This window comes from Schistocerca nitens, chromosome 6, assembly GCF_023898315.1.
Source record: "Schistocerca nitens isolate TAMUIC-IGC-003100 chromosome 6, iqSchNite1.1, whole genome shotgun sequence".
Classification (NCBI taxonomy): domain Eukaryota; kingdom Metazoa; phylum Arthropoda; class Insecta; order Orthoptera; family Acrididae; genus Schistocerca; species Schistocerca nitens.
The window spans coordinates 677339296-677483474 of NC_064619.1; positions in this window are offsets into that span (position 1 = coordinate 677339296).

Consider the following 144179-nt stretch of genomic DNA (forward strand, 5'->3'; position numbering starts at 1 on the left):
AAGAATATTATTAACTTTGATTGGGATTGGCCTGTGGGTAGAGCAGATGAGTAAGAGGTGGAACATGGAGGTCGTCGAGTCTTGTGATTGGCACGAAACGCTCGTGGGAGCAGTTGTGTGACTGCTTTAGACGAGTTTACTGAGGTTTGGATGAAAGAGGGGAGTGGAGAAATGTGGGTTTTCAGATTCGGACTCCAGTCTGACGAACACATTCTGATCGGGAGTCTTGTTATGAATGGGTTGCTCTTGGGACACTCGTCCTGAGCGTGACTTCGCACTGGTATTGGTCTTGACCGGGAGATCCTGTGGTGAAGTCTTAGCTGTATCAACAGTCTGGACCTTAGTTATCTCAGACAACTCGCTGTGCCGAGGGCTATCTTATAATCTTAGTCGTATCACGTCTGCCGCCTTGACGTTTGATTTCCCTGTGTGTACTGCCGTATGAGTGAATCAAATTGGTCAGTGGTATGACTGGGGAACGCGCGTGTCACATACTGGAACCTACCGATGTTTCAGGGCTCCATGAGAGATTAATTGCAATCTATCAAACAGATCTCCAGCCACGACTTTGGTTATTTCGGGCCAGTGATAACGAATTACAGGCGTCGCACGTCAGAGCTATGCTGACGCTTGCTCCACGGCTGTCACCTCAAACAGTGCTAGGCACCGAGAAAGGGGTATAGTATTGCTGAACCCGCTCGTTTTGACAAACAGAATCCCACTCTTCTCAGTTGCACTCAGCTGCACCAACGTAGTCTAATTTCTGTGCATAATAAATCCATCAGAACCTATTCAGCGTTATATAATTTCAGATTGAGATGGAGTAGACAGAATGAATAGACAAACCTTAGTCTTAACCAATCAGTCTTTACCCAGTGGACTGATAATTATTTGTTACATCTATTTGTGCAGTCAGGAAGGCATGATTTATTTGGTACTTCCCTTTACCGCTCATGCTGAGAAACAAAGCCTGTTTCATTTCCAAACTTACAGAGACCAAAGTACATCTGGGTATTCGAAAACAGTTACTACAAAAATGGCTTCCCTGAAAATACACTCACATTCATATGAACAAGGCCGAACACTTAATGTGTTTTGGTTGAGTGGTACCTGGCTAGAAGGCCCCGAAGAAGGTAAACCTGATTGGAGTGGCTGCATGGAAATACATTAACAAGTCAAAACTTCCTAGCCGAATGAAGATTGACTTCAATAAGCTATCACGAGGTGCCTTTGCTACTATTACACGAAATTTAGCGTACAAAGGCTGATCAAAAGTCACTGGTGTTATGCTTCATCCATTGCTGGTCCATTTTGTGGCAGGTTGAAGACGAGCCGCATAAATTGGTGACGGATTTAAAGAAGCCAAGTTGATGAATGGAAGAGGAACTATAGAGGACCTTTGGAACTCTCTTGTCACCGCTAAATCTTCACATGTTTACCTGCAAGACACGCTGGAACTTCACAACAAAATGAGACCAGAAAACGACTTGTTCGTCAACTGTGGTTATTTCACAATCCGACGTACTAGAAAATTTTGATCTGGAGTCTGGAGTGACATAACCATTGAACCGGTTTCGATGAGAACCTCGAATAGCATTTGTGGAATGACTGGAGGCAGAGGAATAACAGCGAAAACTATTGCAACTTGAATTACCTTGTTCTCGGCTGTGAGAAGCAATGAAAGACTATGTACGTGTGTGCAGCATCTCTTCAGACCTGAACGTGTAGCTACGGGAGGCAAGGCAGAAAAGAAACTGCAAGGACTTGCAAACTTTTATTTTTTGGATTGAGAAACACAATCCGTTTTCTAAAACACCCGAACTCTCTCCGTTACCGACAGAGGTTGTAGCAGTCGAGAACGTGAACTCTGATAAAGCGCTTGAAGTTGAAACACTAGCCTTGAAAGAGATCGAGAGCCAAACATTCAATGAAATTCACTTGAAAAGAAAGTTAGCTGTTAAATATCTATCCTCTATAGCCAAGTTTATTACAACTAACTACAACACTATGTGTGAACCCTAACACTTTCTTATATCAGATGGTGTGCACAGTAAGGAATGATGAGAGACTTGAAGAAATATTTCGATCCGAATTATGTGCTTATCCTCCATCCTTCTACGACTAATCTGGCTTAATCAAGAAGGGATGCAAGTCTTCAATGGTGGCTGGCTTGATTCCAGATTCAAATGAATCATCAATCACACCACGTTCAGAGTATGTGTCCTACATCAATAATGGAGGTCACCTCCTTCATTGTGATGTCTGGCTACACCCAGCTACCGACAGACAGGTTTCAAGCAATACGCAGATTACGTAATTACTCATTATGGGCCAGCACCTGTTTTATTTTATCGATACAAGCAAGGAAACACAAAAGATGAAGAACACTTCGCCGATCAAGGTCAACCACTAAGACTGATGTGAAAGTAGAAGATCCATCCATGTAAATGTCAATCAAAGAGAATTTCTAGCTAACGCTAAAAACTAAATGGGCCTTATTTCTCTCCTTACAGGGCACTTTCAAAGAGATGGTTCACAGTTCATCAAGGATCGGATGATGATGACTTATTAATAGTTTTAAAACGATTGATGAAGCTATGAAAGAAGTGAAAATGGTGGTACCAAAGAAAGGCAATCAGCAGCAGAAAGTGTACACTATTTCTGACGTTCAGCGACGCATTGGGCATATGAAAGGTATACCCTTAGAAACATACGCCTTCACAGGAAGTGACACTGTATCAACTATCTACAAGATGGGGAAAATTATACTGTACAGAAAAGTGCAAGCCAACAACGTTCTTCGCAAGAAACTTCTGATTTAGATTGTTTTCACTACCAGTGTTAATTGTAGGCTGTTGTTGAAGTTGGCTACCCTTTCACCCTCCCCCTCCCCTTCAGCAGCTTTCAGGCAGCATTCGTTTACAACCTACCACCCTACCAGGTGCAGCAGTGGCTGAATGAGAAGAACAACACGCTCGAGTGCGGGTGGAAGAAGATTGGCGAAAATCTGAGACCAATTACAACAGTAAGTCCTGCAGCTGCCTGAGAATTACCGTCCCTCGTAGTGTGTGCTTGCAAAGATGTATGCGTCCGTAACTGCGAGTGCAGCAAGAGGGGTCTAAACTGAATAGGTGGTAATTGTGCAGCCCTAGTATGTGTTAACAGGGACACGAATATCATACATGAAGATCTAGATGTGGACTAAATACTAATGAATACATTGATTTTAGGTCACATCTAACATTCTACAATTTTATTTAATATTACTCCTGAACTCAGTTCCTGAACTTCAAAATTTGAGTAAAATATGGTTGCAGCATACAACCAAATATGCCTGTTTTTTAAAGAAAAGCCTCCAAAAACCTCAGTTTAAAAAATATTATGATTAAATGTGATATAATTATATAACATAATTATTATACTCATCATATTTTCATAATTTAAAATCATTTATCCTGGAGAGATACTCATACTTAATGTGGCTTTGTCCTGAGGAAGTTCAGAATGGGTTTCTCCGTACCACAGATTTATATGGCCTAGGCCTGTGGAAGCCTCTTTTCCCTTAAAAAGTAGCGCCCTTTGAGAAGGTGGTGAGGTTGTCGTTCCTTCAAGGGCTTATCACTAACATACCACCGGCCACCAAAATCACAATCTGCATCGAGAAAGTACAAGACTATTTGAAAAATTAGTTTCGTTAGTGACAATGTCATATGTATACAAACCAACTAGAAAGTACGAAACATTTTACTTTCGAAACCCTATGTAACTCTTCAACCGTTCAGTTTAGCAAGATTGTGCACAGGGCTATTATTGTTCACGATTAAATGTAGATTAAATTGCGAAATATTTAAGAAAAACTGATGAAAACTACTAATTTACCAAAGTCTCTGCCCCTTCCCCCAAACACGACGCTTAAAATGATGTAACATTTTACCAAACAATATGTGGACTCTATGAAACACTCTGGAGCTGGAAGGAGACTTTCACTTTGGATGTTGAGGTGTTGGGTCTAATTGCACCGTACTATTTCCTCGCTCAGCCCTGGGCCACTATAGGCCCACTACGAACATCTACATGCAGTAAATACTCCGCAAGCCACGATATCGTGAGTGGCGGAAGGTACCTTGTATACCTCTACTTGCCATATCCTTTCCCGTTCAACTTACAAATAGGGCGACACGTAAAAGGCATTCTCTCGTATGTGTGTATACAAGCCCTCCTTGATCTTGTTTTTATAAACCTTACGGGAAATGTACGTTGGTGTCAGTAGAATCCGTCCGCAGGCAGTTTGAAAACCCGGTTCCCTAAATTTTCTCAGTCGCGTTCCCATTTGAGTTCGAGAACCACTTCAGTTAATTAAACCCACCAGCAATAAACCAAGCGCCTCGCCTCTAAAATGCTTCGATGTCTTCCTCTAGTCCGACCTGTTGCGAATTCCAAACACTTGAACAATACTGAAGAATGGCTGGCACTAATGTTCAGTACGCGGTCCCATTTACAAATGAACCACTTTTTCCTAAAATCCTCCCAACAAACCTATTTCGATCGTTAGCCTTCCCTGTTATTGTCCTTCCGTTCTCGTTCGATTTCAGATTTGCAATGTTACTCCTAGATATTTAATCGACGCGACTATGTGAGGCAGTACACTGCTATTGCAGTATTTGAACATTACGGTATTGTTCCATTGGATGTCTATGGATTCATTACAGGTGGTACAGACAAGCCGTATTCTGAATCACTTTTGAACACATTATACGAAAACTGTCTTGGGCAGCTGAATCGACAGCCAACGCATAATGGAAATATTTTAGATCTGGTAGCCACGAACAGACCAGACCACATCGACGGTGTCACTGTTGAGACAGGGATTAGTGATCATGATGTTGTCATTACGACTGTGGTTACGAAAGTTAAAGAGTCGGTCAAGAAGGCTAGGAGAGTATTCTAACTAGAAAGAGCAGGTAAGCAGTTGTTAGCATCCAACTTAGTAAATGAATCGACTTCATTTACTTCCGATATGATGGACGTGGAAGAACTATGGGCAATTTTTAAACACAATGTAAATCACGCATTGGAGAAGTATGTGCCGAAAAAGTGGGTTACAGAAAAGACCGACCGTGGTTTAACAGCGCAATTCGGTGAATGCTCAGGAAGCAAAGACTGTTGCACTCGCGGTACAAGAAAGATCGGGAGAATGAGACCCGGCAAAAGTTGGTAGAGATTAGTGCTGCTGTAAAACGAGCGATGCGCGAAGCATACAACCACTACCACCGTCATACCTTAGCAAAAGATCTTGCTGAAACCCAAGGAAATTCTAGTCTTACGTAAAATCGGTAAGCGGGTCGAAGGCTTCCATCCAGTCACTCACTGATCAGTCTGGCCTGGCAACGGAAGACAACAAAAGGAAAACTGAAATTTTAAATTTAGCATTTGAGAAATCTTTCACACAGGAGGATCGTACAAACATACCACCGTTTGAGTCTCGTACAGATTCTCGTATGGACGACATAGTAATAGACATCCCTGGGGTTTTGAAGGAGCTGAATAGGGTTGAAAATAAATAAATCGCCAGGTCCTGATGGGATTCCAATTCGGGTTCACAGAGCGTACTCTACTGAATTGACTCTTTATTTAGCTTGCATTTATCGCGAATCTCTTGCCCAACGTAAAGTCCCGAGCGACTGGAAAAAAGCGCAGGTGACGTCTGTATATAAGAAGGGTAGAAGGACGGATCCTCAGAATTACAGACCAATACCCTTAACATCGGTTTGTTGCAGGATTCGCGAACATATTCTCAGTTTGAATATAATGAGTTTCCTTCAGACAGAGAAGTTTCTGTCCACGCATCAACACGGCTTTAGAAAGCATCGCTCCTGCGAAACGCAACTCGCCCTTTTTTCACATGATATCTTTCGAACCATGGATGAAGGGTATCAGACGGATGCCATGTTCCTTGACTTCCGGAAAGCATTTGACTCGGTGCCCCACTGCAGACTCCTAACTAAGGTACGAGCATATGGGATTGGTTCCCAAATATTTGAGTGGCTCGAATATTTCTTAAGTAATAGAACCCAGTACGTTGTCCTCGATGGTGAGTGTTCACCGAAGGTGAGGGTATCATCTGGAGTGCCCCAGGGAAGTGTGGTAGGTCCGCTGTTGTTTTCTATCTACATAAATGATCTTTTGGATAGGGTGGATAGCAATGAGCGGCTGTTTTTGCTGATGATGGTATGGTGTACGGGAAGGTGTCGTCGCTGAGTGACGGTAGAGGATACAAGATGACTTGGACAGGATTTGTGATTGGTGTAGAGAATGGCAGCTAACTCTAGATAAATGTAAATTAATGCGGATGAATAGGAAAAAGAATCCCGTAATGTTTGAATACTCCATTAGTAATGTAGCGCTTGACACAGTCATGTCGATTAAATATTTGGGCGTAACATTGCAGAGCGATATGAAGTGGGACAAGCATGTACTGGTAGTTGTGGGGAAGGCGGATAGTCGTCTTCGGTTCATTGGTAGAATTCTGGGAAGATGTGATTCATCTGTGAAGGAGACCGTTCAGAAAACACTAATACGGCCTATTCTATATTAATTCTAGAGCATTTGGGATCCCTATCAGGTCGGATTCAGGGAGGACATAGAAGCAATTCAGAGGCGGACTGCTAGATTTGTTACTGGTAGGTTTTATCATCACGCGAGTGTTACGGAAATGCTTCAGAAACTCGGGTGGGAGTCTCTGGAAGAAAGGAGGCATTCTTTTACGTGAATCGCTACTGAGGAAATTTAGAGAACCAGCATTTGAGGCTGACCGCAGTACAATTTTACTGCCGCCAGCTTATATTTCGCGGAAAGACCACAAAGATAAGATAAGAGAGATTAGGGCTCGTACAGAGGCATATAGGCAGTCATTTTTCCCTCGTTCTGTTTGGGAGTGGAACAGGGAGAGAAGATGCTAGTTGTGGTACGAGGTACCCTCCGCCACGCACCGTATGGTGGATAGCGGAGTACGTATGTAGATATAGATGTAGATGTAGTCATTTGGATTTCCTTACTTTTTCTTTATTTAGAGGAAGCTGCCATCATGGCACCAACTGGAAATTTTGTCTAAGTCGTCTTGTACCTTCATACAGTCACTAAACGACGACAGTTTACCGTACACCACAGCATCATCAGCAAACAACCGGAGATTGCTGCCCACCCTGTCCGCCAAATCATTTATGTATATAGATAACAACAGCGGTCCTGTCACGCTTCCCTCGACAACTCCAAACGGTGCCCTTGTCTGTGATGAGCACTCGCCATCGAGGACAACGGACTCAGTTCTGTTATTTAGGAAGCCTTCGAGCCATTCTCGCATTTTCTGTATCTTCGAACCTCCTTTAACAGTTTGCAGTGGGGCACTGTGTCAAATTGTTTCCGGAAATCTACGAATATGGGATCTGTCTGTCGCCCCTCATCCATTGTTTGCGGTATATCACGTGAGGAAAGGGCAATTTGAGCTTTGCACTTGCGATGCTTTCTAAATTCGAGCAGATTTGTGAACAGATGACGCTACTTTTCAAGTAATTTTATTATATTCGACTGAGAATACGTTCAAGAATCCTGTAGCAAACGGATGTTGTGGATATTGATTTGTAAATTTGTGAGTTCTTTCACCCTTCTTATATAAAGGAGTCACCTCCGCTTGTTTCCAGTCGCTTGGGACTTTGCGCTGTGTGAGAAATTCGAGATAAATGCATGTTAAGTAAGGGGCAAAGGCCGTAGGAATTCTCTGTAAAATCGTACTGGGGCTCCTTTCAGACCTTGTGACTTCTTTGTTTTCAACCCTTTCAGTTGCTTCTGTACATCAGTGAAGCCTATTACTCTGTCCTCTCTACGGGAACTTGTGCGACGGCCAGACGACGATATGTTTGTACGAACCTCCTGGGCGAATGATTTCTTAAAAGCTAAGTTTAAAACTTCGTCTCTACAGTCATTGACTTAAGTGGCAACATTGCCACACTAGACTGGTCACAAAGTGAATGGGTAGATGTCTTAGCCCGTCGAGAGATTTTACGTGGGACTAGAATTTTCTCGGGTTCTCGGCAAGATCTTTCGCTAGATGATGGTGGTAGTTGTATGTTTTGCTTATCGGTCTTCTTACAGTGCACGATTTTACTGTCTGTCATCATTTGACGGATGCAGTGACACTAGCGCTCCAAGGGGTGAGAAAGCAGACAGCCAGGTGCGTCTTGACGATAACGTTGGTGTTTAATTATTTTCTGTTCGATTAACGAAACGGTTGTTATAATTGTGCGTTCCTTACGTTAGTAAATTACGTAAAGACATGAATTATCGTGAAAATCATGTGAAATCTACCGATTTACGTTAATTCAATAACATAAGCTACAACTTATTTGTGAAGATGTACGTTCAAGTACGTACATATTTGCAGCTTACTCCACTAAACACAATGGAATATAAACGTGTATTTCGAGCATTTGAAGTCCATATTTCTCATGTTGTCTGTTGTTATCATCATAAATACTTTCACTGACACTTAAACAATTTTATGGACTCAAATGATTCGCTTATTCTTAAACTTCACTCGTCTCTCTAACGCACGAATAATTTTGTTAATCTAGTTACTTTTGCTTCAAAAACGAAAGTATTGATGTTCCTTGCTGTTTGTGGTTCAAATTTGGCAACATGTTTGGAACTGGTTCATTCCTTAATGGGAAACAGTTCTATTGCTTTTGATGATTTATTATCACGTGTGAGGCGTTTTATCTCAAGCTACAGCTGTGGTGTCGTATTTCGTACATTATGTAATGTAGTTGAAATCATGTTCCAAATTCATTGATTTGGCCTGAAGTGTAGCGGACAAAATTCGACTTTGTAGGGTAGATATATAATGTCTTTATGTTAAGGGTCAGGTCTTCTGGTATTTGCTAACAGTTTTTTGTTATTAAAGGAACACATTATTCGTTAAATATCTGTACCGTACAACAGAATCGTAAATCAACAGTTCTGTGATGTACCGTTTCGTACCTTCCAGGGTCCTCAGGAAACTACAGAGTGACAAATGTGGTGTGATTTTGTAGTTATTTCCTATTTTTATGTTAGTTTAGGTTCCCAACCTGGGGGTAATTACTCCTGAGGGACAAAATGAAATTTTCTGAGAAATGAAAACAAAAAGGGTTCGAATGTGTTCGTCACGAATTTAAATTATTTTTAAAATATTATGTCAATTATTAGTAGTGAATTGTTTATGACTCTTTGCCGTACCTGTTGTATTGTGTGCGAGTCGACTGAGTTTCTGCAGTTGTTTCGATTTGCAAGCTGCCTGCCACACACGTGAACTCAACACGCAAACGAAGAAACAAGTGATTCTGAGCTCAAGCAGAATCCAACAAAATAATACAAATGTTAAATTGATAATTATTAATGCTGCTAAATGCCAATGCAGGTGAAGTTTCGTTATTCCCAAAAAAAAAAAAAATTAATTCAGTTCGTATAATTAGAAAGTATCCAGCTAACTTTCCAAATTAACAGAAACGAAGGTGTAATGGCACCTGTGTTATATCGGAAACAGCGCCATATTGAGACTGCAGTTCAGTGAGCTAGAGTCCTCCTACGATATTTATTTTTCATTAAAAGGGTCGCTTCATAAAAACTAGACTGAGGAAAAGTCATTTCAAAAATAATTTATTTATTTTCTCTCAATCAATATTTTTCAAGTTGAAGTTGGATTGATCTACAATTATTTTCATCAAAAAATTTAAACCGCAATATACATAGTAGGGTAAGATTTTTCTGAAGCACTAGCGTAACAACATGCAAATCGCCTCCCAAACGCTGCTCAACTCAGAAAAGCGACATATAGTGGATAGCTTCGAGTTTTGATCCCAGTATGAGAGAGAACTAACGATAGAAATCAGTCACAAAGTCACGAAAAAGACTCGCCAAGTGTCAGCTACGCATTGCAGAGACGACGCAAACGCGAGTCTCACTCAGAAACAATGAAAGGAGCGTGACGCTGCAGCAGTGCGCCGCAGAGAGACTTTCGAACGAGACACGAACCGCCGCTAACGTGTGCTCGCCCCAAAATGCACTGCTGACTACCTGCTGTGACATACATCTCCAAATTACCGCAAGAGGAGAGAAAAATCACAGGGTTGCCACTGTGACAACTGAAATTCTCCCTCTTTGTTGCTGCATGTAGCGAAAGCTTGCAGAATTTTCTTCCCCAGTACTTGTTGTATTTTCTGTCAACAAACTGAAAGTAGCCAGTGTCCTGACCCTCACCTTACGATTTGCGGCAAGATGTCCGGGCGAGTAAATGCAGTTCGCTTCCCATACCGTTCACCGAAACATAGCGGTGTTCAGTTGTCCCCTTCCGCCTTTAGGGCAACCTGTAAGCTTTTATTGAAACTATCTGACGATCTCCAATGATTTGCACTGCTTTAAAAGAATATTTTGAAGTACTCTGGCCTAAGAGGCACTCACAGTGGCCTACTCACACGACCGCTGTCCATGGGAACTCATGGTGGTAAACCTCTCGGTTTTCTGCCATTGTCTTCAAAACACGTAAAACTCGCCGGTGGCACATCTCGCCACATTCCAGCAGCTGGGAGAAACAGGAGCTAAAATGCTAGAATTCACAGACCCTGCTCTTCCATTTATATGTTGTTGTTGTTGTCTTCAGTCCTGAGACTGGTTTGATGCAGCTCTCCATTCTACTCTATCCTGTGCAAGCTTCTTCATCTCCCAGTACTTACTGCAACCTACATCCTTCTGAATCTGCTTAGTGTATTCATCTCTTGGTCTCCCCCTACGATTTTTACCCTCCATGCTGCCCTCCAACGCTAAATTTGTGATCCCTTGATGCCTCAGAACATGCCCTTCCAACCTGTCCCTTCTTCTTGTCAAGTTGTGCCACAAACTCCTCTTCTCCCCAAATCTATTCAATACCTCCTCATTAGTTATGTGATCTACCCATCTAATCTTCAGCATTCTTCTGTATCACCACATTTCAAAAGTTTCTATTCTCTTCTTGGCCAAACTATTTATCGTCCATGTTTCACTTCCATACATGGCTACACTCCATACAAATACTTTCAGAAATGGGTTCCTGACACTTAAATCTATACTCGATGTTAACAAATTTCTCTCCTTCAGAAACGCTTTCCTTGCCATTGCCAGTCTACATTTTATATCCTTTCTATTTCGACCATCATCAGTTATTTTGCTCCCCAAGTAGCAAAACCCCTTTACTTCCTTAAGTGCCTCATTTCCTAATCTAATTCCCTCAGCATCACCAGACTTAATTCGACTACATTCCATTATCCTCGTTTTGCTTTTGTTGATGTTCATCTGATATCCTCCTAAGACACTGTCCATTTCGTTCAACTGCTCTTCCAAGTCCTTTGCTGTCTCTGACAGAATTACAATGTCATCGGCAAACCTCAAAGTCTTTTATTTCTTCTCCATGGACTTTAATACTACTTCGAATTTTTCTTTTGTTCCCTTTACTGCTTGCTCAATATACAGATTGAATAACATCGGGGACAGGCTACAATCCTGTCTCACTCCCTTCCCAACCGCTGCTTCCCTTTCATGCCCCTCGACCCTAATAACTGCCATCTGGTTTCTGTACAAATTGTAAATAGCCTTTCGTTCCCTGTATTTTACCCCTGCCACCTTTAGAATTTGAAAGAGAGTATTCCAATCAACATTGTCAAAAGCTTTCTCTAAGTCCACAAATGCAAGAAATGTAGATTTGCCTTTCCTTAATCTATTTTCTAAGATAAGTCGTAGAGTCGGTATTACCTCACGTGTTCCAACATTTCTGCGGAATCCAAACTGATCTTCGCCGAGGTCGGCTTCTACCAGTTTTTCCATTCGTCTGTAAAGAATTCGCGTTAGTATTTTGCAGCTGTGACTTATTAAACTGAAAGTTCGGTAATTTTCACATCTGTCAACACCTGCTTTCATTGGGATTAGAATTATTATATACTTCTTGAAGTCTGAGGGTATCTCGCCTGTCTCATACATCTTGCTCACCAGATGGTAGAGTTTTGTCAGGACCGGCTCTCCCAAGGCCGTCAGTAGTTCCAATGGAATGTTGTCTACTCCCGGGGCCTTGTTTCGACTCAGGTCTTTCAGTGCGCTGTCAAACTCTTCACGCAGTATCGTATCTCCCATTTCATCTTCATCTACATCCCCTTCCGTTTCCATAATATTGTCCTCAAGTACATCGCCCTTGTATAGACCCTCTATATACTCCTTCCACCTTTCTGCTTTCCCTTCTTTGCTTAGAACTGAGTTTCCATCTGAGCTCTCTCTCTTTTGTCCAAAGGTCTCTTTGATTTTCCTGTAGGCAGTGTCTATGCTACCCCTAGTGAGATAAGCCTCTACATCCTTACATTTGTCCTCTAGCCATCCCTGCTTAGCCATTTTGCACTTCCTGTCGATCTCATTTTTGAGACGTTTGTATTCCCTTTTGCCTGCTTCATTTACTGCGTTTTTATATTTTCTCCTTTCATCAGTTAAATTCAATATTTCTTCTGTTACCCAAGGATTTCTACTAGCCCTCGCCTTTTTACCTACTTGATCCTCTGCTGCCTTCACTTCTTCATCCCTCAGAGCTACCCATTCTTCTTCTACTGTATTTCTTTCCCCCATTCCTGTCTATTGTTCCCTTATGCTCTCCCTGAAACTCTGTACAACCTCTGGTTTAGTCAATTTATCCAGGTCCCATATCCTTAAATTCCCACCTTTTTGCAGTTTCTTCAGTTTTAATCTGTAGTTCATAACCAATAGATTGTGGTCAGAGTCCACATCTGCCCCTGGAAATGTCTTACAATTTAAAACCTGGTTCCTAAATCTCTGTCTTACCATTATACAATCTATCTGATACCTTTTAGTATCTCCAGGATTCTTCCATGTATACAACCTTCTTTTATGATTCTTCAACCAAGTGTTAGCTATGATTAGGTTATGCTCTGTGCAAAATTCTACCAGGCGGCTTCCTCTTTCATTTCTCTCCCCCAATCTATATTCACACACTATGTTTCCTTCTCTCCCTTCTCCTACTCTCGAATTCCAGTCACCCATGACTATTAAAGTTTCGTCTCCCTACACAATCTGAATAATTTCTTTTATTTCATCATACATTTCATCAATTTCTTCATCATCTGCAGAGCTAGTCGGCATATAAACTTGTATTACTATAGTAGACATGGGCTTCGTGTCTATCTTGGCCACACTAATGCGTTCACTATGCTTTTGGTTGTAGCTTACCCGCAATCCTATTTTTTATTCATTATTAAACCTACTCCTGCATTACCCCTATTTGATTTTGTATTTATAACCCTATATTCACCTGACCAAAAGTCTTGTTCCTCCTGCCACCGAACATCACGAATTCCCATTATATCTAACTTCAACCTATCCATTTCCCTTTTTAAATTTTTTAACCTACCTGCCCGATTAAGGGATCTGACATTCCACGCTCCGATCCGTAGAACGCCAGTTTTCTTTCTCCTGATAACGACGTCCTCTTGAGTAGTCCCCGCCCGGAGATCCGAATGGGGGACGATTTTACCTCCGGAATATTTTACCCAAGAGGACGCCATTATCATTTAACCATACAGTAAAGCTGCATGCCCTCGGAAAAAATTACGGCTGTAGTTTCCCCTTGCTTTCATTCGCAGTACCAGCAGAGCAAGGCCGTTTTGGTTAGTGTTGCAAGCCCAGATCAGTCAGTCATCCAGACTATTGCCCCTGTACTACTGAAAAGGCTGCTGTCCCTCATCAGGAAGCACACGTTTGGCTGGCCTCTCAACAGATACCCCTCCGTTGTGGCTGCACCTACGGTACGGCCATCTGTATCGTTGAGGCACGCAAACCTCCCCACCAACGGCAAGGTCCATGGTTCATGGAGTTATATATATATATATATATATATATATATATATATATATATATATATATATATATATATATATATATTATTATGTGCGATTGGACCCATACGGATCACGCAAAGCTTTTCCGAATCAATTTTTTAATTCTCCAAACTTCTCTCATTCTTTCCCCATGAATTCTCTTTCTTTCCTCTGTCCATTTTGTCCCCTGTCTCTTGCAAACTTCATTCTCGGGTTGTACTTTCCAACTATTGATTTTTTGCCTGTATACATGTCTGTTTATAACTTCTGAAGAATTTATTTGTGCATTTGCTAGATCTGTTTTGGTTTCTTTTATCCAGGGTATGGTTTTTAATTTTTCAATATATATTAAAATTTTGTGGGAGAGTCTGGGTGTTGGGAGTCTGTGGATATGACCGTAAAATTTTAGTCTTCTTTTCCGTATGTCTGCGGCGAGGTTAGATAATTTTTCTGTAGTTTTCCGAGACTGTAGCCTGCATCCATATTCAGTTCTTTTTGGACCAAGAATTTTTCTGATAATTTTGCGTTCCTCTTTCAGGATGCCTTCCAGATCGCCTTTTCTATGGAGTGTGAGTGTTTCGCTGGCATATAGTGCTTCGGGCTTGATTACTGTATTGTAGTGTCGTATTTTTCGAGTGAATGGAGAGACACTTTTTATTATAGATGTTGTGGGTTTTCCAGTATGCTCTTTTCAGTTTTTGCAGTCGAACTTTTTGTGCAGTTTTCTCTCCCCCTGTGGGTTCTAGGACCTCGCCTAAGTATTTAAAGAATGGAACTCTCTCAGTTTGTCCATATTTTGTAGTCAGTTTTTGAGTTTCAAATTTTGAGCAGATGAATTTGGTTTTTTGGAAGGAAATTTGTAGCCCAACTTTTTCGGCGCATTCTTTGAGAATGTCTATCTGTTTAATTGCTGTGGTCTCGTTTTCTGCTAGAATGGCCACGTCATCTGCAAATGCCAAGCATGAAATTTTAATACCATCTTTAGATCTTCCTAGTTGTATAGGCTTCCAGTAATTTTGATTCTTCAGTTCTTTTTCCCATTCTCGGATGACTTTGTCTAAGACAAGGTTGAAGAGGAGTGGAGACAAGCCGTCACCTTGTCTGACGCCGGTTTTGATCAGGAAGGGCTCTGATATTTCACCTGGGAATTTTATCTTAGAAGTTGTGTTTGTGAGCGTTTCTTTGATAAGGTTTAGGGTTTTCGGATCGAGTCCTAGCTCCTCAAGGATAATAAAGAGAGATTGCCTATCGATTGAATCATAAGCCTTTGCGAAATCAACAAAGGAACAAATGATCGGACTGTTTCTGACTGCTTTGTATTTTAGTGTTGTCTTCAAATTGAAAATTTGTTCTGCACAGGATCGGTGAGGGCGAAAGCCAGCTTGGTATTCACCAATACTGTGTTCGAGTTGTTCTTGTGTTCGTTGAAGAAGACAAGCTGAGAGGATTTTATAAGTGACTTGGAGAAGGGAGATTCCTCGATAGTTGTTTATATCTGCCATGTCTCCCTTTTTATGCAGTGGATGAATTAGGGCGCATTTCCAATCTTCTGGTAGTTTTTCTGTCTGCCAAATGTCTGTGATGATTTGAGTGAGTTCTTTGAGTGAATTTGGTCCAAGATTTTTAAGTAGTTCTGCAGTGATATTATCTTCTCCGGATGCCTTGTTGTTTTTCAGTCTATGAATATGTCTTTGGATCTCCTCTAGTGTAGGTGGTGGGGATTCTGGATTTGTGTAGACAGCAGTTTCTTGAGGGAATCTTGAAGAAGGTTCAGGGCAATTGAGGAGTCCGGAAAAGTATCTCGCCAGCTCCTCACAATTTTCCCGATTTGTGAGCGCTAGTTTTCCATCTGGTTTTCTGAAACATAGATTTCGTGAACCATATCCATTGATTCTCCCAGCAAAGGTCTTATAGAAGTCTCGTACATTATAGTTACGGAAATTTTCTTCAATAGACTCACACTGTTCCTTGAGGTACTTCCTCTTGACTTGTCTGATTGTTTTTGCCACTTGTCTTCTGGTGTTGTGGAAGTGATCTAGATTTTCTGGGGATTTTTTACTGTTATACTTCAGAAAGGCTTTCTTTCTTTCTTCCAGCGCTTTTTCACATCCAGAGTCCCACCAGGGGTGTTTTGTGTTCTTTTTCAATGGGATCAGTTCTTTTGCCTTCTTTGTAATTTTTGTTCGAAATTTTTCCCAAGAGTCAGCTGGTTCCTTTTCCCACTCCTCCTTCAGATTGGTTTCTTTGATTGTTCGTGTGTCAAATTTCATCATGTGTGTTTTCTTCGGATAGAATTTTTTTGGGGTGAATTTCACTTTAATGCGTGTTAAGTAGTGGTCTGAGCCAATGTTCGCCCCTCTGCGGACTTGGACATAATGGATCTCTTTCTGTACGAAATAGGAGATGGCAATGTGGTCAATCTGATATTCGCCGATCTCTTGTATGGGGGACCTCCAGGTCTTTTGTTTTCTAGGTTTTTTTCTCAAAGATGTAGACATTATTTTTAGATTATTTTGTTGGCATAGTTCAATAAATCTCAGTCCGTTTCTGTTGGTGAATCTGTGTGCTTGATATTTTCCTACAGTTTTTTGGTGTTCTTTCTCTCTGCCAATTTGTGCATTGAAATCTCCCATTAAGATTTTGATATCATCCCGGGGAATTTTGGCCATGACATCTTCAAGTTTAGTCCAGAATTTTTCAGTTTGTAGTTGGCGTTTTTTGTTGTCTATGTTTGTGGGTGCATGAACATTTATCAATGTGTATTTCTTGTTGGCGCACTGGATACGCATGGTCATGAGGCGATTATTTATGGAAGAGACCTCTCTAATTGAGCCTAATATATTTCTGTGCACCGCAAATGCCATGCCCAGGAGTGGCGTACCATTGGCAATTCGTTTGTCAGTCTTGCTCTTGAAGATGCGATAGCTTCCATAGTCTATTGTATTTTCATTCGTGAATCTAGTTTCTTGTAACGCTAAGATCTTAATTTTTTGTTGGTCTAGCTCTGTTATTAAGTTGTGTAATTTTCCAGGTTGAATTAGGGTCTGAATGTTAAAGGTACCAATGTACATGGGAACCTTGGGACGAAGTTTGCTTGAGAACTCTGATCGTGATGGCCCGGGTTCCCCAGAATCCGAAAACCCAGTTGTCGTCTGTCGACGAGTGGATTGGTTACCACCTGGGGTAATTCTGTCATTACTCTCACGAATCATGATAGCTTGTAAGTTTTGGTCCAGTGTTTCCACTGGGTGTTTAGAACCAGGGATTGTCAGTTCCTGGAGCATATAATACAGCCGCACCTACTAGATGGACAGACGCTGACCTCGCTGCCGCTCGACTCGAGTACAGACGCATTGAGGATTTGGAATGTGAGATTTTTTTCAAGGTTTACTCCTATAGATCCGCCGTGTTCTGCGTTAACAGGGTCACCTCGTGTAGGATGTGGCTATTCACCACGCACGGACGGTCTTGGACGTAGCTTCCTCAGAGGCAAAGGTCTTGCATACCTCCTCAGCTCATCCCTGGGGTGGTGAGGACCAGTACTGAGTCAACCCTAAGCAAAGGTGCTACCTCTACCAACCACCTTGACCCCTATATATATATATATATATATATATATATATATATATATATATATATATATATTGTCACTTCGTGGCATGTGGCAAAGTAGTACTGCCACACTATTTAAAAAGATTGTAATACTAATTACATAGTTTTTCACGTACTAACATTGGCCCTTGGCTCAATATGGTGAAGGCTACACCTTCTGAAAGGAATTTATCAATGTCATTGTCGTCAGCTAGTCCATCCACTACACACATACTTTGCGTTTTATACCTCTCATCTATGAGAGTACAATTGAGATATATACTTAAAATATGCTTAAATATCGCATGAAAAACCTCCGAGTTGTAGATAGTTTCGCAATAAACTATAACAGGCTTCATTATTCAGCAGCAGCTAAATGAACTAATTGAACACGCAACAATAACTACGGATATGGCCATTATATTGCTGTAAGGCCTACACTCTACTCCTATTATTATTATTATTATTATTATTACTAAACACTGTCAGCCTGAATTCAACTAATCGCTTTCATTTCCGAAGTAAAAGAGTCCAGCAGTGAAGTGATTTACAAACTATGTATAGATGATTTGAAATGGGGGTGCAGTATGTGGGTGAAGCCATGTGCTGCTAGGGAGAGGAGTGGTGCAGAGAAACCATGTCTTGTAATAAGTGACTACCCTCAATGCGAGTAGTTAGCTTTCTTCTCTGAGATCTTTAGGCAGCACTCGTGACGCTCTGGCGGCTGCTCCACCATTCTATTAATAAATTTTCTAGCTGTTATCTCATTGACTCAATAATTTGTGGTTTAATGGGACACCTACAAAATTTAAATATTTTTTTTATCATTTTAAAAATAAAACTGTTCAAAGAAAAATTTGTTTCATTCTAAAATTTGGTTAGTTGCTAATGCTGATGGGTACTAGCAGATATGTAATTGCTCTCAGGGGGTAATGGTCCCACAAACCACTGCACTAAATAGACGCTCTGTTGCAAAAACTGGGCTGCAGAGCAGTATAAACGTTAGTACCCTCACTCATCCGGTGTCGTATTCAGAGTGTTGCTTAATGGCCGCTTAGTGCGGTGCTATCGGAGTGGGTCACAAAAACGAGACGGAATCTGTTCCGGCAATGCAATTGTGGGCCGTTAGTATGAATATTTGGGTGCCTTGTTGGCAGTTCCTGCTGAGTCTAAATTAATTACACGTTTTCCACGATTACGTGGTGCTCAAAGAGCGAGGTTTAAATGTCAGTGAGTTCCTTTAAAAGGCCCGCTGACAGAAGTAAATAACTAGCTCACCTGCATTGGTTTGCAGAATTTACCAGTGATTCATTCAATCATACCATGCAAGGGTAAATTACAGTGAATTACGTAATATCTTCCAATCAAGTGTCATTTAATTTAAGATCATCCGAATGTGATAGTCATTCTTGGCGCCAAGTTTATTTCGACCCCGACTGATTCACTACAACCGTTAGGTGGCCGATCGTTGTATCGTTAACACGGACTGTCATTGTCTCTATACAGACACAGTCCATTATGTATGGACGCTCGAACTAGATGCTCGACATATTTTCGGAAAACTTGTTCAAAAGTACTTGACAAGACTTCCTGTCTGTGAAACGACAACGAATCCGCAGGTTCTGCCTGGGTTGATGGTTGTTTCCCTAGCATCTCGTGGAATCCCTATGGAACGGTCTCATCAAGCTACTGCTACTGGCAGGACGGATGTACCATCAGATAGTACCTACACCCACTCACCACACAGAGCGCGGCTGGTCAGTCCTCCCGAAAAGTCTCAGAATCATAGTAACAGGGCATTAGTGTGTCATAACACTGTCATTGTAATCAAGCAAACTGAGGGAACCGTTTCTATGTTCACAAGGCACTGGAAGATATTGCGGGGTCTCTAAAAAGTGTCAAGCAACATTGTAATGGAACAATTCTAGTTGAAACTGCTAATTCAACCAAAATATCTAGGCTCCTGGGATGTAGGGCCTTAGGTGACTACCCAATCGAGTCTGAGTTGCATAATACTCTAAATTAAGTAAGGGCGTGGTTACCTGCTCCGATCTAATGGAGGTGAACCCCGCAGAGTTACGTGAAGAAGGGAAAAATATGGGCGCCACGGAAGTGCAGAACTATAGCAAATTGGAAAAATCGGCAACATTCAATCTAACGTTTAGTACTCCGGAATTACCTGAACAAATCCTTGCAGGCTATATCCGTCTTAGCGTTCGCCTGTTTGTTTCTAATCTAATATGATGCTACAAATGTCAAGGTTTCGAAATACCACTCTCGGGTGTAATTGGAGGGTTACGTGTGGCAATTGTGGAGGCTGAGCTCAGGAATCAGGCAATTCTTCTACACTTCGAAATGTGTAAACTGCTCTCGGGATCACCCAGTGTGGTGCAGAAAGTGTGAGGTTACAACGAGGAAAGGAAAATTCAAAGCAGTGCACCACTCGGTTTTTGCTACTTCTTTTGCATCAGCCCTTAAGTGTGATGTCTCCACACAAACTCAGACCACAGATTCAAGTACGAGCACATGCTCTTGCCATTGTACCTGTGGGTGGAAAGCTCCACTTGACACTGAAGTCGTTCGGAAGCCACCAGCAATGGGCCACATACCACTACCCAACATCAGAAGCCAACTAAACTGTCCCCACAATCCAGGTAACCACCTCCTCCCATCAGTAAAGATATACATCCTTCAAAAAGTAGTTCGAAGACCAAGAAAGCAGTAGTTAAACCTTCAGATTATCGACCTCTCTCCCTCTCTGATGGGGACTATGATCTTGAGGATATGAACTTCCAGTCAGAAGAAGCAGAGAGCAGGAAGCCGGCTATCGTTCTCCTTGACCTCTACGGTAAATAACCGCCTCTGACGGAGAAAGGAAAGAACAACCATCGCTAAACACTGGCTTCCCAGGGGCTTGCGTGTTGCAATGAAATCTGAATGGATATCGCTTACATTTGGAAGAAGTATAGCTCCAGGTCCAAGAGAAACTGTTGCCCATCTCCTTACAAGAAATGCATCTTAAAGTCACCTACACACCTGCATTACGGGGTTACCACACATATAGGAAGGACGATACTACTGGAGACAGGGCTAAAGGTGGAGAGGCTGTTTCCATTGGTACCATATGACACTTCTCTTCTGTTCCTCTTACCACGACCATACAGGCAATTGCTGAGAATGTTCTCACACCCTTCTATATCACAGTGTGTTCTTTGTACCTTACCACTAATGAATCTTTGAATGCAGAAGCACTGGCAGAACTCTTTGGGCACACCCATGCCCATTCCGCCTTGTGGGGGACTTCAATGCACAAAATGTACCGTGGGGCTCGACTATCTGTTGCTACAGGGGGCCGGCCGGTGTGGCCGTGCGGTTAAAGGCGCTTCAGTCTGGAACAGCGTGACCGCTCCGGTCGCAGGTTCGAATCCTGCCTCGGGCATGGATGTGTGTGATGTCCTTAGGTTAGTTAGGTTTAAGTAGTTCTAAGTTCTAGAGGACTGATGACCACAGATGTTAAGTCCCATAGTGCTCAGAGCCAATAACTGCTACAGGGGTCGGATGATCGAGCGACTCGTCCATTCTGAGATTATCTGCCTTCTGAACGCAGGTCAGATGACATACATTTCTGTAGCTACGGGGTCTTTTTCAGCCATTGAACTCCGTTTTTGTTCCCCAGCGATTGCAGACTCATTTCAGTGGGAAGTGGGTACCAGATTCACATTCTAGTAACCACTTCCCAGTGTGGCTCCATATGCCGACTAGGATAGTGTCTGACAGGAGACCATGCAGACAGGTGATACCAAGGGCAAATTGCTTGCAGTACAACCGACAGGCTATTTCTGAACAAAAGGATTGGGCACAGAAGACAGTAGCCGATATCATTTGTGAGATCCAACAGGCTGCAGCAGAGTCCGTCTCTACTAACCACCTCAGATGATGGCCTGTACCTTGGTGGAATGACCACTGTCGATTAGCAATCAGCGCCAGATGAACAGCTCTGCGGAATTTCAGACATTGCCCAACTACAGAAAATCTTTGTGCAGTAGATCTGCGAGAGCACATGCGAGGCAAGTGATAAAAGAATGGAAGAGGGCTTCCTGGAGGAAATTAACGACTTCCATTAATCGGTCCACTTCCACTGTGCAAGGTTGGGAATCAATAAGATGGATTTCGGGCAAGAGTGGTAGTACACATCCCCTTACGGCCTTGTCAAGTAATGGGCTCTCGGTGACCACGCCAGATGACATGGCTCAGGCTTTAGCAGAACACTTCCTTACTGCCACTACGTCATCCACAGAAGCTACTGCTTTTCAGGTGTTCCATCAGACTGCAGAGAGGTAGTTCAGCTTCTTCTTGCATAATGAGGAAGACTACAATCTTCCATTCTCCATGTGGGAACTGGAATAAGGTTTGTCTGCAGCTAGAGACACTGTTCCAGGACCTGATGAGATTGCTGCAGGGACAATCATTGATGGAACCAATGACTTTCGTTAGCGCCTAGGTAAAGATAAGCCCAAAAATATGCTAATTCCGCTATTCGTCAGTCAAGATGGCATGATAGGCTGACAGCAGTTATCACCATGGAAGGCAGAGACTCCCGATGGTTCAGTGATTTCTGATCGAATGTTGATCAAAGGGAAACCTCGCACTAGCAGGTTCTGCATTTGTTATTAAATTATGGTTGGCATTATACTGGATCTTCTGATCAGTGACTGATAGATGTGCTCCCTACAAGATAGTAGTCTCCTTCCTATAGGTGGTTACACAGTAACTTACATCCTCGTTCTACCATTCTCTATAGAACACGTCTCTCTCTCTCTCTCTCTCTCTCTCTCTCTCTCTCTCTGGGACCAGTGAGGTAGTCTTGCAGTCATCGTCCTGTGTCTCTAACTTACAGTTTATTTACATTAGCCATTGCTGATGAATTTTGTGATGCATAAATATTTACTGAGAGATGAGACAAAATGTTCAGTGCTTCACAATTTCTCAGACGGCCAGGACCGCGGATGGCCAACACATCTTGAGAAACTTATTTGTAGCTTTGAGTATTTTCTGGAAAAACTGCTAGTTTTCTGTATTTTCATCACAATGATGTTATCTTCCACTAACAGGAAGCCCTCTCACCCCACTGTCAGGTCGTAAAATGTTTTCACCGGGAGTTCACTCTACGGGAAATGTTATCGGTGTTCGTATATGAGGTGGCTGGACGTCCTAGGGCGACACCAAGGAAATGGCAGAGGTCAGTTTGGCTACTGTCACACGGCTCTACATCGTTAACCCTCCACGAATTGGGCCTATGGGGCGGTTGAATCTACTGACCCTATCAGTCCTTGTTATTCCTCACCATTCAGAATGCTTTCAACGTTTTCTCACTTCTACCAGATAAGCAAAATAAAAATTAGATCTAGGAGTAAAAGAATAGTAAGTTATGTCACACAGTTTCTGACAATCACTAGTAATGTTGCTTTTCGTTTAACTTAAATATTCTAATCAAATAGGACTTGCATTATGAGTGAGCATACATTATGTGAGTGGTTCTGGAAAAAAGGTCCCATAACATAACCCTTCCTTCCGGTTTTAAATTTATGCCAATGCAGTTGTGCCCAAAACTTGTTAAAGCGCCAGTGCGTCAAAGACATTTTGGTGCTGTGTGACACTGGAATTATGTGCACAGTTGAAACTGTTGACTATATGCACCCATATGTTTTGCTGGTGTACTGAATCCATACTTTGCATTATTGTCCCAGATTATACTCATTTATGTATCTTGTAAATTTCTTTTACAACTAATTCTTACTTACCATACATTTAATCATATTCTCTGTTCACACATACTGATCGTTTGTAGCATACACTCATTCCATCATTTTAAATAATAATCAATTTTCATTTACTCTTCAGACAATTTCATATTTACTCCATTCCCACTCTCATAAAATTAGATACTAAATTCTACTAAAACGTCATCAACATATACAAATACTTTACTTAATAATTAATCTCCTAAGGAAAGATCTAATAATTGAATGAACTCTGATACACACAATTCAATCGAAATGGTAGAATTTTAAACTGATAATTTCGCCTGTTAAATAGAAAAGTCGCGTAATTTCGCAATTCTACAGCGAGTATAACCTGGCAGTGGCCGGCCATGAAACCAACCATACTTAAATATGTACTTTACAGACACCCAATGAAGTCCCCCTGTACAGTTTCCTCTTTACATCAGTTCAAATAATGTAATTGATGTTCAGTCATTCTCTAACACCATCTGGTAGTCGAGTAACAAGTTCCTCAACGATATGCAATTCGTTCACTTCATTTGAACGGTAGTTCATAAAAATTGCGGTAGCCTCCCCAGCTCTCGTTGTATTTCTGTGGGCCAAAACTACTCTAGTCTTAGTTTGTGTTGGATACTCTATGAAGAATACTTTGCTTTAAAAGCTTTAATAAACTGATGAACAGTTGAAAATAGATTTAAATTTAACATCACACTTATATTATTACCCCATGTCTCTGGAAGAACACCTGTAAACGCTTTAAGAAATGTTAAGAGACGCACACAACCAATAGGGTCGAATGTAGGAAAATGGTTACTACTGTCTCTCATTACCAGTATTAGTTCCACTACGCGAACATACTCACTGCACTGAGACTTACTTTTACTAAAGATGCGTGATAATCCCAATTATCCTTCTCAGATTTCCTTCGATCCACTATCAGCACACTATCTGTACTACTACATGGAGTGGAAGACACACAACTCCGATTACCACCATCAGGTTTTCGCTTAGTGCTGATTTTATTCCGGTTAAAACTACCTTCAGATACTAAAAGGTTAGCATTTTTCACATTCTCTACTACATATCTGTGTGCCTTAGTTATGCAATCTTATACACTAATACTTAACTTATTAATCTCGGAATTTACTTTAACGTAGTTGCTACTAATCTGGTCAGTCACATCCTGAAGCGAGGGACTAATATACGTTTCCTGTTCTTCTTTTGCTTCATTTAATTTTTCCTCAAGATTTCCTATTTTTGTACTAACATCTGTAAACTCAGGATTATGGTACAACTTCTTAAGTCGTGTTTTGCTCTAACTAACTCATTCCTTGAAACATTGTTGACCTTGTGACAAATTTTCAATACTCTGTTTTGTCTCCCCACGGAACTGTTTAGTCTCTTCCTTGTCTTCTTACGAAACTGTTTAATCTCCTCTAGAATTTCTCCTAAGAGTAGTGGATACTGCTCTGTCATTTAAAAAAATACTCTAGTATTTCCTTTAAATATCCGAACTTTACTTCACGAGCGTTCAATTTACGTAACCACACTTAAACAAGTCACAGTCTGCTTGGGTTATCACTTGGTACAAAATAACTCCCTACAGTGCTTAACTCGATTCGCAATTGAAAAGGAATAGCTGTCTTGACAACAATCCCAAAAACATTCATCTAATCAGATAAACTAGTAACTCTTGTTTTATTACTTAACGTTATTTGTTCTCCATTCTCCGGAACCTTTCGAGGTGGCTACAACAATCAGGCTGCATCCTCGTTACGCCTTATCTGTACTCGACTATGTCTCATTTGAAGTACTATAACTAATCAAACCAATATGCTTTTCTTTTATTTAATTATATCGAACGTTCCACTGTGAATAGATCCACTGTCTCCTTCATGTATGTTCTGTATCATTTTCATAAAAAATGTTTTTTCTGTCACCTAACACCCTCAGAATGTACCAACTTTACTATGTACACTCAACATTAGATCCTGGACCACATTGTCTACGGACACCTGTACTATTCCTTACTGCTGTGATATGTCCTCATAACAGACAACTATACTATTCTCACACTACAAGTACTGAACGATTAGTTTGTACCCAGTTTCTGGAAAGAAACAGCTTTTTGGGTAGCTGCTAAATTTCGCTGCATATTCTATACCGTAGACGAAACGGAAAAACCCTCTGCTGTCCAGATGGACTGCAACTAAGGTAAATGCGTTCCCGAACCTCAAAGCCCATGTGACTAACGACTATTTACTTCCAACAGTCACTCAAAACCTTTATATTTAGTAGAGGACAAATGGATTACCTCCAACTATTCTTTTAGCCCCAGGTGAATTGTTTCTCGGTAGCCTGTCACACTCAGCAAGATACAAAGCTCAGAATATTAAGAAACAGGGATTAGCCCTAGCTCAAGACAAATCAGCAGACTATTCGCGCAATGGACTGACTGTATATATCACGATTGAGGATGTAGGTTATTTATGCTTTTATTAAACGCTATCCTAGGTGAACATTTTGAGCAGAATACAGTAACATAGTTACATGAGACAGTAGCTGCTCTCTATTTACAGGAAAAAAAATTAAAGACTAGTTCACTTATTACCTCTCTGAACTTTAAGATTACTATCCATTTAATGCAAATCTTAGCGATTCGTTAGCAGTCTTTCTTTCAAGGGTCAGAAATCAATACACACGTCACTTCACGTGTACTGTTGGTACGACTCGGAAGTAAAGAAAATAAAGCATTACTATTTCTGTGTCAGTAACCAAAGTCTAATCACTCGGGAATAAAACAACAACCACCCTAATAGTAAAAAAGTATTTGAGATACTTGAATGTTATGCTTACACCGGTGCGGTGTTCTCAGCTGCCGAAACGAAAAGTAAGTATGAATCAGTAATTGCGAAAACAACATTTGTCCAAAAATGCAAATTTTTCAAAAGAAGAAGAAACTGTATACTAGCTATATGATGAAATGTAAGATGCGTGCATTCATTTAAAAATCAGCTGTATCTGTAAGGTAAACTTTAACAATAAAATAATGAACTGTAAATGTACCACGTTGCATGTAGCATTTCTAAAAAAAAATTATGAATTTACGTGGTATCGGAGGTTGAAAATTTTATACTAACATTTTAATAACAAAGTTTTTTTATGTTACAAAATATTAGTTTATTATGTAAATTTAATATACAATATTACTTCTAGGATAGCTTCACACCAAATGTTTATTTTTTAAAAAGAACATTGGCAAAAATCTATGCAAAGCTTGTTGTAAAAGACAGATTTTTCTATGAATCATGTTCAGGAATGTCCACAGAGGCCACTGAGCCAGTTCCAGATAAAAGGCTTCGTGCCCTTCGGGAATATACCGCATTAGTTGTCCTATGTCTTTCAGCTTTTTGACATTGATTGGAACTATGTTGTTATGTGCCTATTATGAAGGCAACTTTGGTTGTGCCTATAACGAGAGTCGCAAAGAAGTTTTTTGAGACCATCACTATGATAGTAACACCCAATTTCCCCCATAAACTGTGATGGAAGCTCATAAATGAGGGCCCTGTGAATTAAACTGCACTGTTCTGGTCCATACAGTTTACGTAACTCTCATCAGACAAACAGTATTGCTCATAAAATTTGGGCCACGATTTGTTGTAAACCAAAATCATTTCTGTGTTAACAAGCTATACTTGAATATTTTGATTTTTGGACCAAGTGACCATCTTACCGACATAACCCTACAAGGATTATATTCTGTCTTGTTTTCCCATCACCCGTTTTACGCAAGCAGGTTTACGATGACATGTCACAACTACATGACCACGCACAGCAGAACGCTGGAACACACCTTTGAATGTGCCGGAATTTCAAAGCATTATCTTCATCACTGAGTTGTTCTTGTATTATGCTGGGGACACGTCAGAGAACAAGTGCTATTCAGAAACACATTTATTATGCACTGTCCTAATGTAATCAACCAAAAAGGAACATATTTCGTTAGGTCCTTTGTCAGCTGTATCTTCATCGTACAGATATAGCTTGGATCTGTTGCTTTTTAGGTATGTAACACAGAATGCATTAACGTTAAGTCGACGCAAATTAAATACTTCCTGCACTGTGAGCTCAGGAATCCGCAGATACTGCATGTAACAGAAACACAATGACACCACATGCTCATTTTCTGCACACATATTCTTTATTGCATCCATCTTTTAATTGAATTTTCCTACTACTTTTTTTATGCACCATTAATTCCTCGTAGCTGTAGGATATGCTATATCGTTGAACGATTGCCTCTCAATTTTCGCTGCAAGTGACTCAAAAGAACATTAAATTCGGTTAGTGGCTGCTCAGAGCATAATTAAAACACTCAGTGAAACCCCTGAAATATATTTCATATGACGTGCAAATGTAGCTTTATGAGCATTTCACAAATAGTTTTTACAAACAACTGAGCACCTAAGTAACACACTTCTTCGGTAGAGTTATGCGTGATATTCATAGGGGATGTTTTAATATGCTTCTCAGTTATCTGCAGGTCTGGGGTGCCGCATTGCTTGCAGTAGCACATCCCCTCTGTCATAGGGTTCAACATTGTTTTTCACACAATAACAAAAATCGTCGCACACTTTCATTTTCAGTGCCTACAAGGCTGCAAAATTCCGGTTTGCACACTTTGACAGTCTCGGCCTCTGTAGTTACCACGCGATATCGATAATTTTTTCCGGGGTCCTTTGTGCACCACGCCTTCTTTTTCGATCAGCCACGGAAGGTATCCATTATGCGTGCTCTTACTTTCGAACTCATGAAACTTACGGAGTATTTCAATCTATTCGTGATCAGAAATCACATTTCAATACAGTTTCATACACTTGAAACTTATCAGTACACGAATATCACTGCTATATAACAGAAACTGACATCACCATACAATCCAGGACTCATGTTGTTTCTGCCAATTTTTTAATGATAATATGAGTCCAGTTGCAAACGTAACTTATTTGTCTGTTGTTGAGGAAAATAAATGTTTTTGTAGAAAGAAGCTTCCAGTTATTTTATAACAATTCTTCCTCCTACTGTTAAATCGTAAGTTTTTTCAGTGCTTTGTCTTACTGAGACTTTTCATTCTTTACCTGGTATATTTCATGGGTAACATATGTGTAGGTAGGGATCTATACTCTAATATTAGGATAAGAACTTTATTTCGTTCCAACAAGTAACCACGGGTTTATTCAATAGAAACAAACACTACTGCGGGGTGCTTACCAAAGATTTGTCACGAGTGTCCTCCAAACATTTCTCTGCACAGAACTCCATTTATAAAAAAATAAAAAAAAAAGATCGCCATCACCTCTTCGGACCCTGACATTAACTACTTGAAATTATAAATGAGCACACAACAACTCAGCCTCCTCAGGCAATGGCTAGCAAAATCTACCGACACCCCAATAATCTACTCTGACTCCGTTGGACCACTCGGCAGTCCTAAAATGCATAACAGAATGTACAGTGTGAAAAAAATTATTGATAAATAGTTCCAGAAAGACTTTCGCTGTTACGGGGATCTCTGGATATTATTCAGCATTATTGGTCTCTTTGTCAAAGTCGACTTCCTGTCACCTGTAACAGTGCTTTGGTCTTCTAAAATCGAACAGGGCCGCAACCTCACCACCATCCCCCAAAAAACACCGTCCATTAATTACGTGGAGCATATGAATAGCTTCCACTTTACAAACTTCCAACAAATTCTTCCATGAAATAGTCTCGCATCACCTATGGTGTCCTCTTGACCTGGTGAGTCACCTAATCCGCCTTCAACCCTGACTTTAGCAACGAATCAGCAGTCAGTCGATTTATGTCATCAATATACCAATGAACACGCAACCTGCCCACATACAATTAAGTAAGGCTCAGAGTGAACTCCAAACTATGTAATTGCTCCAGCACACACTGCACTTGGGGAAATCCTATTATCGGTCACGAACCGCGGTTCTCACCAGTATTATCATGGCAATAATTTCATCAGCAAACGTATAAACAGGGCCTTTACGATCCTGCTCACACGCGCGGGAAATGCTAAACTCTATTCGGCTAGTATGTGAAGCAGCCAATCAGATCATCCCCAGCACTTCTATACCCGAGGTATTTCTAATGTCAGCCAGTCAGATTAGCACAAGTAATTAGACTAGAAATGTCGTAATTGCAAAACTAAATTAAATTTAGTGAAAACAAAATGCGATTCCTTTCCACAAAACACATTACTAATAAATTTAATACTCTATGCCATTTCTGGCTACCTTAAAGAAAATCAAGCTCACTCGGACACACGTCACAAATTGCCCTATTCCGCAGCAACATTCTCACTCATGCATTTACATACTTTTAGTAAAATGTTACATTCTCACTTTACGTATGTCCTTCATTTACTCCCTGTCTCTCCATAGCACTCACACCACCAAAATACAATGAAATAATAATTTTCCAACGTACTCCTAATTACGTCAGGAACCTGTGGTAATGAAACTAGAGAAATTCCATAAAATTAGGTTATGCAAGCCCATACTCTTGTTTGAAGTTTCAATGAATACTACAGATGAATACGTTACAGTCCCTAACACGGGGCCGGCCGTTGTGGTCGACTGGTTCTAGGCACTTCAGTGTGGAACCACGCGGCCGCTACGGTCGCAGGTTCGAATCCTGCCTCGGGCATGGATGTGTGTGATGTCCTTAGAACTACTTAAACCTAACTAACCTAAGTCTAGCGGACTGATGACCGCAGATGTCAAGTCCCATAGTGCTTAGTGCCATTTGAACCGTAATACGGATTCACAATGCCAGCACGGTTATTGTGTGAATTAGGTAAAATTTTACATCTCCGAAAGTATGAAAGTTTTTGATATAAACTTGTAACAGTATGGTTGCGTAATCGATAGAAGTTGGTATACCAAGTATGAAAAAGATCGATTGATATTTAATACTACTTCTTCAGATTCATAGAGTATGTGTAACGTATTGCACTCAGCGTTAAGCAAGTACAATGCTCGTTCTGCCCAGGAGAGGGGGCAAGACAAGACAGACAGACAGAGGTGCAAAAACAGAGAGGGCAGAAAAGAATACGTGAAATGCACGAGGCGTGTGAGAAAAGTATCTAGACGCGCAACAATGCGAGCGATCTGGTAACGCAGTGTTTTTCTTCTTGTGCAGACCAGTGCTTTCATCCCTTCCTGATACTCAGTCTGAGTTTTCACCTCCGTACATCCATTATGTGACTTCTGAGACGCCATCAGTCATGTGGCATTTTTATTGTCTGTTACGAAAATGGAACAGCGGAATTTAGAGTAACGTTATGCCATCAACTTTCATGTTGAATTGGGGAATCAGCGTGTGTGACCTTAGGTCACTAGAAACTGGTCCTTAGGAAACATTTCTATCAAGAGCGCAAGTTTTTCACTGTCGCAAATAGATTTAGGAAGGCCGACAAAACGTTGAAGCAGAACTGTGCTCAGAGAGAGACTTCAACTTCAAAATCCGGCTAAAACATCGAACGTGTGTGGGCTCTTGTGAGATTCTTTCTCCACGACAAAACCGTCAAGCAAGAGTTTTACAAAGATGTCCTTTAAAAGCCAGGAAAAGGGTGATTCCAGTGAGGCCGGACATTACAGGCAGGTGGATACTGCATTGTGACAACACTCCACTTCAAGTGGTCACATCCATCACGAATTTATTGACCTCAAACGGAATTCTGTTGTTCCATAGCCCCAATGTTCACCTTATTTGAGTCTCTGCCACTTTTTTTTTTCTCGAAACTGAAAAATATCTGAAAACAACATCATTTTAGATCACTGAAGAACATTCAAAAGAGTGTGACAGACATGTTAAAGGACCTGCCAACTGAGGTCCTTCAAGTCTGATACCAACACTGCCATTGACTCCACCGGAGTGCACCTCCTGCAGGGAACTACTTTGGAGTGGACAATATTGTTGTTTGAAAAAAATTAAAACTATGATAGAAAAAATCACTCTCATTACTTTTATTACACATCTTGTACATGACATAGCTACTAGGCCAGAGTGCTGGTAGAAGGTTGTATTCTCATAAACTATACTTGTTCTATATGTGTTCTTTGTATGCTATTTTTTTCATTTTGGGAGTGTAGTGGACTGACAAGGCAGCCAGTCCACAGTGACGGGTAGCCGAAAGGCACACGTACACACACGCCGACTGGCGCGAAGTCTGGAACAGGATTCGTAATGAATGCGATAAAGAAAAGAACGTAGCTACTAGAACACTTAACTTTTACTTCATCCTTTGGTATACAGCATTCTTGATGATACAAGTGATACTCTATCTTGAGATACATGCAATGTTACAAATGGCGCCTTGCTAGGTCGTAGCCATTAACTTAGCTGAAGGCTAGTCTAACTGTCTCTCGGCAAATGAGAGAAAGGCTTCGTCAGTGTAGTCGCTAGCAACGTCGTCGTACAACTGGGGCGAGTGCTAGTACGTCTCTCGAGACCTGCCATGTGGTGGCGCTCGGTCTGCGATCACACAGTGGCGACACGCGGGTCCGACATGTACTAATGGACCGCGGCCGATTTAAGCTACCACCTAGCAAGTGTGGTGTCTGACGGTGACACCACAGGGAGAATGCATTGAATGTAGTGTACAAGGAATTAATGCTTTATATTCTTCGTGTTCTTGGTTTGATACCATATCGATGCATCGGTGTCAATGCTAAAATTTATTCTAAACTTCTTTAGTCCCAGTTCTTTCTGTAAACAAAAGTGATATTTGTTTCCTGGTGCAATAGGTTACCTTGTCTCATGAGGAAGCAAGACAACTCAGCCGCAAAAACAGCGCTCTACATCAACCCAGGAGGAACAAGACTACGAGGAAGACCGGCAAAGAGTTGGACTGACAACGTCAGGGCAGACATGCACGATGTAGATTTAAGACCAGAAGATGTCAACGACAGGGAGAAATGGAGGAGATGTAGCAAAACAGCAGACCCCGCAAGTCGGGATTAATGCTTGTAAAGAAAGAGAGAGTAGGTCAGCTTGTATTAATTTTTCTGTGTCATGTTCTCCCTTATATCCATGAAATTTTAATTGTCGAATAGACTGCAATACCGAATCGTCACTAGCGTTTAATTAATACAACTCTGAACTAATTTACATTGATCTCAACTGTGATGGTATACTTCGAAGCTGTCATTGTGATAACCATTTTACCATGTACATTACTCCGTCTGTTTCTTTCCCTCATTTCCGTTTCAAACTATGTAAACTCCTTACATCCGAGCGCTCACACACTTCCAACAACGTAATGCATCCCCCAGCCCTCCTTTCTGTTGGTCTTATAGTATCCACCTCTCTAACAGAGGGTTAAATAACAGAATTTTCAAAATGTATTTCTTGTTTTCCCAATTCCATAACATGGTTTGTTGTACATTACAAAATATCTTTGAGGCAATAATTTACTTTTTCTGTACAATCACAGCTCTCACGCTTATGTGTACTTCGTCAATAAGCATAATAATAAAATATCTTACTTCCCATTCACACCATTATTCTGCATCTACATCTACATCTACATGGATACTCTTCAAATCACGTTTAAGTGTCTGGCAGAGGTTTTATCGAACCACCTTCACAATTCTCTATTATTCCAGTCTCGTATAGCGCGCAGAAAGAAAGAACACCTATATCTTTCCGTACGAGCTCTGATATCCCTTATTTTATCGTGGTGATCGTTTCTCCCTACGTAGGTCGGTGTCAACAAAATATTTTCGCATTCGAAGGAGAAAGTTGGTGATTGGAATTTCGTGAGAAGTTTCCGCCGCAACGGAAAACACCTTTCTTTAAATGATGTCAAGGCCAAATCCTGTAACATTTCTGTGACACTCTCTCCCATATTTCGCCATAATACAACCTAAGACGGATCCTCATATTGTCTCCCAAATCGTTTATATAGATAAGGAACAGCAAAGAGCCTATAACAGTACCTTGGGGATCGCCAGAAATCACTTCTGTTTTATTCGTTGACTTTCTGTCAGTTACTACGAACTGTGACCATTCTGGCAGGAAATCACAAATCCAGTCACATAACTGAGATGATATTCCATAAGCACCAAATTTCACTACAAGCCGCTTGTGTGGTACAGTGTCAAAAGCCTTCCGGAAATCCAGAAATACGGAATCGATGTGAAATCCCTTGTTAATAGCACTTTATGTGAAAAAGAGCTAGTTGTGTTTCACAGGAACGATGTTTTCTAAACCCACGTTGACTGTGTATCTACAGACAGTTTTTTTTCGATGTAATTCATTATGTTTGAACACACTATATGATCCTAAATCCTGCTGCATATCGACGTTAACGATATGGGCCTGTAATTTAGTGGATTACTCATACTAACTTTCTTGATTATTGATGTGACCTGTGCAACTTTGCAGTATTTGGGTACGGATCTTTCGTCGAGCGAACGTTTGTATATGATTGTTAAGTATGGAGCTATTGCATCAGAATACTCCGATAGGAACCTCACTGGTATACAGACTGGACGAGAAGACTTGCTTTTATTAATTGATTTAAATTGCTTCACTACTCCGAGGATATTTATTTCTACGTAATTCATGTTGACAGCTGATCTCGATTCGAATTCTGGAATATTTACTTCATCTTCTATTGGGAAGGCATTTCGGAAGGCTGGCTTTAGTAACTCTGCTTTGGCAGCACTGTCTTCAATAGAATCTCCATTGCTATCGTGCAGAGAAGGCATTGATTGTTCCTTGCCACTAACATACTTCACATACGACCAGAATCTCTTTGTATTTTCTGCCTGGTTTCGAGACAAAGATTCTTTGAGGAAACTGTTATAAGAATCTCGCATTGAAGTCCACACTAAATTTCGAGCTTCTGTAAAAGATCGTCAATCTAGGGTGATTTGCAACTGTTTAATTTAGCATGTTTGTTGCGTGGTTTCTGCAACAGTGTTCTAACTCGTTTTGTGTACCAAGGAGGATTAGCTCCGTCGTTTGTTAATTTATATGGTATAAATCTCCCAATTGCAACCAATACTATTCCTTTAAATTCAAGCCACATCTGGTCTACACTTATATTATTAATTTGGAATGAGTGGAAATTGTCTCTCAGGAAGGCGTCAAGTGAATTATTATCTGCTTTTTTGAATAGGTAAAGTTTTCTCTCTTTTTTTTTTTAGGATTAACCGATTACAATATTCAATCTTGCTATGGCAACCCTGTGTTCGCTAATCCTTGAATCGGGTTTGATGCTCGTTGTTAACTCAGAATTATTTGTTGCTAAGAGGACAAGTGTGTTTTCACAACCGTTTACTATTCGCGTGGGCTCATGAGCTAACTGTTCGAAATAATTTTCAGAGAATGCGTTTAGCACAATTTCGGATGATATTTTATGTGCACCTCCGGAATCTCGCCAATATATTGAGGGTAAATTAAGGTCATCACCAACTGTTACCGTATCACTTGGGTGCGTGTTTGAAATCAAACTCAAGTTTTCTTTGAACCTTTCAGCCACTGTATCATCTAAATTGGGAGGTCGATAAGAGGATCCTATTATTATTTTATTCCGATTGCCAACAATGACCTCTGCCCATGGTAACGCACAGGAAGTATCTACTTCAATTTCGCGACAAGTTAAACTACTTCTAACAGGAACACTCACGCCACCGCCAACCGTGTTTAGCCTATCCTTTCGGAACACCGTTAGTTTCTTCACAGAAATTTCCGCTGAGCTTATCTCCGACTTTAGCCAGCTTTCAGTGCCTATAGCGATTTGAGCATCAGTGGTTTCAATTAGCACTTGGAGCTCTGGTATTTTCCCAACACAGGTACGACAATCTACAACTGTTATACCAATGGTTCCTGTATCTACGTTCTTCCTGTGTTCGGCCTGCACCCTTTGTGATTGAAGCCCTTTTTGTGTTTTTCCGAGAGCCTCTAACGTAAAAAACCGCCCCGTCCACGCCACACAGCCCCTGTTACCCGTGTAGCTGCCTCCTGCGTATAGTGGACACCTGACCTATTCAGCTGAACCCGAAACTCATTCAACCTTTGGCGCAAGTCGAGGATCTGCTGCCTACACGGTAGCGGAACCGTCTGAGCCTCTGATTTAGACCCTCAACTCGGCTCTGTACCACATTCCGCGATCGGTCCTGTCGACTATTCTGCTAATGGTCAGTTTATTTTCCTTACCCAGATTTGCATAATCACTGTAGATCTAACGTTAAATATGTGATAGACGTGATTTGGTAGTAGGTAAGACATATCTTGGTAGTGTATGAAAACCGCTAATCATGTGGACAAATGCACAGGTTACGCATTCAGTAACAGAAACTGACTGACTGACTGGCCAACAATGTTATCACAGCTACAGCCCACCTGTAATTTAAATGAGTTGCATCAACAAGGAGCGGCGCTGTACAATTGCCAACGCTTTTCTGGATACTAATCTGGTACGATACTTGTGGGAAGGTTATTACTTAAATAAGACAATTTTCCATAACTCGGCACACGCAGTACTCAAAAAACTTGTACGCGTGTGGTGCGACATTAAACACCAATCACAAAGGATTACCGTTTCATTCGTATTTCCACTTCTCCTGCAGGGCGACAGCACAATTTGTTATGAAAACTTTGCACTTGGTGTTTTGCCTGGCAGCAGCAGTGATTTGCCTTTGTATAGTCAAAAATCTGTGTTTACATTAGCAATACAACCACCTTTAACCAACTCTGTTGTGCATTACAACCATTCAGCTTAATATCCGAACTGGATATTCTAACGGGAATGGTTGTACTTATTATGTTCACCTCTAGGTCGTAGTTTGTAGAATGATTAGTAGAAGTTTTAGAGTACGGTACGTTTCCCATGTGAAAGGAAAAGTGGAATTATTGTTACGTTTTACTCAGAATTTGAATTACATATAAAATTTATTTGATACCTCTTTCTGGTCACTTACTCTTTTGAGTGAAAATCATTTCAAAAACTAAGTTTCATGGCTTTACCTCAAACTATTCATAAGCCATGACGTCTCTTTCTAGGTGATGATGTAGACATATAGCATTCTCAAAGGGAAAACATCAAATAAGTGAGATAAAATACATGGTTACAACCAAAAAAATAAGTTTTCGAATAAACAGTTTCAGTTATCCAGAAACTACCTTCATTAAATGTAAAGATCGGATAGAAAGCCATTTATATATATGGTTCAATTAAATATTACTTGCTGTTTAACGCGTCGGCAAGAAGACAACTAATAATTTCTCGGATAGTGGTAACGATTTTAGATCGACCCTACTTACTTCAAAGTTACGTTCAATTTTCGACACACATATTATATTTGGATGTCAATTAACGACAAAGCTCACATTTTGCTAACGGATGTGGTTAGTTATTCCCATAAACTACTCAGACAAACAGCGTAAAAGAAGCCTTAAATACTTCCTGAGTGGAAGTATGAGGGTTTAGCATGTCACGTGCGAGAATCTCCACTCCGGTTTAACACTCTGAAATGATTACAGGCGCTATTCGTGGGCATGCAGTCCGTCTGACGGCTCGCCTTTAATCCTCCAGAAACAATAACATCGATCGATATTGCAGAAGAGACGGCACACGCAACAATGAATGACAGTTGACGATCACTAAGATCATATCCGCGGAAACGCACCCTTTCATTTGCTTCAAGATGGCGGAGCGCGTCGGAAGTGTTCCTGTCGCTGTGCCCGAGGCGAAGCGGAAGCCGTACTACGTGCCGTGGCACGAGTACGGAAAGGTAAGTGATATGTTGCACACGGTGTCAGGTAAGATCCGTAGCAGTGGAAAGTGCACAGATTGGAAGCTACAGAATTCGGATGCAGTGTGCACCGCTCCTCTTTCATAAAACGACTTTAAAACGGACTCAGCGACGTTGGAAGTTACATCCAACGATATTACTGATTATGAAAGACAAAGATACTGAAGCACGGTGTAGTCGAAATTTCTTTGCTTGAAATGCGGGTAGATTTGCGTGGTTTTTTGTGCTATGCAGTTCGTAAACAGACGACATGTAAAAGACGTTAAGTATGACTATCAAAATTCCCTTATTGTTGATACACGTTTCGGAATGCAAGGATTTAATCACTGTAGCTTCCATTTTGTATCTATTTTGAGTTTCATTAATAATTTGTTGAACTGACGTGAACTTATAGCGCGTGCAACTCATCCGTTGTACGTTCCTGTTAGTAATTGATGTACGTCGTAGCCAGTCTGGTGATAGTACACGGTAGCAGTTCAAAATCAATCTCTTCGCGTTTTTTCCGGCTATATATCCATTTCCGAGACTGTGGCTAAAAATTGCACCGAGTGAAAGAAAATATCCATCAACTTCGTTTATGAAACACAGGAAGTTACGAAGAAGCAGTGTCGGTCTTTATCCACATCCGATTAATTATTCGCCGTGTTCACTTCCCACCTTTTTTCACGGGAACTCTTCCAGTACAAAGGCCTTAGACGGGGTAAGTGCACCTTTACCTTTTCTTGCGTATCTCACACGTCAAACTACCGTTGCGTATGTGGTTTGTAATCTTTGTTCATGATTATGTCAGCAGACACCGGTTGTAATACCATTTGCCTAACATCAGTAATATTACAATGTTCGCAGCAAATATGAGTTAGGAATAAATGAAACACTAAAAGTATTTCTTAACTTCAGTTTTATAGATACTCAAGAAGATGGTACATCCAAAAATGGGCCATACGATCAAGTCTGAAAGTAATTGGTTGGGTACCCATAGGCACAAACTTAACATTAACTTTGTAACCATAGTCAGGAATGCGATCTCACCATCCCATTTACCCAATAACGATAAAACAAAAACGCGTTACACCAATGGATACAGATCACATTATCATCTTTCTTGTAAGAATTAGGCTATTGGCCGTTCCAAACTTAACAAACAAAATCATTTCAATATTTTCCGAAGTCCTCGAACAACTCTTTTCCCATTCGAATTGTAGTTCATGACTTTCTGTGGAATCTCTCATTCTCATGAGGTTTTGTGTCGATTTTGCACGATTCATTTGATTTCCATGTTGAAAATATTTAATTATGTTCCTTCATTTCCAAACACGTCTCTGTTCTTTCTTTTTGCGGTCTCCAAAGTTTCATTTGCATTGTGTAACAAAGTAATCACCATCATCCATCATCATTAATTTCCTTTGGGCCTTTGTCCCACTTTAGCGCGGTGTCGGCCTTGTTACCATATATTTGGCGATGGCCAGATGGCCAGATGTCCTTCCTGTCACACCCCATACCCACTGGGATGGACTTAGTATACCCCACGTACATGTGTCTAGTGTAAGTAACAGACTTGAAACATTTGTTCTAAAAATGAATTATCTAAAACAGATTTTTGTCTTACTGGATACTTTGTTCGGAATGTCATTATTTTCGTTATATACCTAGAAACGTTATAACTGCAAATTCACAGACAGCTATGATACAGGAAAAGCATGCAAAGCAGTCTTAAACTCAGCTATAAATCTAAAGTCAGGTGACGGAACGTATTCACCTTCTGAAAATAACAGAAAATAGTGTTCAGCCTCTTTTGTTTTCGGATTTTCGTTTTCCTTTCAGTATTCGTTCTACATGAACTGGTGTTATCTGCTTTGCGTGAATTACCTTTCTCAACAATTATACCGTCTATGATGTAGGCTGTGTAAATAAGTCAAAATCCTTTGTAAAACAGTTGTTATATTTACAAGGGACAAATCTTCACAAAAGATCCATTTCATTCTATGTTTACATCAGATGTATATTACTTGAGATGTTTATGGGATTTTTTTTTGGTTTGATATACGTGAAAATTAATGAGTAATTATATTCAGTATCGTGTATTTAGATATAATCGGCGGGATAGTATATGATCAGTTGAAACTCATTTCCATCTTAACCCTATCCTCTCTTATCTCAGACAGAGCTAATATTTTCTCCTGAACTTCGCAAGGCAGTATCTGACATGTGTACGTCTTCTCCTGCTTTCTGTTGTTGCCTAGAAGTTTTCCCACCATTCTTATCTCGCTTACATCTATGCAGTTATGTTGCAGGTTGGGCCAGGAAATTGTCTTCCCCACTGTAACTTCATGTCATTCGCGAATTTTACGTAATTAATAAAAATTTGAAATTTTTGCTGTGCATTCGAGTGTCTAATGTTACTTTTAGTTGTCCGTTTTCGTGACAAATATTTTGTATAATACAGAGCATAATGTCGTGGGATAAGCGTAACCGCTGTATCATGATAGAAAACACCGTCTGAGTCGCTAAATTTATATATTTAATTACCGGTTTCAATCGTAAATATATCTAGAGCTGAAACACTAATCACTGCAGCAGAAACCTTTGTCCCATACCCCTAAACTTGTATGTCGACCTTCAAGACATGTTGATGTTGCTAAGGAAAGCACAACAATTTAACAAAGTAGTAACATGGAAGGACTAGAAAATGTGCAGGAACAGAAATACCGCAGTGCTTCATGAGTTACCTCTGAAACTAGCTTTGAGGGTAGTAAGCGAATACGTTTTCATTAAGACAGATACACAAATTACCAATTGAGCTTAAAGTGATGTCACGTGTTTATCGAATTACCGGTCAACGTGTTTATCGCAGTACCGGCTATTTATTTCGTATCACATAGTACTAATTTTAGTATCTTTCATCGCGTGTGTAATAATGGCCGTTAAGGTGAGAGTCAGCCTATGGAGCGAGCGCTTGTAATCAACAACATGAACTAAGGTAACTTACAAAATTACAAGGCAACCTTCGTACAGGTGATGCGGTCTAAGATGACAGTGTGAATATATTTTACTTTCTTGTCAGCAGCAATTTGAATTACCTATATTCAAGGTAAAGCAGTGAAGACATGAGACCCAAAATACGGAGCGAATCCGAACTCCGGAAATTCTTGTGGGCAGTCAGCCCGGACACGAGAGGAAAGTCGGCCTGTTCTTCGTCAGTAAACTTATTCGCACTGCTGTGTATCAGTGTGACACTGTCGCAAATCTAAACCGAGGCAGAAAATTACTGAATCGTACTGAATACAACATTGAGGACGAAGAGTCTAGCGGGCTTATAATTATCGACAGAAAGTACAATAAATAAATGGTACAAAGTTGTTTCCAAACAAGACACGCAACATGTACAGTGGGCACTTACAATGTTGCGCATATAATTTCCGTGCAGTACAGATACAAACAGGAATGGGAGTAGGAAACCAAACGAAATGCAACTACTCGGTGAAAAGCTACCAGAGCTCGTAGATCACTGATACCAAAATGATGAAAAAATGTCCCTGTCAGACCTCCGAAATTTTATCGGTACGGTTCTACTTCACCTAGCCTGAAGAATCCTGACTTTAGGTAACAGTCGAGTATGAAGTATATCAGAGAATTACAACTCGTGTAACTGCTATCCAATAGTTGTGAAAAGAGCCATCATGAAACCAGGATGCTTGCGTTGTAATAAAGACGCCCTAGTTTTCATCATCTCGATGTATTAGAAAACGAATTTCTGTTGAAAACAGAAATGTTAATACACGAGATTGTTTCGCAGTAGCGCACTCGAACATAAAACAGTTGATTACGTTTGACGATCGCTAGGTTTGTAGCTGCAGGAACACCTCTCACCGGTTGGTTCACAATGGCCGAGCGAACCAGGAGTGTTCCAGCTGCTGTTCCAGACGTGAAGAAGCAGGAGTAATACGTGCACTTGCGTCGGTATGGAAACGTAAAGAACACGCCCCATGCAGTATTACATGAAGTGCGTAGCTGCAGTAATTACATGTATTAGGAGTTACAGATATACTAAAGTTAGCATCGTTTCTCACACAATAAAACTCAGTTCGAGTTGCTATAGATGTAACGCTGTCTGTGACGTTCAGCGTTGGTAGCAGTGATATTACTTATTACAAGAGCAAAGCAAAGATGCAGAATTGCGCTTGCTACAGTAGGCCTCTCTGCTTGTGGTGAAAATCAGTGTATTACTTGCGTCTGTGTGTCTGGATTGAAAGTGCGTGTGGTAGATAGTGCGAGTTCATGTTCTTCCCGACCGGCATCCAAAAATTTCGTGTTTACTATTGAGTTAACCGAACCAAAGATACAGTAACTCTAAGCACCTCCACAGTTAACACTAATAATTTATTGTGACTCGACTATATCGTATTAAAGTCCCGCCACGTTACAAGAATCAATGTCGTTTTTTCTTGTCAGTAGATGATGGGTTTGAGTCTATTATAGTGACGCGAATAATGATTCTTGTTTATAAGCGCAGTGGCATTCAACTTAAGTGTCTTGTTTTCTCAGAATAAATCTCAACACAACACTTTTTTTCACATTGACTTGATACTGGCAACAGCGACAGTTTTGCGACAAATTTTCCACAGATTTTTGTAGAAGGCGCAATCAATCTGATTTTATATCTGTCAGTATGAATTATTAGCCTGCAGCTTCTATATTCTGTGAGATAGCGAACAACAACTTATTAGTAGCACATTGTAATTGTTTGTATATTAAATTGTTTTACGGAATGGTAAGCCAAGTAGCGAAAATTTTTGTTATTGTTGTTGTTCTGGTGTTCCGTATAAAGACTGCTTTGATGCAGCTCTCCATACTACTCTATCCTGTGCAACTGTAATCATCTCTGAGTAACTACTGCAACCTGCATTTCTCTGACTCTGCTTAGTGTATTCATCTCTACGATTATTACCCCTCTTGCTTCCCTCCGGTGTTAAATTGGTCTTCTCCCCCTTTCTCTCCAGTACCTTCTCATTATTTACGTGATCCACCCATCTAATCTTCAGTATTCTTCTGTAGCACCACATTTCAAAACCTCATATTCTCTTCCTGTCTAAACGGTTTATCGTCCATGTTTCACTTCCATACATGGCTACACTCCATGCACATACTTTCAGAACAGACGTCCTGACACTTAAATTTACACCCGTTGTTAACAAATTTCTCTTCTTCAAAAACAATTTCCTTGCCATTTCCAGTCTACATTTTATATCCTCTCTATCTCGACCATCATCAGAAATTTTACTGCCCGAATAGAAAAACTTATCTACTACTTTCAGTGCCTCATTTTATAATCTAATACCGTCAGCATTACCTGATTTAATTCGACTACATTCCATTATCTTCGTTTTGCTTTTGTTGATGTTTATATTATATCCTCCTTTCAACACACTGTCCATTCCATTTTTGTTCATTCAAAAGAACATTCCTTTTCAGGTTGCATACGCTAGAAACACAAACTTTGTGATGCACCACACAAATTGGTGTCGGTAGACAATCTCGATTAGAAACGTTGAATTCGTTTGAATTTTGAAATACTTTTAAACACAAGAAAATTCAACGAAGATGAGAAGAAATGTCGATTATTGTTAATAGCAACGTATGTCACGTAATTTGATATTATTTGCAGTCCTCGCGATTTAATTTGCAACATAGTAAAAGACAGCAAGGCGACTGAGGTTCCCCCTTGTTGATCGGCCCCCTCACCTGCAGCTCACTTTCAATAAAACACTTCTCTGTCTTTAATTGCGTTGTATTGAAATGTTACAAAATGACACGGTTAGGAAAGCAGTAGGTTGTAATTCATACGACCGAGTGTGGGTGATTGCGTGCTTCGATTTTTTGTAATTCTGGTTCGTAAAATAATTCGAATAAAAAGTAGCCTCGTACTAGACTTTTGCAAACCGTATTTAAATATTCGACCGCAATTAACACGTGGATCTTCAAATAGTTTTGTGGTCCTGTTGCGTTTCTTTATACACATTGGACACTAATACATAATTTGCAGCTCTGCAGGCACAGAAATAAAATATATAACGTCACTTCAGAAATTCCTTTTCCGTGATATTATTTAGTAAACTAATAGGAGGTAGGTACATAACTAGATATATGAGTACTAATCATTCGTTTGAAGTGCTTTATACGTAATTTACGGAATAATCTTAAAAGTTTCACTTAACACATCGGTGCAAGAACGCTTTGTCTTGTTCTTATTAATGATGGTATGTGTTAAAAAGCTTTTTTATAATAATTACTGAACTGAACGTTGACAAAAATTTTGATGTGAGCTTTACAAAACGTTGACTACTGTTGAGAAAATACCGTCGCTTTTGATATAGCATAATACTCCACACTCATTGCATTCTGTCTCTCTGTTCCAGGTCGTAAGTACTTCTGGCGAATGTAGGTCCATTCCACTGACATGCCCTGTACGGAAGCTATCGTCATGATTTACAAAATATAGCTAAAGCAATTCCTTAGTACATCTACGCAAGCTAGGGTTCTTACTTTTTTTCACATTAACAACATCACATATCGTTTTGTCCTAATATCACTTAATTGGAGTGATTGCAGCATTGCATATCGATCAAACGTTTTTGCTGAGCGTCTTACAAACATTTACTGCTATTCATAAAATTCGGTGTCTTGCAGTTTAGCGTAATGCCCATTACTCATTGCATTCCATATATCTGTTACAGGTGATGAGTGCTGATGCGGAGTGTAGGGCCGTTCCACCTCTACGACCTGTACGGGAGCAAGACGTGGAGGTCTTGTTCAAATACCGTGAGTACCTTTTTGTGTGCTGAGGATACAAGTAGTAAGGACTGAAGTAGTGTAACGGTTTTGATGAAGTGGCTTTGTTACAGAGGTTGCGTTTGATATCAGCAACTTGTTTCCATATCCCATCTGCGTCTGCTATTGTAAACACGAAATGAATGTAGCGTTGCAACATCTCTGTTACTGTGTTGTAGTTTGCTTCATACGTAACATGATCTGGGGATTCTGTGATATTTGCTAAGGATGATCGGTTCTGCTAGTCTTGCAGCAAAAAGCACTGTACCGATCATTTGTGTTAGGAGTGATGCTAGGAAAGGTCACGTTTAAGGGTATGAATTTTTTACTGGTTATGGTCTCTTCATTAGCCTGATAGCTAAGTAGCAAGGACAGATTCCATTAATTGCGTCTGTCAGTGAGTGAACTCTCTCCCGATGGAACTTTCAACTAAATCCATGTGGTAGTAACAGAGTTACAGCAAACGCTGAGGAAAGCTTCATAGCTCTCCAGTTTAGAACCACCGTAGTGTGAATCATATTTCCACTAAATACTGTACTGGTAATGGGCATAACACAGCCCTCTGTGATGGTCATCACTGGTGTTTCGTACTTCTTAAACACTAGATTAGTTCATAACTATTTATCATATCAAATAAATTTCTGTTTACAGAGGGTGCTAACTTCATTATTATTTGTCCACTAACAGTGTTGACAACGTTGGGTAACAGTAAGTACTATAAGATGTATTCACCTTTTCTGACATGCAAGAGCAGTAATGATAAGTATAATAGCTGTCTATGTACATACTGCAATTATGACACATTATTTGTTTGTAGCAGTAGATGACAGTGAGCTTTTGCAGATAGATGTTGTTTAGACTGATGGTGAACTTTTGTTTCACAGGCCATTGCTACCGACATGACGTGCAGTCTGAGCCGTCCCCGAGATTCACGCTCACATATGTAGTATCAAACGTGGCAGCAGGTAAAGTGCAAGAGAGGCAAGGCGGAGGCGAAACAGCCCGACAGCAGCCGCCGCAGCAGCACCGCGATGTGGTTGAGGCAGAGGGAGGCAAAGAGGAGGAGGAGGTGAGGGAGGCCAAGACCAGCCGCGGCCTGCTGCGGCGGCTGCTGGCCTGCTGCCTCTGCATTAGGCTGCCACGAGGCCGCAGGTCCTGGAGGACCAGCAGGTGAGTCCGGCCTGTTGTGCCGTGTGTTCAGAATTCTTCAGCGTGGAACTTACCATGTGGCGCAGCTGAATTCGTGAATATGCTGTAATTACAGCCCCACACAGTGACCTCTAGGGTTGGAGGGAGTGGGGGAGGGGCTTTTCGGCTTATCCAAATTTGTGTTCTGAAGCTGTGTGCTGGGACTTGAGTATTCATTGTCATTCTTCAGAATTCTGATTGTAGGGAAATAGCTCAATCATGTTCAAAGAGTGGATATGAAGGATGTGCAAAATCCATATTGAACCAATAACTCAAGTATCAAAGAATTTCGGTTATTTGTGTGAGATAATAATATATGTGTTTCAATCAAATTAATCATAAGTATATAACAGTTTTCCATGGCTGCTACGTGTGTAATTCCTTGTATGAATAATTTGTGTAAAAACGATTTTAAATTGATGAATAAATAAAACTAAGAATATTTAATTTATTTCAGAGTTCATCCTGAAGAAGCGCCGACACCTGGCAGTCAGGCTAGGGAAGTGAGCCATGCCTACAAAATCCCGGTATGTATTGAAAGAAACATGTACAGAACTTACAAAATCTTTGTAAAGCCATGTAAGATGCTACTACTTGTCCACTAGCCATTTCATTATTTTGATTAGTAGTTAACTGAGTAATGATAGAGAGAACTTGGCATCATTTCTGACCTGACGGAAAATTGTAATATACGATTAATTGTACTCATCACAACAGAAGCCCAAGGAAGCTTAATTTAAATAAGACTAGCTGTAAATAATAACTCAGTCTGCCTAAGTAGTGTAATCTATGAGTCACGATGTAACCTTGGCTCTACCTCTAAAAGAAATGATATTCTGCGATTAAGGAAGTGGTACAAAGTGAAAATTTGAAATTATCATCTCTTTATATTTTTCATTCTCTAGCACAGAGAGTAATGTGGATACTTTGAGTTAGGATCCACAGCGCAGATTTCTTCAGTCAAATGGCAGCTGACTTGGTAGTGAATCAGATGGTTCCCCATCTGGAAATGTTTAGGAAGGGTTTTCAGACTGCAATATGCTTTGAAATTAAGGTCAGTTTTTCGAAATACTTGCTTGGAAATGGGGAATAGGAATAATTTGTAATTTATTTCTAGCAAATATGACATTTTCTTAGAAAAAATTTTGATAGCTTGGATACTTAGTTTTGTAACTAATTAACCTCTGAGCTTACTATGTGCTGTCTATTTGTAACACTCGTCAGGAAAGTCACCGACTGTTTCCTGTTACACGGGATTAGGAATACGCCTTTGATATTTTTAGCTGGGACATGTCCCTCGCCAATGAAATTTAAAATGGCTACAATTTCCTGCTCATGTCCACTGTCTTCAGAGATTTGTCTTGGTTGTAAGCTGTTGCAATTACCTCTACGTTATTCCAAGTCATGAAGCCCGCTGGCCACAATAAACCCTCTGGGTATCGTATCACATAGGTCAAATTGTACCTGCATTAGCTGTTGGCTGATAACATTCAAATTGGTGTGTTCTCATATGTCAACCAGAAATGCTGCATTTTTAGAACAGATTGATTTGAGTTAGAAGCTGCTATTGCCTACACATAACGACGGACTGGAATGTTACACACCAGGATACAATCTGAAAAATTCCTGTCTGTATTCCTCTATATAGTACGTTGATACACACACAACAGTAGTCAAAGGATAATGAGAGATGCGTAATCAACGTAAAATCTCGCAAGTGTCATGCCTTTCTCGTTTTACGTGACGCGTTGATACACACATTGTAGATGAACGTACGTTGATAAAATACTGTGTAAGTACTGTCCATTTCGATTAGTTACAGATGCAAGAAGATGGGTTAAAATAAACATACTTTGTCTGTCATTCAACATTTCATATATTAACAATCAAAACCATAGATGCTGAAGTGTTGAATATCAAATAAAGTACATAACATTTTCACCAAGCAGTGTACAAATTGTACTTATCGGTAAAGTCTTAATTGGAGAATAATATACAGTCTACAGGATGATTTCATAATGATGCTACAAACTCTCGGGATTGACAGAAAAGGGTAAATGTATCAGCGTGAGGTAGGGGGCCATGTCCAGTAAACGAGCGAGTCGAAAGTTATAAGCGAAAATTATTCTGGTGTCTCTGACAGTCGCCTTTCTGCAGCAGGCTCTTCGTTGTCCGTACTTGCGAAGAAAGTAGAATCGATAAATAAATAAAATGGTTCATTAAAAATGGACTCTAAAGTGCACATCAGAAGAGCTATGAGCAGTTGTTAACTTTTGCTACTGTGGAATACATGTCTTCTACTGAACAACAACTAATAGCTCATTACGTATGTATTTTAGAGCCTTTGTTTACTGGATATTTTTGTTGTTTTGGTTCAAACTACCTACTCTGTCGTTTCTGGACGATGGTCCCATGCGTCGGATTGATATATATATCCGTTTCTATCACTCCTGAAACTTTGTAACATAATCAGGGACAAACCACTTGTAGCTCGCGTTCTCTGTACTTTCGTCATTCACACCACCATTTACAACAATGATCTAATACTCAGCATAGAGAGAAATTTCTATTTAAACGGATCTAGCGTTTCGTTAACCCTATACTGACTGCAGCGTCTTCATCTGTTGCAGGACGGAAGTGTAGACGAGATAAATAACAGAAGAACGGGAAAGGTCTTTGTTGGGATAGGTATATGTTTTATTAACGGGGAAAGTAATTCTGAATTAATATGACTGTCTTTTTCTGTTGCAGGAATCGTACACGAAGGAGAAGCAAGAGCTGGTGTCGGCCTGGGTGCTGAGGCATTTTGGGAGCGCCCGGGACCGCTGCAGGTGGGTGGAAGGGCTGCACGAAGATGCCGTCAGCGAAGAAGCTGCAGAGGTAACGTATTGTGAACGTTTCAGCTACGCAAGCAGTGGTGAGTAGGAGAATAATATAAACAGAAATTCGTATACACTAGGCACAGTACACTAGAAATATAATGTGGTGTTACATCAAAGGCTTAATCGTTGCGTCACATTCAGATTTTCAACTGAAACTGTTTTATTTCAAGGAGAAAACTTTAGTCTCCGTAATGGTAGTAAGAACCTTTTAGTTAAACGGTTAAATTATCTGTTGCCAGCCTCATCCTGATTTCCGCAGAGTAATTGTTGTGATGGGCGTAATTTATAATGCATAGCATGAAATAACGTAAGCAAATACATATTAGTATACTTCCTCTTATAAACTGTAGTGGTTCATAGATAATGAGTTTAGTAGTGTGAGATCCATCTTTTAAAAGAGGAAACAGGAAAAAATCTTGAAATGTAATTATTGTAGTCGAGTTACCAGTCCTATAACACAAAATAGAGAAAGGACGTGAAATAGTGAATACATTTTGATATAAAATTTAAAAAAAAATCCATGTAACCACTACTTCCACGTAAATATCAAACACTTTGCACCAACAGAGGACGAACATCTTAAGTATCTAGATTCCTTGAATCTGTGTCAGATCTGTTACAAAAATACCGAGGCCGATCTTTTCAACGCAGAGCTGTTGACGTTTTAAATGTCACATTAACTGAAATACTAAAGTAAATTAAAGTAGTTTATAGGAAGTGTTTGTATCATAAGAAGAACAGCGATAGACACTGAATTAATATTTTTGTATCATTGACCTAAAAGAAATCATAGCGAACTTTAGCAGCAGACATTGAGTAAGAACACCGGATTGAAACAGTGTACTTGCACTAAATCAACGTGAGTGTAATGTGGATTCCACATCAGCAGAACTACAGATGTGCTCGTACAGTTTCCACGTGTGGCGAGCTAGTTCGCAAGGCAGGGAGCTGGACCAGACACGAATGCATGCCATACGCTGGACTTACAGATGTTGGTTTGATTCACTGCCCAGCCTCAGTGAGGTTCTTAGGCGGTTATTCACGCTCGTTTAGGCGAATGCTGTGCTGGTCCCCAGTCTCTGCCTCAACGTATACACAAGCAACTGGAATACTAAAACATAAAGTACAGTGAAACTTCCTGGCTGATTAACACTGTGTGCCACACTGAAACTCGAAATCGGGACTTTTGTCTTTTGTGAGCAGGTGCTCTATCATCTGAGCCACCCAAGCATGACTCATGACCTGTCCTCATAGCTTCAATTTCATATCAGCGCACACGCCGCTGCTGAGTGAAGATCTCATTCTATAAAGAACGGTGTTTACAGGATTCGCAGACAGGTGGCGAACACAGGTTTCCTCCATTACACTTAACTTATGGCTGAGGTGGCCAGCCAGAAAGTAAAAATTAAAAACAAAAAACTACCAGGTCGTGAGAACTGTGGACGTCGACCACGCTATAAATGTTCGGAGACAGAGATTATACGTAGCAACTGACGTGAGGATCGGTATAATTTATTTAGTATACCTTGAAAATTAGGCATTACGCACGCTGATTTAGGACTTAAACCTCTTAATATTTGTTTCTTACTCTAATCGTTTTTTACGGTAACTGAATTGTTCAGTAGGAGGAAATGTTTCAGTAAGAAAACGAAGTTGTCAAGCACACAAATTTTAAAATCGTGATGGCGCAAATTATATGAAAATACAGGTCTTATATTCCAGAATGTGCAATGAGAGTATTAATTATAAATAATAGATAGCTACATATTTATCTAAAATTTACGTAAAATGTGTAACTTGCAGTATTCCATAGTACTTCCAAGGGTGCTCAGAGGTATAGAAATGCTCTGATTTTTTTTTTTTTGCCATATTTTCCCCAAACGTTACTTAAAGCAGCACTTGCGTATTTGCAAAGACTGAACTAACGCACAAATTAATTACTTCCCAAATCTAAATTCCTGTCACATTTCGAAAGTTGGGTAGGAAAGCAGTGGCAAGAGTAAACAGATGACTATGCATTTTAAACGCCTCAGCTAGTCTGAGAGTAGAACACATGCAGTTTTATCCAGTTTACGATGTAAAATATGCTTCGATATTTCGAGATTATTGAACCACTGAGGAAGTATTCTTCCTCGTATCCACAACTCGCACATCCTGTCAGCACAACATGAAATGCATGCATCTTTACAAGACACACATAGGCGCTAGAACTTATATTGCACTTGTCGACAAGAGTAAGCAGTGTCACCTCCATGCCAAATCTCTTCTGATATCAAAGACAGTCAAACATTATAGTGAACTCCTAAAACTAATTATTTTCCACATCTGGGATGCTTCCATGTATCATTATATTTTTTCACATATAGAATGACTGCAAAAAACATGCCAGCAGTGCAAGAAGTGCAGTGTTGACAACGTGTATCACAATGTCTAAATTAATTATCACACTGTTATTACCCACATGTATTTGTCATACGGATTGCCAAATCATTATTGTGAATCGTAAGTATACTATTTCCATGCCAAAATACATGTCGTTTGTGAAAAGTAACAGACAGTTCACGTTCTAAGTTAGGCCTACAACATCGAAATTATCCTAACCAAGATAAGTATTATTTGAGCACAAAAAATACGCGTTTTTGAATGTATAATTGAGCCAACTCATTGAGTAATAGCGCCAATTTAGGAAGAATGAAGATAATAGATCATACTGCAGATTGCGATTATTACAAAAGATTATACCGAGTCGAGGCGATGTCTCAAAGAAACGCATTTACAGACAGCATTTCCTATAATCAACACAAACATGTAATGAAAACACCACACATTCACACAGCACACACAAACACTGATGTAAGAAGAAAGGAATAAGGTGCTTTACTGTGATATATTACCTAAAATGGAGAACAACTGCTTTGTTTATGCACACATGTCATAGGTGGGTGACAGAGATATAACATGACAAAGAAAATCAGAGATCTGATATTTCAGAACCAAAATCATCAATAAAATTATTTATAGTTTATCGAGTAGTAAAGCACGCACACACACACACACACACACACACACACACACACACACACATGGAAGCTGTTCATCGTAAAAGCATAACTCCAGATCACTACGACAATTAGCTCAAGATGGAACTGCATTATTTCTCAAAATATGAAAGATTTCTACAGTTACATCTACATCCATACCACGCAAGCCACCTGACGGTGTGTGGCGGAGATTACCTTGAGTATCTCTATCGGTTCTCCCTTCTATTCCAGTCTCGTATTGTTCCTGGAAAGAAAGATTGTCGGTATGTCTCTGTGTGGGCTCTAATCTCTCTGATTTTATTCTCATGGTCTCTTCGCGAGTACACGTAGGAGAGAGCAATATACTGCTTGACTCCTCGGTGAAGATATGTTCTCGAAACTTCAACAAAAGCTCGTACCGAGCTACTGAGCGTCTCTCTTGCAGAGTCTTCCACTGGAGATTATCTATCATCTCCGTAACGCTTTCGCGATTACTAAATGATCCTGAAACGAAGCGCGCTGCTCTCTGTTGGATCTTCTCAATTTCTTCTATCAACTCTATCTGGTACGGATCCCACACCGGTGGGAAGTATTCAAGCAGTGTTCAAACAAGTGTACTGTAACGTACTTCCTTTGTTTTCGGACTGCATTTCCTTAGGATTCTTCCAATGAATCTCAGTCTGGCATCTGCTTTACCGACGATTAATTTTATATGGTCATTCCATTTTAAATCACTCCTAATGCCTACTCCCAGATAATTTATGGAAGTAACTGCTTCCAGTTGCTGACCTGTTATATTGTAGCTAAATGATAAAGGATCTTTATTTCTTTGTATTCGCATCACCTCACACTTCTCTACATTATGTTTGCTGTGAAGTTCCCTTTGCTTTCGCAACAGTTTTCTAACTCTGTTGTTGTAACATGGTGGCTCTTTTCCATCTCTTACCATCTTTCTTGGCACATACTCATCTACTGCATATTGTACGATGGTTTTGAACTTTGTCCACCGATCCTCAACACTATCTGTACTTGAGATAAAACTTTTGTGTTGAGCTGTCAAGTACTCTGAAATCTGCTTTTTGTCACTTTTGCTAAACAGAAAAATCTTCCTACCTTTTCTAATATTTCTATTTACGGCTGAAATCATCGATGCATTAACCGCTTTATGATCGCTGATTCTCTGTTCTGCGTTAACTGTTTCAAATAGTTCGGGTCTCTTTGTCACCAGAAGGTCTAATATTTTATCGCCACGAGTCGGTTCTCTGTTTAACTGCTCAAGGTAGTTTTCAGATAATGCTCTTAAAAGAATTTCACTGGATTCTTTGTCCCTGCCACGAGATATAGACGTTTGAGTCTCCCAGTCTAGAGCTGGCAAATTAAGATGTCCACCCAGACCTATAACATGGTCGGGGAATCTACTCGAAATATTTTTCAAATTTTCCTTCAGGCGCTCTGCCACAACAGCTGCTGAGCCAGGGGGCCTATAGAGACATCCAGTTACCATGGTTGAGCCTGCTTTAACCGTGACCTTCATCCAAATTATTTCACATTTCGGATCTCCATCAATTTCCTTCGATACTATTGCACTTTTTATCGCTATAAACACGCCACCCTTCGATACTATTGCACTTTTTATCGCTATAAACACGCCTCCCCCTTCACTGTCCAGCCTGTCTCTGCGGTATACATTCCAATCTGAGTTTAGAATTTCATTACTGTTTACATCTGGTTTCAGCCAACTTTCCGTCCCTAGTACTATGTGGGCATTGTGACCGTTTATTAATGAGAGCAGTTCTGGGACGTTTCTATAGACGCTCCTGCAGTTTACTATTTCCACATTAATATTTTCATTCCCTGTTGCTTTTTACCTACTGCTACCTTGTCGCGCCTCAGGAGGCGTCTTGTCGGGCCTAGGGAGGGAATTCTCTAACTTAAAAACCCACATGTACACTCCACAAGTACTCCGCTACCCTTGTAGCCGCTTCGTGCTTGTAGTGCACGCCTGACCTATTCAGGGGGACCCTACATTTCTCCACCCGATTGCGAGAAATTTGCACCCCAGATCTCCGCAGAATCGTCTGAGCCTCTAGTTTAAGCCTTCCACTCAGCTCCAAACCAGAGGACCGCGATCGGTTCTGGGAACGACACTACAAATTGTTAGCTCAGGTTGCGAGCGAGGCTTTCCGCCTTCACCAACTCCGCCAACCGCCTGTATGAACTGAGGATGACCTCTGAACCTAGACGGCAGGAGTCATTGGTGCCAACATGAGCAACCGGACCCGGTACACGCGAAGATGTCTCGACAGCAGAGACAGTGGGTGAAGCATGTAACACCTGGGGTGTACCATGCGACGCACCAGACTCCCCACTGCCGCTACACTCCGAGGCAGCAGCCTAAAGACGGCTGACCGTGGCCATCAGCACGTTTAGCTGTTCGCGAACAGTGGCCAGCTCCTCCTGCGTCCGTACCCAGCAGTCACACATCCTATCCATCCGAAGAAATCAACAACTTACTACAGAGAGTTAATCAACTTTTAACTAGACTGCTAATTCACTAAAGGCGGCTGATACCTAACTAAACTGTGGTTACTAGACACTTCTTGTTGGAAACAATGAAAATACGCACTAACTGTCTCTTGATCTATGGAACACTATTACTAGTACTGGAAAATTAAAGCTTCCTAAAAGCATAAAAACACGGAAAAAGAAGTGACACGTAAGAAAAACACAGTTAATACTTAACTTTACGTAGCTTGCTGCACAGCAGAGGTGGAGCAGACGGCAGTTACGACGACACTAAGACTACTTGCACTACAGCTGACTAAAGTGACTTCGTACACTTTGCAAGAACACTGGATTAAAATTAAATACGTCCACATCTGGAGAGCTTTAGTCCCTCTTACAAACATTTTATGGAGCCATAATTCCGATTTCAAAAGTTTGTTTCCTAACTAGCCCCGACTATATCCAGTCATGTGCAATAACTGCCATCGATTTATGTTTCCTAAGACACGTCATCTTTGCCTCTCCTACAATGGTGCTGAAAAATAGTCTGTTACACCAAGTGTACGCCGAGAATGCCTAATTTCTTTCACTGCATGCCTAGAACTGTATCGTGATATTATAGTTTACATCTTTTACACCTAATTTATAAGGTTTACTGTGCTATTTTTCTTAAAGCACTTGTGATTAGGCATGGAAAGAGTAGACTCTAGAGTTTACTGTCATTTTAGGTACCAGTATGATGAATATGTGTGGTTAATAACAGAGTAATATTTGACTTAAGCATTATTATACTCAACATAAAGACTGTAATTTTTGCATAACTAGAATGTCTTTTCCAGATGTGTTAAATGTGAAAACAGTGTTGTGATACTTGACATGTTTGTGGAAATTAATTGGTCTGAGGGGGTTTTCTGTACTGTTAGAATGACTTTCATATCAGACGAGGTTTGACATAGTAAGAACATTGTTTACTCTCTTCAACAGCAGAAATACTCACAAGGGAACATTCTAAGATTTTTGATGAAACTTGGTGGATACATAGGGTGCAAATAATGGTATAGTTATTGTCTCGTTTTGGGTCATTTTCACTTTTAAGGGGTATAAACAAACCCAAAAGTTAAAGAGTCATTTTAGGATTAGAGGGAATATCTTCAAAACCACAAAATATAAAAGAAATGTGTTCATATAATTGTTGAAATGTAATTAACATTCTTCAAGCCGGTATAATCAATTTTTGTTAAAATTTGAAGTTTTGTAAATTACCTTACCACGACAATACCTTGTTAATACTGCAAAATGAAGGCTTTCGTTACAACATAAAGTACAGAAGCTCTCACACGACATCCATCGACATGTAATGAAGCTCGTCCCAGAAATGCCATTTTTGAAAATAAGTTGTAAATAATGCACTGTCGAAATATTTTCGACACCTACTTGAAAAACGAAAACGTCCAATACCATTCTGTTTATTTCTTTTTATTAGCTATGTTTTGTGTTTCAAATTCTAATTTTATATTTTAAGTTCATTTATTTCTTTGTTTTTAGTCGACAATTTCACAAACATTTATTTTGTTACTTGAAAATAAAATGTTATGTTAAAAAACCATTACAATAATGACAATCTGTAAAGAAATGTATCAAACATAACGTATCGCTACGCGAGAAACGTAACATGAATGAAATTTCTTCACCTGATTCACTCAACAAGCAGCGAATATTATACAAAATTAAGCAGGAGTGTCAAATTGTGGAGGTCATCTTGTAGGTATAATGATGTGTTCCACATTGGCGATCCTTGGTGAATGAAACTGATTATGTGGTAGTGATTGAGCTTGATAATATTGCTTCTCAAGTGGAGATGTACATCATAGTCATTCAGCAGTATTAGATACAGTATGAAAATGTTCTCACAAAGCTGTTCAAACTTCGAAAGCCATCCGAGTCCAACAGCTTTACCCGACGCATCAGGGTACTGGGATCTCCACATGAACAAGTTCCATATGCTCACGTGCAGAACTCAAAATTGTTCTTTCATACTTATCACCCCAGGAATCTAACTATAATACAATATTTTCCCACCCTGCGGAAGAAACCTCTGTCAAATGTATCGATTTGGTCGGACGGTAGTTTCATCAGATTTCGATGCAGCCACAAGAATATTTAGTGCTTTAAAAGGAGATCCTCAAATTCCCAGTCCAAAGTCTCCATTAGTTTCCTTTAAAACAATGAAAAGGAGGTAAGCAATTTGCCAACCGCAAATCCTATAAAGCCTATACTCTGAATCGTGTGAGTGAAGTTCTCTTTGTGCCGCGCCTCTGTAGCGTCTCGCGAAGAGCATTGCACAAAGAGTCAAACAGCGTGTGTACTGTTAGCGAACTCCAGTCTACTGGGGCGTTGTATATGACTACTTACTGGTCAAAGCATTATCCACTGAGAACAGTGGCTGGAACAAGCTCTTCACGACACAAGGATTGTGACTTCAGGGCATTTTTATGAAATTAGTAGCTGTTTCTAAAGACAACTATTTGTAGAATATAGAAGTGCTGCATCATGTAGTAACATGTCTTTTTACAACCGCCGGTGAACTGGCCCTTAGCGGCGCCGCTTGTCACTTGCCGCTGCCAACAGACACAGTAGGCTGCGAGCGGCCAGGACTCCACCGAGGTTCGCCAGCCAGCAGCTGCAGACCACGTCGCGAATCTGCCGGGAGCTGCACTCATTGGCGTCTCCCAATCGCCACCTTCCACTGTATAAGCCGCTGCCGTCAACTCTTAAACGGTCTCCTCCGCCACTTGCTACTCCTACGGAATTCTACATCGTCGCACAACAGCTGCACCTCACAATATGGTTCAGGCTCTCTCTCTTTCTCTCTCTCTCTGTCTTCTCTCTCTCTCTCTCGGAATGCGCATTGTACACTCATGTTCCGGCAGCGACGGATCGTGGTCGAAAGCAAATCTCCTACAGTTGACTGTGATTTGAATACAGTCCCCAATTTATCGACGTCGGCGCGGACTACAAGGACGATACGGACATCCACCGACTGGTTTGCTCTGCGCCTATCGCCTTCCTAAAACACAACGCGCCTTGCGATTTCAGTGACGTTTTTACTTTACCCTAACGACATTTCCTATCCGAAAATGAGGAGAAATGCAGTACACTCGCTAATGGGCACTGCAGTGTAGTACATACTAAGTATTTCCTTTCTATGAAATTATTATAATTAAATACAATGAATATTTCAAATAAGTTTATAAATATGACATATATGTGTAGCTACTACCATCCGTTCTAATTCTGACTGACAATGTGTGGGGAAATCAGAAATACGAATGCAGAGAACATGCTTGGAAAAAAAAAATTCATACCAGAGGCGGGAAATTTAACTTTCGGTATCAGTTCTGTAATTATGGAACCGGTCTTTCTACACCTTCGAAGTAAAGCAATTTCATGTATTTTGATACCCCAAACTAAGAACAAAAATTTCACTGAAGTCATTCTGTCACATATAATCAATAACAAACTAACTTTAGTAGTTCATCGTTTGTGTGGTTAGAATAAGAGCTGAAACAAAAGCATCTAAAATCTGAGTAATGAGCACTGGCTTTTGTGAGAAAAAAAGCATTAGCAGACACTGCATTATCGATAAGTAATCTTTATGTTCATGTCCGCTATGAAATCAGATAATTAGGTACAGTTACTCTAATACACCTACATATAAACATTGAGAACGGATACGTGCAGTTTGTTTTCGATAATGGAGACTACAATGTCCGCACTATGGGGAGCCGTGACACGTTTCACGTCATGGATGGAACTGCTTGCATAACACCTAAAACCGCTGTTTAGGTAGAGGACAATGTACCTCGAAAGTATGTTACTGCTCATACTGCTTAAAAACGAGGCCTGTTTGATTGCAAACTTACAGAGCCCCAAGTACATCTGGCGATTGTAAAATAATTTCTACAAAAGTGGCTTGCCTGAAAATAAAATCGCTGTCATATGAACATGGTAGAACACTTAATTTGTTTTGGTTGAATGGTACCTGGTTGGAAGGCCCAGAAGAATGTAAACCTGATTGTAGTGGCTGCATGGAAATGCTATATGCGACGAGAGAGTTCCAAACTTCCGCTGCACTCCCTCTTCCGTTCATCAACTTGGCTCCTTCACATCCGTCAACCATTTATACGGCTGTTCTTCAACCTGCTACAAAAGGGACCAGCAATGGACAAAGAATAACAATAATGACTTTTGATCAGCCTTTGTACGCTAAAGCTCGTGAAATAGTAGGTACAGCACGTGATGACAGCCTTTTGAAGTCACTTTTCATTCGACTAGGAGTTTCTCACTTGTTAATGTCTTTTCTGTCTTTGGATTCATCATGGTAGGAAATGATTTGGAGGAGTTGTACAGTCCTCTCTATACCAAAAACAGTGTTCAACAAATGATGAACGTGAAAGCGGACACGAAGTTTATTCGTGCTCTCTTCCTAGTCGAAGAGGCACTAATTGCTATATTTTTGAAAACTGTTGAAGCTCTCTTTCGTGTGGTTAAAGATTAGCTTAATTTTGTCTATTAAACTTTCAAGCATAGTAATACATCTTCTGAAGAATTTACGAAGGCAGCTGCAGTGAGCAGTTTTGTAGAAATTTTGGAAAACCAACTTCAAAGTTCAGAAGAATCAGAACGAACACAAAGACTGTGGATTCGATTCACGGAAATGGTTGAACTCGTTCGAACGTATATTAGAGCCGAGAGGAGTGCGGGCTTTCTCCTCCACCTTCACTGTGTCCATCAAATGCTCCCAATTTTCCATGCCTTTGGTCAGTTAAACTACGCTAAATCTGCACAAGTTTACCTACAACATTCGCTGGAACTTCTCAACTCAATGAGCCCAGAAACGATTTGTTCGTTAATTGTGGTTATTTGACCATCCGACGTTCTGAAAAGCTTTGGTCTGGAGTCTGGGGTGACATTACCGTTGAACAGGTTTCGATGACATCCTTGAGTAGCATTGGTGTATTGACTGGAGGCAGAGGAATAACAGTGGCAACTATTGCAACTTGAATCAACTCCATGCCAGTTTGTTCTCAGGTGTGTGAAGCAATGGAAGAATACGCAGGTGTGTGCAGCGTCTCTTCAGAACAGCACGTGGAGATACGAGAGGCAAGGCAGAAAAGAAGCTGCAAGGACTTGCAAACTTTTATTTCTTGGTTTGAGGAACACAATCTGTTTTCTCAAACACCCGAACTCTCTTCCTTGTCAGCAAGGGTTGAAGCAGATGAAAACATAAACTGTGATGAAGCGTTTGAAACTGGAACACTAACCTTGAAACAGATTGAGAACAAAACATTCAATGAGATACACTTGAAAAGCTGTTAAGTTTCTAGCCTCTGTAACCACGTCCATGACAATTAACAACACTGCATGTGTGAACCCTAACACTCTCTTACATCGGAGGGCGTGCACAGTACAGACTGATGAGAGGCTTGAAGAAATATTTGAAGTTGAATTATGTGCTCAACCTTCATCCTTGTTCGACGAATGATACAAGCAAGGAAATACAAAAGATGAAGAACACGTACCCAGATCACGTTCTACCACTAACACTGAAGTGAAAGCAGAAGACTCAGTCCATGTAAATATCAATTAAAGCGAATTTCTAGCTAACGCTAAGAACAAAATCGGCCTTATTTCTCTCCTTGCAGTGCACATGCAAAGAGGTGGCTCACAATTCATCAAGCATCGGGTGATGCTAACTTATTAAGTTTCAATAGCGATTGATGAAGCGAAGAAAGGAGTTGAAGCTTGATAAGTTGGTGATGACATGAGCTTACTAGTCTTGTCTGCCAGGAAGTTTCAGTCTATACATTCATTGTTTATTGTTCAAGTTAACTGCATCCCCCCCCCCCCCAATCAGCGTACTGGCAGCAGGGGTGAATGAGAAGAAGAATGCGATCGAGTGCGGGTGAAAGAAGATTGGCAAACACCTCAGATCAATTACAACAGTACGTCCTGCAGCTCCCCAGGAATTACTTTCCCTCATAGTGTCATGACCTACAGTAATCCCAGGAAAACAGACTGGGAGACATATAGGAGGGACCTTGACTTAGGCTTATCGGAAATTAAAATCTCGATAAGGAATCCAGTAGAGTTTGAAGAAGTAGCAGAGGCTGTTACCTCTGCCATAGTGACCTCATATCAGGACAACTGCACAGTCACTAAGAAGTGCACAAATAGGAGCGTGCCTTGGTGGAATAATAACTTGGAAATTCAAAGAAAACAGATACAGACACTGTTTAACATTGCGAGACGTAAAGGACAATGGGCTATATATCGTGAGGCCCTTGTCAACTACAACCTTGAAATCAGACAAGCAAAGAAGACATCCTGGAAGGCATTCTGTGAAGATGTGGAAAGCACAGCTGCCCAAGCTAGACTTCACAGAATCCTCGCTAGAGTACTAATCAACCCAGGAGGTACAATGAGGAAGGAGGATGAGGAATATACAAAGACAGAACATGATACTTACTGAAACTGCTCCTCAAAACTCACTTTCCTCAATATGCTCTGCCGGACAACACAGACCAGAATGTGATCCCAGAGAGACAATGGTTCTCAGGCACACGATGAGAGGACTGGGAATCGGCCAAGGAGTGTATGGACTTTAATAAAATCCAATTTTCAACCGTTCAAGTCACCTGGCACAGATGGAAATTTTCTAGCTCTCCTGAAACATGTTATTCAGGGTTAGCTTAGCAGTAGGAATCATTCCCGATGTTTGGAGGGCAGTGAAGGTTGTCCCTACATTTTTATTCAATATTACTACTGAACTCAGTTTATGTAGTTCGAAAATTTTAATAAAATATAGTTACAACATCCAGCCAAATATGCCTATTTTCTAAAGAAAAACCTCCAAAATTTGTAATTTTAACGATAATATGATTAAAAATGATATAATTGTATATCATAATTATTATACAGATAATATTTTTATAATTTAAAATTAAACATTAAAAATTTTGGATAGATATTCATTCTTGATGCGGCATTGTCCAGAGAAGGTTCAGAGTGGGTTTCTCCGTACCACAGGTTTATATGGCCTAGGCCTGTGGAAGCCTCTTTTCCCTTAAAAAGTAGCGCCCCTTGAGAAGGTGGTGAGGTTGTCGTTCCTTCAAGGGCTTATCACTAACGTACCACCGGCCACTAAAATCGCAATTTGCTTTTATAAAACACTATCCTGTATAGAAAAATTAGTTTCCTTAGTGATAATGACATATTTATCCCACAAAATCTACCCCCCCCCCCCATAACTCTAAAACTGTTCACTTTAGCAAGATTATGCATGGGACCATTTTTGTTCGCATTTTGATGTAGATTATTTATCTATATGGTACTTCTTTACCAACTTCACTCCTCCCACCAAACCTGACGCTTAAAATGGTGTAACTTTTTTCCAAACAATGTGTGGACTGATTGGAACAATTTGGAGCTGGAGGGAGACTTTGACCTTGGGTGTTGAGGTTCGGCTCGAGTTGCACCGTACTGCTCTCGCATACAGCCCTGGGTCTCTGTTAGGCCTACTAAGAACACCTGCATGCAGTATCTTCTTTACAAGTAGCGATATCGTGAGTGGCGGAGGGTACCTTGTATACCTCTACTTGCCATTTCCTTTCCCATTCAACTCGCAAATAGTTGCGAAGGATAAAAGGCACTCTCTCATATGCGTGTGTACAAGCCCTCCTTCATCTTGTCTTTATAGACTTTACGGGAAATGTACGTTGGCGGCAGTAGAATCGGTCTGCAGTCAGTTAGAAAATCCATTTCCCTAAATTTTCTCAGTCGCGTTCCCATTTGAGTTCAAGATGCACTTCAGTTAATCGAACTTACCAGTAGTAAATCTGGCGGCTCGCCTCGAAAATGCTTCGATGTATTCCTCTAATCCGACCTGTTGCAAATTCCAAACACTTGAGCAGTATTGAAGAATGGGTAGTACTAGTGTTCTGTACGTGGTCCCCTTTACAAATGAACTACTCTTTCCTAAAATCCGCCCAATAAACCTATTTCGATCCCTAGCCTTCCCTGTTATTGTCCTTCCGTTCTCGTTCCATTTCAGGTTTCCAATGTTACTTCTAGATATTTAATCGACGCGACTATGTCAGGCACTACACTACTAATGCTGTATTCGAACATTACGGGATTGTTTTCCTAGTCGTCTGGATTTCCTTACATTTTTCTATATTTAGAGCAAGCTGCCATTCATGGTACCAACTAGAAATTTTGTCTTAGTCGTCTTGTATCTTCATACAGTCACTAAACGACGACAGCTTACCGTACACCACAGCATCATCAGCAAACAACCGGAGATTGCTGCCCACCCTGTCCGCCAAATCATTTATGTATATAGATAACAACAGCGGTCCTGTCACGCTTCCCTCGACAACTCCAAACGGTAACTTCGTCTGTGATGAGCACTCTCCGTCGAGGACAACATACTGAGTTTTGTTATTTAAGAAGCCTTGGAGTCATTCTCGCATTCTCTGTATCTTCGAACCTCCTTTAACAGTTTGCAGTGGGGCACTGTGTCAAATTGTTTCCGGAAATCTACGAATATGGGATTTGTCTGTCGCCCCTCATCTATTGTTTGCAGTATATCACGTGAGAAAAGGGCAACGTGAGCTTTGCACTTGCGATGCTTTCTAAATTCGAGCAGATTTGTGAACAGACGACGCTACCTTTCAAGTAATTTTATTATATTAGACTGAGAATACGTTCAAGAATCCTGTAGCAAACGGATGTTGTGGATATCGATTTGTAATTTTGTGAGTTCTTTCGCCATTCTTATATAAAGGAGTCACCTCCGCTTGTTTCCAGTCGCTTGGGGCTTTGCGCTGGGTGAGAAATTCGAGATAAATGCATGTTAGGTAAGGGGCAAAGGCTGTAGGAACTCTCTGTAAAATCGTACTGGGACTCCTTTCAGACCTTGTGACTTCTTTGTTTTCAACTCTTTCAGTTGCTTCTGTACATCAGTGAAGCCTATTACTCTGTCCTCTCTACGGGAACTTGTGCGACGGTCAGACGACGATATGTTTGTACGAACCTCCTGGGCGAATGATTTCTTAAGAGCTAAGTTTAAAACTTGGCTTTACTGTCATTGACTTACGTTGCAAAGTTGCCATACTAGACTGGTTACAAAGTGAATGGGTAGATGTCTTTGCCCCGTCGAGAGATTTTACGTGGGGCTAGAATTTTCTCGGGTTCTCGGGAAGATCTTTCGCTAGATGATGGTGGTAGTTGTATGTTTTGCTCATCGGTCTTCTTACAGATGCACGATTTTACTGTCTGTCATCATTTGCGCGTTCTGTTTTGAAGCGAGAGTGCAACAGCCTCTCTTTTATCAACAATATTAGAAATAAACCGAGCCGCGTTTCTTCTGCCCTTAATCCACTCTGCAGGTACTTGTATTGGAGCGATTTACAAACAGTTTAAGCTTTGCCTATAATTCCTCTACGTCTTGACACACGTCACAGTCTATTACATACAGCCACGAGACACTCTGGTGCGAAAGTTGTTAACGTTTGACGGCTGCAGCGACATTAGCGCTCCAAGCGGTGAGAAAGCAGTCAGTCAGTTGCGTCTTGACGATAACGTTGGTGTTTAATTATTTTCTACTCGATTCACGAAACGGTTGTTATATTTGTGCGTTCCTTGCGCTAGTAAATTACCTAAAGACATGAATTATCGTGAAAATCATTTGAAACCTACCGATTTACGTTAATTCAATAACATAAGCTACAACTTATTAGTGAAGATGTACGTTCAAGTACGAACATATTTGCAGCTTACTCCACTAAACACAATGGAATATAAACGTGTATTTCGAGCATGTGAAGCCCATATTTCTCATGTTGTCTGTTGTTATCATCATAAATACTTTCACTGACACACAAACAATTTTATGGAGTCAAATGATTCGCCTATTCTTAAACTTCACTCGTCTCTCTAACGCACGAATAACTTTGTTAATCTAGTTACTTTTGCTTCAAAAACGAAGGTATTGATGCTCCTTGCTGTTTGTGGTTCAAATTTAGCAACGTGTTTGGAACTGGTTCCTTCCTTATTGGGAAACAGTTCTATTGCTTTTGATGATTTATTATCACATGTGAGGCGTTTTATCTCAAGCTACAGCTGTGGTGTCGTATTTCGTACATTATGTAATGTAGTTGAAATCATGTTCCAAATTGACTTGGCCTGAAGTGTAGCGCACAAAATTCGACTTTGTTGGGTAGACATACAATGTCTTTATGTTAAGGGCCAGGTCTTCTGGTATTTGCTAACAGTTTTTTGTTATTAAAGGAACACATTATTCCTTAAATATCTGTACGGTACAACAGAATCGTAAATCAACAGTTCTGTGATGTACCGTTTCATACATTCCAGGGTCCTCAGGAAACTACAGAGTGACAAATATGGTGTGATTTTGTAGTTATCGTTAATTTTTATGGTAGTTAAGTTTCCCAAACTGAGGGTAATTACCCCTGAGGGACAAAATGAAATTTTCTGAGAAATGAAAACAAAAAGGGTCCGAATGTGTTCGTCACGAATTTAAATTATTTTTAAAATATTATGTCCATTATCACTAGTGAATTGTTTATGACTCTTTGCCGTACCTGTTGTATTGTGTGCGAGTCGACTGAGTTTCTGCAGTGGTTTCGATTTGCAAGCTGCCTGCCACGCATGTGAACTCAACACGCAAACGACGAAACAAGCTATTCTGAGCTCAGGCAGAATTGAACACAATAATACAAATGTTAAATTGATAATTACACTCCTGGAAATTGAAATAAGAACACCGTGAATTCATTGTCCCAGGAAGGGGAAACTTTATTGACACATTCCTGGGGTCAGATACATCACATGATCACACTGACAGAACCACAGGCACATAGACACAGGCAACAGAGCATGCACAATGTCGGCACTAGTACAGTGTATATCCACCTTTCGCAGCAATGCAGGCTGCTATTCTCCCATGGAGACGATCGTAGAGATGCTGGATGTAGTCCTGTGGAACGGCTTGCCATGCCATTTCCACCTGGCGTCTCAGTTGGACCAGCGTTCGTGCTGGACGTGCAGACCACGTGAGACGACGCTTCATCCAGTCCCAAACATGCTCAATGAGGGACAGATCCGGAGATCTTGCTGGCCAGGGTAGTTGACTTACACCTTCTAGAGCACGTTGGGTGGCACGGGATACATGCGGACGTGCATTGTCCTGTTAGAACAGCAAGTTCCCTTGCCGGTCTAGGAATGGTAGAACGATGGGTTCGATGACGGTTTGGATGTACCGTGCACTATTCAGTGTCCCCTCGACGATCACCAGTGGTGTACGGCCAGTGTAGGAGATCGCTCACCACACCATGATGCCGGGTGTTGGCCCTGTGTGCCTCGGTCGTATGCAGTCCTGATTGTGGTGCTCACCTGCACGGCGCCAAACACGCATACGACCATCATTGGCACCAAGGCAGAAGCGACTCTCATCGCTGAAGACGACACGTCTCCATTCGTCCCTCCATTCACGCCTGTCGCGACACCACTGGAGGCGGGCTGCACGATGTTAGGGCGTGAGCGGAAGACGGCCTAACGGTGTGCGGGACCGTAGCCCAGCTTCATGGAGACGGTTGCGAATGGTCCTCGCCGATACCCCAGGAGCAACAGTGTCCCTAATTTGCTGGGAAGTGGCGGTGCGGTCCCCTACGGCACTGCGTAGGATCCTACGGTCTTGGCGTGCATCCGTGCGTCGCTGCGGTCCGGTCCCAGGTCGACGGGCACGTGCACCTTCCGCCGACCACTGGCGACAACATCGATGTACTGTGGAGACCTCACGCCCCACGTGTTGAGCAATTCGGCGGTACGTCCACCCGGCCTCCCGCATGCCCACTATACGCCCTCGCTCAAAGTCCGTCAACTGCACATACGGTTCACGTCCACGCTGTCGCGGCATGCTACCAGTGTTAAAGACTGCGATGGAGCTCCGTATGTCACGGCAAACTGGCTGACACTGACGGCGGCGGTGCACAAATGCTGCGCAGCTAGCGCCATTCGACGGCCAACACCGCGGTTCCTGGTGTGTCCGCTGTGCCGTGCGTGTGATCATTGCTTGTACAGCCCTCTCGCAGTGTCCGGAGCAAGTATGGTGGGTCTGACACACCGGTGTCAATGTGTTCTTTTTCCCATTTCCAGGAGTGTATTAATGCTGCTAAATGCGAACGCAGGTGAAGTTTCGTTATTGCCAAAATAAAATTTAATTCAGTTCGTATAATTATAAAGTATCCTTCTAACTTTAAAATTAAGAGAGGGTGTAATGACACCTCTAATATATCGGAAACACCGTCATATTGAGACTGCAGTTCAGTGAGCTACAGCCGTCTCGCGATATTTATTTTTCGGTAAAAGGGTCGCTTCATAATAACTAGACTGAGGAAAAGTTATTTCAAATATAATTAATTTATTTTCTCTCAATCAATATTTTTCAAGTTGAAGTTGGATTGATCTACAATTATTTTCATCAAAAAATTTAAACCGCAATATGCGTAGAAGGTTAAGATTTTTCTGAAGCACTAGCGTAATAACATGCAAATCGCCTCCCAAACGCTGCTCAACTCACAAAAGCGACATATACTGGATGGCTTCGAGTTTTGATCCCAGTATGAGAGAGAACTAACGATAGAAATCAGTCACAAAGTCACGAAAAAGACTCGCCAAGTGTCAGCTACGCAGTGCAGAAACGACGCAAACGCGAGTCTCACTCAGAAACAGTGAAAGGAGCGTGACGCTGCAGCAGTGCGCCGCAGAGAGACTTTAAAACGAGACTCGAACCGCTGCTAATGTGTGCTCGCCCCAAAATGCACTACTGACTACCTGTTCTGACATACTTCTCCAAATTACCGCAAGAGGAGAGGAAAATCAAGGGGTTGCTACATGTAGCGAAAGCTTGCAGAATTTTTTTACCCAGTACTTCTTGTGTTTTCTGTCAGCAAAATAAACGTAGCCAGTGTTCTGGCCTTCACCTTACCATTGGCGGCATGATTTCTGGGCGTGTAAATGCAGTTCGCTTCCCATACCGTTCACCGAAACATAGCGGTGTTCAGTTGTCCCCTTCCGCCTTTAGGACAACCTGTAAGCTTTTATTGAAACTCTCTGACGATCTCCTGTGATTTGCACTGCTTTAAAAGAATCTTGAAGTACTCTGGCCTAAGAGGCACTCACAGTGGCTCACTCACACGACCGCTGTCCATGGGAACTCATGGTGGTAAACCTCTCGGATTTCTGCCATTGTCTTCGCAACACGTAAAACTCGCAGGTGGCAACATCTCGTCACATTCCAGCAGCTGGGAGAAACAGGAGCTAAAATGCTAGAATTCACAGACCCTGCTCTGCCATTTATATGTTGTTGTTGTTGTTGTCTTCAGTCCTGAGACTGGTTTGATGCAGCTCTCCATTCTACTCTATCCTGTGCAAGCTTCTTCATCTCCCAGTACTTACTGCAACCTACATCCTTCTGAATCTGCTTAGTGTATTCATCTCTTGGTCTCCCCCTACGATTTTTACCCTCCACGCTGGCCTCCAACGCTAAGTTTGTGATCCCTTGATGCCTCAGAACATGTCCTTCCAACCTATCCCTTCTTCTTGTCAAGTTGTGCCACAAACTCCTCTTCTCCCCAATTCTATTCAATACCTCCTCATTAGTTATGTGATCTACCCATCTAATCTTCAGCATTCTTCTGTAGCACCACATTTCAAAAGCTTCTATTCTCTTCTTGGCCAAACTATTTACCGTTCTTGTTTCACTTCCATACATGGCTACACTCCATACAAATACTTTCATAAATGGCTTCCTGACACTTAAATCTATACTCGATGTTAACAAATTTCTCTTCTTCAGAAACGCTTTCCTTGCCATTGCCAGTCTACATTTTATATCCTCTCTACTTCGACCATCATCAGTTATTTTGCTCCCCAAATAGCAAAACCCCTTTACTACTTTAAGTGTCTCATTTCCTAATCTAATTCCCTCAGCATCACCCGACTTAATTCGACTACATTCCATTATCCTCGTTTTGCTTTTGTTGATGTTCATCTTATATCCTCCTTTCAAGACACTGTCCATTTCGTTCAACTGCTCTTCCAAGTCCTTTGTTGTCTCTGACCGAATTACAATGTCAACCTCAAAGTTTTTATCTCTTCTCCATGGACTTTAATACTACTCCGAATTTTTCTTTTGTTTCCTTTACTGCTTGCACAATATACAGATTGAATAAAATCGGGGACAGGCTACAACCCTGTCTCACTCCCTTCCCAACCGCTGCTTCCCTTTCATGTCCCTCGACTCTTATAACTGCCATCTGGTTTCTGTACAAATTGTAAATAGCCTTTCGCTCCCTGTATTTTACCCCTGCCACCTTTAGAATTTGAAAGAGTGTATTCCAGTCAACATTGTCAAAAGCTTTCTCAAAGTCCACAAATGCTATATATTTAGGTTTGCCTTTCCTTAATCTGTTTTCTAAGATAAGTCGTTGGGTCGGTATTGCCTCACGTGTTCCAACATTTCTGCGGAATCCAAACTGATCTTCGCCGAGGTCGGCTTCTACCAGTTTTTCCATTCCCCTGTAAAGAATTCGTGTTAGTATTTTGCAGCCGTGGCTTATTAAACTGAAATTTCGGTAATTTTCACATCTGTCAACACCTGCTTTCTTTGGGATTGGAATTATTATATTCTTCTTGAAGTCTGAGGGTATTTCACCTGTCTCATATATCTTGCTCACCAGATGGTAGAGTTTTGTCAGGACTGGCTCTCCCAAGGCTATCAGTATTTCTTGTGGAATGTTGTCTACTCCCCGGGCCTTGTTTCGACTTAGGTCTTTCAGTGCTCTGTCAAACTCTTCACGCAGTATTTCATATGTCCCATTTCATCTTCATCTACGTTCACTTCCGTTTCCATAATAGTGCCCTCATGTACTCTATATACTCCTTCCACCTTTCTGCTTTCCCTTCTTTGCTTAGTACTGGGTTTCCATCTGAGCTCTTGATATTCATAGAAGTGGCTCTCTTTTCTCCAAAGGTCTCTTTAATTTTCCTGTAGGCAGTATCTATCTTACCCCTAGTGAGATAAGCCTCTACATCCTTACATTAGTCATCTAGCCATCCCTGCTTAGCCATTTTGCACTTCCTCATCTTTGAGACGTTTGTATTCCTTTTTGCCTGCTTCATTTACTGCGTTTTTATATTTTCTCCTTTCATCAGTTAAATTCAATATTTCTTCTGTTACCCAAGGATTTCTACTAGCCCTCGTCTTTTTACCTACTTGATCCTCTGCTGCCTTCACTACTTCATCCCTCAGAGCTACCCATTCTTCTTCTACTGTATTTCTTTCCCCCATTCCTGTCAATTGTTCCCTTATGCTCTCCCTGAAACTCTGTACAACCTCTGGTTTAGTCAATTTATCCAGGTCCCATCTACTTAAATTCCCACCTTTTTGCAGTTTCTTCAGTTTTAATCTATAGTTCATAACCAATAGATTGTGTTCAGAGTCCACATCTGCCCCTGGAAATGTCTTACAATTTAAAAACTGGTTCCTAAATCTCTGTCTTACAATTATATAATATATCTGATACCTTTTAGTATCTCCATGCTTCTTCCATGTATACAACTTCCTTTTATGACTCTTGAACCAAGTGTTAGCTATGATTAAGTTATGCTCTGTGCAACATTCTACCAGGCGGCTTCTTCTTTCATTTCTCTCCCCCAATCCATATTCACCCACTGTTTCCTTCTCTCCCTTTTCCTACTCTCGAATTCCAGTCACCCATGACTATTAAATTTTTGTCTCCCTACACAATCTGAATAATTTCTTTTATTTCATCATACATTTCATCAATTTCTTCATCATCTGCAGAGCTAGTTGGCATATAAACTTGTACTACTGTAGTAGGCATGGGCTTCGTGTCTATCTTGGCCACAATAATGCGTTCACTATGCTGTTGGTTGTAGCTTACCCGCACTCCAATTTTTTTTATTCATTATTAAACCTACTCCTGCATTACCCCTATTTGATTTTGTATTTATCATCCTGTATTCACCTGACCAAAAGTCTTGTTCATCCTGCCACCGAACTTTACTAATTCCCACTATATCTAACTTTAACCTATCCATTTCCCTTTTTAAATTTTCTAACCTACCTGCCCGATTAAGGGATCTGGCATTCCACGCTCCGATCCGTAGAACGCCAGTTTTCTTTCTCCTGATAACGTCGTCCTCTTGAGTAGTCCCCGCCCGGAGATCCGAATGGGGGACTATTTTACCTCCGGAATATTTTACCCAAGAGGACGCCATTATCATTTAACCATGCATGCCCTCGGGAAAAATAACGGCTGTAGTTTCCCCTTGCTTTCATTCATAGTACCAGCAAAGCAACGCCGTTTTGGTTAGTGTTGCAAGGCCAGATCAGTCAATCATCCAGACTATTGCCCCTGCAACTACTGAAAAGGCTGCTGCCCCTCTTCAGGAACCACATGTTTGTCTGGCCTCCCAACAGATACCCCCCCGTTGTGGTTGTACCTACGGTATGGCCATCTGTATCGCCGAGGCACGCAAGCCTCCCACCAACGGCAAGGTCCATGGTTCATGGAGTTTTATATATATATATTATATTGTCACATCGTGGCATGTGGCAAACTAGTACTGCCACACTATTTAAAAAGATTGTAATACTAATTACATAGTTTTTCACGTACTAACATTGGCCCTTAGCTCAATATGGTGAAGGCTACACCTTCTGAAAGGAATTTATCAATGTCATTGTCCTCAGCTAGTCCATCCACTACACACATACTTTGTGTTTTATACCTCTCATCTATGAGAGTAGAATTGAGATATATACTTAAAATATGCTTAAATATCGCGTGAAAAACCTCTGAGTTGTAGATCGTTTCGCAATAAAGTATAACAGGCTTCATTATTCACTTGGCAGAAGCTAAACGAACTAATTGAAAACGCAGTAATAACTATGGATACGGCCATTATATTGCTGTAAGGCCTACACTCTACTCTTATTATTATTATTATTATTATTATTTTCGATTATTCCCATTTAAGAGAGCGTTTGAACTTGAATTCCTTTATGATGATTGTTTATGTTTTTTCTGAGCCCAAATTTTCTTCATGTGTTCACTGTGTTGTTTCTTTCGCTCCGCTGTCCATTTGCATCCTGTTCTCTTCTGTGTTGTGGTGTCAAATCTATGTTTTTTGATGATGTTCCTGAATTCAGTTCTATTTTCTGCATAATTTACTGTTATGTGTGCTTGTCTGAGGTCCTCTTCAACTTCTTTTATCCATTTTGTTTTTCTCCTGCCTGAGTTGACGACTTTAAGAATTCGCTTTGAAATCCTGTTTTCATTCATCCTGTGGATATGTCCGTAGAACTGCATTCTTCTTTTCCTTATTGTATCTGTAATCTTGTCTGTGTATTTATATAATTCTGATGTTGGTCTCTTCTTCCAGATTCCTTGCTCTTGTATCGGGCCAAAAATTTTCCTGAGAATTTTCCTTTCTTGTTTCTCTATTTCTTTGATTTTAGTTTGCCCACCTATTTGTGTTGTTTCAGATGCATACAGTGCCTCCGGAAGTACGACGGTGTTGTAGTGCCTCAATTTTGCGTTAATGGATATGGACTATTTGTTATAATAGTTCCACGTGAGTTTATATGCTTTCTGTAGTTTTTTTATTCTTTCCTCATTGGCCTTTAGGTTGATCCCTGATGGTTGGATGATTTCTCCCAGGTACTTAAAATGTGGTACTTGTACAATTTTCCCATCGGTTGTCACAATAGGCAATTTGTCTTGTGGCACTCTTTCTATGTACTGGATTTCTCATATGAGATTTGCAGGCCGGTTCTTTGTGCAATTTCGTGTAATTTCTCTATGGCGTTAGTAGCTTCTTTTCTATTATTTGTGAGGATTGCAAGGTCATCCGCAAAAGCTAAACACTTCACATTGAATCTATTATCTTTTTTAATGCCAATTTGGATTCCTTTGACTTCTTTTTCCCATGTCCTGATAATTTTTTCAAGAATGATATTAAAGAGTAATGGTGAAAGTCCGTCACCCTGTCGCACTCCAGTTTGGATTTCAAATGGTTCCGAGATATCCCCAATAAATTTAACCTTGGAGATTGTGTCAGTTAATGTTTCCCGAATGATTGCTCTTGTCTTTCTGTCAATGCTGAATTCTTCCAGCGTCTTGCAGAGCGCTACTCTGTCTATTGAGTCGTAGGCCTTTTTAAAATCTACAAAAGTAACCACTGTGTTTCGGGTGTTTCTCATCTGGAGAATCATTTTCAGATTCCAGATCTGCTCTATGCATGATCGTCCCTTGCGAAAACCAGCCTGGTATTCTCCCATTTGTGGGTCAGCTTGTTCTTCTAATCTATTCATGAGAACTTTTGATAGGATTTTATATGTGACCGGTACGAGTGAGATACCCCTGTAATTATTTGGTTCAGTTTTGTCCCCTTTTTTGTGGAGTGGATGGATGAGTGCGCATTTCCATTCAGAAGGGATCTGTTCTGTTTCCCAAATGTTTAATATGATTTTGTGAATTTTTCCTGTTAATCTTTCGTCATTTAGTTTCCATAGTTCTGCAATAATTCCATCTTCTCCTGGGGCTCTATTGTTTTTCAGAGTCTTGATAATTTCTACTATTTCGTTGATGGTTGGCGGTTTAGCGTCAGGATTTGGTGTAGACGTCTCGTAGTGAATATCCTCTGTAGGTCTTTCGCAGTTGAGAAGTTTGTTGAAATAGTCTGCGAGGATTTGGCAGTTATTCTTTGTGTTAGTTTCTAGTGAACCATCCGGTTTCTTGAAACAAAGATTGGGTGGCTGGTATCCTGCAATATGTTCTTTAAACGTCTTATAAAAATTCCTGGTATTGTTGTTCTTAAAATCTTGTTCTATCTCATCTAGTCGCCGTTTGTCATAATTTCTTTTTTCTCTCCGAATAGTTTTCGATGTTTGTTTTCGGATTACTAGAAATTGTTGCCATTTTTCTGATGTTTTGTGACTATTGAAGTTTTTCCAGGCATTGGTCCTTTCTTCTATTGCTTGGTCACATATTATATTCCACCACCTGTGTTTTCTCCTTCTCGGGGGTTGACCCAATTTCATCGTGGATTTGAGGACGTCCACAAGTTCTGTCCAGTTTGTGGTGTTTGTCTGACTAATTTCCTGTAAGATGTTTTCCTTGTTGAGTTTTATGTATTCGGGGTCTGGTCTCAGCACTTTGTTTAGTTTTGGCTTTTTTCTATTGGGTTGTAATCTGGTCTTTATCTGTAGAAGATGGTGGTCTGAGTCAAAAAATCCTCTTCTTGTTTTCACATTCAGAATTTCTGCTGTGTTACTCTTGGAGATGGCCACATGATCTATCTGGAATTCACCCAACATTGTGTTGGGCGACTTCCAAGTATACAGTTTCTTGTTGGGTTTTTTGAATTGTGTTGACATAATTATGAGGCCGAAATTTTCGCAAAAGTTTATCAATCTTTCCCCATTCTTGTTAGTTCTCTTGTGAGCTGTATGGATTCCGGTGATTTTCCTGTATTTTTTCTCTTTACCTAATTGTGCGTTAAAGTCGCCTAACAAGATTATTACATGGTGTTTGGCAATTTTGTTTGTCGTCTCTTCAAGGTCATTCCAGAAGTCATCCACTTTCTGGCGATTCTTCTTGTTATAGTTATTTGTGGGTGCGTGTGCGTTGATCAAGGTATATGCTTTGTTGGCCGATTTGACGGAGAGCGTTGATATACGTTCTGAGGCAGACTGGAAGTCAATGACAGAGTCTCTGATAGATTTGTGGACTGCAAATGCTGTGCCAAACTGTTTGAGTCCTTTCTCATTAGTTTTAACTGCTGGTTTTCCTTTGTAGATCCTGTAGTTGTCTGTATCAAAATGGTTTTCGTCCGTAAATCGTGTTTCCTGGATTGCAAGGATTTTGATCTGGAATTTTTGCAGCACGTCTGTAAGTTGTTTGATCTTGCCCAGTTTGAAAAGAGTATTAGTATTAAGTGTACCGACGAAGTGTCTTTGTTTTGCGTGTAATAATTTGGACGTCGTCTGGTTCTCAACCTTAGGCGTAACATGATGCTCCTGGTCCCCCGGAATCCGATGACCAGGTAAAGCCAGCCTTGCGACTGGTGCCCGGGGTAGTGGATTCATTCCTTGTGTTATCATCATGTTTGGTTTTCAAGTTGAAAACTAACTTGGTGGTGGTCCTTCCGAGGAAAGATCACGAGGAATACGACTTGATTGTTGAGATCAAGAAGGTTGCTGCAGCCGCACCATCTAGGCGAACAGACGCTGACCCCTAACCGCTGGATACCAGGCAGACGTTAGTGGATTTCGGTTGATAGTTTTGGTCCACCCCGGGTATTTTACTTCCCCGGTACCCTCCATATCTGGAGAGCATTCCCCTATCCGCCACCTGGGGAGGCGCCCGATGGGAGACTATCAACTCCACACGAGTCTACTCTTATTATTATTATTATTATTATTATTATTATTATTACTAAACACTGTCAGCCTGAATTCTACTAATCGCTTTCATTTCCGAAGTAAAAGAGTCCAGCAGTGAAGTGATTTTCAAACTATGTACAGATGATTATAAATAGGTGTGCAGTATGTGGGTGAAGCCATGTGCTGCTAGGGAGAGGACTGGTGCAGAGAAACCATGTCTTGTAACAAGTGACTACCCTCAATGCGAGTAGTTAGCTTTCTTTTCTGAGAAGGACTTTAAGTAGCACTCGTGACGATCTGGCAGCTGCTCCACCATTCTATTAAAAAATGTTATAGCAGTTATCTCATTGACTCAATATTTTCTGGTTTAATGGAACACCTACAAAATTTAAATGTTGTTCTTTATCATTTTAAAAATAAATCTGTTCAAAGAAAATTTTGTTTCATTCTAAAATTTTGGTTAGTTGCTAATGCTGAAGGGTACTAGCAGATATGTGATTGCTCTCAGGGTGTAATTGTCCCAGAAACCACTGCACTAAGTAGACGCTCTGTTGCAAAAACTGTGCTGCAGAGCAGTATAAACGTTAGTATCCTCACTCATCCGGTGTCGTATTCAGAGAGTTGCTTACTGCCGCTTAGTGCGGTGCTATCGGTGTGGGTCACGAAAACGAGACGGAGTCTGTTCCGGCAAACTTTTATTTCTTCGTATGAGGAACACAATCTGTTTTCTAAAACACCCGAACTACCTTCCTTGTCAGCAGTGGTTGAAGCAGATGAAAACGTAAACTGTGATAAAGCGTTTGAAACTGGAACTCTAACCTTCAAACAGAATGAGAACAAAACATTCAAAGAGATACACTTGAAAAGAACGTTAGATGTGAAGTTTCTAGCCTCTATAACCACGTACATGACAATTAACAACAACACTGCATGTGTGAACCCTAACACTCTCTTACATCGGAGGATGTGCACAGTAAAGAATGATGAGACACTTGAAGAAATATTTGAAGTTGAATTATGTGCTTATGCTTCATCATTGTTCGACGAAACTGGCTTGATAAGGATGGAAATCTTCAATTGTGGCTGTATTGGTTCCAGATTGAAATGAATCATCAATCACCCCAGATTCAGAGAAAGTGTCCTACATCATTGATGGAGTCACTTCCTTTACCCTGTTGTCTGGCAACGCCCAGCTATCTTCTGACTGATTTGAGAGCTATACACACAAAACATAATTACTCGTTAGGGGCAATAAAAAAATGTGGTTTTTGATGGATACAAGAAACAAAAAAGATGAAGAACACGTACCCAGATCACGTTCTACCACTAACACCGAGCGAGGTGGCGCAGTGGTAGCACACTGGACTCGCATTCGGGAGGACGACGGTTCAATCCCGCGTCCGGCCATCCTGATTTAGGTTTTCCGTGATTTCCCTAAATCGCTCCAGGCAAATGCTGGGATGGTTCCTTTGAAAGGGCACGGCCGACTTCCTTCCCCATCCTTTCCTAACCCGATGAGACCGATGACCTCGCAGTTTGGTCTCTTCCCCCAAACAATCCAATCCAATCCAACCACTAACACTAAAGTGAAAGTAGAAGACTCAGTGCATGTAAATATCAATTAAAGCGAATTTCTAGCTAACGCTAAGAACAAAATCGGCCTTATTTCTCTCCTTGCAGTGCACATGCAAAGAGGTGGCTCACAGTTCATCAAGCATCGTGTGATGCTAACTTATTAATAGTTTCAATAGCGATTGATGAAGCAAAGAAAGGAGTTGAAGCTTGATAAGTTTGTTATAACATGGGCTTACTAGTCTTGTTGACTGTCCACACACTATCAGAGAACAAACTGAAAATCGTGGTACCAAAGAAAGGCAATCAGCAGGAAAAAGTATAGACTATTTCTGACGTTCAGCGAGGCATTGGGAATATGAAAGGTGTACTCTTAGCAATATACGTCTTCACAGAATGTAACACTGTATCAACTATCTACAACAAGTGGAAAGTCCAATACAACGACGCTCTATGGACGAAACGTCTAGTCTTCAACGATACCAAAGCTGACCCCAGTCCAGTGACTGATGCTGGAAAGAATTTCCTTCTTTGCGATATTCATAGCCAAGAACACTGAAGATCTAGATGGTTGTCACTACCAGTGTTACTTGCAGGGTGTTGCAAACCAGTCTATACATTCATTGTTTATTGTTCAAGTTAGCTTCATTCCCCCCCCCCCCCCCCCCCCCATCAGCTTTCTGGCAGCAGAGGCTGAATGAGAGAATGAGAGAAGAATGCGATCGAGTGCGGGTGAAAGAAGATTGTCAGACACCTCAGATGAATTACAACAGTACGTCCTGCAGCTCCCCAGGAATTACTTTCCCTCATAGTGTCATGACCTATAGGAATCCCAGGGAAACAGACTGGGAGACAAATAGGAGAGACCTTGATTTGGCTTATCGAAAATTAAAACCTCGATATGTAATCCAGTAGAGTTTGAGGAAGTAGCAGACGCTGTTACCTCTGCCATAGTGACCTCATATCAGGACAACTGCACAGTCACTAAGAAGTGCACAAATAGGAGTGTGCCTTGGTAGAATAATACACTCCTGGAAATAAGAACACCGTGAATTCATTGTCCCAGGAAGGGGAAACTTTATTGACACATTCCTGGGGTCAGATACATCACATGATCACACTGACAGAACCACAGGCACATAGACACAGGCAACAGAGCATGCACAATGTCGGCACTAGTACAGTGTATATCCACCTTTCGCAGCAATGCAGGCTGCTATTCTCCCATGGAGACGATCGTAGAGATGCTGGATGTAGTCCTGTGGAACGGCTTGCAATGCCATTTCCACCTGGCGCCTCAGTTGGACCAGCGTTCGTGCTGGACGTGCAGACCGCGTGAGACGACGCTTCATCCAGTCCCAAACATGCTCAATGGGGGACAGATCCGGAGATCTTGCTGGCCAGGGTAGTTGACTTACACCTTCTAGAGCACGTTGGGTGGCACGGGATACATGCGGACGTGCATTGTCCTGTTGGAACAGCAAGTTCCCTTGCCGGTCTAGGAATGGTAGAACGATGGGTTCGATGACGGTTTGGATGTACCGTGCACTATTCAGTGTCCCCTCGACGATCACCAGTGGTGTACGGCCAGTGTAGGAGATCACTCCCCACACCATGATGCCGGGTGTTGGCCCTGTGTGCCTCGGTCGTATGCAGTCCTGATTGTGGCGCTCAACTGCACGGCGCCAAACACGCATACGACCATCATTGGCACCAAGGCAGAAGCGACTCTCATCGCTGAAGACGACACGTCTCCATTCGTCCCTCCATTCACGCCTGTCGCGACACCACTGGAGGCGGGCTGCACGATGTTGGGGCGTGAGCGGAAGACGGCCTAACGGTGTGCGGGACCGTAGCCCAGCTTCATGGAGACGGTTGCGAATGGTCCTCGCCGATACCCCAGGAGCAACAGTGTCCCTAATTTGCTGGGAAGTGGCGGTGCGGTCCCCTACGGCACTGCGTAGGATCCTACGGTCTTGGCGTGCATCCGTGCGTCGCTGCGGTCCGGTCCCAGGTCGACGGGCACGTGCACCTTCCGCCGACCACTGGCGACAACATCGATGTACTGTGGAGACCTCACGCCCCACGTGTTGAGCAATTCGGCGGTACGTCCACCCGGCCTCCCGCATGCCCATTATACGCCCTCGCTCAAAGTCCGTCAACTGCACATACGGTTCACATCCACGCTGTCGCGGCATGCTACCAGTGTTAAAGACTGCGATGGAGCTCCGTATGCCACGGCAAACTGACTGACACTGACGGCGGCGGTGCACAAATGCTGCACAGCTAGCGCCATTCGACGGCCAACACCGCGGTTCCTGGTGTGTCCGCTGTGCCGTGCGTGTGATCATTGCTTGTACAGCCCTCTCGCAGTGTCCGGAGCAAGTATGGTGGGTCTGACACAGCGGTGTCAATGTGTTATTTTTTCCATTTCCAGGAGTGTAGCTTGGTAATTCAAAGAAAACAGGTACAAAAACTGTTTAACATTGCGAGACAGAAAGGACAATGGGCTATATATCGTGAGGCGCTTGTCAACTATAACCTTGAAATTAGACAAGCAAAGAAGACATCCTGGAAGGCATACTGTGAAGAAGTGGAGAGCACAGCTGCCCAAGCTAGACTTCACAGAATCCTCGCTAGAGTACCAATCAACGCAGGATGTACGATGAGGAAGGAGGATGGGGAATATACAAAGACAGAACATGATACTTACTGAAACTGCTCCTCAAAACTCACTTTCCTCAATATGCTCTGCCGGACAACACAGACCAGAATGTGATCCCAGAGAGACAATGGTTCTCAGGCACTCGAAGAGAGGACTGGGAATCGGCCAAGGAGTGTATGGACTTTAATAAAATCCAATTTCCAACCGTTCAAGTCATCTGGCCCAGATGGAATTTTTCTGGCTCTCCTGAAACTGGTTATTCAGGGTTAGCTAAGCAGTAGGAATCATTCCCAATGTTTGGAGGGCAGTGAAGGTTGTCCCTACATTTTTATTCAATATTAGTACTGAACTCAGTTTATGCAGTTCGAAAATTTTAATAAAATATAGTTACAATATCCAGCCAAATATGCCTATTTTCTAAAGAAAAACCTCCAAAATTTGTAGTTCTAAGGATAATATGATTAAAAATGATATAATTGTATATCATAATTATTATACCGATAATACTTTTATAATTTAAAATTAAACATTAAAAATGTTGGAAAGATATTCATTCTTGATGCGGCATTGTCCAGAGAAGGTTCAGAGTGGGTTTCTCCGTACCACAGGTTTATATGGCCTAGGCCTGTGGAAGCCTCTTTTCCCTTAAAAAGTAGCGCCCCTTGAGAAGGTGGCGAGGTTGTTGTTCCTTCAAGGGCTTATCACTAAGATGCCACTGGCCACTGAAATCACAATTTGCTTTTATAAAACACTATCCTGTATAGAAAAATTAGTTTCCTTAGTGATAACGATACATTTATCCCACAAAATCTAAAAAATACGCAAAAATTTCTGCTTTTACACCCCCCCCCTCCCTAACTCTGAAACTGTTCAGTTTAGCAAGATTATGCATGGGACCATTTCTGCTCGCATTTTGATGTAGACTATTTATGTATATGGCACTTCTTTACCAACTTCTCCACTCCTCCCACCAAACGTGACGCTTAAAATGGTGTAACTTTTTTCCAAAGAATATGTGGACTGATTGGAACAATTTGGAGCTGGAGGGAGATTTTTACTTTGGATGTTGAGGTATGGTTCTAATTGCACCGTGCTGTTTCCGCGTACAGCCCTGGGTCTCTGTTAGGCCTACTACGAACACCTACATGCAGTATATATTTTGGAAGTAGGGATATCGTGAGTGGCGGAGGGTACCTTGTATACCTCTACTTGCCATTTCCTTTCCCACTGAAGGCACTCTCTCATATGCCTGTGTACAAGCCCTCCTTCATCTTCTCTTTATAAGCCTTTACGGGAAATGTACGTTGGTGGCAGTAGAATCGGCCTGCGGTCAGTTAGAAAATCCGTTTCCCTAATTTCCCTAAAAATTAAGGAAATTTAATACAGTTCTATGTGGACACACACTTTATTCTTCACCATGCACCAAATTACATTTGGGTTGTGTTTTTACCCATAAGAGAAAATAGGCAAAAACATGCAAAAATGTGTATTGCATTATTTGGGCCAGTTTACATACCCACCAAATATCATCAACACCATTTATTTACGTCTGGGATAGTTCCCTTGTTAGGCCGTGAGTCAATATTTTCGCAATCTCCAAGCATGTTATATTTTGTCGACTGCATGTGTGCTCACCTGACACCACCTGAGGCTTGTAAAATGCAGTCATCAGTCTTAGTTTTCCGCTGGTTTGCTGTCCACCTTGTGACGCCTGACAGCAATTAGATGTGGGAAGAAATTAATTTGAGCATTATTTCTATCTCTGCATGTACAAAAATGCTGATTTACGTAATATTTTTTATAAATATGGTGCTGGGTGTTTCATATTTTTGAACCCCCTTTAAAATACTACAAAACGCAGCAAGTTACACTCTTTATGTAATTTTTGGATAAATTTGAGTGTGCATGTGCATGTGTGTGTGTGTGTGTGTGTGTGTGTGTGTGTGTGTGCGTGTACGCGCGCGAGCGAGCGTGACTGGGTTAGTTTAGAAAACGAAATAAATCTTTCTCCACAAAATTAAGTGCCTACGTCGTAAAAAGATACCACGTACAAAGAGTACGTTTTAAGTACACTTTCCTTATTTTCTGAAGCCACTTGTATTTTCAGACTGGTTGCCTCATTTTCATACAAATGGCTATAGAGAATGGAGGAGAGGAAGTTGGACAATGAAGATGGGAGACATGCGCAGCACACGAAGTTAATATTTGTATTTTTTCATAGATTTAATCGGAAGTATTTATACACTGAACCTAATGAATTTTCTGCACTGCTACATAAAAGTAACCACCATCGATTAGTGTGTTCCTACTCTGTAATCAACATCTAATTACACGTCGGTAACTACAGCTGCATTCGACAAGACTGTGATACCCAACAACAATATAGGAAATCATATGCCATTCTCTCAAGTTTGCACCAAAACAAACAGTTTGTCGGCAGCCACTAGATCTCGCCACAAGTCCACTGCCTTTGTTGAACACCACCACCACCACCTACCATATTACTCCGTGCTCTTCTGTCTGAGCTCTTCCAACCAAGCAACTACACGCTCATAGAATCCCAACATATGACGAATACTGAAAAATGATGAAACAGAATTTCTCAGCTCCATACAGGAAACATAGTTATTAATCCTTATAGTTTACGTTCCATAGGGCCTGCAGTGTAGTAATAAGTCAACAAGTGACATATTTGTAAGGAGTATCAAGACTCACTACTGTGTGATATTAATTTCTATTTCATTCCCCTTCTCTACAATTCTGTTTCGACTAAACTGTCCTACTACAACAAAAAATGTGCAATGAGAGTAACGTCACCCACATTGTAGAACAGGTCACTCGTTAATGGCAGTTTACTCGAAACAAATGTATAGCCAAAGGGAATAAATAAAAATTATCGTCAAACAGCAGCAAGTTTGGACATTGTTTATAAAAAAATAATTCTTACGGGTATTGTGTCCATTAAAGTAACTCCACTGATCACGACGGATCAGTAACCAACCAATGTGATGTACACGAAACTCGCAGACTTACCTTTCCCCATCAGAACTTCCAATACCATGGAAGGCTGTTGGACAATTCCTCGACTTAGCGAGCTCCTACAAGTTTTACGAAAATGTCTAAGTTAACCAGAGGAAAAGAATGTAAGCATATTCTTGATTATTTCCTGCCCTCAACTAACAGCAAGTAAAATAATGCTCCCTTCCAGAAGTTCTCAGAATGTCTTGTAAAAGATCTTCTGTCACAGAAAAGCCATTAGCCATTAGTTTAGTAGGGTAGCCCCGACTACAACACCTTTAGAAGGATTATGGGAAGAACAGCTCATCATCCCCAGTCTGCACATATTCACCCTCCCCAGACACCACAAACTGGATACTGTCTTGGTAGTATGCATGCAGACACACATTGTAGAGTCCTCCTCTCTTGGCGACAGTTAAAATTATTCATATGGGTAAACAAAACACTGGGCTGAAAAACCCACATAACATGTTAGTGGGAAGACTACCATAACAGCAAGTAATTAGTTAACAAAGTGATAAAATATTATGATGGCACACTTTAATGAAAAGCTCAATTAAAGTCTCAGGAATGTTCAATGTACAACATGATGCTAATGTAAAATTAAGATAAAGAAAGATGCCTCTGGTAGCATTAAAGACCAACATATCATTGATTGAAACATCCAGATAATCAGGGAAATAAAATACTTATTACTCTCAACGCCTGAAATATCACAAAAGAACAACTGTAAATATGTGGAGATAAGTTAGCTAAATCAGAATGAATTATAGATCTTACTTATAACAAACAAATTACTATCCCAAATTTTTATTAAAATAAACAATCAATCCCACAATCTGTGCCCAACACTACGAAACTATACCCTGCCTATAAGCCCCGCCTCCCCCCCCCCCCCAAAAAAAAGAAAAATAAGAAAGAAGTTGGTCCAGATGCCCCATCTGGTACCAATTTGAAACCATCCTTTTTCGAGATTATAGATGAAAAAAGTCAATGACTTTTAAAGCAGAAGAGGACCATGCATACCAAAGGTGTATATAGCAAACTAACTCCATGCTTCATTGCTTAATACTTTGAATCTACTACTGGGAAGGAACAAATCCGACCCACATATCTCTAAGAATCAGACATAATCGAAAATCATCAAAAAGAAGCCACTAACCCCGTGGCAACTGTGGACAGAGACCCATCACTGTTAGGAGTGCAAGCATATCTTGGGGTCCTGTTGGCGTGCAACTACATGGTTAGGGAAGTCGGAGGGACCTGCATGCTCTGCGGCAGAAGTACTAAGTTGAAAAAGAAAAACGAATATTACATCGCTACCACAAATGTGAAATCATTGCGAAAATTTGGTGTACAATAAGGACTGACAATTTGTTGGAGTACCAAAACATCACAGTCCTAGTTTTCAAAATACACATTATCAGGACGAAAGCGTTATGGAAATTGTAGTGTATAGGATCTATGAAAAAAAGGAAGCCGTGAATATAAGCATGAATATATAAGCGTTTGGAACAGATTTCTCTGTAAATAAGACGTTTATCAACGCAGTGGTGAATTTTTCAAGCGTATCAAATAACTTTCAAGACTCACTCTTTGCTGCGGGAGGCGGCTACACCCTGTTCAGTGTACATGCGGCCACCTCATGCATGAGAACAACAGCCATAGTCCAGAGAAACAAGAACAATTTTGGGATCTCCTAGAGAAGGAGAAGACGAAAATAACTACAAAGAATATTAAGATTTTTGTCAACGACTGTAAGCTGACGTGGAATAATAGTAAATTATGAACCGGTACAGAAGGAGCAAGACATTTTGAATTTGTTTTTTTCTGTGTCGAACTTTTAGTCTTCAGTTAATATCAAACACAAACTAAGTAAAGAGGAGAAACGGAAACCACTTGGAATAATAGTAAATTATGAACCGGTACAGAAGGAGCAAGACATTTTGAATTTGTTTTTTTCTGTGTCGAACTTTTAGTCTTCAGTTAATATCAAACACAAACTAAGTAAAGAGGAGACACGGAAACCACTTGGAAACTCGAACGATGAAGAATCGTCCACATGCCCCATTCTGGGATTGCGATCAAGGAAATTAAGAATATTAAAGTTCAGATAGGTACTAAGTATCATTTAGATAATTAACTCTCCAGGATTAAAATGAATTTCATTTTTCTCAGAAAAGCTCCAACAGCTGGAAAGAACAAATGCAGAAATGATGTGGCAAAATTTAAAATCAGTTAACAAGTATTGAGAGAGTGCCGTCAGCAACTAACATTTTAGTCTCAGAACTGGACAGACAGTACAATACAATAGACAATACAAGAAGCTTGAAATTTCGCAAACGCAAACGTAGATGATGCAACGAGACCTCGGTCCAAAATTACGCACACAGAACACATTCGTTGAAAAAATGAAACTCTCCGAAAGAACATGAAGATTTTAACTCCTTCTGTAAAAGTCGGAAACACGCAGCCCCTGTGATCCGACTTGCAAAGCCATTATTTTAGAAACAACAGATGAAACGTATTGATCAGGATATTCTAAAAAACGATCTCAGGGATTTCAATCAAATTTTCAAATCTAATCTGAAATTGTAACAACCCCCAACCACGTGCTTCAGGGAAAAAATAGCGACAAACGCACATCCACACATCTAAATTAAACAGATCATGTTCGCCCTAAGTAATAATACAGCAGTTTGAAAGGAATCAATTGTCGCAGAGTCCCGGAAGCTGGTCAATGAAGACATTCTGAACATACCAGCTGAGTTGTTTGAGGAGATACAGAGAGGTGGTCGGGTATCCTCTGTGTGCCTATCTATGCTAGTCCACCAACTCCATAAAAATGGTGGCTCAAAAGGTTATCAGCAGTTGAAGAGATATTATATTAGTATCTGTTCCATGGGAGACGCTCTCCAAAACAGTCCAGAACTGAATTGACGTTTATTTTTATAAATAGACTAATAAGTACCAAGCCAATTTCAGGAAAGTAAGTTTCTGCCTAGAGGAGATTTTCAAGTTGAAAAACATTATCAAGTACTAAACGTCTGGAAGGTACTGCCGTGCGATAGTATGCATTGATAAAAAAGGCGCACGACTCAGTTGACAGTGAGTAACTGTTGAATGTTATGGAAGGATTTGGGGTGGATGATTCAACAGATTCTGATCGATACGGGATCAAAAGTGAATTTTGTTTCAACATCTCGGGCCCCTTTCAAAACCAAAACTGGTATCAGACAACTCGATGAAGTTTCCCCGCTCCTTTTTAACTGTATCTTGGAAAAAATCAGTCCTTTTTAACTGTATCTTGGAAAAAATCATTCGAGAATGGAGGAAGAGAATTAGCTAAGACGATGGAAATGAATAATGATTCAGACTAGGACCCAAACACAGCTGATGATCTAGCCATTTTTTCCAACAACATTAATTCACCAATCACGAAGATTCATAAACTAACAGAGATAGCTGAGAAAGTAGGATTACTGGCCTCCTTTGAGAAGATAAAATAAATTACAAATATCAGTGGTGGACCACAACAGAAGATTTTAAATAAAGGGAAGATTAATCGCGCGAATAAATTTAGATGCCTAGGTTGGATAATTCGGCAGAAAAGCTTGGAGCAGGACGCGATTAATCTTAAGATCTGCAAAATCTTGTCTATCTTATTAAATGACGTAAAGTGTCTATAAGAAATGTCAGATAGTATAGGAGCCAAGTTAAGGCCGTATGGTACGACTGTGTAACTGGGAGGATTACATCCCTTCGAAACAATGAATATTTTTAATTTCTAATTTATTTATTTATTTATTCACTCATTAATTTAATCTGGCAGTCTGTGGTCCGTTAGGCCCCCTCTCACATCTAGCCACGCGATTCGTTTGCTTTACACAACATATATCTCAATAACCATGTAATACTACATTTTGAAATTGAGAACTGCAATAGTGCACATAAAAAAGGATACAGGTAGAAAGTTTATTTCTCTCCTTATAGTGCACTTGCAAAGATGTGGTTCACAGTTCAATCATCGAATGATGATGACTTATTAATAGTTTTAACAGCGATTGATGAAGCGGAGAAAGGAGTTGAAGGTTGTTTAACTGGTGATGACACAGACGTGTTGACTGTCCACGCACCATCACAGAAGAAATTGAAATGGTGGTAGCAAAGAAAGGCAATCAGCAGCAAAAAGTGTACACTACTTCTGACATTCAGCGAGGCATTGTGAATATGAAAGGTGTACTCTCAGCCATGTATGCCTTCACAGGATGTGACACTGTATCAGCTATCTACAAGAAGGGGAAAATTACACCATGTAGGAAAGTGCAAGGCAACAATGCTCTTCAGACGAAACTTTTAGTCTTCAACGACCCCAAAGTTGACCCCAGTGCAGTTTCTAACACTGAAAAGCATTTCCTTCTTGCGATATTTGGAGCCAAGAACACTACCAATGCTTTGGCTACCAACGTTACTTGCAGGCTACTGCATGCAGCCTATACATTAATTGTTCAAGTTGGCTGCAATTCCCCCCACTTCAGCAGCTTCCAGGCAACATTCACCCAGAGCCTACCACCAGGAGCATCAGTGGCTGAGCGAGAAGAAGAATCCACACGAGTAGGGGGGGAAGAAGACTGGCGAACACCTGAGACTAATTACAACAGTACGTCCTGCAGCTGCGTGGGAATTGCTGTCCCTCGTAGCGTGCGCTCTCAAAGACGTATGCTTCAGTAACTGCAAGTGCAGAAAAAGGGGTCTAAAGTGCATATGTGGTAGTTGTTCAGCCCTAGGATGTGTTAAGAGGGACACGAATATCATACATGAAGATCTAGATGAGGACTGAATACTGATGAAATACTTTACATTAATTTAAGGACGCATTTAACATTCTACATTTTTATTTGATATTACTGCTGAACTCAGTTTATGAACTTCAAAAATTTAAATAAAGTGGGATGCAATATACACCCAAATATGTCTTATTTTCTGACGAAAAGCCTCCAAAAGCTGCAGTTTTAAAAATATTATGAATCAAAATGATATAATTATGTACCATAATTATTATACAGATAATATTTTTATAATTCAAAATCTTTTATGTTGCAAAGGTATTCATTCTTGATGCGGCATTGTCCAGAGAAGGTTCAGAGTGGGTTTCTCCGTACCACAGGTTTATATGGCCTAGGCCTGTGGAAGCCTCTTTTCCCTTAAAAAGTAGCGCGCCTTGAGAAGGTGGAGAGGTTGTTGTTCCTTCAAGGGCTTATCACTAACATACCACCGGCCACTAAAATGACAATTTGCTTTTACAAACACAATCCTGTATTAAAGAATAGTTTACTTAGTGATAATGTCATATTTCTTCCAAAATTCTAAAAAATACGAAACATTTCTACTTTTACACCCTCTGGAACGGTTCACTTCAGCAAGATTATGCACTGAACCAGTTTTGTTCGCAATTTAATGTAGATTATATTAGTATATGGTACTTTCCGCGCTTAACTATATAGTTTTCGAAATATTTAATAAAAACTGATACAACTACTAGTTTAACAACATCTCCACCCCCCCCCCCTCACACCCCAAAACCCAACGCTTAAATGGTGTAACGTTTTACCAAACAATATGTGGACTGTACAGAACAATTTGGATCGGGAGTGAAGCTTTTACTTTGGATTTTGAGGTTTGGGTCTAATTGCACCGTACTATTGCCACGTACAGCCCTGGGTCTCTGTTAGGCCTACTACGAACATCTACAAGCAGTAAATACTCTACAAGTCGCGATATCGTGAGTGGCGGAGGGTACCTTCTATACTTCTACTTGCCATTTCCTTTCCCATTCAACTTGCAAATAATGCGAGAGATAAAAGACACTCTCTCGTATGCCTGTGTACAAGCCCTCCTTCATCTTGTCTTTATAAGCCTTACGGGAAATGTACGTTGGTGGCAGTAGAATCGGTCTGCAGTCAGTTAGAAAATCCGTTTCCCTAAATTTTCTCAGTCGCCTTCCCATTTGAATTCAAGAAGTACTTCAGTGAATCGAACCTACCAGTAATAAATCTAGCAACTCGCCTCGAAAATGCTTGGATGTCTCCCTCTAATCCGACCTGTTGCGAATTCCAAATACTAGAGCAGTATTGAAGAATGGGTGGTACTAGTGTTCTGTACGTGGTCCCATTTACAAGTGAACCACTCTTTACTAAAATCCTCCCCACAAACCTATTTCGATCGTTAGCCTTCCCTGTTATTGTCCTTCCGTTCTCGTTCCATTTCAGGTTTGCAAAGTTACTTCTAGATATTTAATCGACGCGACTATGTCAGGCACTACACTACCAATGCTGTATTCGAACATTACGGGATTGTTTTCCTAGTCATCTGGATTCCCCTACATTTTTCTATATTTAGAGCAAGCTGCCATTCATGGCACCAACTGGAAATTTTGTCTACGTCGTCTTGTACCTTCATACAGTCACTAAACGACGACAGCTTACCGTACACCGCAGCATCATCAGCAAACAACCGGAGATTGCTGCCCACCCTGTCCGACAAATCATTTATGTATATAGATAACAACAGCGGTCCTGTCACGCTTCCCTCGAGCACTCCAAACGGTGCCCTTGTCTGTGATGAGCACTCGCCATCGAGGACAACGTACTGAGTTCTGTTATCTAAGAAGTCTTCGAGCTATTCTCGCATTCTCTGTATCTTCGAACCTTCTTTAACAGTTTGCAACGGGGCACTGTGTCAAATGGTTACCGGAAATCTACGAATATGGAATCTGTCTGTCGCCCCTCATCCATGGTTTGCAGTATATCACATGAGAAAAGGGCAACGTGAGCTTTGCACTTGCGATGCTTTCTAAATTCGAGCAGATTTGTGAACAGACGACGCTACCTTTCAAGTAATTTTATTATATTCGACTGAGAATACGTTCAAGATTCCTGTAGCGAACGGATGTTATGGATATTGATTTGTAATTTTATGGGTCCTTTCACCCTTCTTATATAAAGGAGTCACATCCGTTTGTTTCCAGTCGCTTGAGACCATGCGCTGGGTGAGAAATTGGCGATAAACGCATGTTAAGTAAGGGGCAAATGCCGGAGGAACTCTGTGTAAAATCGAACTGGGACTCCTTTCAGACCTTGTGACTCCTTTGTTTTCAACCCTTGCAGTTGCTTCTGCACGTCAGTGAATCCAATTAATCTGTTCTCTATACGGGAACTTGTGTGACGGCCGGACGACGATTTGTTTGTACGATCCTCCTGGGCCAATGATTTCTTAAAAGCTAGGTTTAAAACTTCGGTATTCCTTTCATTGACTTACGTGGCAACGTTGCCACACTAGACTGGTCACAAAGTGAATGGGCAGATGTCTTAGGCCCGTCGAGAGATTTTACTTGGGACTAGAATTTTCTCGGGTTCTCGGGAAGATCTTTCGCTAGGTGATGGTGGTAGTTGTATGTATCGGTCTTCTTACAGATGCACGATTTTACTGTTTGTCATCATTTGCGCGTTCTATTTTGAAGTACAACAGCCTCTGTTTTATCAACAATTTTAGAACTAAACCGTGCCGCGTTTCTTCTTCCCCTAATCCACTCGGCAGGTACTTACCATGGCGCATTTTACAATTAGTTTAAGCTTTGCCCACAATTCCTCTACGTCTTGATACACGTCACGGTCTATTAAATACAGCCACGAAACACTCTGGTGCGAAAGTTGTTAACATTTGACGGCTGCAGCAACATTAGCGCTCCAAGCGGCGAGAAAGCAGTCAGGTGCGTCTCTTGAGGATAATGTTGGTTTTTAATTATTTTCTACTCGATTAACGAAACTGTTGTTATAATTGTGCGTTCCTTGCGTTAGTAAATTATCGTAAGACATGAATTATGGTGAAACTCATACGGAACTAGCCGAATTAGTTAATTCAGTATCATAAGCTACAACTTATTTTTGAAGATATAGGCCTACTTTCAAGTATGTACATATTTGCAGCTTACTCCGCTAAAAGCAAGGGAATATAAATGTGTATTTCGAGCATGTGAAGCCAATATTTTTATGTTGCCTGTTGTTATTATCATAAATACTTTCCTTGACACTTAAACAATTTTATGGAGTCAAACAATTCGCCTATTCTTAAACTTTACTCGTTTCTCTAACGCACGAATAATTTTTTAAATCTAGTAACTTTTACTTCAAACACGAATGTATTGATGTTCCTTGCCGTTTGTGGCAATTTAGCAGCATGTGTAGAACTGGTTCCTTCTGTATTGGGAAACAGGTCTATTGCTTTTGATGATTTTTTATCACGTCTGTGGCGTTTTATCTCAAGCTACAGCTGTGGTGTCGTATTTCGTACATTAAGTAATGTAGGTGAAATCAGTTCCAAATTCATTGATTTGGCCTGAAGTGTAGCGTACAAAATTCGACTTTGTAGGGTAGACATATAATGTCTTTATGCAAAAGTCCATATCTTCTGGTATTTGCTAACAATTTTTTGCTATTAAAGGAAAACATTATTCGGTAAATATCTGTACGGTACAACAGAATCGTAAATAAACAGTTCTGTGATGTACCTTTTCGTACCATCCAGGGTCCTTAGGAAACTAAAGAATGACAAATATGGTGTGATTTTGTAGTTATCGTTAATTTTTATGGTAGTTAAGTTTCCCAACTGGGGGGTAATTACCCTGAGGGACAAAATGAAAATTTCTGAGGGATGAAAAAAAAAAGGGTTCGATTGTGTTCGTCACGAATTTAAATTATTTTTAAGATGTGATTTCTATTATTACTACTGTATTGTTTATGACTCTTTGCCGTACCTGTTGTATTGTGTGCGAGTCGACTGAGGTTCTGCAGTGGTTTCGTTTTGCAAGCTGCCTGCCACGCACGTGAACTCAACACGCAAACGACGGAACAAGCGATTCTTAGCTCGGGCAGTATCCAACACAATAATACAAATGTTAAATTGATAACTATTAATGCTGCTAAATGCGAATGCAGGCGAAGTTTCGTTATTGCCAAAATAAAATTTAATCCAGTTCGTATAATTATAAAGTATCCTTCTAACTTTAAAATTAAAAGAAGGTGTAATGACACCTCTAACATATCGGAAACACCGTCATATTGAGACTGCAGTTCAGTGAGCTAGAGCCGTCTCGCGATATTTATTTTTCAGTGAAGGGGTCGTTTCATAAAAACTTCGTGCGAGGAGCTGATAGAGTGAGGAAAAGTCATATAAAAAAAAATTAACTTATTTTCTCTCAATATTTTTCAAGTTGAGGCTGGATTGATTTACGACTACATTCATCCAAAAATTTAAACTGCAATATGCGTAGAAGGTTAAGATTTTTCTGAATCAGCGTAATTACATGCAAATGGCCTCCAAAAGGCTGCTCAACTCACAAAAGCGACATATACTGGATGGCTTCGAGTTTTGATCCCAGTATGAGAGAGATCTAACGATAAAAGTCAGTCACAAAGTCACGAAAAAGACTCGCAAAGTGTCAGCTACGCAGTGCATAGAAGACTCAAACGCGATTCTCACTCAGAAACAGTGAAAGGAGCGTGACGCTGCAGCAGTGCGCCGCAGAGAGACTTTCGAACGAGACACGAACCGCCGCTAATGTGTGCTCGCCCCAAAATGCACTACTGACTACCTGCTCTGACATACTTCTCCAAATTATCGCAAGGCGAGAGGAAAATTACAGGGTTGCCACTGTAACAACTGAAAATCTCACTCTTTGGTGCTGCATGTAGCAAAAGCATGCAGAATTTTCTTCCCCAGTAATTGTTGTGTTTTCAGTCAACAAACTAAAAGTAGCCAGTGTCCTGGCCCTCACCTTACGATTTGCGGCATGATGTCTGGGCGTGTAAATGCAGTTCGCTTCTGATGTGTCGGCCGCTGGGCCAACACCTTGTAGATCGAAGTGGCTTAATGCACGCTAAACTAACGCAGACGGGCGAGAAGTACTGGAACAGGATACGTAATTAATGATGAAGAAAAGTACGTAGCTGTATAATATACTTAACTTTAATCTGGTGTTGTGGTACATCACACAAAGGAGACTTTAATTACAATCACTGTAAGTCTAATGGCGCCTTGCTAGGTCGTAGCTATGGACTAAGCTGAAGGCTATTCTGTCTCTCGGCAAATGAGAGGAAGGCTTCGTATGTCTAGTCGCAAGCAATGTCGTCCGTACAACTGGGGCGAGGTCTCCTCAGTCTCTCGAGACCTGCCTTGTGGTGGCGCTAGGTTTGCGATCACACAGTGGCGACACGCGGGTCCGACATGTACTACAGGACCGCGGCCGATTTAATCTACCACCTAGCAAGTGTGGTGTCTGGCTGTGACACCACAGCTTCCTATTCCGTTCACAGAAATTTAGCGGTGTTCAGTCGTCCCCTTCCGCTTTTGGGACAATCCGTAAGCTTTTATTGAAACTCTCTGACGATCTCCTGTGATTTGCACTGCTTTAAAAGAATCTTTTGAAGTACTCTGGTTTAAGAGGTACTCACAGTGGCTCACTCACACGATCACTGTCCATGGGAAGTCCTGGTGGTAAACCTCTCGGATTTCTGCCATTGTCTTCCCAACGCGTAAAACTCGCAGGTGGCACATCTCGTCACTTTCCAGCAGCTGGGAGAAACAGGAGCCAAAATGCTATAATTCATAGAACCTGCTCTTCAATTTATATATATATATATATATATATATATATATATATATATATATATATATATATATATATATATTGTCACTTCCTGACATGTGACAAACTAGTACCGCCACACTATTTAAAATGATTGCAATACTAATTTCACAGTTTTCTCGTACTAGCATTGGCTCTTGGCTCAATATGGTGAAGGCTACACCTTCTGAAAGGAATTTATCAATGTCATTGTCCTCATTTAGTCCATCCACTTCACACATCCTTTGAGTTTTATACCATTCATCTATGAGAGTAAAATTAATTCAGATATATACTTAAAATATGCTTAAATATCGCATGAAAAACCTCCGACTTGTAGATAGTTTCGCAATAAACTATAAAAGGCTTCATTATTCATTTGGCAGCAGCTAAACGAACTAGTTGAAAACCCAACAATAAAGACGGATATGACCATTATATTGCTGTAAGTCGTACACTCTACTCCTATTATTATTAGTATTATTATTACTAAACACTGTCAGCCTGAATTCTGCTAATCGCTTTCATTTCCGAAGTAAAAGAGTCCAGCAGTGAAGTGATTTACAAACTATGTACAGATGATTATAAATGGGGGTGCAGTATGTGGGTGAAGCCATGTGCTGCTAGGGAGAGGACTGGTGCAGAGAAACCATGTCTTGTAACAAGTGACTACCCTCAATGCGAGTAGTTAGCTTTCTTTTCTGAGAAGGACTTTAAGTAGCACTCGTGACGATCTGGCAGCTGCTCCACCATTCTATTAAAAAATGTTATAGCAGTTATCTCATTGACTCAATATTTTCTGGTTTAATGGAACACCTACAAAATTTAAATGTTGTTCTTTATCATTTTAAAAATAAAACTGTTCAAAGAAAATTTTGTATCATTCTAAAATTTTGGTTAGTTGCTAATGCTGAAGGGTACTAGCAGATATGTGATTGCTCTCAGGGGGTAATTGTCCCAGAAACCACTGCACTAAATAGACGCTCTGTTGCAATAACTGGACTGCAGAGCAGTATAAACGTTAGTATCCTCACTCATCCGGTGTCGTATTCAGAGTGTTGCTTAACGGCCGCTTAGTGCGGTGCTATCGAGACGGAGTCTGTTCTGGCAATGCAATTGTGGGCCGTTAGTATGAATATTTGGGTGCCTTGTTGGCCTTTCCTGCTGCATCTAAATTAATTACACGTTTCCCTTTTAGTGCCCTGTACGTAGCCTACACTGAAGTTACAATTACGTGGTGCTCAAAGAGCAAGGTTTAAATGTCCTTTAAAAGGCCCGTTGACAGAAGTAAATTACTAGCTCACCTGTATTGGTTTGGAGCATTTACCAGTGATTAATTCAATCATACCATGCAAGGGTAAATTACAGTGAATTACGTAATATCTTTAAATCAAGTGTCATTTAATTGAATGAATATCATCCGAATTAGGGTTACCAGATTTCGGAAAACTAAAAAGAGGTCATTTTCCATATTTTAGGATGAAAAAGAAGACACTTTCTATTTCTTTTTTTTATTACATAACAAAAAAATATAAACATTACACACATCTCACACACCTGTGTATTTTTCAGTTGACTGAATCTTTTTTAAAAGTTCCTTTTCTTTTCTCAAATATTTAAAAAAAAATTCTAAAATTAAATTTCACCCTTGCAATCCCCATTACAGTGTCAATAGTGGATCTATTTCTCTCCTTTGTCCACTGTGCCTCTATTAAGGCGAACAACCTCTTCACACAAGCCTTATGGGCTGGCAACGCGAGGAAGACTTATGCGGTTTTAATTAACTCGCTAAACTGTTCCTTACTGCTACACGACTCAACATACTTGCACCACATCTTATGGGCCGGTTCTGATTTTCTATCATATGTGGCTATGAATTTTTTCAAACTGGAAAACTGATCAAAGCACTTTTCTTCGTCTATTTTAATATATTTATTCAACAATCTGAAAAATCGAGCCACTTAAAACAAGAAAATTCACAAAATGGTGTCATTCACATATTCAGGTATTCCAAACATCCTTCATAGAGGGTACCAACATGGCACTTAAAATCCTTCACCTTCAAAGCATAACCATCATTTTCCATTTGAAACAATCTTTCTTTCACACTCAAAGATATAAAATTTTCATCTTTTCTGTGCTGAAGAACACCACGAAGGGAATACAGGAGATTCATGACATCGATAAGGGAGTTTTCTTTCTTTTCTGAGATACTAATATAATTATGGAAAATGCCAACTAATGATTGGATATGCCATAGATATAGCTCATAGATAGGGTTCATAAAAAATTCTTTAGGACTGTTGGAGGTTTGTTTTGTGGCAGAAAGAAGGATTTCAGAGCGGGAAACATCTCTGTAAGTCTCTGAATGGCTGCAAATAGTGATAGCCATCGAGTCTTGCTATGGCTGAGAAGTTGTTGGTACTCTATTTGGGCAAAATCACGAAATTTCTTTAGTGACTCTACACGGATAGTGTATATCGAAAAATGATTATATATTTTCATTATTTATCCTTGTAAGCCAATTTCAAGGAGGTCAGTTCCGTGCTGAATGCAGTTATTAAGAACATGAGCAGGACATCCCACTGCAACCAATACCTTGTTAAGTACCCTCTTTAGATTAGCAAATACATTATTTCCATCACCTCTTTTAATGCCACCAAACATTGTGTTGCAACTATCAGCACCAAACGCCACACATTTTTCCTTAATTTTAAACTTGTTAGGCATATCGGTGATATATGTTGAAATAGTTTCTGCAGTTTCATTTGGTCTACTTTCTATATTTAGAAGTTTAATTTGCAGTCCTCCATTCCTGTGATCAAAGTAATGAACTATAATGGGGATCATTTTAATATTCCCATGGTTGCTAGCATCTGTCGAGACACCAACAAAAGGAATGCACTCCATATCTTTCATGGTGTATTGTAGTGAATGAGGTGCTAGAAATGAATTCACTATTTCTTCAGTTTTGGTACGTCCACAGGAGATTTTTGATGATATGGTCGAGTCATGGAAAATTTCTCTCAACAGTCCGCTGGATTTGTAACAACTGTGGTGAAACACAGTATGGTAAGCAAAAGTTCCTTCAGCAGCACTTGCTTTGGTGTCCAGTTCAGCACAGGGTTTTGTAACAAAATTACTCACTTTACCTGACAAACTTGCACCTCTAACACACTTCATATGTTTTTGTGTTTTGATGTGCACTTCCAGATCGCCGGTGCCGTGATTTGCTATAGATACATAGGTTCCTGAGCAACAAACGATACATTCTGCTTCCCATTGAACTCTTCCAGGACGAAAGCTCGGACATTTATCTCGGAGTTTATCCGTAAATGCACACTTCGTCTCTGACGTGATGAGAAATTATCTCAAACAAAAGTTAAACAAAGAATGATCAAAACGTATTGTCCAGCTAAACCATGAAAAAGTCTTCACTTACAAAACATAACTATAATTCTGTGCCATAAGCTATATTTTGAAATTCACGAAACTTACCCAATATGATGAATATGGAAAGTAAAGATGCAGCTGGATGATCAACAAGTTCGCTAAAAACACGTGTGTCACACAAAAACAAACAGCACGTAGACAATCACAGCTACGCTTTGACCGTAGATACTACCTATGGTGGAAGCATCAACCTTGAAGGTGAAAGATACGTAATTTATATGCAATACAAATCGATACCTTCGAGTGTTTCAGTGCAACTGATCGAATTTAAGCTAATAACAACTGATTCAATTCAATGACCCTAGTAAAAAGTACACAAATTGTTGACGATACGACATGAAAACAAAAATCAAAAGATCTTCATTCCCAAAACCAAAAAATGCGGACGTTAAGAGTAATCCCAAAAATGTATGCGGACGCTACATTTCACGTCCAAAATGAGGACATGTCCGCGTAAATGCGGACGTCTAGTGACCCTAATCCGAATGAGTTAACGATGCTTGGCGACCGTTGTATCGTTTAGACGGACTGCACTGTTTGCAGTTCACGAGGATCTGCCTGTCTTGTGCGTTCTGGCAGCTCTCCCCACTTCTCGCGTGCTCTCATGTCCGCCACTGACGCTTGTGTGCGATCCGCTCTGGGGCTTGTTTATGCCCGCTCTGTATCTTAAAACATCTCATGTGGTAACCTGTTCTTACGTGGGTTGTCTCTGTGTAATTTATATTATCTTGGCCGTCATTGGTCGTTGACGCGGGGCCTTAGTGTTTTGTAGATCTACCTTTGCACCTTTCTGGCCTTTCCCACCGCGGGTGCAGTAAAGGTGTCGTGCTGTCAAAGTGTTTGGCTACACCTTGCGGGTAGTCGCTTCGTTATTCTGTTGCCGTATTGTATGATTGGCTAACTGCCAAGTGTCAGTTTTTTGGAGGTATGATTTTGATACGTTAAATTGTCTGTTAGCATGAACGGTTAAAATTTTCTGTCATTAATTACTGCAGTTTCAAATGAGTTTTTGGTGTTACTATTATCGACATTTTGGCGTAACATTTTATAGCTCTCAGGGTTAACTATTTTGGAACTGAAACACGATTTTTAATCCCCGAGTTATTTAATATTTGTTTTATATTTTAATATCCACTACTTTAAGAGAGATTTTCTTGTCTTATTATTAACCCTATTTGTGCACATAATTTTTATTGCTGTCAGCGTTAGTTTTCGTAACGGAAGTAGATTTAAAATTTTGTAATCAAATTTACAGTGTGAGTGAAAGTTCATTATCATTACTATTAACGACACTTTGGGAGCAAGATGTTAATTATTTTGCAATTGAAATCTGATTCTTTATACTGGAGTTACCTAATACTTGAGCTTCCATGTTTTATTATTTGCTGAACTTCTTGTCTTACTATTGTTCCCACTTGGTTGTGTTGTTGTAGTGGTCTTCAGCCAGAAGGCTGGTTTCATGCAGCGCTCCATGCTGCTCTATACTGTGCAAGCCTCTTCATCTACGCAACCTACATCCTTCTGAATCTGCTTACTGTATTCATCTCTTCGTCTCCCTCTACGATTTTTACCTCCCCCACGCTTCCCTCAAAGACTAAATTGGTGATCCCTTGATGCCTCAGAATGTGTTCTACCAACCGTTCCCTTATTCTTGTCAGATTGTGCCACAAATTTCTCTTTTCCCTAATTCAATTCAGTACCTCGTTAATTACAATGTCTACCAATCTAACCGTCAGCACTCTTCTCTATCACCACATTTCAAAAGCTTCTCTTCTTCTCTAAACTGTTTATCGTCCGTGTTTCACTTCAATATATGGTCACACTCTACACATATACTTTCATAAAAGACTTCCTGATACTTGAATCTTTACTCGATGTTAACAAATTTCTCTTCTTCAGAAACGGTGTTCTTTACATTGTCAAAGTAAATTTTGTGTGGGGTCCTACCCACTCGTCGCGTATAGGTTGCTAAGGGATGACGCGTTCTCGGAATTCTATACAGAAATTCAAGTAAATAACGTTAGTAGTTTTATTTCAATAAAGCAAATTGACAGCTCTCGACTTTGAAGTAACAGTTGTGTAGCAAGCGATGAACGACATGCAAATAAGTCAGAGTCCTTTGCTGTATAGAAGGTTCATGCAAGTTTGACACACAGTTTGTGGATCACTAATAACTGCTATCGTAGATTTCTCCACTGGGCCTGTCCGAATACTGAGCCGATACTGAGCGGCCAAGGCTGGCAGCAGCAGCTCTTATGTTCTCCTCCTGTAGAGGCCGCCCCTGTCATGGTGCGGTCCTAATCAGTGCACCATTGGCCGACTTCGTTCCACCGCCTTCTCTTCTCTTGCGTTCTTCGTTCCGCCGCTTGTGCTTACGCCAGAACATTTTGTATCCTCCGTACTTGGATCTGCATCAGTTATTTTGCTTCCCAAATAGCAAAACTCAATTACCACTTCAAGTGTCTGATTTTGTAATCTAATTCCCTCAGTATCCCCTGATTTAATCGGACTACATCCCATTATCCTGGTTTTTTCTTGTTGATGTCCACCTTATATCCTCCTTTCAAGATACTGTCCATTCCGTTAACTGCTCTTCCAAGTCCTTTGCTTTGTCTGGCAGAATCACAATGTAATCAGCAAACCTCAAAGTTTTTATTTCTTCTCCCTGGATTTTAATTCCTACTCCAATTTTTTTTTCTTTCATTTATTGGTTGCTCAATTTGCAGATTGATAACACTGAGGATAGACTACAACCCTCTCTCAACCCCCTTCTCCACCACTGTTTCCCTTTGATGCCTTTCAATTGTAACTGGAATCTAAATAGACATTCTCTCCCTGTATTTTACCTCCACCACCTGCACAATTTGTAAGAGTGTTACTGTCAACATTGTCAAAATCTTTCTCTAAGTCTACAACTGCAATAAAGGTAGGCTTGCCTTTCCTTAACCTTCTTTTAAGATAAGTCATAGGGTCTGTTTTGCCTCGTGTATTCCTACCTTACTCCTGAATCCAAACTGATCTTCCTCAAGGTCGGTTTCTAACAGTTTTTCCATTCTTCTGTAAAAGATTCCTGTTAGTATCTTGCAACCGTGACTTTCACAATGTCTCTATACAGACACAGTCGGCAAGGTCAAATTTGTTCATAGCTACAAGATTTAAAACACTCCCTTTATGTATGGACTCTCGAACTAGATGCTCGACATATTTTCTGAAAACTTGTTCAAAAGTACTTCACAAGACTTCCTGTCTGTGAAACGACAACGAATCCGCAGGTTCTGCCTGGGTTGATGGTTGTTTCCCTAGCATCTCGTGGGATCCCTATGGAACGGTCTCATCAAGCTACTGCTACTGGCAGAACGGATGTACCATCAGATAGTACCTACACCCACTCACCACACAGAGCGCGGCTGGTCAGTCCTCCCGAAAAGTCTCAGAATCATAGTAACAGGGCATTAGTGCGTCATATCACTGTCATTGTAATCTAGCAAACTGAGGGAAACATTTCTATGTTCAAAAGGCACTGGAAGATGTTGCGCGGTCACTAAGGAGTGTCAAACAACATTGTAATGGAACACTTCTAGTTGAAACTGCTAATTCAACCAAAATACCTAAGCTCCGGGATGTAGGGCCTTAGGTGACTACCCAATCGAGTCTGAGTTGCATAATACTCTAAATTAAGTAAGGGCGTGGTTACCTGCTCCGATCTAATGGAGGTGAACCCCGCAGAGTTACGTGAAGAAGGGAAAAATATGGGCGCCACGGAAGTGCAGAACTATAGCAAATTGGAAAAATCGGCAGCATCCAATCTAACGGTTAGTACTCTTGAATGACCTGAACAAATCCTTGCAGGCTATATCCGTCTTAGCGTTCACCTGTTTGTTTCTAACCTAATACGATGCTACAAATGTCAAGGTTTGGAAATACCACTCTCGGGTGTAATTGGAGGGTTACGTGTGGTAATTGTGGAGGCTCAGCTCAGGAATCAGGCAATTCTTCTGCACTTCGAAATGTGTAAACTGCTCTCGGGATCACCCAATGTGATGCAGAAAGTGTGAGGTTACAACGAGGAAAGGAAAATTCAAAGCAGTGCAACACTCGGCTTTTGCTACTTCTTTTGCATCAGCCCTTAAGTGTGATGTCTCCACACAAACTCAGACCACAGATTCAAGTACGAGCACATGCTCTTGCCATTGTACCTGTGGGTGGAAAGCTCCACTTGAAACTGAAGTCGTTCGGAAGCCATCAGCAATGGGCCACATACCACTACCCAACATCAGAAGCCAACTAAACTGTCCCCACAACCCAGGTAACCACCTCCTCCCATCACTAAAGATATACGTCCTTCAAAAAGTAGTTCCAAGACCAAGAAAGCGGTAGTTAAACCTTCAGATCGTCGAGCTCTCTCCCTCTCTGATGGGGACTATGATCTTGAGGATATGAACTTCCAGTCAGAAGAAGCAGAGAGCAGGAAGCCGGCTATCGTTCTCCCTGACCTCTACGGTAAATAACCGCCTCTGACGGAGAAAGGAAAGAACAACCATCGATAAACACTGTCTTCCCAGGGACTTGCGTGTTGCAATGGAATCTGAATGGATATCGCTTACATTTGGAAGAAGTATAGCTCCAGGTCCAAGAGAAACTGTTGCCCATCTCCTTACAAGAAATTCATCTTAAAGTCACCTACACACCTGCATTACGGGGTTACCACACATATAGGAAGGACGATACTACTGGAGACAGGGCTAAAGGTGGAGAGGCTGTTTCCATTGGTGCCATATGACACTTCTCTTCTGTCCCTCTTACCACGACCATACAGGCAATTGCTGAGAAAGTTCTCACACCCTTCTATATCACAGTGTGTTCTTTGTACCTTACCACTCATGAATCTTCGAATGCAGAAGCACTGGCAGAACTCTTTGGGCACACCCATGCCCATTCCGCCTTATGGGGGACTTCAATGCACACAATGTACCGTGGGGCTCGACTATCAGTTGCTACAGGGGGCTGGCCGGTGTGGCCGTGCGGTTAAAGGCGCTTCAGTCTGGAACCGCGTGACCGCCCCGGTCGCAGGTTCGAATCCTGCCTCGGGCATGGATGTGTGTGATGTCCTTAGGTTAGTTAGGTTTAAGTAGTTCTAAGTTCTAGAGGACTGATGACCACAGATGTTAAGTCCCATAGTGCTCAGAGCCAATAACTGCTACAGGGGTCGGATGATCGAGCGACTCGTCCATTCTGAGACAGTAGCCGATATCATTTGTGAGATCCAACAGGCTGCAGCAGAGTCCGTCTCTACTAACCACCTCAGACGATGGCCTGTACCTTGGTGGAATGACCACTGTCATCAGCGCCAGATGAACAGCTCTGCGGAATTTCAGACATTGCCCAACTACAGAAAATCTTTGTGCAGTAGATCTGCGAGAGCACATGCGAGGCAAGTGATAAAAGAATGGAAGAGGGTTTCCTGAAGGAAATTAACGACTTCCATTAATCGGTCCACTTCCACTGTGCAAGGTTGGGAATCAATAAGACGGATTTCGGGCAAGAGTGGTAGTACACATCTCCTTACGGCCTTGTCAAGTAATGGGCTCTCGGTGACCACGCCAGATGACATGGCTCAGGTTTTAGCAGACCACTTCCATACTGCCACTACATCATCCACAGAAGCTCCTGCTTTTCAGGTGTTCCATCAGACTGCAGAGAGGAAGTTCAAAAAATGGTTCAAATGGCTCTGAGCACTATGGGACTCAACAGCTGAGGTCATTAGTCCCCTAGAACTTAGAACTAGTTAAACCTGACTAACCTAAGGACATCACAACCATCCATGCCCGAGGCAGGATTCGAACCTGCGACCGTAGCGGTCTCGCGGTTCCAGACTGCAGCGCCTTTAACCGCACGGCCACTCCGGCCGGCCAGAGGAAGTTCAGCTTCTTCTTGCATAATGAGGAAGACTACAATCTTCCATTCTCCATGAGGGAACTGGAATAAGATTTGTCTGCAGCTAGAGACACTCTTCCAGGACGTGATGAGATTGCTGCAGGGACAATCATTGATGGAACCAACGACTTCCGTTAGCGCCTAGGTACAGATTAGCCCAAAAATATGCTAATTCCCCTATTCGTCAGTCAAGATGGCATGGTAGGCTGACAGCAGTTATCACCATGGAAGGCAGAGACTCCCGATGATTCAGTGGTTTCTGATCGAATGTTGATCAAAGGGAAACCTCGCACTAGCAGGTTCTGCATTTGTTATTAAATTATGGTTGGCATTACACTGGATCTTCTGATCAGTGACCGGTAGAAGTGCTCCCTACAAGATAGTAGTCTACTTCCTATAGGTGGTTACACAGTAACTTACATCCTCGTTCTACCATTCTCTATAGAAATGTCACGTCTCTCTCTCTCTCTCTCTCTCTCTCTCTCTCTCTCTATCTCTCTCTCTCTCTCTCTCTCTGGGACCAGTGAGGTAGTCTTGCAGTCACCGTCCTGTGTCTCTAACTTACAGTTTATTTACATTAGCCATTGCTGATGAATTTTGTGATGCATAAATATTTACTGAGAGATGAGACAAAATGTTCAGTGCTTCACAATTTCTCAGAGGCCCAGGACTGCGGATGGCCAACACATCTTGAGAAACTTATCTGTAGCTTTGAGTATTTTCTGGAAAAACTGCTAGTTTTCTATATTTTCATCACAATGATGTTATCTTCCACTAACAGGAAGCCCTCTCACCCCACTGTCAGGTCGTAAAATGTTTTCACCGGGAGTTCACTCTACGGGAAATGTTATCGGTGTTCGTATATGAGGTGGCTGGACGTCTTAGTGCGACACCAAGGAGATGGCAGAGTTCAGTTTGGCTACTGTCACACGGCTCTACATCGTTAACCCTCCACGAATTTGGCCTATGGGGTGGTTGAATCTACTGACCCTATCAGTCCTTGTTATTCCTCACCATTCAGAATGCTTTCAACGTTTTCTCACTTCTACCAGATAAGCAAAATGAAAATTAGATCTAGAAGTAAAAGAATAGTATGTTATGTCACACAGTTTCTGACAATCACTAGTAATGCTGCTTTTCGTTTAACTTAAATATTCTAATCAAATGGGACTTGCATTATGAATGAGCATACATTATGTGAGTGGTTCTGGAAAAAAGGTCACATAACATAACCCTTCCTTCCGGTTTTAAATTTATGCCAACGCAGTTGTGCCCAAAACTTGTTAAAGCACCAGTGCGTCAAAGACATTTTGATGCTGTGTGACATTGGAATTATGTGCACGGTTGAAACTGTTGACGATATGCACCCATCAGTTTTGCTGGTGTACTGAATCCGTACTTTGCATTATTGTCCCAGATTACACTCATTTATGTATCTTGAAAATTTCCTTTACAACTAATTCTTACTTATCCTACATTAAATCATTTTCTCTGTTCACACATACTGATCGTTTGTAGCATACACTCATTCCATCATTTTAAATAATAACACTGGTCAACACTCATTTTCTTGCCAAGGATATTTGAGTGGCTTTAGGATGGGTTAGTGGTGCTGAGGACGAATATAGCAACCATTTATGCAGGTTGGCTCTAGTTTTTGAGATAATGCATGATTTATTCAAAAAATTTGAAAAAATTGCTAATACTGAACTCGAGCGCTACAAACTACAATGAAAAAAGAAAATAATCTTTATAAATAGCTTCTATGAAAACCTGATAGGCATTTGTCCACATATAAAACGTAATTGAAAAGTTTCTCTATAAGTATATCATTTTCCGTCCATGACGAACCGCTTCCTGCACGCTTTCCTTTTATAGGTCTCTTCAGAACAGTCACGTTGCAGATTCCAGCAATAATCTGCCATCATATGCCTGTCCCATCTTCCTTTATATCTTTCCTCTATACCTTTCATATCTTGATGGAACCGCTCTCATTGTTCCTCACTGAAATCACCTAGATTACGAGGAAATCGATCCAAGTGGCTGTGAAGGAAGTGCAATTTTATGCTCATGTTAGCTCCTAAGTTTTGAAAGTTAGTGAGCATGTTTTTGACCAGTTCCTCGTAATTGGGAGCTTTATGATTGCCCAAAAAACATTTTACAACAGCGACAAAACTGTTCCAGGCCGATGCTTCAGTGACAGTCATGACACTTGTAAAATTGGTATCGTTGATGAGCCTGCGAATTTGAGGACCATTAAATATTCCTGCCTTAAGTTTTTCACTACTGAGTCCAGGGAACGTATTTCGGATGTATGTGAAGCAATTACCATGTCTGTCTAAAGCTTTGGTGAATTGCTTCATTAGTCCTAACTTAATATGTAATGGTGGAAGAACAATCTTGTCCCTACTAACCAGAGGTTCATTAATGATGTTTGCTTCACCAACAGCCATATGTTCCCTTGGAGGCCATGTTTTCTGCTTCCAATGTTCGTGCTTTGCCCTACTATCCCACATGCAGATAAAACATGGGTGCTTTGTGTATCCACTTTGTTGTCCAAGCAAGAAGTTCACCATTTTCAAATCAACACAAATCAACCACTGGTGCTGCATATACTGAATTTTCTGCAGAACCATCTTGATGTTAGCATATGCTTCACAAAGTTTTTTTTGAGTGGGCAATTGGAATAGATGCGTAACGATTGCCATTGTGTAGGAGAACACATTTTAAACTTCTAGTGGAAATGTCTACGAAGAGACGCCAGTCCTCTGGTCTATATTCCGGCAGCCCCAATTCAAGTAAAAGTCCAGGTATATTGCTGCAATACACTATAACCTCTTCTTGGTTGAAGTATGGAAGAAGGTTTTCTTCTCTCGTCCGGTAAGCTGTTATTTTAACACTTGGATGAAGACAGTTCTTTTCCTTAAGCCTGGATGCTAAGAGTTCTGATGCTTGCTTTGAAAGATTGAGTTCTCGTATCAAGTCACTGAGCTCCTTCTGGTCGAACTGCTGGGGTTGTGTCTCACGTCCTTCGTATTCCGAACCACTACTTGTACATTCCTCGCCGTGCACATCGTCATCTGATGATGTTAGCGTGGGTAATGTTGTGAAGGTTGGTACAGGAACATCGTTGCTGTGCACCACCGGTCTTCTTGCTGACTCCAAATCGGGATATTCCCACTTTCGTTTTTTGAACCTATTAAAACCTTTCACATTAACAATGCAAAAATAGCAATCATCTGTATGGTTCTTCTGCTCTCGCCATACCATAGGCACTCCGAAGTTTAAGCTTTTCCTTTTTCGTTTTGTCCACTGCCGTAAGCACTCCACACAGCATTTACAAACTTTATGGGGTGCCCACGCCTTGTCTTGATCTCCAAGATTAATTCCGAAATATGCCAGATACGCTTCCTTCACAAAAGGAGTGATATTCTTCCTGTTCTTTTGAAGAACGTATTCACCACAAATGTAGCAGAACTCATCTGGATGGTTCACGCAAAGACGGCGTGAAGAACTCATGTTTTCCTAAAACAAAATTGCACAAATACTACATATTATGCAGAACTTTCTTGTATCTGGATGTCAATCACATCCAACAAACATCATTAATTGTTTTGTGTGAAATGAATACTCACCTCTTATTTGCTACGTCACGATGAAAAGGTTCTATCTCCTTGAAGCTGCACTGCACATGTGTGTGACTTTCGACCATCGCCATTTTTCTTGTTTACACTGAACGCTACCTATCGGCTGTTGCGGGGATTACCTCGGCCAACAAATGAATGTGGAGTACCGCCGAATTCAAATCTGCACAACCCTCAATATCTTCAACACACGCACCGCACAACAGGACTGAACACATGCTGACAGTGTGATGTTTGCATGATGTAATCCTCAACCACACAGATGCACTCCCTGAGCACAATTGTTTAATAAAGATAGTACAATATCACTAATTAAAAAACAGGTAGCAAATACATTACACCATATATGGACCCTGCAGTCGATATTATCCACATGAAACTCTCATTTCCACAAATAACCTATATCTCAAAAACCAGAGCCAATTTGGAAAAAGTACAAATATACTCGGAATGAGTATCATAACAATATCCCATTTTCGTTCAAACTTCCCTGGCAACGAAAAAAAAATTTTATTTTGTAGAGCTGTGTAAAGAAATTTTCATTTACTCTTCAGACAATTTCATATTTACTCCATTCCCACTCTCATAAAATTAGATACTAATTCTACTAATACGTCATCAACATATACAAATACTTTACTTAATAATTAATCTCCTAAGGAAAGATCTAATAATTGAATGAACTCTGATACACACAATTCAATCGAAATGGTAGAATTTTAAACTGATAATTTCGCCTGTTAAATAGAAAAGTCGCGTAATTTCGCAATTCTACAGCGAATATAACCTGGCAGTGGCCGGCCATGAAACCAACCATACTTAAATATGTACTTTACAGACACCCAATGAAGTCCCCCTGTACAGTTTCCTCTTTACATCAGTTCAAATAATGTAATTGATGTTCAGTCACACCATCTGGTAGTCGAGTAACAAGTTCCTCGACGATATGCAGTTCGTTCACTTCATTTGAACGGTAGTTCATAAAAATTGCGGTAGCCTCCCCAGCTCTCGTTGTATTTCTGTGGGCCAAAACTACTCTAGTCTTAGTTTGTGTTGGATACTCTATGACGAATACTTTGCTTTAAAAGCTTTAATAAACTGATGAAGAGTTGAAAATAGATTTAAATTTAACATCACACTTATATTATTACCCCATGTTTCTGGAAGAACACCTGTAAATGTTAAGAGACGCACACAACCAATAGGGTCAAATGTAGGAAAATGGTTACTACTGTCTCTCATTACCAGTATTAGTTCCACTACGCGAACATACTCACTGCACTGAGACTTACTGCGTGAAAATCCCAATGATCCTTCTCAGATTTCCTTCGATCCACTATCAGCACACTATCAGTACTACTACATGGAGTGGAAGACACACAACTCCGATTACCACCATCAGGTTTTCGCTTAGTGCTGATTTTATTCCGGTTAAAACTGCCTTCAGATACTAAAAGGTTAGCATTTTTCACATTCTCTACTACATATCTGTGTGCCTTAGTTATGCAATCTTATACAGTAATACTTAACTTATTAATCTCGGAATTTACTTTAACGTAGTTGCTACTAATCTGGTCAGTCACATCCTGAAGCGAGGGACTAATATACGTTTCGTGTTCTTCTTTTGCTTCATTTAATTTTTCCTCAAGATTTCCTATTTTTGTACTAACATATGTGAACTCAGGATTATGGTAAAACTTCTTAAGTCCTGTCTTGCTCTAACTCATTCCTTGAAACATTGTTGACCTTGTGACAAATTTTCAATGCTCTGTTTTGTCTCCCCACGGAACTGTTTAGTCTCTTCCTTGTCTTCTTACGAAACTGTTTAATCTCCTCTAGAATTTCTGCTAAGAATAGTGGATACTGCTCTGTCATTTTAAAAGATACCCTAGTATTTCCTTTAAATATCCGAACTTTACTCCACGAGCGTTAAATTCACGTAACCACACTTAAACAAGTCACAGTCCGCTTAGGTTATCACTTGGTACAAAATAACTCCCTACAGTGCTTAACTCGATTCGCAATTGAAAAGGAATAGCTGTCTTGACAACAATCCCAAAAACATTCATCTAATCAGATAAACTAGTAACTCTTGTTTTATTACTTAACGTTATTTGTTCTCCATTCTCCGGAACCTTTCGAGGTGGCTACAAATAGGTCGCCGTTGGTAGGCGCAATGAAGACAGCAGAGGCACAGCATGAAGTACAATCAGGCTGCATCCTCGTTACGCCTTATCTGTACTCGACTATGTCTCATTTGAAGTACAATAACTAATCAAACCAATATGCTTTTCTTTTATTTAATTATGTCGAACGCTCCACTGTGAATAGATCCACTGTCTCCTTCATGTATGTTCTGTATCATTTTCATAAAAAATGTTTTTTCTGTCACCTAACACCCTCAGAATGTACCAACTTTACTATGTACACTCAACAGTAGATCCTGGACCACATTGTCTACGGACACCTGTACTATTCCTTACTGCTGTGATATGTCCTCATAACAGACAACTATACTATTCTCACACTACATGTACTGAACGATTAGTTTGTACCCAGTTTCTGGAAAGAAACAGCTTTTTGGGTAGCTGCTAAATTTCGCTGCATATTCTACACCGTACACGAAACGGAAAAACCCTCTGCTGTCCAGATGGACTGCAACTAAGGTAAATGCGTTCCCGAACCGCAAAGGCCATATGACTAGCGACTATTTACTTCCAACAGTCACTCAAAACCTTTATAATTAGTAGAGGACAAATGGATTACCTCCAACTATTCTTTTAGCCCCAGGTGAATTGTTTCTCGGTAGCCTGTCACACTCAGCAAGATACAAAGCTCAGAATATTAAGAAACAGGGATTAGCCCTAGCTCAAGACAAATCAGCAGACTATTCGCGCAATGGACTGACTGTATATATCACGATTCAGGATGTAGGTTATTTATGCTTTTATTAAACCCTGTCCTAGGTGTACATTTTAAGCAGAATACAGTAACATAGTTACATGAGACAGTAGCTGCTCTCTATTCACAGTAAAAAAAAATTAAAGACTAGTTCACTCATTACCTCTCTGAACTTTAAGATTACTACCCATTTAATGCAAATCTTAGCGATTCGTTAGCAGTCTTTCTTTCAAGGGTCAGAAATCAATACACACGTCACTTCACGTATACTGTTGGTACCACTCGGAAGTAAAAAAAATAAAGCATTACTATTTCTGTGTCAGTAACCAAAGTCTAATCACGCGGGAATAAAACAACAACCACCATAATGGAAAAAAATTATTTGCGATACTTGAATGTTATGCTTACAGCGGTGCGGTGTTCTCAGCTGCCGAAACGAAAATCATATGCAGGAATGTCTACAGAGGCCACTGAGCCAGTTCCAGATAAAAGGCTTTGCGCCCTTCAGGAGTGTACAACAGTAGTTGTCCTATGTCTTTCAGCTTTTTGACATTGATTGGGGCTATATTTTTATGTGCCATTTATGAAGGCAACTTTGGTTGTGCCTATAACGAGAGTCGCAAAGACGTTTTTTGAGACCATCACTATGATAGTAACACCCAATTTCCCCCATAAACTGTGATGGAAGCTCATAAATGAGGGCCCTGTGAATTAAACTGTACAGTTCTGGTCCATACAGTTTACGTAACTGTCATCAGACAAACAGTATTGCTCATAAAATTTGGGCAACGATTTGTTGTAAACCAAAATCCCTTCTGTGTTAACAAGCTATACTTGAATATTTTGATTTTTGGACCAAGTGACCATCTTTCCGACATAACCCTACAAGGAGTATATTCTGTCTTGTTTTCCCATCATCCGTTTTACGCAAGCAGGTTTACGATGACATGCCAAAACTACATGACCACGCACAGCAGAACGCTGGAACACACCTTTGAATGTGCCGGAATTTCAAAGCATTAGCTTCAGCACTGAGTTGTCCTTGTATTATGCTGGGGACACGTAAGAGAACACGTGCTGTTCACAAACACGTTTATTATGCACTGTTCTAATGTAATCAACCAAAAAGGAACATATTTCGTTAGGTCCTTTGTCAGCTGTATCTTCATCGTACAGATATAGCTAGGATCTGTTGCTTTTTAGGTATGTAACACAGAATGCATTAACGTTAAGTCGACGCAAATTAAATACTTCCTGCACTGTGAGCTCAGGAATCTGCAGATACTGCATGTAACAGAAACACAATGACACCACATGCTCATTTTCTGCACACATCTTCTTTATTGCATCCATCTTTTAATTGAATTTTCCTACTACTTTTTTATGTACCATTAATTCCTCATAGCTGTAGAATATGCTATATCGTTGAACGATTGCCTCTCAATTTTCGCTGCAAGTGACTCAAAAGAACATCAAATTCGGTTAGTGGCTGCTCAGAGCATAATTAAAACACTCAATGAAGCCCCTGAAATATATTTCATATGACGTGCAAATGTAGCTTTATGAGCATTTCACAAATAGTTTTTACAAACAACTCAGCACCTAAGTAACACACTTCTTCGGTAGAGTTATACGTGATATTCATAGGGGATGGTTTAATATGCTTCTCAGTTATCTGCAGGTCTGGGGTGCCGCATTGCTTGTCCCCTCTGTCATAGGGTTCAACATTGTTTTTCACACAATAACAAAAATCGTCGCACACGTTCATTTTCAGTGCCTACAAGGCTGCAAAATTGCGGTTTACACACTTTGACAGTCTCGGCCTCTGTAGTTACCACGCGATATCGATAATTTTTTCCGGGGTCCTTTGTGCACCACGCCTTCTTTCTCGATCAGCCGCGGAAGGTATCCATTATGCGTGCTCTTACTATCGAACTCGTAAAATTTACGGAATATTTCAATCTATTCGTGATCAGAAATCACATTTCAATACAGTTTCATACACTTGAAACTTATCAGTACACGAATATCACTGCTATATAACAGAAACTGACATCACCATACAATCCAGGACTCATGTTGTTTCTGCCAATTTTTTTAATGATAATATGAGTCCAGTTGCAAACGTAACTTATTTGTCTGTTGTTGAGGAAAATAAATGTTTTTGTAGAAAGAAGCTTCCAGTTATTTTATAACAATTCTTCCTCCTACTGTTAAATCGTAAGTTTCTTCAGTGCTTTGTCTTACTGAGACTTTTCATTCTTTACCTGGTTTATTTCATGGGTAACATATGTGTAGGTAGGGATCTATACTCTAATATTAGGATAAGAACTTTATTTCGTTCCAACAAGTAACGACGGGTTTATTCAATAGAAACAAACACTACTGCGGGGTGCTTACCAAAGATTTGTCACGAGTGTCCTCCAAACATTTCTCTACACAGAACTCCATTTATAAAAAAATAAAAAAAAGATCGCCATCACCTCTTCGGACCCTGACATTAACTACTTGAAATTATAAACGAGCACACAACAACTCAGCCTCCTCAGGCAATGGCTAGCAAAATCTACCGACACCCCAATAATCTACTCTGACTCCGTTGGACCACTCGGCAGTCCTAAAATGCATAACAGAATGTACGGTGTGAAAAAAATTATTGATAAATAGTTCCAGAAAGACTTTCGCTGTTACGGGGATCTCTGCATATTATTCAGCATTATTGGTCTCTTTGTCAAAGTCGACTTCCTGTCACCTGTAACAGTGCTTTGGTCTTCTAAAATCGAACAGGGCCGCAACCTCACCACCATCCCCCAAAAAACACCGTCCATTAATTAAGTGGAGCATATGAATAGCTTCCAATTTACAAACTTCCAACAAATTCTTCCATGAAATAGTCTCGCATCACCTATGGTGTCATCTTGACCTGGTGAGTCACCTAATCCGCCTTCTACCTGACTTTAGCAACGAATCAGCAGTCAGTCGATTTATGTCATCAATATACCAATGAACACGCAACCTGCCCACATACAATTAAGTAAGGCTCAGAATGAACTCCAAACTATGTAATTGCTCCAGCACACAGTGCACTTGGGGAAATCCTATTATCGGTCACGAACCGCGGTTCTCACCAGTATTATCATGGCAATAATTTCATGAGCCAACGTATACACAGGGCCTTTACGATCCTGCTCAAACGCGCGGGAAATGCTAAACTCTATTCGGCTAGTATGTGAAGCAGCCAATCACATCATCCCCAGCACTTCTATACCGGACGTATTTCTAATGTCAGCCAGTCAGATTAGCACAAGTAATTTAGACTAGAAATGTCGTAATTGCAAAATTAAATTAAATTTAGTGAAAACAAAATGCGATTCCTTCCCACAAAACACATTACTAATAAATTTAATACTCTTTGCTATTTCTGGCTGCCTTATAGAAAATCAAGCTCACTCGGACACACGTCACAAATTGCCCTATTCCGCAGCAACATTCTCACTCATGCATTTACATACTTTTAGTAAAATGTTACATTCTCACTTTACGTATGTCCTTCATTTACTCCCTGTCTCTCCATAGCACTCACACCACCAAAATACAATGAAATAATAATTTTCCAACGTACTCCTAATTACGTCAGGAACCTGTGGTAATGAAACTAGAGAAATTCCATAAAATTAGGTTATGCAAGCCCATACTCTTGTTTGAAGTTTCAATGAATACTACAGATGAATACGTTACAGTCCCTAACACGGGGCCGGCCGTTGTGGTCGACTGGTTCTAGGCACTTCAGTGTGGAACCACGCGGCCGCTACGGTCGCAGGTTCGAATCCTGCCTCGGGCATGGATGTGTGTGATGTCCTTAGAACTACTTAAACCTAACTAACCTAAGTCTAGCGGACTGATGACCGCAGATGTCAAGTCCCATAGTGCTTAGTGCCATTTGAACCGTAATACGGATTCACAATGCCAGCACGGTTATTGTGTGAATTAGGTAAAATTTTACATCTCCGAAAGTATGAAAGTTTTTGATATAAACTTGTAACAGTATGGTTGCGTAATCGATAGAAGTTGGTATACCAAGTATGAAAAAGATCGATTGATATTTAATACTACTTCTTCAGATTCATAGAGTATGTGTAACGTATTGCACTCAGCGTTAAGCAAGTACAATGCTCGTTCTGCCCAGGAGAGGGGGCAAGACAAGACAGACAGACAGAGGTGCAAAAACAGAGAGGGCAGAAAAGAATACGTGAAATGCACGAGGCGTGTGAGAAAAGTATCTAGACGCGCAACAATGCGAGCGATCTGGTAACGCAGTGTTTTTCTTCTTGTGCAGACCAGTGCTTTCATCCCTTCCTGATACTCAGTCTGAGTTTTCACCTCCGTACATCCATTATGTGACTTCTGAGACGCCATCAGTCATGTGGCGTTTTTATTGTCTGTTACGAAAACGGAACAGCGGAATTTAGAGCAACGTTATGCCATCAAGTTTGATGTTGAATTGGGGAATCAGCGTGTGTGACCTTAGGTCACTAGAAACTGGTCCTTAGGAAACATTACTATCAAGAGCGCAAGTTTTTCACTGTCGCAAATAGATATAGGAAGGCCGACAAAACGTTGAAGAAGAATTGTGCTCAGAGAGAGACTTCAACTTCAAAATCTGACCAAAACATCGAACGTGTGTGGGCCCTTGTGAGATTTTTTCTCCACGACAAAACCGTCAAGCAAGAGTTTTACAAAGATGTCCTTTAAAAGCCAGGAAAAGGGTGATTCCAGTGAGGCCGGACATTACAGGCAGGTGGATACTGCATTGTGACAACACTCCACTTCAAGTGGTCGCATCCATCACGAATTTATTGACCTCAAACGGAATTCTGTTGTTCCATAGCCCCAATGTTCACCTGATTTGAGTCTCTGCCACTTTTTTTCCTCGAAACTGAAAAATATCTGAAAACAACATCATTTTAGATCACTGAAGAACATTCAAAAGAGTGTGACAGACATGTTAAAGGACCTGCCAACTGAGGTCCTTCAAGTCTGATACCAACACTGCCATCGACTCCACCGGAGTGCACCTCCTGAAAGGAACTACATTGGAGTGGACAATATTGTTGTTTGAAAAAAAAAAATTAAAACTATGATAGAAAAAATCAAGCCGGCCGGTGTAGCCGTGCGGTTATGGGCGCTTCAGTCTGGAACCGCGTGACCGCTACGGTCGCAGGTTCGAATCCTGCCTCGGGCATGGATGTGTGTGATGTCCTTAGGTTAGTTAGGTTTAAGTAGTTCTAAGTTCTAGGGGACTGATGACCACAGATGTTAAGTCCCATAGTGCTCAGAGCCATTTTTTGAGAAAAAATCACTCTCATTACTTTTCTTACACATCTTGTACATGACATAGCTACTGGGCCAGAGTGCTGGTAGAAGGGTTGTATTCTCATAAACTATACTTGTTCAATATGTGTTCTTTGTATGCTATTTTTGCATTTTGGGAGAATGCATTGAATGTAGTGTACAAGGAATTAGTGCTTTATATTTTTCGTGTTCTTGGTTTGATACCATACCGATGCATCGGTGTCAATGCTAAAATTTATTCTAAACTTCTTTAGTCCCAGTTCTTTCTGTAAACAAAAGTGATATTTGTTCCCTAGTGCAGTAGGTTAGCTTGTCTCATGAGGAAGCAAGACAACTCAGTCGCAAAAACAGCGCTCTACATCAACCCAGGAGGAACAAGACTACGAGGAAGACCGGCAAAGTGTTGGACTGACAACGTCAGAGGAGACATGCACGATGTTGACTTAAGACCAGAAGATGTCAACGACAGGGAGAAATGGATGAGATGTAGCAAAACAGCAGACCCCGCAAGTCGGGATTAATGCTTGGAAAGAAAGAGAGAGTAGGTCAGCTTGTATTAATTTTTCTGTGTCATGTTCTCCCTTATATCCATGAAATTTTAATTGTCGAGTAGACTGCAATGCCGAATCGTCACTAGCGTTTAATTAATGCAACTCTGAACTGATTTACGTTGATCTCAACTGTGATGGTATACTTCGAAGCTGTCATTGTGATATCCATTTTACCATGTACTTTAGTCCGTCTGTTTTCTTTCCCTCATTTCCGTTTCAAACTATATAAACTCCTTACATCCGAGCGCTCACACACCTCCAACAACGTAATACATCCCCCCCAGCCCCCCTTTCTGTTGGTGTTATAGTATCCACCTCTCTAACATAGGGTTAAATAACAGAATTTTCAAAATGAATTTCTTGTTTTCCCAATTCCATAAAATGGTTTGTTGTACATTACAATATATCTTTGAAGCAATAATTTACTTTTTCTGTACAATCATAGCTCTCATGCTTATGTGTACTTCGTCAATAAGCATAATAATAAACATTTAATATCTTACTTCCCATTCACACCATTATTCTGCATCTACATCTACATCTACATGGATACTCTGCAAATCACATTTAAGTGTCTGGCAGAGGTTTTATCGAACCACCTTCAGAATTCTCTATTATTCCAATCTCGTATAGCGCGCAGAAAGAAAGAACACCTATATCTTTCCGTACGAGCTCTGATATCCCTTATTTTATCGTGGTGATCGTTTCTCCCTACGTAGGTCGGTGTCAACAAAGTATTTTCGCATTCGAAGGAGAAAGTTGGTGATTGGAATTTCGTGAGAAGTTTCCGCCGCAACGGAAAACACCTTTCTTTAAATGATGTCAAGGCCAAATCCTGTTTCATTTCTGTGACACTCTCTCCCATATTTCGCCATAATACAACCTAAGACAGCTCCTCAGATTGTCTCCCAAATCGTTTATATAGATAAGGAACAGCAAAGAGCCTATAACAGTACCTTGGGGATCGCCAGAAATAACTTCTGTTTTATTCGGTGACTTTCTGTCAGTTACTACGAACTGTGACCATTCTGGCAGGAAATCACAAATCCATTCACATAACTGAGACGATATTCCATAAGCACCAAATTTCACTACAAGCCGCTTGTGTGGTACAGTGTCAAAAGCCTTCCGGAAATCCAGAAATACGGAATCGATGTGAAATCCCTTGTTAGTAGCACTTCATGTGAAAAACAGCTAGTTGTGTTTCACAGGAACGATGTTGACTGTGTATCAACAGACAGTTTTTTTTTCGATGTAATTCATCATGTTTGAACACACTATATGATCCTAAATCCTGCTGCATATCGACGTTAACGATATGGGCCTGTAATTTAGTGGATTACTCATACTACCTTTCTTAATTATTGGTGTGACCTGTGCAACTTTGCAGTATTTGGGTACGGATCTTTCGTCGAGCGAACGGTTGTACATGATTGTTAAGTATGGAGCTATTGCATCAGAATACTCCGATGGGAACCTCACTGGTATACAGACTGGACAAGAAGACTTGCTTTTATTAGTTGATTTAAGTTGCTTCACTACTCCGAGGATATTTATTTCTACGTAATTCATGTGGACAGCTGATCTCGATTCGAATTCTGGAATATTTACTTCGTCTTCTTTTGTGAAGGCATTTCGGAAGGCTGGGTTTAGTAACTCTGCTTTGGCAGCACTGTCTTCAATAGTATCTCCATTGCTATCGTGCAGAGAAGGCATTGATTGTTTCTTGCCGCTAACATACTTCACATACGACCAGAATCTCTTTGTATTTTCTGCCTGGTTTCGAGACAAAGATTCTTTGAGGAAACTGTTATAAGAATCTCGCATTGAAGTCCGCACTAAATTTCGAGCTTCTGTAAAAGATCGCCAATCTTGGGTAATTTGCAACTGTTTAATTTAGCATGTTTGTTGCGTTGTTTCTGCAACAGTGTTCTAACTCGTTTTGTGTACCAAGGAGGATTAGCTCCGTCGTTTGTTAATTTATATGGTACAAATCTCTCAATTGCAACCAATACTATTCCTTTAAATTCAAGCCACATCTGGTCTACACTTATATTATTAATTTGGAATGAGTGGAAATTGTCTCTCAGGAAGGCGTCAAGTGAAATATTATCTGCATTTTGAATAGGTAAAGTTTTCGCTTTTTTTTAGGATTAACCGATTACAATATTCAATTTTGCTATGGCAACCCTGTGTTCACTAATCCTTGAATCTTGTTTGATGCTCGTTGTTAACTCAGAATTATTTGTTGCTAAGAGGACAAGTGTGTTTTCACAACCGTTTACTATTTGCGAGGGCTCATGAGCTAACTGTTCGAAATAATTTTCAGAGAATGCGTTTAGCACAATTTCGGATGATATTTTATGTGCACCTCCGGAATCTCGCCAATATATTGAGGGTAAATTAAAGTCATCACCAACTGTTACCGTATCACTTGGGTGCGTGTTTGAAATCAAACTCAAGTTTTCTTTGAACCTTTCAACCACTGTATCATCTAAATTGGGAGGTCGATAAGAGGATCCTATTATTTGTTGTGTCGATTCCCTAAGGTCTCGACACAATGAGTGGCTAGGTGCACGCGAAACTAACGCAGACGGGCGTAAATTCTGAAACAGGAGACTGGATGAAAAACTATAAAGAAAAGAAGAGAGATTGTCATCTACTTAACTTTTAATGATGTTCTTCTTGTTGAAATACATCTCTTGCATAGTAGTAAGCAATTAGCAATGATACACATGGCGCCTTGCTAGGTAGTAGCGATGGACTAGCTGAAGGCTATTTAATCTGTCTCTCGGCAATTGAGAGGAATACTTGGTAGGTCTAGTCGCAAGCTATGTCGTCCGTACAACTGGGGCGAGGTCAAGTCCGTGTCTTGTGACCTGCCATGTGGTGGCGCTAGGATTGCGATTACACAGTGGCGACACGCGGGTCCGACATGTACTACAGGACCGCGGCCGATTTAAGTTCTACCTAGCAAGTGTGGTGTCTAGCGGTGACACCACATTATTATTTTATTCCGATTGCCAACAATGACCTCTGCCCATGCTAACGCACAGGAAGTATCTACTTCAATTTCGCGACAAGTTAAACTACTTCTAACAGGAACAATCACGCCACCGCCAACCGTGTTTAGCCTATCCTTTCGGAACACCGTTAGTTTCTTCACAGAAATTTCCGCTGAGCTTATCTCCGACTTTAGCCAGCTTTCAGTGCCTATAGCGATTTGAGCATCAGTGGTTTCAATTAGAGCTTGGAGCTCTGGTATTTTCCCAACACAGGTACGACAATCTACAACTGTTATACCAATGGTTCCTGTATCTACGTTCTTCCTGTGTTCGGCCTGCACCCTTTGTAACTGAAGCCCTTTTTGTGTTTTTCCGAGAGCCTCTAACGTAAAAAACCGCCCCGTCCACGCCACAAAGCCCCTGTTACCCGTGTAGCCGCCTCCTGCATATAGTGGACACCTGACCTATTCAGCTGAACCCGAAACTCATTCAACCTTTGGCGCAAGTCGAGGATCTGCTGCCTACACGGTTGCGGAACCGTCTGAGCCTCTGATTTAGACCCTCAACTCGGCTCTGTACCACATTCCGCGATCGGTCCTGTCGACTATTCTGCTAATAGTCAGCTCCGCTTTCATCTTGCAAGCAAGACTGGCAGCCTTTACAACTTCTGTTAGCCGCTCGAAACCAGAGAGAATTTTTCCCGATCCAAAATGACACACATCATTGGTACCGACGTGTGCAACCACCTGCAGTTGGCTGCACCCTGTGCCTTTCATGGCATCCGGGAGGACCATTTCCACACCTGGAATGATTCCACCCGGTATGCACACGAACTGCACAATGGTTTTCTTTCCCTTCTAGTCACGCAAGTCCCTAAGGGGCCCCATAATGCGCATAACGTTGGAGCTCCCAATTACCAATAAACCCACCCTCTATGATTCCCGGATCTTGCATGCTGAGTGGTTTAAAATTATTAAACAAATCAGGAATAATTAATGACAGTCGTAAAAAGCATAATAACCACAGTTTTGTTCCGAAATTATGTTTTAACTACCAGATAATTTCATAGTCGCTAAGAAGCTGATGCCTTTCGACCACAGACGTAACGATAACCATGACTCGCTGTTGAAAGCTCCTGCCCGCTCCCATTTCTTACTTAATATAGGTGCGTTATGATGCGCTATGCCTCATGGTCACTCTTTTTTTTTTCATAGAATTGCTCTTGCAAAGCATGGTGGTTCAGTTAATTGGGCAACTGGCAGAGATAACAACGGAAAACACGTAGCGATACCTTCAATGTAAATGATGACGTTCCTAGAGAATTTATATAAAAAGTTGTCCCGAACGGCTACAGCGTATAGTAAGAAATGGGCATCAGAATGAAAAACAGTCTGAGTCACTCCAGTTTATTTTCCTTACCCAGATTTGCATAATCACTGTAGATCTAACGTTAAATATGTGAAAGACGTGATTTGGTAGTAGGTAAGACATATCTTGGTAGTGTATGAAAACCGCTAACCATGTGGAAAAATGCACAGGTTACGCATTCAGTAACAGAAACTGACTGACTGACTGGCCAACAATGTTATCACAGCTACAGCCCACCTGTAATGTAAATGAGTTGCATCAACAAGGAGCGGCGCTGTACAGTTGCCAACGCTTTTCTGGATACTAATCTGGTACGAAAGTTGTGGGAAGATTATTACTTAAACAAGACAATTTTCCATAACTCGGCACATGCAGTACTCAAAAAACTTGTACGCATGTGGTGCGACATTAAACATCAATCACAAAGGATTACCGTTTCATTCGTATTTCCACTTCTTCTCCTGCAGGGCGACAGCACAATTTGTTATGAAAACTTTGCACTTGGTGTTTTGCCTGGCAGCAGCAGTGATTTGCCTTTGTATAGTCAAAAATCTGTGTTTACATTAGCAATACAACCACCTTTAACCGACTCTGTTGTGCATTACAACCATTGAGCTTAATATCCGAATTGTATATTCTAACGGGAATGGTTGTACTTATTATCTTCACCTCTAGGTCGTCGTCTGTAGAATGATTAGTAGAAGTTTTAGAGTACGGTACGTTTCCCATGTGAAAGGAAAAGTGGAATTATTGTTACGTTTTACTCAGAATTTGAATTACATATAAAAATTTATTTGATACCTCTTTCTGGTCACTTACTGTTTTGAGTGAAAATCATTTCAAAAACTAAGTTTCATTGCTTTACCTCAAACTATTCGTAAGCCATGACATCTCTTTCTAGGTGATGATGTAGACATGTACCATTCTCAAAGGGAAAACATCAAATAAGTGAGATAAAATACGTGGTTACAACCAAAAAAATAAGTTTTCGAATGAACAGTTTCAGTTATCCAGAAACTACCTTCATTAAATGTAAAGATCGGATAGAAAGCCATTTATATATATGGTTCTGTTAAATATTACTTGCTGTTTAACGCGTCGGCAAGAAGACAACTAATAATATCTCGGATAGTGGTAACTATTTTAGATCGACCCTATTTACTTCAAAGTTACGTTCAATTTTCGACACACATATTATATTTGGATGTCAATTAAAGACAAAGCTCACATTTTGCTAACGGATGTGGTTAGCTATTCCCATAAACTACTCAGACAAACAGCGTAAAAGAAGCCTTAAATACTTGCTGAGTGGAAGTATGAGGGTTTAGCATGTCACGTGCGAGAATCTCCACTCCGGTTTAACACTCTGAAATGATTACAGGCGCTATTCGTGGGCATGCAGTCCGTGTGACGGCTCGCCTTTAATCCTCCAGAAAGAATAACATCGATCGATATTGCAGAAGAGACGGCACACGCAACAATGAATGACAGTTGACGATCGCTAAGATCATATCCGCGGAAACGCACCCTTTCATTTGCTTCAAGATGGCGGAGCGCGTCGGAAGTGTTCCTGTCGCTGTGCCCGAGGCGAAGCGGAAGCCGTACTACGTGCCTTGGCACGAGTACGGAAAGGTAAGTGATATGTTGCACACGGTGTCAGGTAAGATCCGTAGCAGTGGAAAGTGCACAGATTGGAAGCTACAGAATTCGGATGCAGTGTGCACCGCTCCTCTTTCATAAAACGACTTTAAAACGGACTCAGCGACGTTGGAAGTTACATCCAACGATATTACTGATTATGAAAGACAAAGATACTGAAACACGGTGTAGTCGTTATTTCTTTGCTTGAAATGCGGGTCGATTTGCGTGGTTTTTTGTGCTATGCAGTTCGTAAACAGACGACATGTAAAAGACGTTACGTATGACTATCAAAATTCCCTTATTGTTGATACACGTTTCGGAATGCAAGGATTTAATCACTGTAGCTTCCATTTTGTATCTATTTTGAGTTTCATTAATAATTTGTTGAACTGACGTGAACTGGTGATAGTACACGGTAGCAGTTGAAAATCAATCTCTTTGCGTTTTTTCCGGCTATATATCCATTTCCGAAACTGTGGCTAAAAATTGCACCGAGTGAAAGAAAATATCCATCAACTGCGTTTATGAAACACAGGAAGTTACGAAGAAGCAGTGTCGGTCTTTATCCACGTCCGATTAATTATTCGCCGTGTTCACTTCCCACCTTTTTTCACGGGAACTCTTCCAGTATAAAGGCCGTATACGGGGTAAGTGCACCTTTACCTTTTCTTGCGCATCTCACACGTCAAACTACCGTTGCGTATGTGGTTTGTAATCTTTGTTCATGTTTATGCCAGCAGACACCGGTTGTAATATAATTTGCCTAACATCAGTAATATTACAATGTTCGCAGCAAATATGAGTTAGGAATAAATGAAACACTAAAAGTATTTCCTAACTTCAGTTTTATAGATACTCAAGAAGATGGTTCATCCAAAAATGGGCCATACGTTTAAGTCTGAAAGTAATTGGTTGGGTACCCATAAGCACAAACTTAACATTAACTTTGTAACCATAGTCAGGAATGCGATCTCACCACCCCTTTACCCAATAACGATAAAACAAAAACGCGTTACGCCAATGGATACAGATCACATTATCATCTTTCTTGTAAGAATTAGGCTATTGGCCGTTCCAAACTTAACAAACAAAATCATTTCAATATTTTCCGAAGTCCTCGAACAACTCTTTCCCCATTCGAATTGTAGTTCATGATTTTCTGTGGAATGTCTCATTCTCATGAGGTTTTGTGTCGATTTTGCACGATTCATTTGATTTCCATGTTGAAAATATTTAATTATGTTCCTTCATTTCCAAACACGTCTCTGTTCTTTCTTTTTGCGGTCTCCAAAGTTTCATTTGCATTGTGTAACGAAGTAATCACCATCATCCATCATCATTAATTTCCTTTGGGCCTTTGTCCCACTTTAGCGCGGTGTCGGCCTTGTTACCATATATTTGGCGATGGCCAGATGGCCAGATGTTCTTCCTGTCACACCCCATACCCACTGGGATGGACTTAGTATACCCCACCTACATGTGTCTAGTGTAAGTAACAGACTTGAAACATTTGTTTCTGAAAATGAATTATCTAAAACAGATTTTTGTCTTACTGGATACTTTGTTCGGAATGTCATTATTTTCGTTATATACCTAGAAACGTTATAACTGCAAATTCACAGACAGCTATGATACAGGAAAAGCATGCAAAGCAGTCTTAAACTCAGCTATAAATCTAAAGTCAGGTGACGGAACGTATTCACCTTCTGAAAATAACAGAAAATAGTGTTCAGCCTCTTTTGTTTTCGGATTTTCGCTTTGCTTTCAGTATTTGTTCTACATGAACTGGTGTTGTCTGCTTTGCGTGAATTACCTTTCTCAACAGTTATACCGTCTATGATGTAGGCTGTGTAAATAAGTCAAAATCCTTTATAAAACAGTTGTTTTATTTACAAGGAACAAATCTTCACAAAAGATCCATTTCATTCTATGTTTATAACAGATGTATATTACTTGAGATGTTTATGGTATTTTTTTTTTTTTTTGTTTGACATACGTGAAAATTAATGAGTAATTATATTCAGTATCGTGTATTTAGATATAATCGGCGGGATAGTATATGATCAGTTGAAACTCATTTCCATCTTAACCCTATCCTCTCTTATCTCAGACAGAGCTAATATTTTCTCCTGAACTTCGCAAGGCCAGTATCTGACATGTGTACGTCTTCTCCTGCTTTCTGTTGTTGCCTAGAAGTTTTCCCACCATTGTTATCTCGCTTACATCTATGCAGTTATGTTGCAGGTTGGGCCAGGAAATTGTCTTCCCCACTGTAACTTCATTGTCATTCGCGAATTTTACGTAATTAATAAAAATTTGAAATTTTTGCTGTGCATTCGAGTGTCTAATGTTACTTTTAGTTGTCCGTTTTCGTGACAAATATTTTGCATAATACAGAGCATAATGTCGTGGGATAAGCGTAACCGCTGTATCATGATAGAAAACACCGTCTGAGTCGCTAAATTTATATATTTATTTACCGGTTTCAATCGTAAATATATCTAGAGCTGAAACACTAATCACTGCAGCAGACACCTTTGTCCCATACCCCTAAACTTGTATGTCGACCTTCAAGACATGTTGATGTTGCTAAGGAAAGCACAACAATTTAACAAAGTAGTAACATGGAAGGACTAGAAAATGTGCAGGAACAGAAATACCGCAGCTTTGAGGGTAGTAAGCGAATACGTTTTCATTAAGATAGATCCACAAATTACCAATTGAGCTTAAAGTGACGTCACGTGTTTATCGAATTACCGGTCAACGTGTTTATCGCATTACCGGCTATTTATTTCGTATCACATAGTACTAATTTTAGTATCTTTCATCGCGTGTGTAATAATGACCGTTAAGGTGTGAGTCAGCCTATGGAGCGAGCGCTTGTAATCAACAACATGAACTAAGGTAACTTACAAAATTACAAGGCAACCTTCGTACAGGTGATGCGGTCTAAGATGACAGTGTGAATATATTTTACTTTGTTGTCAGCAGCAATTTGAATTACCTATGTTCAAGGTAAAGCAGTGAAGACATGAGACCCAAAATACGGAGCGAATCCGAACTCCGGAAATTCTTGTGGGCAGTCAGCCCGGACACGAGAGGAAAGTCGGCCTGTTCTTCGTCAGTAAACTTATTCGCAATGCTGTGTATCAGTGTGACACTGTCGCAAATCTAAACCGAGGCAGAAAATTACTGAATCGTACTGAATACAACATTGAGGACGAAGAGTCTAGCGGGCTTATAATTATCGATAGAAAGTACAATAAATAAATGGTACAAAGTTGTTTCCAAACAAGACACGTAACACGTACAGTGGGCACTTACAATGTTGCGCATATAACTTTCGTGCAGTACAGATACAAACAGGAGTGGTAGCAGGAAAGCAAACGAAATGCAACTACTCGGTGAAAAGCTACCAGAGCTCGTAGATCACTGATACCAAAATGATGAAAAAATGTCCCTGTCAGACCTCCGAAATTTTATCGGTACAGTTCTACTTCACCTAGCCTGAAGAATCCTGACTGTAGGTAACAGTCAAGTATGAAGTATATCAGAGTAATACAACTCGTGTAACTGCTATCCAATAGTTGTGAAAAGAGCCGTCATGAAACCAGGATGTTTGCGTTATAATAAAGACGCCCTAGTTTTCCTCATCTCGATGTATTAGAACACGAATTTCTGTTGAAAACAGAAATGTTAATACACGAGATTGTTTCGCAGTAGCGCACTCGAACATAAAACAGTTGATTACGTTTGACGATCGCTAGGTTTGTAGCTGCAGGAACACCTCTCACCGGTTGGTTCACAATGGCCGAGCGAACAAGGAGTGTTCCAGCTGCTGTTCCAGACGTGAAGAAGCAGGAGTAATACGTGCACTTGCGTCGGTATGGAAACGTAAAGAACACGCCCCATGCAGTATTACATGAAGTGCGTAGCTGCAGTAATTACATGTATTAGGAGTTACAGATATACTAAAGTTAGCATCGTTTCTCACACAATAAAACTCACTTCGAGTTGCTATAGATGTAACGCTGTCTGTGACGTTCAGCGTTGGTAGCAGTGATATTACTTATGACAAGAGCAAAGCAAAGATGCAGAATTGCGCTTGCTACAGTAGGCCTCTCTGCTTGTGGTGAAAATCGATGTATTACTTGCGTCTGTGTGTCTGGATTGAAAGTGCGTGTGGTAGATAGTGCGAGTTCATGTTCTTCCCGACCGGCATCCAAAAATTTCGTGTTTACTATTGAGTTAACCGAACCAAAGATACAGTAACTCTAAGCACCTCCACAGTTAACACTAATAATTTATTGTGACTCGGCTATATCGTATTAAAGTCCCGCCACGTTACGGGAATCAATGTCTTTTCTTCTTGTCAGCAGATCATGGGTTTGAGTCTATTATAGTGACGCGAATAATGATTCTTGTTTATAAGCGCAGTGGCATTCAACTTAAGTGTCTTGTTTTCTCAGAATAAATCTCAACACAACACTTTTTTTCACATTGACTTGATACTGGCAACAGCGACAGTTTTGCGACAAATTTTCCACAGATTTTTGTAGAAGGTGCAATCAATCTGATTTTATATCTGTCAGTATGAATTATTAGCCTGCAGCTTCTATATTCTGTGAGATAGCGAACAACAACTTATTAGTATCACATTGTAATTGTTTGTATATTAATTTGTTTTACGGAATGGTAAGCCAAGTAGCGAAAATTTTTGTTATTGTTGTTGTTCTGGTGTTCCGTATAAAGACTGCTTTGCTGCAGCTCTCCATGCTACTCTATCCTGTGCAACTGTCTTCATCTCAGAGTAACTACTGACACCTGCATTTCTCTGACTCTGCTTAGTGTATTCATCTCTACGATTATTACCCCTCTTGCTTCCCTCCGGTGTTAAACTTGGTCTTCTCCCCAATTCTATCCAGTACCTTCTCATTATTTACGTGATCCACCCATCTAATCTTCAGTATTCTTCTGTAGCACCACATTTCAAAACCTCATATTCTCTTCCTGTCTAAACGGTTTATCGTCCATGTTTCACTTCCATACATGGCTACACTCCATGCACATACTTTCAGAACAGACGTCCTGACACTTAAATTTACACCCGTTGTTAACAAATTTCTCTTCTTCAAAAACAATTTCCTTGCCATTTCCAGTCTACATTTTATATCCTCTCTATCTCGACCATCATCAGAAATTTTACTGCCCGAATAGAAAAACTTATCTACTACTTTCAGTGCCTCATTTTATAATCTAATACCGTCAGCATTACCTGATTTAATTCGACTACATTCCATTATCTTCGTTTTGCTTTTGTTGATGTTTATATAATATCCTCCTTTCAACACACTGTCCATTCCATTTTTGTTCATTCAAAAGAACATTCCTTTTCAGGTTGCATACGCTAGAAACACAACATTTGTGATGCACCACACAAATTGGTGTCGGTAGACAATCTCGATTAGAAACGTTGAATTCGTTTGAATTTTGAAATACTTTTATAATCAAAACGCAAGAAAATTCAACGAAGATGAGAGGAAATGTCGATTATTGTTAATGGCAACGTATGTCACGTAATTTGATATTATTTGCGTGCTCGCCATTTAATTTGCAACATAGTAAAAGACAGCACGGCGACTGAGGTTCCCCCTTGTTGATCGTCGTCCTCACCTGCTGCTCACTTACAATAAAACACTTCTCTGTCTTTAATTGCGTTGTATTGTAATGTTACAAAATGACACGGTTAGGAAAGCAGTAGGTTGTAATTCATACGACCGAGTGTGGGTGATTGCGTGCTTCGATTTTTTGTAATTCTGGTTCGTAAAATAATTCGAATAAAAAGTATCCTCGTACTAGACTTTTGCAAACCGTATTTAAATATTCGACCGCAATTAACACGTGCATCTTCAAATAGTTTTGTGGTCCTGTTGCGTTTCTTTATACACATTGGACACTAATATATAATTTGCAGCTCTGCAGGCACAGAAATAAAATATATAACGTCACTTCAGAAAATCCTTCTCCGTGATATTATTTAGTAAACTAGTAGGAGGTAGGTACATAACTAGATATATGAGTACTAATCATTCGTTTGAAGTGCTTTATACGTAATTTACGGAATAATCTTAAAAGTTTCACTTAACACATTGGTGCAAGAACGCTTTATCTTGTTCTTATTAATGATGGTATGTGTTAAAATGCTTTTTTATAATAATTACTGAACTGAACGTTGACAAAAATTTTGATGTGAGTTTTACAAAACGTTGACTACTGTTGAGAAAATACCGTCGCTTTTGATATAGCATAATACCCCACACTCATTTCATTCTGTCTCTCTGTTCCAGGTCGTAAGTACTTCTGGCGAATGTAGGTCCATTCCACTGACATGCCCTGTACGGAAGCTAGCGTCATGATTTACAAAATATAGCTAAAGCAATTCCTTAGTACATCTACGCAAGCTAGGGTTTTTACTTTTTTTCACATTAACAACATCACATATCGTTTTGTCCTAATATCACTTAATTGGAGTGATTGCAGTATTGCATATCGATCAAACGTTTTTGCCGAGCGTCTTACAAACATTTGCTGCTATTCATAAAATTCGGTGTCTTGCAGTTTAGCGTAATGCCCATTACTCATTGCATTCCAATATCTGTTACAGGTGATGAGTGCTGATGCAGAGTGTAGGGCTGTTCCACCTCTACGACCTGTCCGGGAGCAAGACGTGGAGGTCTTGTTCAAATACCGTGAGTACCTTTTTGTGTTACTGAGGATACAAGTAGTAAGGACTGAAGTAGTGTAACGGTTTTGATGAAGTGGCTTTGTTACAGAGGTTGCGCTTGATATCAGCAACTTGTTTCCATATCCCATCTGCGTCTGCTATAGTAAACACGAAATGAATGTAGCGTTGCAACGTCTCTGTTACTGTGTTGTAGTTTGCTTCATACGTAACATGATCTGGAGACTCTGTGATATTTGCTAAGGATGATCGGTTCTGCTAGTCTTGCAGCAAAAAGCACTGTACCGATCATTTGTATTAGGAGTGATGCTAGGAAAGGTCACGTTTAAGGGTACGAATTTTTTACTGGTTATGGTCTCTTCATTAGCCTGATAGCTAAGTAGCAAGGACAGATTCCATTAATTGCGTCTGTCAGTGAGTGAACTCTCTCCCGATGGAACTTTCAACTAAATCCATGTGGTAGTAACAGAGTTACAGCAAACGCTGAGGAGAGCTTCATAGCTCTCCAGTTTAGAACCACCGTAGTGTGAATCATATTTCCACTAAATACTGTACTGGTAATGGGCATAACACAGCCCTCTGTGATGGTCATCACTGGTGTTTCGTACTTCTTAAACACTAGATTAGTTCATAACTATATATCATATCAAATAAATTTCTGTTTACAGAGGGTGCTAACTTCATTATTAATTGTCCACTAACAGTGTTGACAACGTTGGGTAGCAGTAAGTACTATAAGATGTATTCACCTTTTCTGACATGCAAGAGCAGTAATGATAAGTATTATAGCTGTCTATGTACATACTGCAATTATGACACATTATTAGTTTGTAGCAGTAGATGACAGTGAGCTTTTGCAGATAGATGTTGTTTAGACTGATGGTGAACTTTTGTTTCACAGGCCACTGCTACCGACATGACGTGCAATCCGAGCCGTCCCCGAGATTCACGCTCACATATGTAGTATCAAACGTGGCAGCAGGTAAGGTGCAAGAGAGGCAAGGTGGAGGCGAAACAGCCCGACAGCAGCCGCCGCAGCAGCACCGCGATGTGGTTGAGGCAGAGGGAGGCAAAGAGGAGGAGGAGGTGAGGGAGGCCAAGACCAGCCGCGGCCTGCTGCGGCGGCTGCTGGCCTGCTGCCTCTGCATTAGGCTGCCACGAGGCCGCAGGTCCAGGAGGACCAGCAGGTGAGTCCGGCCTGTTGTGCCGTGTGTTCAGAATTCTTCAGCGTGGAGCTTACCATGTGGCACAGCTGAATTCGTGAATATGCTGTAATTACAGCCCCACACAGTGACCTCTAGGGTTGGAGGGAGTGGGGGAGGGGCTTTTCGGCTTATCCAAATTTGTGTTCTGAAGCTGTGTGCTGGGACTTGAGTATTCATTGTCATTCTTCAGAATTCTGATTGTAGGGAAATAGCTCAATCATGTTCAAAGAGTGGATATGAAGGATGTGCAAAATCCATATTGAACCAATAACTCAAGTATCAAAGAATTTCGGTTATTTGTGTGAGATAATAATATATGTGTTTTAATTAAATTAAAGTAATCATAAGTATATAACAGTTTTCCATGGCTGCTACATGTGTAATTCCTTGTATGAATAACTTGTGTAAAAATGATTTTAAATTTATGAATAAATAAAACTAAGAATATTTAATTTATTTCAGAGTTCATCCTGAAGAAGCGCCGACACCTGGCAGTCAGGCTAGGGAAGTGAGCCCAGCCTACAAAATCCCGGTATGTATTGAAAGAAACATGTACAGAACTTACAAAATCTTTGTAAAGCCATGTAAGATGCTACTACTTGTCCACTAGCCATTTCATTATTTTGATTAGTAGTTAACTGAGTAATGATAGAGAGAACTTGGCATCATTTCTGACCTGACGGAAAATTGTAATATACGATTAATTGTACTCATCACAACAGAAGCCCAAGGAAGCTTAATTTAAATAAGACTAGCTGTAAATAGTAACTCAGTCTGCCTACGTAGTGTAATCTATGAGTCACGGTGTAACCTTGGCTCTACCTCTAAAAGAAATGATATTCTGCGATTAAGGAAGTGGTACAAAGTGAAAATTTGAAATTATCATCTCTTTATATTTTTCATTCTCTAGCACAGAGAGTAATGTGGATACTTTGAGGTAGGATCCACAGCGCAGATTTCTTCAGTCAAATGGCAGCTGACTTGGTAGTGAATCAGATGGTTCCCCATCTGGAAATGTTTAGGAAGGGTTTTCAGACTGCAATATGCTTTGAAATTAAGGTCAGTTTTTCGAAATACTTGCTTGGAAATGGGGAATAGGAATAATTTGTAATTTATTTCTAGCAAATATGACATTTTCTTAGAAAAAATTTTGATAGCTTGGATACTTAGTTTTGTAACTAATTAACCTCTGAGCTTACTATGTGCTGTCTATTTGTAACACTCGTCAGGAAAGTCACCGACTGTTTCCTGTTACACGGGATTAGGAATACGCCTTTGATATTTTTAGCTGGGTCATGTCCCTCGCCAATGAAATTTAAAATGGCTACAATTTCCTGCTCATGTCCACTGTCTTCAGAGATTTGTCTTGGTTGTAAGCTGTTGCAATTACCTCTACGTTATTCCAAGTCATGAAGCCCGCTGGCCACAATAAACCCTCTGGGTATCGTATCACATAGGTCAAATTGTACCTGCATTAGCTGTTGGCTGATAACATTCAAATTGGTGTGTTCTTATATGTCAACCAGAAATTCTGCATTTTTATAACAGATTGACATGAGTTAGATGTTGCTATTTCCTGCACATAACGACGGACTGGAATGTTACACACCAGGATACAATCTGAAAAATTCCTGTCTGTATTCCTCTATATAGTACGTTGATACACACACAACAGTCGTCAAAGGATAATGAGAAATGCGTAATCAACGAAAAATCTCGCAAGTGTCATGCCTTTCTCGTTTTACGTGACGCGTTGATACACACATTGTAGATGAACAAACGGTGATAAAAGACTGTGTGAGTACTGTCCATTTCGATTAGTTACAGACGCAAGAAGATGGGTTAAAATAAACATAGTTTGTCTGTCATTCAACATTTCATATATTAATAATCAGAACCATAGATGCTGAAGTGTTGAATAACAAACAAAGTACATAAAATTTTTACCAAGCAGTGTACAAATTGTACTTATCGGTAAAGTCTTAATTGGAGAATAATATACAGTCTACAGGATGATTTCATAATGATGCTACAAACTCTCGGGATTGACAGAAAAGGGTAAATGTATCAGCGTGAGGTAGGGGGCCATGTCCAGTAAACGAGGGAGTCGAAAGTTATAAGCGAAAATTATTCTGGTGTCTGACAGTCGCCTTTCTGCAGCAGGCTCTTCGTTGTCCGTACTTGCGAAGAAAGTAGAATCGATAAATAAAAAAATGGTTCATTAAATATGGACTCTAAAGTGCAAACCTGAAGAGCTATGAGCAGTTGTTAACTTTTGCTACTGTGGAATACATGTCTTCTACTGAACAACAACTAATAGCTCATTACGTATGTATTTTAGAGCCCTTGTTTACTGGATATTTTTGTTGTTTTGGTTCAAACTACCTACTCCCAAAATATGAAAAGCAAAGAATTTCCAGTAGAAGTGATCCACTGTCTGAGGTATCAGAACGATTTTCGCTTGCAAATTTAGACTCTGTCGTTTCTGGACGATGGTCCCATGCGTCGGATTGATATATATATCCGTTTCCATCACTCCTGAAACTTTGTAACATAATCAGGGATAAACCGCTTGTAGCTCGCGTTCTCTGTACTTTCGTCATTCACACCACCATTTACAACAATGATCTAATACTCAGCATAGAGAGAAATTTATATTTAAACGGATCTAGCGTTTCGTTAACCCTATACTGACTGCAGTGTCTTCATCTGTTGCAGGACGGAAGTGTAGACGAGATAAATAACAGAAGAACGGGAAAGGTCTTTGTTGGGATAGGTATACGTTTTATTAACGGGGAAAGTAATTCTGAATTAATATGACTGTCTTTTTCTGTTGCAGGAATCCTACACGAAGGAGAAGCAAGAGCTGGTGTCGGCCTGGGTGCTGAGGCATTTTGGGAGCGCCCGGGACCGCTGCAGGTGGGTGGAAGGGCTGCACGAAGATGCCGTCAGCGAAGAAGCTGCAGAGGTAACGTATTGTGAACGTTTCAGCTACGCAAGCAGTGGTGAGTAGGACAATAATATAAACAGAAATTCGTATACACTAGGCACAGTACACTAGAAATATAATGTGGTGTTACATCAAAGACTTAATCGTTGCGTCACTTTCAGATTTTCAACTGAAACTGTTTTATTTGAAGGAGAAAACTTTAGTCTCCGTAATGGTAGTAAAAACCTTTCAGTTAAACGGTTAAATTATCTGTTGCCAGCCTCATCCTGAATTCCGCAGAGTAATTGTTGTGATGGGCGTAATTTATAATGCATAGCATGAAATAACGTAAGCAAATACATATTAGTATACTTCCTCTTATAAACTGTAGTGGTTCACAGATAATGAGTTTAGTAGTGTGAGATCCATCTTTTAAAAGAGGAAACAGGAAAAAATCTTGAAATGTAATTATCGTAGTCGAGTTACCAGTCCTATAACACAAAATAGAGAAAGGACGTGAAATAGTGAATACATTTTGATATAAAATTTAAAAAAAATCCATGTAACCACTACTTCCTCGTAAATATCAAACACTTTGCACCAACAGAGGACGAACATCTTAAGTATCTAGATTCCTTGAATCTGTGTCAGATCTGTTACAAAAATACCGAGGCCGATCTTTTCAACACAGAGCTGTTGACGTTTTAAATGTCAAATTAACTGAAATACTAAAGTAAATTAAAGTAGTTTATAGGCGGTGTTTGCATCATAAGAAGAACAGCGATAGACACTGAATTAATATTTTTGTATCATTGACCTAAAAGAAATCATAGCGAACTGTAGCAGCACACATTGACTAAGAACACCGGATTGAAACAGTGTACTTGCACTAAATCAACGTGAGTGTATGTGGACTCCACATCAGCAGAACTACAGACGTGCTCGTACAGTTTCCACGTGTGGCGAGCTAGTTCGCAAGGCAGGGAGCTGGACCAGACACGAATGCATGCCATACGCTGGACTTACAGATGTTGGTTTGATTCACTGCCCAGCCTCAGTGAGGTTCTTAGGCGGTTCTTCACGCTCGTTTAGGCGAATGCTGTGCTGGTCCCCAGTCTCATCCTCAACGTATACACAAGCAACTGGAATACTAAAACATAAAGTACAGTGAAACTTCCTGGTTGATTAACACTGTGTGCCACACTGAGACTCGAAATCGGGACTTTTGTCTTTTGTGAGCAGGTGCTCTATCATCTGAGCCACCCAAGCATGACTCATGACCTGTCCTCATAGCTTCAATTTCATATCAGCGCACACGCTGCTGCTGAGTGAAGATCTCATTCTATAAAGAACAGTGTTTACAGGATTCGCAGACAGGTGGTGAACACGGGTTTCCTCCATTACACTTAACTTATGGCTGAGGTGGCCAGCCAGAAAGTAAAAATTAAAAACAAAAAACTACCAGGTCGTGAGAACTGTGGACGCCGACCACGCTATAAATGTTCGGAGACAGAGATTATACGTAGCAACTGACGTGAGGATCGGTATAATTTATTTAGTATACCTTGAAAATTAGGCATTACGCACGCTGGTTTAGGACTTAAACCTCTTAATATTTGTTTCTTACTCTAATCGTTTTTTACGGTAACTGAATTGTTCAGTAGGAGGAAATGTTTCAGTAAGTAAACGAAGTTGTCAAGCACACAAATTTTAAAATCGTGATGGCGCAAAGTATATGAAAATACAGGTCTTATATTCCAGAATGTGTAATGAGAGTATTAATTACAAATAATAGATAGCTACATATTTATCTAAAATTTACGTAAAATGTGTAACTTGCAGTATTCCATAGTACTTCCAAGGGTGTTCAGAGGTATAGAAATGCTCTGAATTTTTTTTTTGCCATATTTTCCCCAAACGTTACTTAAAGCAGCACTTGCGTATTTCCAAAGACTGAACTAACGCACAAATTAATTCCTTCCCAAATCTAAATTCCTGTCACATTTCGAAAGTTGGGTAGGAAAGCAGCGGCAAGAGTAAAGAGATGACTATGCATTTTAAACGCCTCAGCTAGTCTGAGAGTAGTACACATGAAGTTTTATCCAGTTTACGATGTAAAATATGCTTCGATATTTCGAGAGTATTGAACCACTGAGGAAGTATTCTTCCTCGTATCCACAACTCTCACTCCTGTCAGCACAACATGAAATGCATGCATCTTTACAAGACACACATAGGCGCTAGAACTTATATTGCACTTGTCGAGAAGAGTAAGCAATGTCACCACCATGCCAAATCTCTTCTGATATCAAACACAGTCAAACATTATAGTGAACTCCTAAAACTAATTATTTTCCACATCTGGGATGCTTCCATGTATCATTATATTTTTTCACATATAGAATGACTGCAAAAAACATGCCAGCAGTGCAAGAAGTGCAGTGTTGACAACGTGTACCACAATGTCTAAATTAATTATCACACTGTTATTACCCACATGTATTTGTCATACGGATTGCCAAATCATTATTGTGAATCGTAAGTATACTATTTCCATGCCAAAATACATGTCGTTTATGAAAAGTAACAGACAGTTCACGTTCTAAGTTAGGCCTATAACATCGAAATTATCCTAACCAAGATAAGTACTATTTGAGCACAAAAAATACGCGTTTTTGAATGTATAATTGAGCCAACTCATTGAGTAATAGCGCCAATTTAGGAAGGATGAAGATAATAGATCATACTGCAGATTGCGATTATTATAAAAGATTATACCGAGTCGAGACGATGTCTCAAAGAAACACATTTACAGACAGCATTTCCTATAATCAACACAAACATGTAATGAAACCACCACACATTCACACAGCACACACAAACACTGATGTAAGAAGAAAGGAATAAGGTGCTTTACTGTGATATATTACCTAAAATGGAGAACAACCGCTTTGTTTATGCACACATGTCATAGGTGGGTGACAGAGATATAACATGACAAAGAAAATCAGAGATCTGATATTTCAGAACCAAAATCATCTATAAAATTATTTATAGTTTATCGAGTAGTAAAGCACGCACACACACTCACACACTCACACACACACACACACACACACACACACACACACACACACACACACATGGAAGCTGTTCATCGTAAAAGCATAACTCCAGATCACTATGACAATTAGCTCAAGATGGAACTGCATTATTTCTCAAAATATGAAAGATTTCTACAATTACATCTACATCCATACCACGCAAGCCACCTGACGGTGTGTGGCGGAGGGTACCTTGAGTATCTCTATCGGTTCTCCCTTCTATTCCAGTCTCGTATTGTTCCTGGAAAGAAAGATTGTCGGTATGTCTCTGTGTGGGATCTAATCTCTCTGATTTTATTCTCATGGTCTCCTCGCGAGTACACGTAGGAGAGAGCAATATACTGCTTGACTCCTCGGTGAAGATATGTTCTCGAAACTTCAACAAAAGCTCGTACCGAGCTACTGAGCGTCTCTCTTGCAGAGTCTTCCACTGGAGATTATCTATCATCTCCGTAACGCTTTCGCGATTACTAAATGATCCTGAAACGAAGCGCGCTGCTCTCTGTTGGATCTTCTCAATTTCTTCTATCAACTCTATCTGGTACGGATCCCACACCGGTGGGAAGTATTCAAGCAGTGTTCAAACAAGTGTACTGTAACGTACTTCCTTTGTTTTCGGACTGCATTTCCTTAGGATTCTTCCAACGAATCTCAGTCTGGCATCTGCTTTACCGACGATTAATTTTATATGGTCATTCCATTTTAAATCACTCCTAATGCCTACTCCCAGATAATTTATGGAATTAACTGCTTCCAGTTGCTGACCTGCTATATTGTAGCTAAATGATAAAGGATCTTTCTTTCTTTGTATTCGCATCACCTCACACTTCTCTACATTGAGATTCTATTGCCATTCCCTGTACCAAGCGTCAATTCGTTGCAGATCCTCCTGCATTTCAGTACAATTTTCCAGTGTTACAACCTCTCGATGTACTACAGCATCATCCGCAAAAAGCCTCAGTGAACTTCCGATGTTATACACAAGGTCATTTATTTATATTGTGAATAGCAACGGTCCTACGACACTCCCCTGCGGCACACCTGAAATCACTCTTACTTCGGAAGACTTCTCTCCATTGAGAATGACATGCTGCGTTCTGTTATCTAGGAGCTCTTCAATCCAATCACACAATTGGTTTGATAGTCCATATGCTCTTACTTTGTTCATTAAGCGACTGTGGGGAATTGTATCAAACGCCTTGCGGAAGTCAAGAAACACGGCATCTACCTGGGGACCCGTGTCTATGGCCCTCTGAGTCTCGTGGACGAATAGCACGAGCTGGGTTTCACACGATCGTCTTTTTCGAAAACCATGCTGATTCCTACAGACTAGATTTCTAGTCTCCAGAAAAGTCGTTATACTCGAGCATAAACTGTGTTCCAAAATTCTTCAACTGACCGACGTTAGAGATATAGGTCTATAGTTCTGCACATCTGTTCGACGTCCCTCCTTGAAAGCGGGGATGACCTGTGCCCTTTTCCAATCTTTTGGAACGTTACGCTCTTCTACAGACCTCTAACACCGCTGCAAGAAGGGGGGGGGGGGGGGGGGGGGGGGGAAGTTCCTTCGCGTACTCTGTGTAAAATCGAACTGTTATCCCATCAGGTCCAGCGGCCTTTTCTCTTTTGAGAGATTTTAATTGTTTTTCTATCCCTCTGTCATCTATTTCGATATCTGCCATTTTGTCATCTGTGCGACAATCTAGAGAAGGAACTACGGTGCAGTCTTCCTCTGTGAAACACCTTTGGGAAAGGGCATTTAGTATTTCGGCCTTTAGTATGTCATCCCCTGTTTCAGTACCATTTTCGTCACAGAGTGTCTGGACATCTTGTTTTGATCCACCTACCGCTTGGCATGAGACCAGAATTTCTTAGGATTTTCCACCAAGGCAGTACGTAGGACTCTACTTTCGAATGCATTGAACGCCTCTCGCATAGCCCTCCTCACACTACATTTCGCTTCGTGTAATTTTTGTTTTCTGCTTCGCTTTGGCTATGGTTATGTTTGCTGTGAAGTTCCCTTTGCTTTCGCAACAGTTTTCTAACTCTGTTGTTGTAACATGGTGGCTCTTTTCCATCTCTTACCATCTTTCTTGGCACATACTCATCTACTGCATATTGTACGATGGTTTTGAACTTTGTCCACCGATCCTCAACACTGTCTGTACTTGAGATAAAACTTCTGTGTTGAGCTGTCAAGTACTCTGAAATCTGCTTTTTGTCACTTTTGCTAAACAGAAAAATCTTCCTACCTTTTCTAATATTTCTATTTACGGCTGAAATCATCGATGCATTAACCGCATTATGATCGCTGATTCCCTGTTCTGCGTTAACTGTTTCAAATAGTTCGGGTCTGTTTGTAACCATAAGGTCTAATATGTTATCGCCACTAGTCGGTTCTCTGTTTAACTGCTCAAGGTAGTTTTCAGATAATGCTCTTAAAAGAATTTCACTGGATTCTTTGTCCCTGCCACGAGATATAGACGTTTGAGTCTCCCAGTCTAGAGCTGGTAAATTAAAATGTACACCCAGAACTATAACATGGTCGGGGAATCTACTCGAAATATTTTTCAAATTTTCCTTCAGGCGCTCTGCCACAACAGCTGCTGAGCCAGGGGGCCTATAGAGACATCCAGTTACCATGTTTGAGCCTGCTTTAACCGTGACCTTCATCCAAATTATTTCACATTTCGGGTCTCCATCAATTTCCTTCGATACTATTGCACTTTTTATCGCTATAAACACGCCTCCCTTCGATACTATTGCACTTTTTATCGCTATAAACACGCCTCCCCCTTCACTGTCCAGCCTGTCTCTGCGGTATACATTCCAATCTGAGTTTAGAATTTCATTACTGTTTACATCTGGTTTCAGCCAACTTTCCGTCCCTAGTACTATGTGGGCATTGTGACCGTTTATTAATGAGAGCAGTTCTGGGACGTTTCTATAGACGCTCCTGCAGTTTACTATTACCACATTAATATTGTCATTCCCTGTTGCTTTTTACCTACTGCTACCTTGTCTCGTCTCAGGAGGCGTCTTGTCGGGCCTATGGAGGGAATTCTCTAACTTAAAAACCCACATGTACACTCCACAAGTACTCCGCTACCCTTGTAGCCGCTTCGTGCGTGTAGTGCACGCCTGACCTATTCAGGGGAACCCTACATTTCTCCACCCGATAGCAAGTAATTTGCACCCTAGATCTCCGCAGAATCGTCTGAGCCTCTAGTTTAAGCCTTCCACTCAGCTCCAAACCAGAGGACCGCGATCGGTTCTGGGAACGACACTACAAATTGTTAGCTCAGATTCCACCCCGCGAGCGAGGCTTTCCGCCTTCACCAACTCCGCCAACTGCCTGTATGAACTGAGGATGACCTCTGAACCTAGACGGTAGGAGTCATTGGTGCCAACATGAGCAACCGCACCCGGTACACGCGAAGATGGCTCGACAGCAGAGACAGTGGGTGAAGCATGTAACACTTGGGGTGTACCAGACTCCCCACTGCCGCTACACACCGAGGCAGCAGCCTAAAGACGGCTGGCCGTGGCCATCAGAACGTTTAGATGTTGGGGAACAGTGGCCAGCTCCTCCTGCGTCCGTACACAGCAGTCACACGTCCTATCCATCCGAAGAAATCAACAACTTACTGCAGAGAGTTAATCAACTTTTAACTACACTGCTAATTCACTAAAGGCGGCTGATAGCTAACTAAACTGTGGTTACTAGACACTTCTTGTTGGAAACAATGAAAATACGCACTACCTGTCTCTGGATCTATGGAACACTATTACTAGTACTGGAAAATTAAAGCTTCCTAAAAGCATAAACACACGGAAAAAGAAGTGAGACGTAAGAAAAACACAGTTAATACTTAACTTTACGTAGCTTGCTGCACAGCAGAGGTGGAGCAGACGGCTGTTACGACGACACTAAGACTACTGGCACTACAGCTGACTAAAGTGACTTCGTACACTTTGCAAGAACACTGGATTCAAATTAAATACTTCCACATCTGGAGAGCCTTAGTCCCTCTTACAAACATTTTATGGAGCCATAATTCCGATTTCAAAAGTTTGTTTCCTAACTAGCCCCGACTATATCCAGTCATGTGTAATAACTGCCATCGATTTATGTTTCCTAAGACACGTTATCTTTGCCTCTCCTAAAATGGTGCTGAAAAATAGTCTGTTACACCAAGAGTACGCCGAGAATACCTAATTTCTTTCACTGCATGCCTAGAACTGTATCGTGATATTATAGTTTACATCTTTTACACCTATTTTATAAGACAGGTACCAGTATGATGAATATGTGTGGTTAATAACAGAGTAATATTTGACTTAAGCATTATTATACTCAACATAAAGACTGTAATTTTTGCATAACTAGAATGCGTTTTCCAGATGTGTTAAATGTGAAAACAGTGTTGTGATACTTGACAAGTTTGTGGAAATTAATTGGTCTGAGGGGGTTTTCTGTACTGTTAGAATGAATTTGATATCAGGCGAGGTTTAACATAGTAAGAACATTGTTTACTCTCTTCAACAGCAGAAATACTCGCAAGGGAACATTCTAAGATTTTTGATGAAACTTGTTGGATACATAGAGTGCAAATAATGGTATAGTTATTGTCTCGTTTTGGGCCATTTTCACTTTCAAGTGGTATAAACAGACCCAAAAGTTAAAGAGTCATTTTAGGATTAGAGGGAATATCTTCAAAACCACAAAATATAAAAGAAATGTGTTCATATAATTGTTGAAATGTAATTAACATTCTTCAAGCCAGTATAATCAGTTTTTGTTAAAATTTGAAGTTTTGTAAATTGCCTTACCACAACAATACCTTGTTAATACTGCAAAATGAAGGCTTTCGTTACAACATAAAGTACAGAAGCTCTCACACGACATCCATCGACATGTAATGAAGCTCGTCCCAGAAATGCCATTTTTGAAAATAAGTTGTAAATAATGCACTGTCGAAATATTTTCGACACCTACTTGAAAAACGAAAACGTCCATTATAATTCTGTTTATTTCTTTTTATTAGCTATGTTTTGTGTTTCAAATTCTAATTTTATATTTTAAGTTCATTTATTTCTTTGGTTTTAGTCGACAATTTCACAAACATTTATTTTGTTACTTGAAAATAAAATGTTATGTTAAAAAACCATTACAATAATGACAATCTGTAAAGAAATGTATAAAACATAACGTATCGTTACGCGAGAAACGTAACATGAATGAAATTTCTTCACCTGATTCACTCAACAAGCAGCGAATATTATACAAAATTAAGCAGGAGTGTCAAATTGTGGAGGTCATCTTGTAGGTATAATGATGTGTTCCACATTGGCGATCCTTGGTGAATGAAACTGATTATGTGGTAGTGATTGAGCTTGATAATATTGCTTCTCAAGTGGAGATGTACATCATAGTCATTCAGCAGTATTAGATACAGTATGAAAATGTTCTCACAAAGTTGTTCAAACTTCGAAAGCCATCCGAGTCCAACAGCTTTACCCGACGCATCAAGGTACTGGGATCTCCACATGAACAAGTTCCATATGCTCACGTGCAGAACTCAAAATTGTTCTTTCATACTTATCACCCCACGAATCTAACTATAATACAATATTTTCCCACCCTGCGGAAGAAACCTCTGTCAAATGTATCGATTTGGTCGGACGGTAGTTTCAGCAGATTTCGATGCAGCCACAAGAACATTTAGTGCTTTAAAAGTAGATCCTCAAATTCCCAGTCCAAAGTCTCCATTAGTTTCCTTTAAAACAATGAAAAGGAGGTAAGCAATTTGCCAACCGCAAATCCTATAAAGCCTATACTCTGAATCGTGTGAGTGAAGTTCTCTTTGTGCCGCGCCTCTGTAGCGTCTCGCGAAGAGCATTGCACAAAGAGTCAAACAGCGTGTGTACTGTTAGCGAACTCCAGTCTACTGGGGCGTTGCATATGACTACTTACTGGTCAAAGCATTATCCACTGAGAACAGTGGCTGGAACAAGCTCTTCACGACACAAGGATTGTGACTTCAGGGCATTTTTATGAAATTAGTAGCTGTTTCTAAAGACAACTATTTGTAGAATATCGAAGTGCTGCATCATGTAGTAACATGTCTTTTTACCACCGCCGGTGCCCAGCCCCTTAGCGGCGCCGCTTGTCACTTGCCGCTGCCAACAGACACAGTAGGCTGCGAGCGGCCAGGACTCCACCGAGGTTCGCCAGCCAGCAGCTGCAGACCACGTCGCGAATCTGCCGGGAGCTGCACTCATCGGCGTCTCCCAATCGCCACCTTCCACTGTATAAGCCGCTGCCGTCAATTCTTAAACGGTCTCCTCCGCCACTTGCTACTCCTACGGAATTCTACATCGTCACACAACAGCTGCACCTCACAATATGGTTCAGGCTCTCTCTCTCTCTCTCTCTCTCTCTCTCTCTCTCTCTCAGAATGCGCATTGTACACTCGTGTTCCGGCAGCGACGGATCGTGGTCGAAAGCAAATCTCCTACGGTTGACTGTGATTTGAATACAGTCCCCAATTTATCGACGTCGGCGCGGGGCGCGGACTACATGGCCTTATCGTGTGAACTACAAGTACCCGACACCGTAACGCCAGCACAACACGCATCTCGCAACAACGTCGCTGTGCCAGACCTGCGACAAGGAAGATACAGACATCGACCGACTGGTTTGCTCTGCGCCTATCGCCTTCCTAAAACACAACGCGCCTCACGATTTCAGTGACGTTTTTTCTTTACACTAACGACATTTCTTATCCGAAAATGAGGAGAAACGCAGTACACTGGCTAATGGGCACTGCAGTGTAGTACATACTAAGTATTTCCTTTCTATGAAATTATTATAATTAAATACAATGAATATTTCAAATAAGTTTATAAATATGACATATATGTGTAGCTACTACCATCCATTCTAATTCTGACTGAGAATGTGTGGGGAAATCAGATATACGAATGCAGAGAACATGCTTGGAAAAAAAAAATTCATACCAGAGGCAGGAAATTTAACTTTCGGTATCAGTTCTGTATTTATGGAACCGGTCTTTCTACACATTCGAAGAAAAGCAATTTCATGTATTTTGATATCCCAAACTAAGAATAAAAATTTCACTGAAGTCATTCTGTCACATATAATCAATAACAAACTAACTTTAGTAGTTCATCGTTTGTGTGGTTGGAATAAGAGCTGAAACAAAAGCATCTAAAATCTGAGTAATGAGCACTGGCTTTTGTGAGAAAAAAAGCATTTGCAGACACTGCATTATCGATGTTCATGTCCGCTATGAAATCAGATAATTAGGTACAGTTACTCTAATACACCTACATATAAACATTGAGAACGGATATGTGCAGTTTGTTTTCGATAATGGAGACTACAATGTCCGCACTATGGGGAGCCGTGACACGTTTCATGTCATGGATGGAACTGCTTGCATAACACCTAAAAACGCTGTTTAGGTAGAGGACAATGTACCCCGAAAGTATGTTACTGCTCATACTGTTTAAAAACGAGGCCTGTTTGATTGCAAACTTACAGAGCCCCAAGTACATCTGGCGATTGTAAAATAATATCTACAAAAATGGCTTGCCTGAAAATAAAATCGCTGTCATATGAACATGGCAGAACACTCAATTTGTTTTGGTTGAATGGTACCTGGTTGGAAGGCCCAGAAGAATGTAAACCTGATTGTAATGGCTGCATGGAAATGGTATATGCGACGAGAGAGTTCCAAACTTCCGCTGTAGTCCCTCTTCCGTTCATCAACTTGGCTCCTTCACATCCGTCAACCATTTATACGGCTGTTCTTCAACCTGCTACAAAAGGGACCAGCAATGGACAAAGAATAACAATGATGACTTTTGATCAGCCTTTGTACGCTAAAGCTCGTGAAATAGTAGGAACAGCACATGATGACAGCCTTTTGAAGTCACTTTTCATTCGACTAGAAGTTTCTCACTTGTTAATGTCTTTTCTGTCTTTGGATTCATCATGGTAGGAAATGATTTGGAGGAGTTGTACAGTCCTGTCTATACCAAAAACAGTGTTCAACAAATGATGAACGTGAAAGCGGACACGAAGTTTATTCGTGCTCTCTTCCTAGTCGAAAAGGCACTAATTGCTGTATTTTTGAAAACTATTGAAGCTCTCTTTCGTGTGGTTAAAGATTATTTTAATTTTGTCTATTCAACTTTCAAGCATAGTAATACATCTTCTGAAGAATTTACGAAGGCAGCTGCAGTGAGCAGTTTTGCAGAAATTTTGGAAAACCAACTTCAAAGTTCAGAAGAATCAGAACGAACACAAAGACTGTGGATTCGCTTCACGGAAATGGTTGACCTTGTTCGAACGTATGTTAGAGCTGAGAGAAGTGGGGGCTTTCTCCTCCATCTTCACTGTGTCCATCAAATGCTCCCCATTTTCCATGCGTTTGGTCAGTTAAACTACGCTATATCTGCACAAGTTTACCTACAAGATTCGCTGGAACTTCTCAACTCAATGAGCCCAGAAAACGATTTGTTCGTTAATTGTGTTATTTCACCATCCGACGTTCTGAAAAGCTTTGGTCTGGAGTCTGGGGTGACATTACCGTTGAACAGGTTTCGATGACATCCTTGAGTAGCATTGGTGTATTGACTGGAGGCAGAGGAATAACAGCGGCAACTATTGCAACTTGAATCAACTCCATGCCAGTTTGTCCTCAGGTGTGTGAAGCAATGGAAGAATACGCAGGTGTGTGCAGCGTCTCTTCAGAGCAGCACGTGGAGATACGAGAGGCAAGGCAGAAAAGAAGCTGCAAGGACTTGCAAACTTTTATTTCTTGGTTTGAGGAACACAATCTGTTTTCTCAAACACCCGAACTCTCTTCCTTGTCAGCAAGGGTTGAAGCAGATGAAAACATAAACTGTGATGAAGCGTTTGAAACTGGAACACTAGCCTTGAAACAGATTGAGAACAAAACATTCAATGAGATACACTTGAAAAGAACGTCAGCTGTTAAGTTTCTAGCCTCTGTAACCACGTCCATGACAATTAACAACAACACTGCATGTGTGAACCCTAACACTCTCTTACATCGGAGGGTGTGCACAGTACAGACTGATGAGAGGCTTGAAGAAATATTTGAAGTTGAATTATGTGCTCAACCTACATCCTTGTTCGACGAATGAGGAAGGGAAGGAAATCTTCAATCGGGACTGTATTGGTTCCAGACTGAAATGAATCATCGATCATCCCAGATTCAGAGAAAGTGTTCTACATCATTGATGGAGTCACCTCCTTGTTTGGCAACGCCCAGCTGTCTTCTGATAGATTTGAGAGCTATGAAAACATAATTAGTCGTTATGGGCAAACAACTGTTGTTTTTGATGGATACAAGCAAGGAAATACAAAAGATGAAGAACACGTACCCAGATCACGTTCTACCACTAACACTGAAGTGAAAGTAGAAGACTCAGTCCGTGTAAATATCAATTGAAGCGAATTTCTAGCTAACGCTAAGAACAAAATCGGCCTTATTTCTCTCCTTGCAGTGCACATGCAAAGAGGTGGCTCACAATTCATCAAGCATCGGGTGATGCTAACATATTAAGTTTCAATAGCGATTGATGAAGCGAAGAAAGGAGTTGAAGCTTGATAAGTTGGTGATGACATGAGCTTACTAGTCTTGTCTGCCAGGAAGTTTCAGTCCATACATTCATTGTTTATTGTTCAAGTTACTGCATCCCCCCCCCCCCCCACATCAGCGTACTGGCAGCAGGGGCTGAATGAGAAGAAGAATGCGATCGAGTGCGGGTGAAAGAAGATTGGCAAACACCTCAGATCAATTACAACAGTACGTCCTGCAGCTCCCCAGGAATTACTTTCCCTCATAGTGTCATGACCTACAGTAATCCCAGGAAAACAGACTGGGAGACATATAGGAGGGACCTTGACTTAGGCTTATCGGAAATTAAAATCTCGGTAAGGAATCCAGTAGAGTTTGAGGAAGTAGCAGAGGCTGTTACCGCTGCCATAGTGACCTCATATCAGGACAACTGCACAGTCACTAAGAAGTGCACAAATAGGAGCGTGCCTTGGTGGAATAATAACTTGGAAATTCAAAGAAAACAGATACAGACACTGTTTAACATAGCGAGACGTAAAGGACAATGGGCTATATATCGTGAGGCCCTTGTCAACTACAACCTTGAAATCAGACAAGCAAAGAAGACATCCTGGAAGGCATTCTGTGAAGATGTGGAAAGCACAGCTGCC